General features: G+C 38.8%; 1 protein-coding gene across 1 annotated transcript; it reads right to left on the bottom strand.

Moving 5' to 3' along the window:
- Nucleotides 1-68,959: 68,959 nt before the first annotated feature.
- GPRIN3 (GPRIN family member 3) lies at nucleotides 68,960-129,971 on the bottom strand. Its single transcript, XM_037046110.1, has 2 exons — nucleotides 129,558-129,971; nucleotides 68,960-72,051 (listed from the first exon to the last, which is right to left on the bottom strand). Exon 2 carries the CDS (start codon nucleotides 71,932-71,934, stop codon nucleotides 69,595-69,597), a length of 2,340 nt encoding a protein of 779 aa, XP_036902005.1. The 5' UTR covers nucleotides 71,935-72,051; nucleotides 129,558-129,971; the 3' UTR covers nucleotides 68,960-69,594.
- Between the last annotated feature and the right edge of the window lie 14,208 nt (nucleotides 129,972-144,179).

Below are 144,179 nucleotides of genomic sequence, written 5' to 3'. Positions count from 1 at the left end.
TCCCTCCTATTTCTGCCCCCCACCTTAATTATTGTCCATGTGTCCTTTATACTTATTCATGTGAGTCCATCCCCTTTTCCCCTATGATTCTCTCCCCTCTTCCCTCTGGACCCTGTCGGCCTCTTCTGTATTTGAGTGTCATTGGTCATATTTTGCTTGCTTGTTTGTTTTGTTGTTTAGATTCTTGTTAAAGGTGAGATCATATGGTATTTGTCTTTCATCAACTGGCTTATTTCGCTCAGCATAATGCTCTCCAGTTCCATCCATGATGTTGCAAAAGGTAGGAGCTCCTTCTTCCTTTCTGCAGCATAGACTTCCATTGTGTAAATGTACCATAGCTTTTTGATCCAGTCATTTACTGATGGGCATCTAGGTTGCTTCCAACTCTTGGCTATTGTAAATTGTGCTGCTATGAACATCAGGGTGCATAGGTTCTTTTGGATTGGTGTTTCAGGGTTCTTAGGATATTCTCCTAATAGTGGAATTGCTAGGTCAAAAGACAAGTTAATTTTTAGTTTTCTGAGAAAATTCCATACTGTTTTCCACAGTGGTTGTACCAGTCTGCAATCCCACCAACAGTGGACTAGGGTCCCCTTTTCCCCACAACCCCTCCAACACTTGTTGTTTGTTTCTTTGTTTATGATAGCCATTCTGACTGGTGTAAAGTGGTATCTCATTGTGGTTTTAATTTGCATCTCTCTGATAGCTAGTGATATTGAGCATCTTTTCATGTGTCTCTGGATCCTCTGTATGTCCTCCTTGGAGAAATGTCTGTTCAAGTCCTTTGCCCATTTTTTAATTGGGTTGCTCGTCTTCTTTGAGTGGAGTTGAGTGAGTTCTTTGTATATTTTGGAGATTAAACCTTTGTCTGAGGTATCATTGGCATTGGCAGGAAAATCTCAGATATTCCATGCAGCAATATTTTTACTGATACGTCCCCTAGGGCAAGGAACATAAAGGAAAGAATAAACAAATGGGATCTCATCAAAATTAAAAGGTTCTGCATGGCTAAGGAAAACAGTATCAAGATAAAAAGAGAAGCAAGAGCTTGCAACAAACAATTATTAATCTGTGGGTTGGGAATCCAGGAGCAGCTTCACTGGGTGGTTCTGGCTTGGGGTTTCTCATGAGGTTACAGCCAAGTTGTTAGCTGGGCTTCAGACATCTGAGATTCAACTAGGGCTGAAGAATGTGATTCTAGGCTTACTTGCTTGCTGATAGGGTTCAGTTCCTCACTACATGGGCCTCTCCATAGGCTGTTTAGTGTCATTACAACATTGCTCTGGCTTGCCCCAGAGTGAGTCATGTGAAAGACTGAGAGGAAGAGTCTGAGATAAAACCAGTCTTCTGGAACCTAATTTTGGGAGTGACATGCTGTATTAGTTTCTTACTGCTGCTGTGATGAAGTATCACAAACTTAGTAGCTTGAGCAACACAATTTGTTATTTTACCATCCTAGAGATCAGAGGTCCAATATATGACTCTCTGAACTAAAATTAAGGTGTGGACAGGCCTGTCATTTGTTTTGGAGAGTTTCGGGGAGAATCAATTTCTGTGCCTTTTCCTTCTACAGGCCACATGCATTCTTTGGCTTGTGGCTCATTGTTTACCTTTGAAATCATAAGCATAGTATCTTCAAATGTCTCTGATTCTGACTCTGTCCCATGTGTTAAGAAGCATTTTGATTACACTGGGCCCACCCAGATAATATTCTCAAATCTTAAGACCTTTCCTTTAATCACCACTGCAAAACCCCTTTTGCCATGTAAGTAAACAGATTCAACATATTCAAAGGTTTAGGATGTGGAGATTAGGATGCAGATATTTGGGGAGCCATTATCCTGTTACCACACATACCATACGTCTGCAACATTGTACTGGTCACAGAGAACGGTGCTGGTGCAGTCAGAGAGAGAGTTGCTCATGGGAGTGAATAATGGGAGGTGGGGACCACTGGGGCCATTCTGGACACTGGCTACCGTGACATTTTTCTATGACTATTATATATCTTTAACAAGTGTTAATTATTACTTCAAACTACAATACTGAAATACAAACCTTATATTACTATTAACATTTTGTTTTTATCCAACTGAGAATAATAAAAACGATAAAATAACAATGGCAACCATTGATTAAGTGTCTAATTTGAGCCAAGCACCTTAGTGAGCATTTTAAAAGCATATCTACGTTATGTAACATCTTCAAATACAAGAAAATCAAATTTTTATCATTTTAATAAGTATAAATATATAAAGAAATAGGTTCAGAGAAGCTAAAATACTTAAGTTCACACAGTGGTAGTGAATTTAAGAGTTTGACCACAATTTGGCCAGGTGTTAGCCTATGTCATTTCTAGCAATCTCTTTGCCACTAAAATGCACATGATGAGTGATTTCAATGTTCCTGATCAAGTTTTCTTCATTGTCATTTCCTGGACTACAGCCCCTGGAGGAGTAAAGAGTCATAAGTATTCCTGCAATTTATTATTAACCTATAGATGAAATTTTTTTTAGATTATTTATTTATTTATTTATCTTTAGAGGGGAAGGAGGGAGGGAGAGAAACATCAATGTATGGTTGCCTTTCGTGCGTCCCCTGCTGGGAGTTGGCCTGCAGGGAACCAGCCTGCAACCCAGGCATGTGCCCTGACTGGGAATTGAACCACGATCCTCTGATTCGCAGGCTCGTGCTCAGTCCACTGAGCTATGCCAGCCAGGGCTTAGATGAAATTTTTGTGTAACTAGAAGTTTGACATGTGTAGAGCAGCTCAATTTCTAAGCTTATGCCAAAGGCAATTATGTCAGAAAATTAGGTCCTCACACATTTAAATAGCAGGTTATTCAAAGTAAAAGGAGAGATATAGCTTCATGTGAAGATTTCCTAGATGAATTTTAATCTAGCCATATAATAACCCACCCACTGAGACAGGATAAAAAAGAACATTTACATGTAGGCCTATCCTCAGTTTACCAAATATCAAGAAAAATCCATTTGTAAAACACCAAAGTTCTATCCAAGGTCAAGAGATAGAAATCACCTCTAGCACTTTTTTCTCTTCCCCTTCTTTCTAATTATGTGTAGAGTCTATTCTATACTCACCTTTTCCCCCTAATTGACAGTTGAGAGAACACCGCTGGAGAGTTACTTTACTTTTCAGGGCTTCAAAGTTTAATTTAGCATAATTCTGTTTCCTCACAGGTTCATAACAAGGATGGCTCCTTGGTGGTGAGTGCCATCATTGCTTTACTTGTGATGCCCGTAACAACACTGCACCACAGAACTCTTTCCAGTGACTTCAGGACCCCTCGTAACATAGTATTCATAGCAGCTACTACCAAAATGAGTCTTGCAGAGGACAATACTGAAACATTCAGATAATTCCCATCTGATAGTGGTATGAGCACCACCCTGCCTGTGAGAAAAAAACAGCCCTCCTCTTCAGAGACCTTATGGTTCAATGAGAAAGTCATGGTTCCTGTGCTTGAAGAGTGGGAGCTCTGAGTAAGAGAAGCCTTAAGACACTGAGAGAGAGTCAACCATGTAAATGGATTACGTGCTGCATTTATTTCACACTTGTCTCACACTCAACAGGAGAGATAAGGAAGGAAGCTAACTGACAGGTGTCTAGGACATGCTAGCATTATGCTAGATTTTTTGCATATATTTTACCACTTAATCTTGTCAATGACTGTATGAGGTAGGTGTCAATATCCCTCACAAAGGCAGGGCAGCTTGCTCCTATCATGCCCTTCACTGGTAATGAAGGTTGGCTGTCAGACTCTGTGGAACTCCCAAAGCTCATCACTTTGCACTGCATCGAGGGATCACATTATTCAGGTAAAGTTTCCAGTTATAAAATGGGAGAAACCACAATTAGATTGGAAAAACAAGATGTGAATATACCACAAGTGTATTCCTCAAGTCCTGGAAAAGCAGAGATTCAGTGTCAATGCTTTTTCAGCTGTGTCCTTTACATAGAAATGGGTACCCAAGATCCAGTATTCAGCTCTAAAATGTCCACGGTTTGCAAAAAGCCCTAGCTCTTGACAAAAATGAGGCATAATTTAAACTTATATGTTAATATCTTAAGAGAGGTAGACTGGTTAAATGAGGGAAAATCTATCTAAGGCATTAAAATAAGGGAAATTGTTTCTTAAACACTTAGACAAATCATTTAATATGCTTGGAAAAATGATAAATAATACCTGACTTTTTTTTACTTATGAAGACTTTTTCTCATTTCTTCCTAATTTGAAACTAGAGACAGAGGATGTTTGACTTGACACCCAAGAGAAAGAAAAAAAAAACCCTTCATTTATTACTTTATTCACTTATTTATTCAACAGATACTTAAAGAGCTCTAACAATGTGCCAGCCACTGTGTTATCTGTTTCTACATGTTTTCTTATTTAACTATATAGAAAGATGGTGGAAAGTTCTTTTTGTCCCCATTTTATATGGGCAGAAGGTCTTCTGAGGGCAGAAGACCCAAAAGGTTAAATAATTGTGGGGCAGATAATAGTATTTTTTTCTGGGGGGCTATTTTTTTGTGGGGTTACTGATTAAGAAATGTGAGTTCTAGATCCAGCTTTGTGACTGATTCACTTTGGGACTTGGGAAGAACTTCTTATTCTCTGTGACTAGTTTATTCTTTTAGAGAAAAAGAGTCCTAAAGTATACAACCCTGAAGGCCGCATCGGTTTCCTTCTGCTACTTGAGTTGTGAGTTCATCTTCTGCATTTGCCTCTTCATTGGCTATTTTTCCTTACATTTAATTAATTAATTAATTTGAATTTATTAGGGTGACATTGGCTATTATACAGGTCTCAGGTGTACAATTTTATAACACATCATTTATGTATTGTATTGTGTGTTTACCACCCCAAGTCAAGCCTTCTTCCATTACCATTTATTTTCCCTATACCTTTTTCATATTCATTTTATCATTTTCATTTTACTATTACCATTGCTACTGGATTAATCTAATTGGAATTTTTAATAGGAGGTAGAAAATCTGGGGTATTTGAGTCATATAAGGTCTCATTAGCTTTGAATCAGAATACAAATATATGTAGGCAGGTATATGCCTCATGTTTAGCTTCAGGTACTTACATAACATGATGTTCTTGCTTCTGGTGCTAAACTTAGAGAGAACTATGCCTGATGGTAAATTCCAAATTAGTCTAATTTGGGAATCATTCTTTTCTTATATAAGTTACTGGAGCCAATAGGAAATAAATGGAGAATGATTAATAGTATTTCAGAACCTGATATTGAAAATTGACTTATTTAATATAACTTTTAATAACAGCAACGATCACCAGTTTTAAATTTTAGAACATTTTTATTAACTACCCTCACCTCCCCCACACCAAATCCCATACTCACTAGCAAACACTCATTTCTCTTTCCCCCTAGCCTCTGCCAACCACAAATGATTTTCTGCTTCTATAGACTTGCCTACTATGAACATTGCCTATAAATTAAATCATACATTATATGGTTTTTTTGAACTGCCTTCTTTCACTTCACATAATGTTTTCAAATTTATCCATGTTGTAGCATGTATCAATACCTCATTTCTTTTTGCTGCTGAATAATATTCTAATATACACAAATTTTAATTTATTCACTTGTCAGTTGATGACATTTGGGCTGTTTCTATATTTTGGTTATTATAAATAATATTACTGTGCAAAACTGTGTAGTAGTTTTGTGTGGTATGTGTGTACATACATTTAAGTTATCTTGGATATATACATAGGAAACAACCCAAAACTCAGAGTTAGTGATCAATCTATAACCAGGTTATGCACAGGGTTATATTAACGTAAAACGAACATTTCTCAATGTTCAGGAAGAAGCAGGTTACAGTTGAAGAATGCCCAAGTGTCTCACAGTACTGTCAAGGAAGAGTGCTCCTGGCCACTAGACATGTGCTCTAGGCTCTCTGAAAAGAATGATTCTTTAGTATGTATCAATACTTTTGAGATTTCTAATCAGGATGGAGGCATAGTTAACACGGCTCACCTCCTCCCACAACTACATCAAAATTACAACTAAATTATGAACAACCATCACTCAGAACCAAAAGAAATCAAGTTGAGTGGAAGTTTGACAACAGCAGAATTAAAGAAACCACACCCATCTGGAACTGGTAGGAGGGGTAGAGACACAGAATAGGCTGATCTCACTTACAGGTGTGATGGATAAAAATTTGGGAGGGATATCTCAGAATGAGGAGTCCCGGGCCCACACCAGGCTCCAAGCTCAGGGTTCCAGTGTCAGGAAGATAAGTCTCCCTAACTTCTGCTGCAAAAAATAGTGGGGAATGAGTTGGTGGAAGAAAATTCTGGAGCCCTGAGCAGTTCCTGTTAAAGACCCCCCACACAGAATTACTCAGACTCACTTCCTCTGAGCTCCAACACCCGGGGCTCAGCTTGAAAGGCAGCTTGAAAGGCACCAGTGGCATACAGGAAGGAACTGAAGTATCTGGCATCAAGGACAGAGCTGGGAGACAGCTTTCTCTCCCAACAAAGATAGGCAGTGGCCATTGTCCCTCTTCTGAATCCTCCACCAAAAGGGACACAGAACTGGCAGACAGGTGCCATATCTGACTCCATTAATCTTGCTGACACTGTTTGTCCTGCCATAAAGATAATCTGAGACTCTGTCCCACCCAACTTTTGGACACACCCATGCTGTTAACCATGACTTTTCCATATGAATTTTGGATCTTAGCTCTTGTTTCACAACTTCCTAAATCCTCTCAAATAAGCAACAGCTGTCTTCACTGAGTTCCCCAGAAATCTACATGGCCCCAGGTGTGGCATGAGCAGCAGCCAGCCTAGAATCACAGCTTGACTTCCACTGAGAACCTCCTATTCTAGCACAAGTAGCAGCCATCTCAGAAGGCCTTATAGCTCAGGTAGTGTGTCCCTGGGCAGAACACAGGTGTGGGCTGACCTTAACCTGCACCACCTGGGAAACCCTAAGCCTGCACACACAGTGGACAGCTACAGGCCACATTAGAACACCACCATCTGGCTCCTACTCAGCTGATCCTCCATGGAGGGTGGTGGCTGGTGGTCAGTGGTTACAGTCAGTAACTACTGAATGGCCTGGGTAAATCTCTTCCATTGACCTGCTAACAGCAACCAAGGCTCAACTATAAGAGGAGGGTGTATGAAGCCCACATGAAGGGCACACCTTGAGTACCCAGCTCGGGTGATAGAGGAGGCTATTCAGCGGGACCCTACAGAACACCTTCTACAATTCTATAGTAGGCCACACTACCAAGACAGGGTATCATAGCAGCTCTACCTAATGCATAGAAGCAAACACAGGGAGGCTGCCAAAATGAGGAGACAAAGAAACATGGCTCAAATGAAAAAACAGATCAAAGCTCCAGAAAAGGAGCTAAACAAATGGGAGATAAATAATCTATAGATGCAGAGCTCAAAAAACTGGTTATAAGGATGCACAAGAAACTTAGTGAGGACCTTCACAGCATAATAGATCCAGTAAAAAATGAAAGATACACTTGAAATAAAGGACAATTTTCAGGAAAAAGCAGTTTTCTATCATTAAACTGGGTGAAGCCAAGAATCATATCAATGATTTGAAATTTAAGGAAGTAAAAGCCAATGAGAACATCAAGAAGAAAAAGAACCCCCAAACAAGAATAGTGTAAGCAGCCTATGGGACAACTTCAAGCATTCCAACACTTGCATCATATGGGGTGCCAGGAGAAGAGAAAGAGCAAGAAATTGAAAATCTATTTGAAAAAATAATGAAAGAAAACTTCCCTAATTTGGTGAAGAAATAGACAGTAGAAATCTGGGAAGCACAGAGAGCACCAAACAAGATGAATGCAAAGAGGCTCACTCCAAGACACATCATAATTGAAATGTTACCTGTTAAAGATAAAGAGAGAATGCTAAAAACAGCATAGAAAATAAAGTTAGTTACCTACAGAGGAGTTCCCATAAGACTGTCAGCTGATTTCTCAAAAAACACTTTGCAGGCTAGAAGGAACTGGCAAGAAATATTCAAAGTCATTAAAGGCAGGGACCTACAGTCAAGATTGCTTTACCCAGATTGCTTTATCTAAATGATATCTTTATATCATTTAGAATTGAAGGACAGATACAGAGCTTCCCAAACAGGGAAAAAACTAAAGGAGTTCATCATCGCAAAACTTATTATATGAAATGTTAAAGGGGCCTATTTAAGAAAAAGAAGATCAAAACTTTGAACAATGAAATGGCAATAAATACATATCTATAAGAAATTGAGCCTAAAAAACAAACTAAGCAAACAGAAAGAACAGAGACAGAATCATTGATATGGAAAGGATTTTGAAGGTTTTCTGATGGGCAGGAGTTTGGGGGAATGGATTAATAGGTGAGGGGAGTAAGCAGCACAAATAGGTAATTATAGAATAGCTGTGGGGATGTGAAGTACAGTGTAGGAAATGGAGTAGCCAAAGAACTTATACCCATGACCCATGGACATGAACAATGGGATGGGGATTGCCTGAGGGAGAGGGGGTGCTTGGTGGAGGAGGGCAAAGGGAGTAAATTTAGGACAACTGTAACAGCATAGCCAATAAAATGTAATTGAAAAATACTTTTAATTTCTAGATTAACATTTAGCATTGACAAAGTTTAGATAGCACTGAATTAATCTTTTAAAGTTCAATATAAGTTCTCAGTGAACTGGAAAAATTGAATTTTTGGTTCTGTAAAGCCAAATACCACATCCTGGATCCATGGTTACCAAAGCATTTTAGCTTGTGAACAGAAACAATATTTAAATATCCAGCATAATATGTGTACTATTTACAGAGGTGGTCAATTGGGTGGATGCAGCAAGAATAGGAGGAAGATTTTTCACTACTTGCAATGTATGATGTAATTTTTAAAGTATATGTGTATAACCCATGTGTTAATCCAAGGTTTTCTTGTTCTCTAAATTTAGTTTACTGCAAGATGTGATCTTTAGTTTCATCTTCTATACTCTCTGGAAACAAATAGGAAAGGAGGAATAGTATAGCTATCCAATGAGCAAATTCCAAGATAACTACAGAAACTTACATAAAAAAGGACCACTATTTAGCAACTCTACTTCTAGGAATCATTTTCTGGTTTAGCAGGCCAAACTCCTGATTTAAATATCCATAGGCTTAAAACATTGGACTCGATCCATAGAGGCCTACCCCTACTGACAGTGAAGGAAGGTAGAAGATGCCCGGGGAGTGTGTATGACAGTCATGTTTGTGACACCAGAGGACCACAATCATAGCTTACATTTGAATGTTCACAGGAAATGAGGATTAGAACTCTGTCCTTATGCTTTCAGGCCTGAGCCTTCTTCTTTTGTCTCATTTACTATTAAAGTCATGTACATTAGAGCTGAGGAAAATTCAAAAGAGATAACCCTCAAAACAGCAAAGTTGCTTCCTTTTATAAGAGAACATAGATTACAAAAAATGGGAACAGAAGAATTAGTTTTTGTTACCTTCAGAAGTCTAATGACAAATTTTGCAATGGCATAGTAACATAAAATACATACTCTCTATCTCCTTCCAGTGCCTTTGTCCCACCTCAGAATTTGTCCAGTGAAACTCTTTTATATTACAAGATCACTCTCAAACAGATGGTTTCAAACTGTCTTTTTGTTCTCAAAACTGACAATTATTTTGTCCCTGAGTGCTTCAGGCTTGAATGGGAATGATTTTTTCACAACTATCAAGAACAACATGAACGAACAGAGGCCTCCATTTATTGAAAATAGACAGCAAGAGCAGAAATCTCTATGGCATGTATTTCAGTGTTGTCATAAAGTGGTGCCTCTTTTTTTTAGCAAGTGGTCTATAAATGTCCACAGTGCCCCCTAAACAAACAGCTAGATTTAAAACAATACATTTGTTAGTGTTTCAATTTATAATATTCAGTGCCAAGCTCCAAGTATTATGCTCATGATTCAAGTAAACTGTTTAATTAAGTTTTAACAAGCATCTCCAGAGCATTAATAGCAAAGCATTACATTTGTAAACAAGTACAGTGGTCCCCCTTGTCTGTTGGGAATACATTCCAAGACCCCCAGTGGATGCCTAAAACCAAAGACAGAACCAAACCCTATATATATACTGTTTTTCCTATACATACCCACAGTATGTATTAAGCACAGTAAGATTAACAACACTAACTAAACATAAAGTAGAAAGATTGTAACAATATATTGCAATAAAAGTCATGTGAATGTGTTCTCTCTCTCTCTCTCTTGAAATTCCTTATTATACTGTACCCACCTTTTTACTCAAAGGAAATACTTTATGCTATCTTTTTGGTGCATCTGAATTGCCAGCATCACTTGAAAATTTGAATAATTGGCAGCATCTTGTGCTTTGATGCCATTATTTAGTAGCAGAAGAGTTACTTGAACACAGCACTGCAGTAATACCATGACAGCTGATAGGGTCACAGAGAGGGCTACTAAGTGACTAATGGCCAGGAGTGAATACAGTGTGGGATCACTGGACAAAGGGACGGTTTCCAACCCAGTCTGGATGGAGTGTGATAGTTTGAAATTTCATCATGCTGCTCAGAAGGGCATGCAATTTAAAACTTATGAATTGTTCCCTTCTAGAATTTTCCATTTAATATTTTCAAACTGTGGTTGACCATAGATAACTGAAACTGCAGAAAGTGAAACTGTGGGTAAGTGAAGTCTATTATAATAAAAACTTTAAGAAATTAAAAAAAATTCTAATAAAATTTTAATTAAGTATGGCTTTCTCATGCCAAGCAAATAAAATCTTGCCTGATACTATGAATCTTGTATTCTGAAAAAATTGTGTAAATACTGATCTAAAATTCTACTTTATGAACCATATTTCATACTTATTTAATCAATAACACAGAATCCTAGGTTTGAATTCCAGTTCTGCCACTTAGAAGTTACTTGACTTCTGTGAGCCTTAGTTTACTCAACTCTAAAGTAAGGATAAAGCTACTCAGCTCATGGGGCCGATGCGGCATTTAATTGAGAGAACATATGAAAAACACAGTGCTCAGTGCCTGGTAGATGCTGGTGAATCCTACTTGCCCTCCTCCCATGTCAATGGCATATTCACACTCAACAGACACACTCATACAAGTGTTACTGGAAGCCAAGGGATCTGGCAAAGAAAGAGGGTCCCTAAATGGAGTGAGCGTCTTCCCTTCAGCTCCGGCATGTTCTATACAGTCTAAGTCAAACAGGGTAGAAAGAGTAAGTACTTCATTAAACAGAAAAGCGTTTTAGTACCCATTGCTTTTCAAGCTTCTCTAGAATTTTCATATAGTTCCAAGAAGAAACTGAGCTTTCAATGCTATTTTAATAATTCTTTTTAATCTGATAGTCTTATTCAGCCAACTCTGAAATCCAATTCACATATTAATTCTCTCCTCTGAAAGAGGGAATGGCTGTGTGAGGAAAACATACATTTTACTTCTGAAATCCCTTTTTTATAGTCCTAATGTGTTATTTAATTACATTCTACTCGAGGCATAATCATACGTTCTGCAGGAAAACGTTTTGGAATCAAACAGTTGTATATTTAAATCTTGTTCCATCACATATTGCCCATGTAACCACTGTGAGCAAAAGACAGTCTGTGAGCTTTAGTTTTTGATCACCTACCTCATAGTGTTGTGAGGATTAAATGAGATAAAATACATAAAACTTTCATCTCATTGACTGACACAGGGAGTACTCAAGGAAGTGAGCTGTTATTAACCTAAAGTATTCCAGACATTAATTGTAGTCAAAATTTGACTAAATTTGGCTAATCCAGTTGTTGGCTATTCTTGGCCAGTGCTTTAGTTCCAAACTAAAGCAAGAAGATCATTTGATGAATAAGATGTGCCAGTTCTGAAGGGTGACGGTGTGATGCTTTTGAAATAAGAAATTAGAGGTACAGAAGAAATTATCCCTCTTGTATTTGAGTGCTCTCCATACACAACAAAAGGGCACTTACCACCAGCTTTTCTAAACACCTTCAGTTTTGAGACCATCACAAGGTCAAGTTCAGAAAGTCAGCAGTGGGAGGTTGAGGTGGAAGCTACATGTGAATGTCAAGAATAAATCAAGTGCATGTACCTTTCTGAAAGGGGAAAGTACAAGAAGAGGCCTTTGTTAATCAGACAGGAAAATCATAGCCTGAAAGTGCTGACAATGACATTTCAAAAGTCTTGATTCCTTAGTAATAGGTAAGAACGTGTGAAGCAGGAGGAAAAAAAATTCTCTGAAGTTTTAAAAAGAAGAAACAAGGGGGCAAATATCTGTTATATGTGAGAACTTTATCCTGCAAGGTTACTTCAGTTCATGTTTCCTAAATGGGGCACCTCTGCAGACAGAGTGTGAGGCCCCCACCCTTGTGAGGTGCCATGCTGGTAATTTGTGACTCTGACAAATGCCATCTGATTGATGGACCTGCCCATCCCATTTTAGGCAGAGAAATACTGAAGACTGAATTACCCCAATCCAAATACACTTATAAAATACTAGAAGGAACAGAGCCTCTCCTGCTCTCCACTCCCTTCTCCCCATACCATAAGAGTCACAGGAGAGAAGAGAAGTGTCCACTCACTGAGGCTGGCCTGGTGGGAGAGAGTGAGGGGGACTGGCAAGAGCCCCAAAGTTCCTAGACACAGACAGATGGAATCTTCATTAGCCTTGATGAGAGATGTTGATGTCTTCTATTTCCATCCTACCGTCTTATCAACGAACCACTTCTCCATTTTCTTCTCTTTCCTATCTACCACCATCTCTGTACAAAACTTTTGGAGATCTTAATATGTCAATCAATTGCCCCAAGAAATTCCTCTTGTTTATCCACCCAGCCTTTGTTCCCAACCTCATGTCCTGCTAGAATCTGAATCATTAATAAGCTCTCTCTTCATAAGTTTGAGATCTGAAAATTCAATGGTAAAATACCACTGAGGCTCAAACTGTGATTTCCCCAAGATGTAAACATAAACTTCATTGTCCCAGTTATAAGAGACCAAGCTACCATGTTCTCAAATCTTAAGAAAGAAAATCAGGTAGGTGATCAAATAATTGACCTGGGAGGAGTCTGTCTCTTGCTACAGTCACGGCAGACTTGCTGTTGGTGTTGTTTCCCATCTTTGTTTGTTGCGGAAGGATTAGAGAAACCTCCATGCTGAGTGAAGGAGCAGGCTGCCTCCTGCATCCACTCTCCCCGCCTTTGCAAGAGCACTGGGTCAAGGCGTGGAAGCACATGGCAGATGGCCCAGAAATAATTGGGAATAGGAAGGCCACAACCTCAGAATCACAAACCATACGTGGAGGAAGTAGAGACTTCTCCACGAGAGGTGTGTGGGGAATTGGCACAGGAATGAACTTGGGTCACACAATGAGTGGGAGGAAAAGGGGTCATTGTTTTAAAAAAAGCTCTTATTTTCTTCTTGTTGAATGAAAAATCACAAGTAAAAGCATGGAAGATTTCTAGGCTTTTGTTTAAGGAGCATGTCTTTTTTTCTTTAATAAAATGGTATCAAAAGATGAATAGGACTGCAAATGGATTTTTAGAATATCTTGGAGAATGCATCACAAAGCAGGAAATCATGTAAACATGAATATTTTTGTGCACTCATTGAAAATGTTTCAGCAAGCATAAATAAAGTGACCTTTAAGCTATCATACCACAGCCAAAAAAGATCATTTTAGCAACAGAGATTTGCTGAGCTCCACACAGACAACAAAAGAATTTTAGAAACAGATACAGTTGCATGCACTCAGAATACAAATTGTATGAATTGGGATGCACCCTGCCTCAAAGTGTCATGGAGTTCCGGAATGAAGATCAAACAGGGAGTGGGTCCGGCTTTGCATACGTGTGATTTAGAAAGAGTTTCTGAACTTCTCTGCGTCCCAGGTCCCCAGCAAGGACAAGCTGGGGCTTAGATTGAGTAAAGGTACTCTAGATTTACTTCATTGTGAAGATTTTTAGAGAAAGCATCATAAAAGCACAATTAGCTTAAAGTTTGGATATTTAAAAAAAATATATTTTATTGATTATGCTATTACAGTTTTCCCAATTTTTCTCCCTTTATTTACCCTCTGCCCTGCCCCCTCAACCCTCCAGCATTCCTCTCCCTTAGTTCATGTCCCTGGGTTGTATATAAGTTCTTTGAGTTCTCTGTTTCCTATACCATTTTTATCTCTCCCCATCTATTTAATGCCTACCAATTGTGCTTCTTCTTCCCTGTACCTTTACCCCCATACCTCCCTTCCCTCTCCCCACTGAAAAACCTCCATGTGATTTCCATTTATCTGATTCTGTTCCTCTTGTAGTTGTTTGCTTAGTTTTTGTTTTCATTGTTTTTCTTTCTTTTATTTTTTTAGGTTCATTTGTTGATAGTTGTGAGTTTGTTGTCATTTTATTGTTCATATTTTTGATCTTCCTTTTCTTAGATAAGTCCCTTTAACATTTCATGTAATAATGGCTTGGTGATGATGAACTTCTTTAAGTTGACCTTATCTGGGAAGCACTTTATCTGCCCTTCCATTCCAAATGAGAGCTTTGCTGGATAGAGTATTTTTGAATGTAGGTCCTTGCCTTTCGTGACTCCAAATACTTATTTCCAGCCCATTCTTGCTTGTAAGGTTTCTTTTGAGAAATCAGCTGATGGTCTTATGGGAACTCCTTTGTAGGTAACTTTTTCCTTTCCACTTGCTGCTTTTAAGATTCTCTCTTTGTGTTTAATCTTGGGTAGCTTAATGATGATGTGCCTTGTTGTGTTCCTCTTTGGGACTCTCTGGGCTTCCTGGACTTCCTGAAAGTCTATTTCCTTCAACAGATTGGGGAAATTTTCCAACATTATTTGTTAAAATAAGTTTTCAATTTCTTGCTTTTGTTCTTCTCCTTCTGGCACCCCTATAATTTGGATATTGGAATGTTTCAGGTTGTCCCAGAGGTTTGCAAGACTCTCTTCACTTTTTTGAATTTTTTTAAAAAATTTAATTGTTGTTCAAGTACAGTAAAAGACAGAAAACTTTTTTGAATTCTCGTTTCTTCATTCGGTTCAGTTTGGATGTTTATTTCTTCCTTTTGTTCCAAATCATTGATTTGAGTCCCAGTTTCCTCCCTGTCACTGTTTGTTCCCTGAATATTTTGCTTTATTTCATTTTGGGTATCTTTCATTTTTTTGACCAAGCTCAGTCAGTTCTGTGAGCATTTTGATGACCAGGACTTTAAATTCTCCATCAGATAGGCTGGCTATCTCCTCATCACTTAGCTCTCTTTCTGAGGTTTTGTTCTGTTCTTTTATTTTGGTCCTATTTCTTTGTTCAGGGCCCCTATTAAATTGTAAGGGGGCAGGGCCTTAGGTATTCATGTGAGCAGGGCAACCCTCCTTGCTGTGCTGCCTGTGGGGGAGGGACCAGAGAGGGAACAGTGCAGCTTGCCTGCTCATCTCTACAATTTTCAATGAATTCTCATGTGAGACTGGGAGTTTCTCCCATCACTGCTGTAGTTCACAACCACCTCTGAGTCTCAGTTTTCCCTTAAGTCAGCCAGTTGCCTCACTGTGGTTTTTCTCCTCCACTGCCTTACCAGTCTGGTTGTTCTGTGTGAATGTTTCTTTAATTCCATGGTTGTCAGAGTTCCATACAGTTTGATTTTCTGGCACTTCTGTTCATTTATTGATTTTAGATGGATTGTTATCCTCCTTTTGGTTGTGCGAGAAAGCGAAGGGTTTCTACCTAAGCCTCCATCTTGGCCGAACTCTCTGTCCCTTCACATTTCATCAAGGGATTCATTGGCCCCATTGTACTCAATAGTAGCAAAACTTTTTAGTTGAGTTGTTACATTATGGGCTTTGGACCCAGTTGGACCTGGGATAGGTCTCCTCCCCATCACTCCTTGGTAGTGTGACAATGGATGAAAGGCTGTGCCTTTCTGAGCTTATTTCCTCACCAGTTCAATGTAGTCTTTATCTCATAGGGATAATAGGAAGAAAATGACATCAATCACATGGGGTTCAGCATTGCACCTGACACTCAGAAAGCACACAATAAATGATATACAACATATGCTGTATCTATAAAGCACAAAGTGTGCGTGTGAAAGAGTCAGCATAACATAGCAGGCCAGTGCATGGCTCTGTGTTCTAGAGCCAGGCTTCTTGGCTTCAAATTTTCCTCCATCATTTCTTAGCTATGTGGTCTCTGGCAGATTACTTAAATTCTCGGTGCCTCAATTTATTCATTTGTAAATTGGGGATAATGCCAGCTGCATATACAGAATTGAATTGTTTGTAAGATGTCAATGAGTTAATATTAAAACAGTACAGTATCTAGTTCAGAGGAAATGCTATTAAATAAAATACTCAGATCACCTGCTAATTAGGGGCAGAAGCCAAGAACATATATAAACAAACAAACAAACAAACACACAAACAAATTTTTTAAAGAAAATTAACAGCCTAAAGTGTGTTTACTTTAGTCACCTCTTGCTTTAAACCTCTGAAGCAATTCCTTGTCTTTCAGAGAGCAATTTGGATGCTATCAGGGCTGTGGGTTAGGGCAATGGTGTCTTTCTCCAGGCAGGTCAGAGGCAACTGGCTGTAAACTCCTGGCTGGCACATTTGATCTCTGATTGGGCTGCATTCTTTTCAGCATGACATTAGAAACCTGAGATGAAATTAGCCGCTGTTGTGTTACTAAAATAATAAGCAAAATATTATATCAAAAATTTTTTGTAACATTCTACATACAGTCTTTGCACTTAGGGCTTTGGGTGGAGGCAGGCAAAGGGGATATTTATAATAGTGTCAACAATAAAAATTTAGTAAAAAAAAAGCCCTGCCTTTTCCCTCCTCATATCTTCAGAGATGCTCTTGATTTTCCATTTACTTAAAATGTCCATGACTCACACAAGCCAACAGAGCTCTATTCCTCACTATCTCACCCTGTCTTACGGCTGAGTTAGAACAGTAAGTCTGCTGTATTTGGTGCAAACTAAGGCTTTGGGGGAAGAACATTAAATTTAAGTATCATTGATTAGTGAACTAAAATAGAGATTTTAACAGCTGTGATTTCAGAGAGAAGGAGATTTATAATATCAATTAAAAAGTCAAATGGCTTTTGAGAACTAACTCATCTAAAGTTGTAGGAGAAAGTGATGTCATACTGGTGCAAAGTAGTTTTTGTTAATGGATGATGAAATAAGGTATCATTTCTTAAATTACAGGAGTGTCCTGATAATTCCTGATTTATGCTCCAAGAAGCAGATGTAAATCTGTAGGTATTAAATGTGTGAAAACTCACTTTGCTAATATATGTTCTCAGGATGTTTTCAGGAGGAAGAACTCAATCATAATTGGTTACTTAGATCTCGAAAGTCCTCTTCATCTGGAGGATTCTGTCTCTGTACAGCGAATGCCTATGTGGTGTAAGGCACTTCACCCAAGGTTGGCTTCTATATCAGGTGCTGAAACATGCTCTGGAATCTCCCCGGGCTCTTCCTCCACGTGTGGAGCACTCTCTCTATTCACTGGAGTGTTCTTGAAGGAACCCGTTGCACGTCCCAAGGCAGGTGACTCTCCTATCATGGAGTTGCTACTGAAATAAAGATTTCTTTCTTTTTTTTAAGATTTTATTTATGTATCTTTAGAGGGGAAGGGAAGGAGAGAAGGAGAGAAATTTCAATGTATGGTTGCTTCTCATGAGTCCCCTGCTGGGAACTGGCCTGCAACCCAGGCATGTGACCTGAGTGGGAATAGAACCGCGATTGTGTGGTTCGCAGGCCCGCGCTCCATCCACTGAGCTACACCAGCCAGGGCTGAAATGAAGATTTCTTGAGAAAACTGGCAACTCATTTAACATTCAAAAAACTTGAGAAAGCCTTTTTTACTGACTCTTTCCTTGTCTCTACTTTATTATCAACCATCTAAAAATTTGGAGGGGTCTTGACATCACTCAAACTGTCAGATACAGGAAGAAGCTTGATAGCTATTTTAAAAGATATGAAAACTACCATGCTTGGCATTCTGCAGGTGCTCATAGAATGGTATTTGGATGAATAAATTAAAGTTTTACAGACATAGAAATGATTTTAGGGGTCACAGAAGAAAATCACTGGAATTGGTCAAAGGTGCCATTTGAAATGCTAAAGGAAGAGTCTTCACAGCTATGGTTGTGAACAATGGTTGTCACGAGAGATACTCTTCAGATCTGGCACATCTTAACAGAGAGGCTGTAATCAGTGTGCACCTCATTCTTCACAAGTAGCTGAAAACTAGAAAGCAAAAGTAGCTGCTTTGGCCCTGCAGATAACATAACTAGAATATTTTCTGTTATTTTGTATGTTACACATATACATGTTTGGATTCTGTGTTTTTTTAAAGAAAATAACTCTTTTATCTTTATTTAAATTTTTTAAATTGATTTTACAGAGAGCGAAGGGAGGGAGAAAGAAAGGGAGAGAAACACTGATGTGAGGGAGGACATCGATCTCTTGCCTCTTGCACATGCCGTGACTGGGGACTGAACCTGCCATCCATGTGTGTGCCCTGACCAGGAACTGAACTGGCAGCATGTTTGTTTGTGGGATGATACCCAACAAACTAAGCCACATCGGCCAGGACAGACCTTTTATCATTAGAGACGGCCTTAATATCAAGTCATTTGGAATGCCTGCGATATTGTATTTCCTGACATGCAAAGTACAGTATGATATTTTAGTGAATCCGTTTAATAGAGGGTAAAATTCTAGAGATACTTCGAGGATTTTTTCATTTCTATTAATCACCTCTCTGAATTAAAAATAAATGTGAAAATAGAAATTCCAGTGTTGCTTTCTTAAGATTCCACATTAGTGCTGTGTCTACAATGCTGCTTTAAAGACACAGTGTGGTCCAGGAGAGGGCATGGAACAGAGCTTCAGCAGCAGATGTAACAGCAGAAGCAGCGGGCATAGCCCTTTTCTAGCAGACCTAGACACCTTGCTGACCCACCCTGACTGAGCCTCTGTTCATGTCTTTGTGAAACGGAAATAGCACCCATACCGTAGGGTTATTGTGCCATGTAATAGATTTTATAGACTTATAGAAAAGTTCTAGAAGTAGTACAGAGAGTTATGGTGTAAGTAGGTTTTTAGAATGTGTTAATTTTTTCTCTCCCTATGCAACATAAATTTGGTCTATGTTTTCCTATTTCAAAAACAAAGCAAGTTTCATATATTTCCTTCCCTTTGATTTGGCCTCCCTAGTACATCAAATATATCCATATATCCACATGTATTTTTAAATTAATAGACTGTAGTTTTTAGGGAAGTTCTAAATTCATAGAAAATCTGAGCAGAAATTGCAGAGTGTTCCCATACACCCTCTGTCTGCATATGTGCACAGGTTCCCTGACTGTCAACATTACCCACTGGAGGGGTACAGTCGTCACAATCGATGAATCTTAATTAATGTGTCATTACCATAGTTCATATCAGGTTCATTGTTTAAACCAGGGTCCACTTTGGGTGTTGTACATTCCATCATAGTATCATACAGAGTAGCTTTGCTGCCCTAAAAATCCTCTGTGCTCCATTATTTATCCTTTTCTCCTCCCTACTTTCTGGTACCTACTGATTTCTTTACTATATCCTTAGTTTTGTTTTTTTTTCAGAATGCCACCTAGCTGCAGTCACATAGTATGCAACCTTTTGAGATGAGCTTTTTTCACTAACGAATGTGCACTTAAGTTTCTTCCATTTCTTTTCATTTCTTTTTTACCCTAAAATAATGTTTTATTGTCTGGATGTATCACAGTTAACTTATTCATTCACCTGTTGCCAGGCATTTGGTTGCTCCCAAGTTTGACAGATGTGAATAAACTGCTATAAACATTTGTGCCCAATTTTTGTGTAGATAAAAATTTCAACTCATTTGGGCAAATACTAAGGAGCACAATTGCTGGGTTATATGGTAAGGATATGTTTAATTTTGTTATAATTTGCCAAACTGTTTTCCAAAGTGGCTGTACCATCTTGCAGGCATTCCCACCAGCAATGAGTGAGAGTTCCTGTTGTTCCACATCCTCACAACATTTGCTATTTACCAGTGTTTTGGAGTTTCAATGATCTGACAGGTGTGTAGTGGTGTCTCATTGCCCTAAACATGCATTGCTTAAGTGCTTGAGTTCTTGGGAGGTCAGAATTAGGCCCAAGATGCCCCTGGACATATATGTGTATGTGTATATATATACATATATGTGTGTACATATACGCATATATGTCTGTGTATGTTTGTGTATATATATGTATAAAATAAATAATTTAAGGGGAGATTAAAGTTTCACTTTATGTTACTCAATATACAGTTTATGCTGGCCAAGAAATCCACACATTATATCAGATGGATTAGTTAGATTATCTAATGACTATATAGTTCAATATAGTTATAATCTGGTCTAATATAGTATTACAAAGAGTTTAATCCATATACATACACTATGGTCTAATGCATGTAGTGAGTCTAATCTCTCTCCACATATATCATCTAATTTATATCTAATCTAATCTAATTAATCAAAATTACAAAGCATTCACTCAGTCATTCAGCAAACAATTTGTTGAACACGTATAATTGGCAGGCGTGTCGTAGGCTCCTGGGATGGATCAGTGAACAATTAACCATCCCTGCCTAAGTAGAGCTTTCATTCTAGCAGATGGAGACAATAAACAAGCATAATCAAGAACTTAACTGCATCGTATGTCAGAAGGTAACAAGTGCTATTGAATAAAAGCAGAAATGGGCAAAATAAGGGGTGAAATAGAAGGCAGCTTGGGATAGTGGTCAGTCTAGGACTTGCTTGTGCAAAGGCTTGAAGAAATTGAAAGAAGTTATTTTAGTTTTATAAATATGACCACCCATAATAAAGTGCAACTGCTATTTCTATGGAAAACTTTGCTATGTGTTAATTTTTCTAAGATGAGTTAATTATCCTGTGTTATTTATGTGTTTTCTCTTTAGGTAGACTCTCATCTCCTTGACAAAAAGAATTTTTATCTTTCTTTTCTAAGCCCTTAGTTAGCACAATGTCTGGCACATGTTTGAAGAATATGAATTAAATTGTTTGATAAGTTGTGTTTAGAAACTGAAATAGCAGATGAGAGTCCTAGCAATGAGATTTTAATTATTGGAATGAAAATCAACCAGTGCCATTTTTCTTATACTTACTTCTTTAACACTTTATATAAACCACATTTAGTGAATTCCCCAATGTTATCATTTTCTCAGAACTGGAAGAAAAATTGTCAGTAGTGGAGTCCCAGTATTCATGGAGGGAAATGGAATAAGTCCTAATTTTGTTTCTTAAGTAATAATTATTAAAATATATGTTAACATGTGTAGCCTATAAAAATGAATATACAATTGTTAAGTAAGAAAAATAAAGCAGATAAAGTGCTTTTCAGATAAGGTCAAATTCAAGGAGTTCACATCACCAAGCCCTTATTATATGAAGTGTTAAAGGGACTTATCTAAGAAAGAAAAGATAAAAAATATGAACAGTGAAAGGACAGCAAACTCACAGTTTTTAACAACCATACCTAAAACAAAAGCAATCTAAGAGGACAGCTAGATCAGGAGCTAAACCATAGAAATGGAGATCCCATGGAGGGTTAGCAACAGGGGAGTGGGAGAAGAAGAAGAGGGGAGAAGGTACAGAGAGCAAATAGCATAGACAGTAGGTATAAAGTAGACAGGGCAGGGAAAGAATAATATAGGAAATGTAGAATCTAAAGAAGTTGTGACACGTGGACATAAACAAAAGGGGGGGAATGGTGGGGGAAGGGGTGTGCAGGGTGGAGGGGAGTGAAGGGGAGGAATGGGACAACTGTAATGGCATAATCAACAAAGTATATTTAAAAAAGAAAAATAAAGTAAATTAACTTTTAAAAAAGATTTTATTTATTTATTTTTAGAGAGAGAAGAAAGGAGGGAAAAAGAGAGGGAGAGAAACATCAATTTGTGGTTACCTCTAGTGTACTCCCTACTGGGGACCTGGCCCACAACCCAGGCATGTGCTCTGACCGAGGATCAAACCAGCCACCCCTTGATTCACAGGCTGACACTCAACCCACTTAGCTACAACAGTCAGGGTGCAATTTAACTTCATGATAGTGTAAGTTAGAGTCAATCATCTTGGGTAGTAGGCATAATTCTTGGGTCTTTGTATGAATACTATACTTTCCTAATGTAGACCCCTTATAACATCATCACAGCTGAAAGAGAGAAAGAGAGGGAATGAAAATGAGAATAAGAATGTCTAGGGGAGAGTCATAACTTATTTCATACAAGGAAATAAAATACCCTTGGAAGTGGGGTTAACAAAATAAAGATTGAGAAAATGTGTTCAGAGAGATGCAAGAAAATAATCACCCCAACAATAGGCATTAAGGTCTATGAACACGAGTCATGAGGAGAAGAAAATTAGCCAAATACTACAGAACAGTGAAAAACAAACAATCCCCCAAAACTATGACTATATATCTGTATCTCTATCTGCATCTACATCCATATCTATATCTGGATCAAATATGGACATAAACTTCTGTCTTACCCTTGGTTTCAGAGGATTCCTCCAGCATCCTTATGATACAAGATTGGAAATTAATAACAGAACTACACTACCTTTTTTGTGCTTTGTTGGTTTTTTTTTGTGTGTGTGTGTATGAAGTCCATCTGGAAAAAGACTAGCCATAGTTAATACAACAAGAACAGTTTGCTTAACATCGATGTAACCAAGGAGAGTGAACTGGAATGCACATACACGAACAATGATGACTTCACTGTACTAGTAAGTGGGGGTAGTAGGTGTCATTGAGTGAGCATGTGAACTGTGTGGTTGTTGCATTCAAAATGACTGAGTGAGTAGGACAATGAATCTGCATCAAATTTTCTGTAAGCTTGAATATTCTTCCATGGAAACTATGTGGATGATTCAGAAGGCTTTCAGGGATGATGCAGGGAGAGCAGCACAAATAAAAGTGTGACACAACTGCTTCAAAGATGGTCAAAAATGTGTTGAAGGTTATTCCTCCTGGAAGGCCTGCAACAAGCAGAACACTTGACTCAGAAGGCTGTAGCTGAGGGCAGCTGGTGATTGGCAACTTCACCACGACAATGTGTCTAGTCATGCATCACGTCTCATGCAGAGTTTTTTGTGAAACATCAAATCACCCAGGTGACTCAATCCCCCATAGTCCAGATTTGGTGTCCTGCAGTATCTGGCTTTTCCCAAAACTAAAATCACCAGATGATCTGAAATTTCTTCCCATGGAAAGGGAAGGGATTTCAGATCATCAAGGAGATCCAGAAAAATATGACAGGGTAGCTGATGGTGTCTGGGAGAACTGCATGAGGTCCCAAGGTGCCTACTTTGAAGGGGACTGAGATGTCATTGCTCTATGTACAATGTTTCTTGTATTTTCTTCAATGAATGTTTCTATTTTTCATAGTGCATGGCTGGATACTTTCTGGACAGGACTCTAGACAAAACTGAGTTAGTACAATAATACATTGAATATAGGTCATGACCATCATAACAATTCTTAACTAACAGACCATCTCATTTAGTTTTTTTTTTTGTAGTAACCTAAGTTACAGAATGTCATACTAATCGAAGATAAATACTGGCTCTGGCTGAAGCAATAACACGGCAGTGCTTCTGCAAGCTGTGTTGCTATTGGTTTGTTGTGTATTTTATAATTATTGATTAAAGAAAGAAAAGATTTAGAGTAAATTCTCTCAATTTAGAAATCCAACACAACAACAGCAAAAAACAGAACAAAACAAAATGACAGTAACAGGACTCAAAAATCCTTTCTCAAAAGAGTAGATTATTACCAATTCCTTTCTTGGCATACATTTAGGCTTTAGCTCAAAAGTGATGTTGAAGGTTATTAAGCTCTTACTGACATTTTGTACTTGGTTTTCATTTGTGAGAATCAAAAAGTAACAGTAAAATCACAGAGGTGTTACAGGAGCTGCTGGGTTCTGTGGCGTAAATGTGAGTGGTGTCAGCAGGGATCAGTTTGATCTGGATGTGTCCGACATCGCAGCGACTGGAATATGGGCTAAGAATTCCTGAGAAATTTGTAGGAAATGCCTTGTAAATTATTTACATCAACAATTAGTCTTTGCTCACCAAGCAGAAGCAGCCACCTAGAACTGTGGAGGCCTCAGTGAGCCAAGGGAGAAGGGATTTTCCTGCCCAGGCTGCAACCCAGTTTATGGAAAAGAGTAACAAGCCATGAACAGCATAAACTTATTTAATGGTTTTTTCCCAAGAAAAGACAAATAAACAGAAAATTCAAAGATCAGGACTTTTCTTTTTAGTCTTTACCATTTTAACATACAAAATTATTCAGTTTTGTTTTAGCTCTGTTGAAAGATGAGCACTTATTAAATTAAAAGGGGAATAAAAGAAACAGCTACAACCCCCAGGCTGAAACTATTCCTGACTTTTTCTCTCTTTGTGAATAAATAAAGTCCTCACTTTGTTGCATAGTGCACAGATACAAAAGCTTTGAACTCAGTTCTGCTACCATTCTGACCAGTCTTTGCAGTGATCTTGAACATATGATTTTGTTTGTGGATGAAAAGGGGGGTTGTATGAGAAGTGACTTCCCAGGGTGATCTGATTATAAATTCTGAACTGTGCAGGTGATGGTGGGTGGTCACACCCCAGGCTTTTTGCTTCTTTGGTGAAAAGTTTTAAGCCAGCCCTGTCCATGACCTTGTGCATTTAGGTTAACACACTTAAATATATACTTTTACTGAATTTATTTGGTTTACATTGGTTAATAAATCCAAAGTCAAGTCTTTTTCTGTCACCAATTATCTCCCTTTTACCTTCTTCTTCCTCTCCCTTCCCCCCTTGCCCTCTGGGTATCACAATATGAATTGTCTATGAAGTTTTTTTCTTAATTCCTTCATCTATTTTACCCAGCCCCATTAATCCCCCTCCTCTCTGATACCCATCAGTCTGTTCTGTATATCTATGGGTCTGTTTCCATTTTGTTTGTTTATTTTGTTCACTAGATTCCACATTTAAGTGAAATCATATGTATTTTTCTTTTTAACAAGCTTATTTCATTAGCATAGTATTCTCCAGGTCCATCCATGCTGTTGCAGAAGGTAAGGTTTCCATCTTTCTTATGGCTGAGTTAAAAAGATGCCTTTGTACACATGTACTATACATGTACTATACCTTTTTTGATCCACTCATCTACTGATGGGCACTTGGTCTGCTTCCAAACCTTGGTGATTATAATTAACACTGCAATTAATATAGGGGTACATATGTTCTTTTGAATTAGTGTTTTGGGTTTCTTCAGATACACTCCCCAAAGTGGAATTCCTAGGTCAAAAGGCAGCTCCATTTTTAGGTTTTGAGGAAATACCATACTGTTTTCCACAGTGGCTGCACCAGTCTGCAATCCCACTACCAATGCATGAGGATTCCCTTTCTTTTTCTCCACATCCTTGCCAGCATTGGTGGTTTCAATTTGCATGTCTCATGTCACTGAGCATGTTTTCATGTTTATTAGCCATTTGTATGTCTTCATTTCTCTTTTTTTTAGATTATTTTTTGGGGATAACAAGTTAATAACATCATATAGTTTTCAAGTGTACATTTCTCTTTTCTTTGCTTGTATTTTTTAATTTTTAAAGTATGTTTTATTATTCTATCAGCTGTTACAATTTCCCTCCTTTGCCCCTTCCACCAGGATCCCTCCACTCCCTCAGGCCATCCTCACACCTTTGTTCATGTCCATGGATAATGCATGTAAGTTCTTCAGCTATTCTATTTCTTATACTGTACTGTACATTTGTATAACTATTCTGTAACTGTCTATTTGTACTTCTTAATCCCCTCATCTCTTCACCCATTCTCCCACGCCCCCCCTCCCATCTGGCAACCATCAAAATGCTCTCTTTAGCCATAGTTCTCTCTCTGTTTTTCTCATTTGCTTAGTTTGTTTTTTAGATTCAACTGTTGATGGATATATATTTACTGCCATTTTACTGTTCATAGTCTTGATGTTGTTTTTTTTTAAATAAGTTCCTTTAACATATCATACAATAATGATTTGGTGATGATGAACTTATTTCATTTTCCTTGTCTAGGAAGCTGCTTATCTGTCCTTCAATTCTAAATGATATCTTTTCTGGGTAGAGCAATCTTGGCTGTAGGTCCCTGTTTTTCATGACCTTGAATATTTCTTGTCAATCCCTTCTAGCCTGCAAGGTTTCTTTTGATAAATCATCTAGAAGTCTCATGGGGATGCCCCTGTAGGTAACTCACTGCTTTTCTCTTGCTGCATTTAAGATCTTGATTTTTATCTTTGGCATTTTAATTATGATGTGCTTTGGAGGAGGCCTTTTTACAACCATCTTGTTTGATACTCTCTGTGCTTCCCAGACTTGCATGTCTATTTCCTTCTCCAAATTAGAAAAAGGATTTTCTTTCACTATTTTTTCAAATAGATTTTGAATTTCCTGCTCATTTTCTTCTCCTTCTTGCACTCTTGTGATGCAAATGTTGGAATGCTTGGAGTTTTCCTGCAGTTTGCTTACACTATTCTCATTTTTTGGATTTTTTTCCTTGTTTTTCTGATTGGTTGTCTTTTCTTTCTTATGTTCCAAATCATTGATTTGATTCTTGGTTTCATCCACCCTACTGTTGTTTCCCTGTAAATTGTTCTTTACTTCAATTAGTATGTCACTTATTTCTGACTGGATTTTTATTATGCTATTGAGGTCCTTACTAAGTGCCTTGAGCATCCTTGTAACCAGTGTTTTGAACTCTGCATCTGATAGATTGCTTCTCTCCCATTTGTTTAGTTCTTTTTCTGGAGTTTTGATCTCTTCTTTTATTTGGGCCATGTTTCTTTGTCTCCTCATTTTGGCAGCCTCCCTGTGTTTATTTCTATGTATTAGGTAGAGATGCTAACACTTCCTGTCTTGGTAGCATGGCCTAATGTAGTAGGTGTCCTGTAGGGTCAAGTGTCACAGCCTCTTCCATCACTCATGTTGGGTAATGGAGGACCTGATGCCTCTTGCCACCCTTGCTCTTGCTGCCAAAACTATTGCCTTTTACCCCCAGCTTAGCTAGGCCCATTCTCTTCCATAAGAACTTAACACTAATAAACTTTGCTCGCACACTAATAGGCTTGCTGATCTGTAATTTTTAATTGTGTAAGCAAGAAGAACCACATTCCTCCTGTAATGGATGGATGTGGCTTCTTCAATTCCAGAGTTGTCAGACTTGCATTCAACTCATTTTGATGGTTCTGAGTGATGGTTGTTCTATAGTTTAGTTGTAATTTTGATGTAGTTGTGCAAGGAGGCAAGCTGTGTTTACCTATGCTTCCATCTTGACTGGAAGTCTCAAGTGTACATTTCAATGATACATGATCTCTATAGATATGGCATCATATGCCCACCACTCAAAGTCCAGGCATCTTCTCTGTCCCCATAGATTTGGCTGTATGTCCTCTTTGGAGAAGTTTCTATTCATATCCATTGGCCTTTTAAAAATTGGGTTGTTTTCTTGGTCTCGAGTTGTATAAGTTCTTTATATTTTTTTAATATTAACCCCCCTTATCAGATATATCATTGACCAATATGTTCTCCCATTCAGCGGGTTGCCTTTTCATTTTGTTGATGGGTTCTTTTGTGTGTGTGTGCAAAAGATTTTTAGTTTGTTGTACTCCCATTTCTTTATTTTTTTCTGTGTTTCCCTTGTTTAAGGAGATATATTGGCAAGAACTATTGCTATAAGAAATGTATGATATTTTCATGCCTATGTTTTCTTTTAGGAGTTTTAAGAAGGAAATCTTACATTTTGTGACAGTATAGATAGACTGGAGAATATTATGCTAAGTGAAGCCAGTAAGAGAAAGACAAATACCATATGGTCTCATTATATGTGGAATCTAAAGAACAAAATAATGTAACAAAAAATAGAAAGCATAGATACATAGAAGAGACTGACAGCTGTAAGAGGGAATAGGGCTTGGTGCTGCTAGGTGAGAAAAAGGTGAAGGGATTAATATATATACTTATATATTTATATATACACACACACACACACATACGCATAGAGAGACAACAGTATGATGATAGCCAGAGGGAAAGGGGGTGGGGGGTAGGTGGAGGTGGGCAAAGGGGGTATAAATAGGAATGAAAGAGGACTTTACTTTGGGTGATGGATATGTGATGCAGTGTGCAGATGCTTTGTTGAGTTGTATACTTGAAACCTGTATGGTTTTGTTCACCCAATAAACTCAATTAAAATATGGTTAGCTAAATCCTATCACTCGAATGAGTTTGCACTTGCCTCAGGTGATTTTTTTTTAATGAAAAGTGTATTTGGAACAACAAAAAGGACAAAAAGCTAAAAGGTCATCATTCTTAAATAACAGATTGCATGACTGTGTTGTGCAGGTTTGCTGATCATGGCAGATTTTATTTTCCACAAAAGACTAAATGATCTTCTGCATTGTGACCTTGTCACTGTCCCATCAAGTTATAGTTTCTTCACCCTCTTGAATATGGATAGATGCTGTGTCTACCCTGGTGATAGAATATGGCAGAAATGACTCTGCCAGTTTTGAGTATAGTCCCAACTCCCTTGCCTCCAGCCACATGCCATGGAAAGCCCAACCTGCATGAAGAGGATATGCATAGGTGTACTAGCCCAACTGAGCTCTCAACCAAAGCCGGCATTAAAACCAGCCATGTGAGTAGCCATCTTGAATGTTCAAACCATCTGTCTTCCAGAGTACAGTAGACATGACTTCTGAGAGACATTCACTCAAAAAAAAACAAACAAACCACAAACAACCCACATAGCTGAGATGAGTTATACTTCAGAGCTGTGAGATTAACAAGAAGATTTTTTAGCTCACTATGTTTTAGAATGTTTTGTTGTGAGAACAAATAGCTAAACATTAATAAATGCCTATGTTTATGGAAGAATTTGGCCTGGGACTTGCTTTCTTTGTAATCTGATATGGAAGTTGTGATGAGGTTTAGCCCTTATCCATCCACTTCCAAATATTGTTGGCTACTGAGATAAAACAAAAAAAATTCCCTAAGAGTTGTATATGACCAGACTGACTTGGGGAAATAGGTGCTTTTCCCAGTGCTAACAGTGAAAAAATTTTAAGGCTCAGAATGCAGATGTTATACCTGTGTAATGTGGTTTGTGGAATAGAAGAATTGTTGCTCCAAATGTTACTGTAAGATACTGAGTTATGATATTGGCTGGGAATATAAAAGTTAGCAAGACCATACATGTATAATTCTTTTTCCCAGGTAGACAAATTGTCCAGATAATTTTCTAAGACACTGCATTTGTAATGCTTTTACTTAACATAAAAAGGGAGACAACAAAAAAGTACATCAGCCTTTTGCACCCTTATTTTTTCATTGTTTATTAGCTGCTTCAGGAGCAAGCCAAAGCCAGAGCAACCTTCAGTGAGTCCAATTCAATATTCTCATCCATCCTTAAACTTGGACCAGGTGGCCTGGTACAATGTCTCCACCTGGATACTCCACAGGCATCTCAGATGTATTGTGTTCCAGATTGAGCATATTATATTTCCTCCTAAACCTACTATCATTACTACCCTTTTTGTCTCAGTAGGTATTAATCTCCATCCACCTGTTCGACATATTTTTTTCTTCTATCTCTCTTGCCTTGTCCAAATAATATCTGAGACAAGCTAGTATGACTTCCTAAACAACTTTTAGTAATCTCTTCCTAAAATGTTGTTTCAAATTTTTGGCCTTAAATCATGTCTTATTTGGATTTCCTGATTCACCTCCCTGTCTCCTGTCTTGTCTATCTAAAATCCTGCCTCTACTCAGCTAGCAGAGAAAGCTGTCTACAAGGTAAATCTCATCATGTCATTTCTTTGCCCCAAATCTGTTATTCTGAAAGCAGCATGGGGCCTCCTTGCTCACTTCTCTCTATTCTTTACCCACCACTGCTCTCTTAACAATGAAAGCAATCTGACAACATGGCTCTCACAAAACTGAAATGCTTAACCATCATAAACCAGACCCCTTCTTGCCTCAGTGCCTTTGCTCAGTCTGTTCTTTGCTTCATATACATTCTCTCAATGTCCTTCCCTGCCTCCCTGTCTTCAACCTGCCAGTTTCTTGCTCATTGTTTAGAACAGTAGGGCTTGACAAAGGCCTGATGCCTAGGCAACATGTCAGGCCAATTACAACAGAATTTATGTGAGTGGCTCCCAGGAATCAATACTTTTAAAGCTCCCCAGGGGATTTCTGTGGCAGCTACGGCTGAGAACACTGCTTTATACTCAAGATGCTCATTTTCTCCTCAGATCAAAGCCTTTTTATGATCCCATAATGTTCCCTGACATCTCTATCATTGCACATTATACAATGTATTATAATGAGCTGTTTACAAATTTGTCTCTCTAGAGAATATGAACTCCTTTAGGGTTTTTTTTCAAATTTGCATTTTCAGTGTTTAGGTTAGTGTCCAATTTGTGAAAGAAAGAAGGGATAAGAAAATAACTAAACTTATGCTAATAAACATTTTTAGAATATTCCTATGAAAATTAAGTGAAAATGTCATTCTATTTTACTTCAGAACTATCCATTTTTTTGTAAGTCCCAAAGCACATAGGTGTGAGTAGGGTTAGACTACATAAAGTTTGCTCTGTTATTTGGAATGAAGATATTAAAAAATGAGGAAACGCCCCAAAGATTTTGAGCAGGTTTCCCTCGAAGAGGTACTGACACGCCCAAGAATGTGATGTTGGCTAGGGAGCTGCTCGTGAGAGGTGAACTCTTGCTTCAAAGAAAAAAGAAACATTAAGGGTTTGTTCAGTAACTTTGTAAGAAAAAAATTTTCTCCTATTTACTGTAATTTGATGAAAAACTTCACTTGTTTGGGCTATGTATGAGAATAAATGCATTTGTATGTGAACTAAAAACACTTCAAAGAAGACAATAATAATTTAGAGCAGAATATTGTGTAAAATGAAAATATTAGACAAGCATATCAAACAGAAAAACTGCATTCTGGAACCACTTAAATTCACTGTTGAGCATCTGCATTTCAGGCTCTGTGAACTTGAACAAGAAGGCTACTGATGCCCTGGTACTTAGTCTAGCAATAATGGTAAAGGGAACCATAATATAAATTCATATTTTGATCATCTGCTATGTGCTAGGTTTTGTTCAAAGATTTTTTATGCACCTAATGCTAACTTACCTATGGTTAACTTATTATTTCCACATTTTTAGATGAAGAAACTACACAGGGAGTTGAAGTCATTTGTCCATGGTTGGTTGAACAAGGATTTAAACTCACATATAACCCATTGGTTTTAACTCATTCCTCTTTTCTAATAGGAGAAATTAAACATCTATGTCAATGACAAAAGATAGAATGTGATATGTGTTCTAATCAAACAAAAAAACACAAGAGTATATTATATAAAGTTTCACTTTTCACTGTGGGGGAATAAAAGCAAACATCATGGGGAAGATATCTGATTCAACTCTTACATGAGGAAAGAATTATGTTGTTGTAAGTTTAGTAATTTTCCTGAGGTTGTTTTCTTTAGTGGTTTTATTATGAAATATATTTGAATTTGCAGATGAATTGCAAAGATAGTACAGAAGATTCTGTTATACCCTTCACCTAATTTTCCCTCATGTCAACATCTTGCATACACTTGGTATAATGATAAAAATTGGCATATATCAGATTTCTGGAAGAGATGGAGGTATAGGTAGATATACTTTGCCTCCTTGAACAATGAAAAGAAGGACAACAAAAAATTTAAAATAAAATAAAAAAACCCAGAACTGTCAGAAAATTGAACTGTATGGAAGTTGGACAACCAAGGAGTTAAAGAAGAAACACTCATCCACCCTGGTAGGAGGGGCAGAGATGGGCAGGTGGCAGCCAGGGTACAGAGGACTCACTGCAAAGCAGCAGCTGAAGGATCAGGTGAGTCAGAGGCTGGTGGAGCAGGGGTTGTACATTTAGCCTGAGTGTAAACCGGGAAAACAACTGGAGAGTGAGATAGACTGTGCAACTCGGGGTTTCAGTGCAGGGAAATAAAACCTCAAAACCTCTGATGAAAAAACTGTGGGGGTTGAAGCAGCAGGAAAAATTCCCAGCCTCATAAGAGAGTTCGTTGAGGAGACCCACAGGGTCCTAGAATGTACACAAAACCGCCCACCTGGGAATCAGCACCAGAAGGGCCCAATTTGCTTGTGGGTAGCTGAGGAAGTGGCTGACAGATGGCCGAGAGCATAGCAAGCTAGTCATTCCTTCTCTGATCCCTCCCTGACACAGCACCACAATGCAGCAAAGGGTTTTGACCTGTCCTGGCAAATACCTAAGGCTCTGTCCCTTACTACCTAACAGGCATGCCAGGACAAAAAAAATATGGTCCAGGGAGAGGATAAGAATAGTATGGAAAAGTAGAAACCAAAGAACTTATATATATGACCCATGGACATGAACTAAAGGGGGGAATGTGGGTGGGAGGGTGTGTGCAGGGTGGATGAGAGTGAAGGGGGAAGAATAGGACAACTGAAATAGCATAATAAATAAAATATATTTTAAAAATATGGCCCAAATTAAAGCACAGATCAAAGCTCCAGAAAAAAATACAACTAAGTGATGAAGAGATAGCCAGCCTATCTGATGCACAGTTAAAGACACTGGTAATCAGAATGCTCACAATATTGGTTGAGTATGGCTGCAAATAGAGGAAAAAGTGAAGGCTATGAAAAGTAAAATAAAGGAAAATAAACAGGGAACCAACAGTGAAGGAAAGGAAATCAGGACTCAAATCAATGTTTTGGAGCAGAAGGAAAAATAAGCATCGAACCAGAACAGAATGAAGAAATAAGAATCTGAAAAAATGAGGAGAGGCTTAGGAACCTCCAGGACAACTTTAAATGTTCCAACATCTCAATCACAGGGGTTCCAGAAAGATTAGGGAAGTTCTCCTTCATTATTTGTTCAAATAAGTTCTGCAAGAAATTGAAAACTTATTTGGACAAATAATGAAATAGAACTTCCCTATTCTGGTGAAGGAAATAGACTCCCAGGAAGTCCAGGAAGTTCAGAGAGTCCCAAAGAAGTTGGACGTAGGGAAGAATATAGCAAGGCACACTATAATTACATTACTCAAGATTAAAACTAAGAAGAGAATCTTAAAAGCAGCAAGAGAAAAGGAGACAGTTACCTACAAAGGAGTTCCCATAAGACTATCAGCTGATTTCTCAAAAGAAACCTTACAGGCAAGAAGGGATTGGAAAAAAGTATTCCAAGTCCTGAAATCCAAGGACCTATGACCAAGATTGCTCTATCCAGCAAAGCTTTCATTTAGAACGGAAGGACAGATAAAGTGTTTTCCAGGTAAGGTCAAGTTAAAGGACTTCGTTATCACCAATATATGAAATATTAAAGAGACTTATCTAAGAAAAAGAAGATAAAAATATGAACAGTGAAATGACAATAAACTCACAACTATCAACAACAGAACCTAAAAAAATAGAGAGGAAGTAAGCAACCAACCAGAAGAGGCACAGAATCACAGAAATGGAGATCACCTGGAGAATTATCAGCAGGGAGGGCAAGGGAGGAGGATGGGGGAAAAGGTACAGGGAATAAGAAGCATAAATGGTAGGCATGAAATGGGCACGGGGAGGTTAAGAATAGTATGGGAAATGGAGAAGCTGAAGAACTTATATATATGGCCCATGGACATGACCTATGTAAGGTGGGGGATGATGGCAGGAGGTGGGGTGCAGGGTGGAGAGGCATAAAGAGGAAAAAATGGGACAACAATAATAGCATAATCAATAACATATACTTCTTAAAAAGTGGTACATCTACATTTATACAATACTATTCACTACACTACAGATTTTATTCAGACCTACCCACTTTTGTCATTAATGTTCTTTTTCTGTTGTAGTATCTAAGGAATAGAATTTTATGAAGGGAAAAAGGAACATATTCCAGGAAAAGAAAAGTCCCTGAACAAGGAAAACTAATAAAGTCCAGGATACTTCTAAGATGATCATTCACATACATTTACATTAACATCTAAATTATTAACAAGTGGAAAATTCTCCATTGCGGTTTTCCTTCCTGTCAGTCAGCTCCATCTGGTTGAACATAAAGCGATAAATAAAGAGGGAAATAATTCGTGTATCCCTTGCTGCCTGCTGTGTTTTCTTTTTGCATCACCACCAATAGCAAAACAGGCGGTGCGCCGTGCAGTGCTAATGCACCCTCTGTGGCATTTCTGTCTTGGTCTGACAGTTCTGGCCTCACCGCCACATGCCACACAGAACTGAGAAAAATATGCCAGCCTGTGCTGTGTTTCCCCAAATAAGTTTTTCATTTTGCAGGGTAGAAAGAACCCACTCTACAAAAAAGAATAAACAAAGCCATTATAGTCCATCCTAGGTCTTCTAAAATGCTTTCACATCAGCCAGATTTAAAAAAACGAGTACTGCAAACCCCAGAGCAATAATAGAGCAAACAGAAATGCAAAGAGTATGTCTCCATTAAAAACAATGATGAAAGACACATTCACCTGAGTCCTTGGAGAAATATAAATGATAGACAGTGTTAAACTTTGCCAAGTTCTGTGTGAAGAACCAAAAGAGTCCTTTCTCAGAGAAAGGGCAAAGATGTCTGTAGGTTAATTTTTTTAATTGAATTTTATACATTTCAGCCATGTTCAGCTGCTTTTCATCTTGCCCTGTAGATGGGTATAGGTAGATAGAAGTATAGAGATAAAAACTACCTACCACCCCTTCATCTATCTATAAATTTAAAGGTGGATCAAGAAAAGTCAATTAAAAAAAAGCCACTGTCAACTTTATTTCTCTGACTTGAACATAAAACGTGACATATTCTCACATGACCCCTGCAGATGCAAGGCTGCAAGCTAGGTGTGCCCACGTTATCACGGACGATGACTCAAAGGTCACCAGTCGTCATTATTTCCTGTTGTTGGTGGGACTGCAAACTGGCACATTTTTTGTGACATTACTCATAACTACACTAGGGTTTAAATCAGAAGGGATGATAATGGGAGTAATTCGTGGGTAATTAAGCTTCTCCTTCCCACCTGACAGTTATGCAGACTAGAAGGAGATGAACAGCATGGTCAGGTTTTGCTTTAATTAAGAAAAATTTCTCAAGGATTTTGAACAATGGGGGCAGTCTATTAAAATGTTAGAGAGGAAAAAGTTGAAATCTGTTATGCGTCAGAGGAGAATTTTATTGATATATAATTTATATACTATAGAATTCACCTATTTCAAATATACTGTTCAATGAATTTTAGTGTATTTTGGGCTTGTACAATTATCTACCAGAATCTAATTTTGGAACATTTCCACCACTCCAAAAAGAAACTTTGTGCTCCTTTAGTAATTCTCTATTCCCCGCTCCAGTCCCAGTCAACTACGAAGTTACTTTCTTTCTCTTTATATTTGCCTTTCTAGGACCTTTCACATAAGTAAGATGACATAATGGGTATTCTTCTGTGTCTGGCATCTTTCACTGAGCATGTTTTTGAGGTTCATTCCCTTTCATTGCTGAATAGTTATCCATCCTATGGAGAAACCACATTTGGTTTATCTATTTACCACTTGATGGATACTTGAGATATTTCTATTTTTTGGCTTTTGTGCATAATGCTGCTCTGAATATTTGTACATGGTTTTGTGTGGACATGTAGTTTTATTTCTTTTGGATAGACAACGAAGAGTGGAACTGCTTTGTTGGATGGGAAATTTGTTTAACTTTTTTAAGAAACTGTCAAGCTATTTTCCAAAGTGGCCTCCTCACTTTACATTCTCACCAGCGGGGTGTGAGGGTTCCATTTTCAGCACATCTTTGCAACACTTGTCATTGCTTGTCTTTTTTACTCACTCATTCTAGTGGGTGAGAAATGTGGTTTTGATGTGCACTTTTCTAATGAGTAATGATGTTGAGCATCTTTTCACGTTTCTGTTAGCCTATTGGCATAGCTTCTTGGGTAAATGTCTATATAAATCTTTGTCCATTTTTAAATTGTTTATTTGCTGATTGCATCCCTGTCTTTTCCTGGAGGGAAGCACTATCTTAAATTTTAGAACCATTATTCCCTTCCATTTAAAAAATTGCTTTTATAATGTATTACATTTTTAAAGTTATTTTAATCATGTGTTCCTAAACAATACATTTTTTGTTTTGCCTTTTGAGCTTTGCAAAGATGGACTTATATTATGTGTAGATATTGAGCGGCCTCATAACTTCAATTTTCATGTTGGGTAAAACCAATTGTTTACAACAATATACTAAAATATTCAACGCAGAAAGTTGTGTTTAATTTAAACAAACATGTATGTGAGAATACGCAGCTTCTGACCCTTGTCTTCTGGAAGCTTTAATGTAGTTACTGTAAGTGGGGCATGAGTGTGACAAAAAGATGCCCCTGAACTGTTGAACATCAGCAGTTGCATTAATCTGATATTGGCATGTAGAGCTATTGGCCTCTAAACAGTTCCACTGTGCTGGATAAACTTCATTTTGTGAGACTCATTTTTACAGTTTCTTATTTTTTCTGAAGCTGATGATTACACCTTTTACATCTGTTACTCTTCTCACTGCTTTCAACATGCTGTTTCTTATCTAAAGATTTAGAAAACAGATCATCTAGAATTTTGATTAGGATTAGACTGAATGTTTAGGTCCTGATTAAGAAGAGCCTGAGGAATTCCTGTAGAGATGAGTTAATAAGCTTTAGTGCATGAATTACGTGAAATTTATTTTGGCTGCAGAGGCCTCTTTTTATGTTCTTCCTTCTTGTTAGTTCATTTCTGAGCAGAGATTTAAGACTATGGGTTTGCATTCATGCAGATTTGGTTTTGAATCCCTGCTCTACCATTTAATTGGCTATGGACAAATGACTGTTTTCTTTATCCTCCAAGTGGCAATAGGAATATGTTTATCATAATGTGGCATTAAAACAGATGACATCTCTAAATCACCTATTATAAGCACTCAATAAATTTGTGGATATTATTATAATATAAAAACACCAATTCAAAAGAACCTATGCACCCCAATGTTCATAGCAGCACAATTTACATTACCCAAGTGCTGGAAACAGCCTAAGTGTTCATTGGTAAATGAGTGAATCCAAACACTGATATATTTACACAGTGGAATACTATGTAGCAGAAAGAAAGAAAAAGCTCCTACCCTATGCAACAGCAGAAATGGATATGGAGAGCATTATGCTAAATAAAATAAGCGAGGTGGTGAAAGACAAATGATCTTACCTATAAGTGGAACCTAATCAACAACACAAACAAATAAGCAAAAAACACTGAAATTAAGAACAAACTGATAGTAACCAGAGGGGAGGTGGGAGGGAATAATGAGAGGAAAACGGGGAAGGATTGTCAGGAACACATATGAAGGACTCATGGACAAAACCAAAGCGGGGTAGGATCAAGGGTGGGAAATGGGGATGGCTTGGGTGGAGGGAGTGGTGGGGGCAAAATGGAGATAACTGTAATTGAACAATAATAAAAAATGTAAACAAAAGAGACATCAATATTAAGCTCTCAGATTTCTCTTTGGTGAAATCTGAGAGTAGGAAAAATAAAAACAATGTAGACAATAAAGATTGTACTTCATAGATGAGATATACAGTGCTTGGTAGGAGAACAGAGGAAAGAATGGAGAACAAGTATTTGTGGGAGGAGACAGTGGTAGGAATGGTGAGAGGGAGAAAGTTTTCCAGGAAAGCCAGGTCAGGAAAACTCTCACATTCCTGGTGAGGACAAGAGGATGCCAGAAGGATTGTACCATCAAGGACTTCTTGAAAGGGGCTTTAGCACTGTACTGCTCAAACTCCTCAATTGTTTTTTCTTTTTCCTTTTTCCCCCCAAATTTTAATTGTTGCTCAAGTACAGTTTTCTGTCTTTTACTCCCATCCCAGCCTACCCACCCAGCCCTCCCCACCTCCCTTTCATTTCCACCCCACCTAGTTTTTGTCCATGTACCTTTTATACTTGTTCCTGTAAACCCTTCCTTTTTCCCCCTGAAATTCCCCTCCCTCTCTCCTCTGGACACTGTCAGCCTGTTCTCTATTTCAGTGTGTTTGGTTCTATTTTGCTTGTTTGTTTGTTTGGTTCAGGTTATTGTTAAAGGTGAGATCATATGGTATTTGTCTTTCACCACCTGGTTTATTTCGCTCAGCATAATGCTTTCCAGTTCCATCCATGCTGTTGCAAAGGGTAGGAGCTCCTTCTTTCTTTCTTTCTGCTGTGTAGTATTCCATTGTGTAAATGTACGATAGTTTTTGGATCCATTAATTTATCAATGGGCACCTAGGTTTTCAGCACTTGGCTATTGTAAATTGTGCTGCTATGAACATAGAGTGCATAGGTTCTTTTGGATTGGCCTTTCAGGGTTCTTAGGATATAATCCTAGCAGTGGAATTGCTGAGTCAAAAGCCACATTCATTTTTAGTTTTCATAGAAAATTCCATACAGTTTTCCATAATGGTTGTACCAGTTTGCAATCCCACCAACAGTGCACTAGGGTGCCCTTTTCTCTACAACCTCTCCAACACTTGTTGTTTGTTGCTTTGTTTATGATGGCCATTCTGATTTCTGTGAAGTGGTATCTCACTGTGGTTTTAATTTGCATCTCTCTGATAGCTAGAGATATTGAGCATCTTTTCATGTGTCTCTGGATCCTCTGTATGTCCTCCTTGGAGAAGTGTCTGTTCAAGTCCTTTGCCCATTTTTTAATTGGGTTGCTTGTCCTCCTAGAGTGGAGTCATGTAAATTCTTTATGTATTTTGGAGATTAAACCCTTGTTTGAGGTATCATTGACAAATATGTTTTCCTATACGATTGGTTCTTTCTTTATTTTAATATTGTTTTCTTTAGCTGTGCAGAAGCTTTATATTTTGATGAGATCCCATTTGTTTATTCTTTCCTTTATGTCCCTTGCTCTAGGGGACATATCAGTAAAAATGTTGCTGCGTGAAGTATCTGAGATTTTCCTGCCAATGTTCTCCTCTAGAACTTCAATGGTGTCACAGCTTATACTTAACTCTTTTATCCACTTTGACTTTATTTTTGTGTATGATGTAAGTTGGTGCTGGAGTTTCATTTTTTTTGCACATAGCTGCCCAGTTCTCCCAACATCATTTGTCGAAGAGGCTATTTCTACTCCATTTTATGTTGCTGTCACCTTTCTCGAATATTAATTGACTGTAGAGACTTGGGTTTATTTCTGGGCTCTCTGTTCTGTTCCATTGGTCCATGTGCCTGTTTTTATGCCAGTACCAGGCTATTTTGATTACAGTGGCCTTGTAATACAGTGCGGTATCAGGTATTGTAATCCCTCCTACTTTGCTCTTTTTTCTCAAAATTGCAGCTGCTATTCAGGGTCATTTTGGTTCCATATAAATTTTTGAAGTGTTTGTTCTATGTCTGTGAAATATGTCTTTGGTACTTTAATAGGTATTGCATTGAATCTGTAAATTGCTTTGGGTAGTATGGAGAGTCCTCAAATTTTATCACCACCAAGATTTTATTACTTTTTTCCTCCACTAACTCCACTGAGTACATCTGTTCACCAAGAGATCTGCTGTGCCAGTGAACTAACTAATTTGTATGAGAGAACAGAGCCTGGAGAGATTTATATTTTCCCTTTTCTCCTCTTCAAAGAATGAAGAGGAAATGGGGTGAGGCTCTAGAGATTATAAAATAGAGCTTGAGAGCACATGGTCTCTTTCCTAGCTCTCAACTTGGCAAGTGTCCATGGCTGTGTCTGAACTTTATATAGAGAAGCCCTTCTCCCTCCTTCTGTGCTCAATCTGGCTTAGCCTATGGGCAGTAAAAAATAAAGGGAATGTGAGCTTGTCAGAAACTCAAAGCTTTTGTAGCCCTTGAATTTCAAAGTGACAACTTGGGCTTGGCAGACAACTCTAAAATGTGTCCGTGACCACTTGGGTAATATTTGTAATCCTAGATGGGTTTACAGATAGCCTGCACCACCTAGCTGACATAAGGACAGTAATAGAACTTCCCAGGTTTAGAGGCATTTGTGTGCCTACCCAGGTAGTCTCAGAAGTATTTATGGGAGCAATGATTAAGGGGCACCTGATAGTTATAAAGATGAAGATGATGAGTGGATCAACTTTAAGTGGATCAACTTTAAGTGGATCAACTTAAATGATAATGTAAAGTCATTAAATCCAGAGACAGGTTAGGCCCTGAGATTTTTGAATTATGTAAGTAAAAATCTATAAATTAAAAACCAAATATTAATTTAGGACAAAGGTAATTATAATAATTATACATTTTTACTATAATTAAAGAATTAGAATTAAAGTCTTTAGAAATAGGATGTTATAGTTAGCATAGGAATTGTTATTCATGTATAGTCCTTTGTAGTTTATAGATTCTTTTTATTACATTCTAGAATTTCTGGGAGACTAAGGACCTTAAATTGGAAATAGTGATACAGTTCATCTCTTTCCATTCAGGTATGTATAAATGAGGCCCAGACTGATAAAGCTAGTATTAGAACTAAGCTTTTTCTAACCCAGTGTTCTATTTTTGTACCATTCCTTCTAGCCATTTTTAATATCAATAGGCCATAGCCGTGTATTATGAGAAAGAAATTCAGCAAATGTATATAAAGTAATTAGTAAACTGTGAAACAGCCAGATGCACTGGTAGCCCATTTCTCTCATCTCAGCTCTGAAGAGGAAGTACTTTGGTGTTTTGGGTAGAATTGAGAGAGAGATGTCTCAAGCTGGTGTCAGAATGTCACGTTGGTTAATAATTAGGGAAAATAAAAATTGCAAGACTTTGTTTCTTAGCACTACTTAAGAAGCTACAGTACAGACCTCAGAAGAAAGAACCATCATGGCAGCAAGTTAGAGAAGGTAGGGTAGGGGTTATAGGAACTGGTCTAGAGAGATTTGCCGGCTTAGTTGGCTGGAGGGAGAGTTGGAGAGGAACTTGCATCTGGGTCCTATGGAAGAATCAGAGGCTGGTCACCCAGGCCTTTCCAATAGAGGGCAGTCACAGCTTGGTTTTTCTCAGACAACTCGAAGTTTCACCTCCAGGTCTGAGCTAACCTCGGATCCCTGGATCCCAGGGTGTGGGCTAAGGCAGCTCTGTTTCTCATGCAGGGCAAGTCTTCCCCAATCCACAAAGAGGGAAAAGGCATTTACTGAGGTCTCAAATTCCAGAAAGGATGATGGCGGAAATCTAGCTACATTTTTCTCATGCTAGGCACACAACTGAATGTCCATCCACATAAATTTTCTTTTCACTTCCCTGCTCTCAAGTTTGACCAGCTTTCTCTTTGGAATATGTCTATTCAGAATTCAATGTGATTTTGACAAATGCTCAACTGAAGTTTTGGTAATGTAACTAAAAATTTCTTGCAAGAGAGAAAAATATAGATGATTGAAGGTGGAAATTTTTATTTTATTTATTTTTTTAAGGAGGACTGTATTTCCTCACAACTTCTCATCTTCTTTATTCCTAAGTACAAAAAATTAGTTAAGTCAGAGTCTTGTCAGAGCCCCCATGTCATTTTAGTTGAGTTAATATGTAAAGTGCTTACAATAGTGCCTGGTACACAGTGAGAGAGCAATGTGAAGGTATTACTTATTTTTTATCACTTTTTTTACATGTTTAAGATTTTTAAAATTAGTATTCTGTTACAGTTGTGCCAATGTTTCCTGCTTTGCCCTCTTCCACTTGGTTTACCCCGCTCCCACAGTCAGTCCTCTCACTGTGGTCCATGTCCATGGGACATTCACACATGGTCTTTGTCTAGTCCCTTCCCCTTCTTTCCACCATTATTCCCCCACAATCCCTGGTGACAGTCTGTTCTATGTTTTTATGTTTCTGATTCTATTTTGCTCATTAGATTATTTTGTTCATTAGATTCCTTTTATAAGTGAGATCATACGGTATTTGTATTTAACTGACTGGCTTATTTCACTTAGCATAATAGTCTCCAGTTCCATCCATGATGTCACAAAAGGTAGGAATTTCTTCTTTTTCCTTCTGTGTAGTATTTCATTGTGTAAATGTAGCAGTTTTTTGATCCACTTATCTACTGGTGAACACAGGCTGTTTCTAGCGCTGGGCCATTATAAATAGTGCCGCTATGAACATTGGGGTGCATAGGCTCTTTTGAATTAGTGTTTCAGGGTTCTTAGGAAACAGTCCCAGCAGTGCAATCACTGGGTTATAAGGCAGGCCCATTTTTTGGTCATTTATTTATTTTAGTTTTTTTAAAAAATACACTTTACTGATTATGCAATTACAATTGTCCCAATTGTTCCCTTTTGTACCCCCAGTACCCATTCCCTTGGCAGTTCCATTTTCAATTTTGTGAGGTAACTCCATATTGTTATCACAGTGGCCGCACCAGTCTGCATTCCCACCAACAGTGCACTAGGGTTCCCTTTTCTCTGCATCCTCATGAGCACTTGATTGTTGATTTGTTCATGATAGCCATTCTCACAGGTGTGAGGTGATATCTCATTAAGGTTTTAATTTGCATCACTCTGATGGCTAGTGATGCTGAGCCTCTTTTCATACGTCTGGGGGTCCTCTGTATGTCCTCCTTGGAGAAGCGTCTATTCGGGTCCTTTGCTCATTTTTTTGGATTGGATTGTTTGCCTTCCTGGTGTTGAGTTGTATGAATTCTTTGTATATTTTGAGGATTAAACCCTTGTCTAATGTGTCATTGGAAAGTATGTTCTACCACACAGTTAATTCACTTTTCATTCTAAAGATTGTGCCTTTAGCCATGCAAAAGCTTTTTAATTTGATGTAGTCCCATTTGTTTATTTTTCTTTATTTCCTTTGACTTAGAACATATATCAATAAACATATTCCTATGTGGGATATCTGAAATTTTACTACCTATGTTTTCCACTAAGACTTTTATGATATCATGACATACTTAAGTCTTTTATCCATTTGGAGTTTATTCTGGTGTATGGTATAAGTTGGTAATTAGTTGCATATTTTTTGCACATGCCAGTACAGTTCTCTCAACACCATTTATTGAAGAGGCTATTTTTACTCCATTGTATGCTTATGTCCTCTATGTCGAATATTAATTGACCATAGAAACATGGATTTACTTCTGGGCTCTCTACTTTGTTCCATTGTTCTATGTGTCTGTTCTTATGCCAGTACCAGACTGTTTTGATTATAGTGGCCTTGTAATATTTGATATCAGGTATTGTAATCTTTCCAACTTTATTCTTCTTTCTTAGGATTGCTATGGCTATTTGGGGTCTAATTTGGTGCCATATAAATTTCTGGAGTATTATTCTAGATCAGTGAAATAGGTCATTGATATTTTAATACAGATTGCTTTGAATCTATAGATTGTTTTGGGTAGTATGGGCATTTTAATGATGTTAATTCTTCCAGTCCATGATCTGGGTATATGCTTCCATTTATTTGTATGTTCCTCAATTTCTATCTTCACTGTTCTAGTTTTCCAAGCATAGGTCTTTTACCTCCTTTGTTAAATTTATTCCTAGGTATTTCATTTTTCTTATTGCTATAATAAATGGGATTTTTTCCTAGTTTCTCTTTCATCTTGTTCATTGTTTGTGTACAAAAATGCCATAGATTTCTGAATATTGACTTTGTATCTTGCAACTTTCCCAAATTCACTTATTAGGCTGAGTAGTTATTTAGTAGGGACTACAGGATATTCTGTGTACACTGTCATGTCATCTGCAAATAATGACAATTTTATTTCCTCTTTCCCAATTTGGATGTGTTTTATTTCTTTTTCTAGTCTAATTGCTGCAGCTAGATCTTCCAGTTCTATGTTGCATAAGAGAGGTGAAAGAGGGTACCCTTGTCCTGTCCCTGGTCTTAAGGGGGGAACATTTGTAGTTTTTTCCTATTGAGTATGATGTTGGCAGTAGGTTTCTCATAAAAGGCCTTTATTATGTTGATGTATGCTCCCTCTATTCCAACTTTACTGAGTGTTTTTATCACAAATGGGTGCTGGATTTTATTAAATGCTTTTTCAGCATCCATTGATATGATATGTGGTTTTTGTCTTTCATTTTGTTTGTGTGCTAGATAATGTTTATTGCTTTGTGAATATTGTACCATCCTTATATCACTGAGATGGATCCCACTTGATCATGGTGTATGCTCTTTTTTAATGTATTGCTGGATCTAGATGGCCAATATTTTGTTGAGGATTTTAGCATCTATATTCATCAGAGATATTGGCCTGTAATTTTCTTTCCATGTTGTGTCTTTACTTTGTCTTGGAATTCGGGTAATACTGGCCTTGTGAAAAGAGTTTGGGATTCTTCCTTCTTGAATTTTTGTAATACTTTGAAAAGAATAGAAGTTAATTCTTTGAATTTTTGTTAAAATTGCCTGTGAAGCCATTTGGTCCAGGCCTTTTCTGTGCCAGGATTTTTTTGATTACTGCTTCGATTTTGCTAGTTGATATTGGTCTATTCAGCCTTTCTGCTTCTTCTTGATCAAGTTTTGGGCGGACAAATACCATATGATATCACCGTTAACAGGAATCTAAACAACAAAACAAACAAGCAATCAAAATATGACCAATGACACTCAAATACGGAACAGGCTGACAGGGTCCAGAGGGAAGAGGGGAGAGAATCATAGGGGAAAGGGGGATGGACTCACATGAACAAGTATAAAGGACACATGGACAATAACTAAGGTGGGGAGCACTGGGGGGGGACTGGTGGGGGGCAGGGCTGGGAATATAAGACAGAAAACTGTACTTGAACAAGAATTAAATAAAAATTAAAATTAAAAAAAAAGAGTGAAAAGATTTGGGGTCTGGCTGTTTCTAAATAAAGCCAAAAATCTTAATGAAAAGGCAAAAAAAAAGTTTTGGAAAATTGTATGTTTCTAGAAATTTATCCATTTTGCCCAGGTTGCCAATTTCTTTTCTTTTTTTTTTTAAGATTTTATTTATTTATCTTTTAGAGAGGAAAGGTAGGCGAGAAGGAGAGAAACATCAATGTATGGTTGCCTCTCATGAGTCCCCTGCTGGGAACTGGCCCGAAACCCAGGCATGTGCCCTAACTGGGAATCAAACTACAATCCTGTGGTTTGCAGGCCCGCACTCAATCCACTGAGCTACACCAGCCAGGGCCCAATTTCTTGGCATATAGTTGTTCCTAGTAATTTCTTATAATTCTTTGTATTTCTACGGTAACACTTGTTACTTCTCTTTCATTTCTGATTTTACTTATTTGGGTCCTCTTTCTTTCTTGATGAGTTTGGTTAAAGGTTTATCAATTTTGTTTGTCTTTTCAAAGAACCAGCTCCTGAAATTATCGATTCTTTTAATTGTTCTTTTAGCCTCTATGTGATTTAATTCTGCTCTGATCTTTACTATTTTCTTCCTCCTACTCTCTCTGGGCTTTGCTTGTTTTTGTTCTTTTAGTTTTTAGATGTAGGGTTAGGTTGTTTATCTGAAATATTTCTATTTTCTTCTGGTAACCCTGTATTGCTATGAAATTTTATCTCAGGGCTATGCTTGCTGTGTCTCATAGGTTTTTGGCTGTTGTTTGTTTGTTTATTTTCATTTGTTTTCAGATAGTTCTTTATTTCTTTTTTGATCTCATTGTTAACCTATTCATTATTTAATAGCATGTTATTCAGTCTTCATGTATTTGAATGCTTTTGTGTTTTTTCCTTGAGGTTGGTTTCTAGTTTTAAGCCATTGTGATCCCAGAAGATGCTTGATATGATTTCAATTTTCTTGAATTTGTTGAGGCTGGTTTTGTATTCTACTTTGTGGTCCATCTTTGAAAATGATCCATGCTCATTTGTAAAGAATATATATTTTGCTTCTTTGGGGTGAAGTGCTCTGTAAATATCAATGAAGTCTATTTGATCTAGGGTGTCATTCAATGCCACAATACCTTTGTTGATTTTTTGTTTGGACGATCTGTCAATTGTTGACATAGGGTGTTAAGATCCCCTACTGTGACTGTATTGCTGTCTACCTCCTTCCTAAAGTCCTCCATGATTTTTGTTATGTATTTGGGTGCTCTTATGTTGGGTTCATATATGTTTACAGAGGTTATAACCTCTTGTTGGACTATTCCCTTAATTATTATGTAGTGACCTGTTCTGTGTCTTATTATGGCCTTTGTTTTGAAGTCTATTTTATCTGATATATGTACTGTTACCCCTGTATGTTTTTCATGTCCGTTTGCTTGGAACATTTTTTCCATTCCTTTAGTTTCAGCCTGTTTAGATCTTTTGTTCTGAGCTGCATCTCTTGTATACAGCAAATATGTGAGTCTTGTTTTCTTATCCATTCTGCTATCATTTGTCTTTCAATAAGAGCATTTAATACATTTATTTTAAGGTTATTATTGATAGGTATTTATTCATTGTCATTTTTCCCTTTGTGCCTGCATTATTATTCTCCCCCCCCCCCCACTTCATCTTCTTAAAGTAATTTCTTTAGCATCTCTTGCAGTGCTGGTTTGGTTGAGATGTGCTCATTTAGCTTTTGGGTGGGGAGCATCTGGGAAGCTCCTTATTTCACCTTTTATTTTAAGTGAGAGCCTTTCTGAGTAGATTAGGATTATTTGCAGGACCTTGTCTTTCATTATTCAGAATATTTTTTGCCATTCTCTTCTGGCTTGCAGTGTTTCTGTTGAGAAATCAGCTGATAGCATTATTGGAGCTTTCAGGTATGTTACTAGCTGCTTCTCCCTGGCTACCTTTACATTCTATCTTTGTCTTTAAAGACATTTTAATTATGGTGTGTCTTGGTGTAGGTCTCTTTGAGTTCATCTTGACTGGGACCCTCGGCTTCCTGAACTTGTGTGGCTTTTTCTGTTACCAAGTTAGGAAGTTTTCTGTCATTATTTTTTCAAATAAGTTTTTTATCTCTTGCTCCTTTTCTTCTCCTGGAGTTCCTATAAGATGAATATTGTTACTTTTCACATTGTTCTGCAGCTCCCTTAAACTGTCTTGGTCTTTTTGAATATTTTTTAATTTTGTTGCACTGACTGCGTGTTTTGTTCTACCTTGTCTTCCAAGTCACTTATTCAATCCTCCACTTCGTCTAGCTACTGTTAATTCTTTCTTGTGTGTACTGCATTTCATATGTTGTATTCTTCATTTTTTACTGGTTCTTATCATAGTTTTTATGTCCTTTTTGTGGTGATATTGTTCCCACAAAATTTCTTGTAGTTCTCTCTGAGTTCCTTTAGTATCCTTATAACCATTACTTTGAACTCTATGTCTGATAAATTGCTTGCCTCAATTTTCATTTAGCACTCTTTCTGGAGATTCTTCCTCTTTTTTATTATTTTTTCTTTGTCTCCCCAGTTTTTGCAGATTTTTAAATTTGTTTTTGTGTATTAGATTGATCTGCTTTGATGCCCTTTGTTTGTAGATTGGCCTTCTGTGGTAGAGTCCTGTGCATCTCCCCAAACTTTGGAGCTGGATATGCTAGGGATAGCCTTTATACAGTTTTTGGGTGCTCTCTTGTTGCAGTTGGGTTTTGGTTTGGGCTTGTTCATTGGTGGGTTCTCCCCTCAGGCTGGCTGACTGAGAGTCACCCCCCCCATCTTATATACTATTGTACAGGTGCTGCCAGACAAAACAAAACAACACAGCATTAAAAACACACACCAACAGAAGTACCCCCCAACCACTACCATGATATAAGCAACAAATAAGCTAAGATTTATAATGGTGGAAAGAAAGTAAGGATATTACATGAAAAAAAATAATATGAAGTTACTAATGGAAAGAAAAATGATTTTTGAGAGGGTAGAGGGAGGAGAAATAGTGAGAGTAGGGAATGGAAGCAAGGCAAAGAAAATGAGAAAATAAAATTTACTATTTAAGTAAAACAGGGAGGGAATGCTGCAAACTGGAGTAAGACAAAGGAATAGTATAATATGAGGTTTGGAGAAAAAATAGTGAAAAAATAGAAATGAAATTGCAGTAAAACAACCACCTCAGTGATATCCACAACAAAGGAGCAAAAATTGGTAATAGTTGAAAAAGAATAATAATATTATAAGGAAGGGGAAGGAAAGAAGGGAAAAAAGATTGTGAGATGTCTAAAGGAAAGAAAACTAATTTTGATAGGATAGAGGGAGGAAGAAAAATAAGTGTAAAGGTTAGAAACCAGGCCAAGAAAGGGAGAAGACAAAATTTAAAAAGAAAATAAGGCAGGACAGGAGGAAGGTGGAATGGAGTAGAACAGGGGAACAGTAAAATATGAGATTTAAAAATAAAAAAAAATTAGTGAACACCTAGGGACAGAATTGAAGAAATGCAACAATAGCCCCAATATCAGTGAAAATTGAGCAAATATTAATAAAGGTAGAATGACAATAAGGATATTATAACAAAGGGAAAAAGAGTGTGAAATTACTAATGGAAAGAAAGATGGTTTTAAAGGGACGAAGGGAAGAGAAATGGTAAGAGTGAGGAATAGAAACCAGGAGTAGAAAGGAAAAAAATAAAATTGTAAACAAAAATAGAAAGAGAAGGGTGAAGGGAAAATGGAGTAAGAGAAGAGAAGAGTAAAATATGAGATTAGAATAAAAACTAAAATAAAAATTAAAAAGTAATAATAAAAATAAAATATGTATATTAAACATGAAGTAAAATTTATAATGAAATAATAGAAACAAAATTGAAGACAAAGAAAGTGTTAAAAATATGCAGGTGAAAAATAGCACAAATAGTGAAGAAGAACGAGGTGGAATTTATCTCAGCAGAATCTAGTGTTTGTTCACCCACTGTTCTCTCCTTCAGGGTCCACCCCCGATGTCAGCTTGTGAGACAGTCTAGCTCTAGGCAGCCTGTTCAAGGCTACAAGTGATCCACAGTCTGTAGCTGTCTCCTTCAGACTTGGTTGTTCCTCACTGTTCTGCCCTGCTGGCTTTTTATCAGCGCAAGGCCTAGGGTTTTAGGGTTGGTTCCTCTAATGTCTGTACCACCATGTGTACCACCTCCACCTGCCTTCAGAGGGGAACTCTGCTGTGATCAGGAGGACGGGATCCTTGAATCACCAAGGAGATACTGTTGTTCAGCATTCAGGGAAGATAGTGAGTGTTTCCTGTACCTGTGCCACACATCTTTGTCTACTCCAGATTATTTCCGCGAATGTATAATTTCCAATGAATTAGCTGTCTGTTTCACGTGGGGGGCCAATCTGTTTAAAAGGGTCTCCTCTTTCTCCTTGGCACTGATGGCAGCTCTCTGTGAGAGCTGAGTGTGAGTGGGACTCTGGATACTTCTTGCTGCACCATTTTCTAATCTCTCTGCTATTTTCAGTCGAACAGAGCATGAGAAGGAGCCAGCATAGTCTCTCATTAAAATTCATACTGGGGTCCTTTGGAGATTTTCTTTCTTTCTCCTATGGATATGTGCCTGGCAAGGAGGTTCTTGAGGCTGGCCTTACTATTCTGTGGGAGGGAGATTGCAACCCTGAAGGTGAGGGGTGGGCATACCTTCCCCTTCCCAGAGGTTTGTGTTCCTTGGTTTGGGTGGCCCTGCTGGGCTGCAAGGAATCATAGATGCTCAGCTCTAGCCTATCCTTTCCTGCCTCACTGCTCTCACAGGAGGCTCAGACCCAAACCCTCCATGCTGCATGCAGTCCTCAGCTTGCCAGCCATGCTGGGTGGCGCCCTGAAATCTCTTCACGGTGAAGCCTTCTACTCTTCCTGACCAGCTGGGTTCAATGGGCATGAATGATGCTTTAAATTTGGCTTCTTTGCTGGCAGGTCAGCTGCGCGCCCATGTGTGTTCCCTGCTCAGCCACGCCTCCACTCCCTTCTTAAAAATAGTCCCCACATAGCACCCCCACTGCAGCTCCCAGCCACTGCCTGGCTCTAAAAGGCAAAATGTCTTTCTAAGTCATGGCAGGCCACAGACTTCTGGTGCCTCTGGGAATCTTAGGAGCCAGAATTTCTCTGCTGGACTCTCCTGGTCAGCTCTGCAGCCATGGACATGCTTGCTGTGTGTGTGCAGCCAGAGTCTCTGAGACTCTGTATATCCTCCCAAGTGTCTCCTGGCTAGGACTGGGGGTTCCCTGTGCAGAATTGGGCCCTGCCTGCTGTGGGAGGGGCAGGAGCCACCAAGCTGCACTTTCTCTCCTCTGCTCTCTCCTTTGATTCAGGCACCTCCTGTCAGGGTGTTTCTCTGAAGGTGAAAAATTTTAAGTATTTAACAGATTTAAGAAGTATGTGAGAAAAACCTCACCTATTTGAGGAACTTAAAACACCTGGGAAGGCACTTATTACTCAAACAATTATTTTGCTAGTCACTCTTGATAATCAAGGGTAGCAGAGTATGACACTTCAAAATATGCCCTTGAATACAGGGTCCAGCAGAAGTAAGGCCTGCTTGAGTGGGGTTGGTAGAGGAATAATATGGGTGCAATAATTTATAGTTTTAATTTGAATATTTCACCTAAAATGTCATATGGTATGCTTGCATGTGAAATTGTTGTTACAGAATTACATGCATATGATTTTGTAACAAAAGATTTTGTAATAAAAAAGTGGTGTTATTTGTGCGGTACCCTGTATATTGATTATTTTGAGCTATGGGCACTTGAGAAGCAGCAAACGCAGGGAAAGGCTTTCTTTGAACTCCCGTATCTGCCTGAAGACAGATCCTCCAAAGGGGACTCAGTTGTCCTAAATCGCCAGTAGTTTCATCACAGGAGAGGAGATTAGAAAGCCACACCATGCCTGGTAAACTTTGACACAAATGTATCTCCCATCCACTATTCTAAGGGACAATTCATCTTCCCTAAATATCATTTACTTTCCTCTTTGCCTATTAAGATGGTACTAAAGCCTGAATTTTAAGGCATCTTGAAGAGTTACTAATTTTTCTCTGGGTTTCCCCCATGTACAGATGAAGTATGCATGTTAATAACATTCTGTTTGTTTTTTCTTGTTAATTTGTTTTTTACCAGAAGGATCTCGGCTAAGAATTCAGACAGGCAGAGGGAAAGTTATATTTCCTCCCCTACAATGGTTTGTTCAAGTTCATAGTCTACAAGTTTTTAAACTAACTTTGTAGTTAAGAATAAAAAAATGGAATGCTAGGTCACAAAAAAGGACACAGTTTCTGCCTCTCACTGTCTCCTGGAGAAATACAGGGTTGTGTGCCCAGGCGTAGGGGGCATTGAGGTGGAGTGGTTTTGACAGCTACAAATGCCAATATTTTTGTGGTGCCACCTTATAGTATGACAGCATCTGGGCTTGGAGGACTTAGATATTAATCCAATTCACAGTAGGAATCCAGAAACTCCCTGAAATCTGTAGACTACAAAGTCAAATAGTAAAAAAAGGAGGTTTGTTCTTCCCTGTCCCTTTTAAATTAAACCGAGAGAGTTTTCATTCTGAAGACTCTCCAGTATCCCAGAGTAGCAGTGCAGACAGAGTGAGGAAGCCGGGCCACAGTAACATTTCCTCGCCCTGTGACTGAGACATGTGTTACATATAAGCATCATGAGATAGAACTGCACAACCATGACCAGTTAGTTCAAGGTTAGAAAATAACTGTGTTGTCTGTTAAGAAGTTGACAGGACACTTTAGAGAGTTTTTGATTTGTGGCATAATTTCTGATTCATTTTTTTTTTGCTTTTTGGCATCTCATTTGGGGGTTCATCAACAACAAACAAGACATAAAGTGAGGAGCCTTGTCGCCTGCTAATGTGAAATGGTGGTGTTCATTACATGAGCTTAGTCAGTATGTTGCTTCTGCCTGGACTCCTCATATACCCAATTCCCACCAGCTGTGTGAGCACACGCCCCTCATACCACAATTCCTAGGTGGCCTACTGAGCGTCTAGGGGTGAAGCACATTGGAGAACTTTATGCTGAGCCAATAACAAGTAGTAAACATTCCTGTTTCACATGGAATTCGTACTGACTCACATGACTTCTCCACTCAAGGATGTCATGTGATTTATTGTTTTTATATTAACAAACATAGCAGCAGTAGGTCATTTTTTTAAATCTTCCGGTGACATCTGGCATCCTTTGTTATTATGCTGACCCAAAGATCACAAACACGATAGGTAAAAGTGAAAAGAAACAATGTACCCCACAAGTTTTATAGAAAATTACCATGAATCAGATACATCTTCCTCAACTACTGGTTTTAAACATGACTTAGAGGTTTCAGAGAAAGGAGGTTCATCTCTTTGTGTCACATCCTGAGTTAAAAAAATCTCATATTTTATATAATATACATTCTTTTTCTTTCAGTGTTCATTCATACAATGACTTTTCATGGTAATATCAGCAGCTTAAAACTATCACGTCTCACAATTAATATGTGACTAAAAATGTACATTAAAATTTGCCAAAATAGTGATAGTGCATGTCTCATGACAAATAATTTGGGACATTATAATACAAGATAATACAAATACACAGGAGTGCAAATACACACCCTGGTAGTCTCTGCACCGTGTTTTCCAAATTTGATTCTTCATCTTCTTGCTTGAATTCTAGAGGCAGGGGTCAGTGCTTCCTTCATCCTTTGGGTTCCTTTTCAAAAAATATATTTTATTGATTATGCAAATATAGTTGTCCTGTTTTTTTCTCCCCTTTATTTTTTTCCACCCTGTACCTCCCTCTCACCAGCATTCCTCCCCTTAGTTTGTGTTCATGGGTTGTACATGTAAGTTTTTGGGCTCCCCCATTTTCCATACTATTCTTAACCTCCCCCTGTCTGTTATGTACCTACCATTTATAGTTCTTATTCCTTGTACCTTTCCCTCAATCTCCTCCCTCTATCTCCCCTCAGAAATGTGATCTCCATTTCTGAGATTCTGTTTCTATTCTAGTTGTTTGCTTTTGGTTTTTAGTGTACAGTTTTTAATAGTTGTGTTTGTTGTCATTTTACTGTTCATAGTTTTCAGCTTCTTCTTTTTCTTAGATAAGTCCCTTTACCATTTCATATAATGAGGGCTTGGGGATGATGAACTCCTTTAACTTGACCTTATCTGGGAAGCACTTTATCTGTCCTTCCATTCTAAATGATAGCTTTGCTGGATAGAGTAATCTTGGATGTAAGTCCTTGCCTTTCATGACTTGGACTCCTTTCCAGCCCCTTCTTGCCCATAAAGTTTCTTTTGAGAAATCAGCTGACAGTCTTATGGGAATTCCTTTGTAGGTAACTGTCTCCTTTTCTCTTGCTGCTTTTAAGATTCTCTCCTTGCCTTTAATTTTAGATAATGTAGTTATGATGTACCTTTGTGTGCGCTTCCCTGGGTCCAGCTTCTTTTGGACTCTCTGAGCTTCCTGGACTTCCTGGGAGTCTATTTCCTTCCCCAGATTAGGGAAGTTCTCCTTCATTATGTTTTCAAATAAGTTTTCAATTTTTTGCTCTTCCTCTTCTCCTTCTGTCACCTCTATGATCTGGATGTTGGGACATTTTAAGATGTCCTGGAGGTTCCTAAGCCTCTCCTCATTTTTTAAAATTCTTGTTTCTTTATTCTGTTCTAGTTGACTGTTTATTTCTTTCCTCTGCTCCAAATCACTGGTTTGAATCCCAGTTTCCTTCCCTTCACTGTTGGTTCCCTGTACATTTTCCTTTATTTTATTTTTCATAGCCTTCACTTTTTCCTCTATTTTGCGACCATACTCAACTAATACTGTGAGTATTCTGATGACCAGTGTTTTGAACTCTTCATCTGATAGGTTGGCTATCTCTTTATTGCTTTCATTTGGGCCATACTTTTTTGTCTTGATAAAGCTGTTATGTTGTAAGGAGCAGGGCCTTCGGTATTTGCCAGGGTGGTACAACCCACTTTGCTACGTTGTGGTGCTGTATGTGGGGCAGCAGTCAGAGAGGAAACGATGCTGCTTGTTTGGGTCTCGGCCAGCTTTCAGTCACTTCCCCTGCTACCCACAAGCAAATTGGGCCCTTCTGGTGCTGACTGCTGGGTAGGTGGGTTTGTGTACCCTCAGGACTCTGTGAGTCTCTCTAGTAAACTCTCCTGTGAGGCTGGGAGTTTCCACCACCACCACAATACCTGGAGGTTTTTAACAGCCAGAGGTTTTGAGGCTTTCTCTCCCTGTGCTGGAAAGCTGGGTTGTGCCATCTGTCTCTCTCCCTAGTTATTCTTCCCCATTTGTTCACATGTAACTGTGGGACCACCCAGTCCTCCAGCTGTTGCCTTGCCATGTGTCCTCTTCATGCTGGCTTCCACTCTCCACCCGTTCTACCATTTAAATGCATGTTTCTTCATTAACTCCTTGGTTGTTGGACTTCTATGCTGTTAGTTTTTCTGGAAGCTCTGTTTTTTAAAAATTTGTTGTTGTCCTTACTTTTGGTTGTGTGAGGAGGCAAAAGGTATCCATCTATGACTCCATCTTCACTAGGAAGTTTGGGGTTCCTATTGTAACAGATAATTGCTCTATTATGGCTCTTTTGATATTTCTGTTTTGTGGTTTACATAGTCTGAAACCTCTGAAGTATAAGTGCTATGGGTCCTTCATATGTCGAATACCCGTGTTTCATGCCTGTGCTTGGTACAGGTGTTTAATTTATGCCTACACAGTGAAAGAATGGTCCTTTTGATGTCGTTTTGCTTAAATCTATTTTGGGTTCTTAGAATAAGGTTGTGATTGACATTTGACCTAGTTTAGAAAAATTCTCCCAATTATAGGTGAAGCTGGTTATTACTCCCTGGAAAGTTCTTAGAAGGAGATGTGCTCTGCTTCTGCTTTTTCAAATTTGAGAATTTATCTATCAAACCACCTGAGTCTATGCTTATTGCTTAAGTATGTCTAATATTTTCTCAGAGAAGAAGTATTAATACATAGTATTGGTGTCTTTCTTTCCTTCTTTATCCACATAAAATTTGTTTGATGATTTCTGTTTTGTTGCAATATAACTCTTTGGAAATAAATTAAAAACCTTGTGAAAATGAAATGGTTATATCACTTATGAATTCATAGTGACTTCCTAGGCATTGGTTCATAATTTGGCCGATGTTGTTGGGGTTGGAATATTCAGACAAGCATTTTGCCTTCTGGGGAATAAACAAGTTGCATTGGGCCTTGGTTCTTTCATAACGAAGCTGCAATGAAAAATGGACACCTTTTAATAATCTTATTAATTATTTGAAAATATACTCAAGGCTTGTTCATGTGTTTTATGAGTTATATTCATAAAGTGTATAAAAAATTAATGCAATGAATTATTAAAACACTGTAGGAGTAGAAAACAATTGCAATAGTAATAGACAAAAAATTACTTTGAGTCCATTTGTGCAACTGTACTTCAGAATTGCACATAAAATAAAGCTTTCATACACCTGGATTATTTTTCCCTTTTCTTTAGAAAAGGGAAAGTAATTTTATAGGGTTTCAGTAAGTATTCCCCTACTTCTTGCAGTTTTTGCATAAAATTAATTGTTATTGTGAATATGAAATTTGCATAGAGTATGAATGGATATTTCAATATCATCATCTTTATTTTTTGCTTCCATTATACACACTATAGAGAAAATATATTTGAATGAACTTCATTTTCTTTTAGAAGTAATTGTTTTCTTTTTTTAATATTCCATCCTTGATTTGTGAAGGTTTGTTACTTTATTAGTGATGCATCAAATAACACTCTAGTAGCCTGAGTTGATAAACCTTTGTAAGGGCTAATAGAAGAATAAGTAGGTCATAAGGAGAAAATCATTAGGTTTTAGTGAAGTAGTATCTGCCATCCTGCTACCCTCTTCTTCTCAGTGGCATTTCTTATGCAGTGAGGCCGCAGTACGAACACTGTGCCACCCACAGTGGGTGACACCCGGCTTGAGTGGGTTTGAGTCTTGGTGCCACCACTAACTAGCTGTGCGCACCTGACCTCTCTGCATTTCAGTTTTCATATGCAAAATGGGCAAGATAATGATAATATATGATAGGATTACTGTGAAGAGTAATAACATAATGTATAAAGAAATTTAGAATAACTAATATGTACTAAACATTCAATGTACCCTTGTTATTGTGATTAATAGTAACAGTCTGAAAAAATACTAATGTACTTAATTCATATGTAAATTTAATTGTGAGCAAGGGACAAATAACACCACTTGTCTCATTTTGTAAAAGGGGGAAAGATAGGCATATAATTTCATAGCTATTTATCCTAAGAACCATGAGATAAGCACTGTATCTTAAGGTGCCTTAAACAACCTAGTGCCTATTCACACCAAAAGGTTTCTCCTTTACTAAAAAGGACATGATCATATAGCAAAGAAACTTCATATGTGTGTTATCTACATAATTCACCCCAACAAATCATGTTCAAATTGTATGCAGTACGATCCCTAAAGGCAGGTGAGAATGATAAACTAATGATACTGGAAGGTAAGGTGGCAGAGATGGAAGAAGCCGGCCAAACGGGAGAAATCCACCTTAAGTCTCATGTTTTTCATTTCACGATGGTGAATTTATCCTTTGATGCCTCTATCAGTCAGATTCTTGTAGGAAACAAGCAGTATTTTCAAACTTGGTAGTTGAGAATTTTGTAAAGAGATGACTTACGAGGGTGTAGGCGGGCTTTAGGAGAATCACAAAGTAGCGGTGCGGCACCATGGTTCTAGTGGCAGGTTGGGCGAAGCGTATCACTCCGAGGGTTTCTGGCTTTGCAGAGAGTGACACAGCCAACACAGGGTACCCTGATGGGGATCTAGAAATAAATGTCCCATGTCTCCTGGCCATCCATCTGCACCAGCACCTCTGATTGTCTGGAAGCAATCAGTAGCAGCCTGGCAGGGGGACGTGTGCACCTGTGTGTGCAAGTCAGCCTCCAAGTGCACAGGGAAGAATGAGGAAGAGTGGACAGACAAGAGCAGGTGGACTATGTCCAGCATGAATGCATAAATTTATGTTTGCTTCAATATGAAAGGAACTTAAGTACTTACCCATTAAAACCGTCAGATTATTCGGGAGAATGGGTACTTCAGGATGGAAGGGTTCCTGTGTCCTGGTTTGGGCAGCTGAGAAAAACAAGTCCTTTACAGAAGAATTGATCTTTGGTTATTCAAATCCCTAAATGAATACTGAATTAGTTTTCCATTGCTATGGTAATTTTCTATTGCTATGTTACAAATGACCAGAAACCTAGAAAATTAAAACAGAACAAATTTATCTTGCAATTTCTGTAGATCAGAAGTATGAGTCCAGTGTGTCTGGATTGTCTACTCTGAGTGTTGAGTGGCTAAAATCAAGGGGTTGGTCAGGGCTGCATTTCTCACCTGACTTTGGGGCTCTTCCTCCGAGCTCACTGGTTGTTGGCAGAATTCATTTCCTTGAGGTTGCAGGGCTGAATTGCTGTGTTTCTTTTAGTTATCAGCTGGAGAGTTCCTTCAGTTCCTGCAGGGTGTGTGCAATCCCCTTTGCCCCCATTTACAGTTCACAACCTGGATGCTTGCTCTCTTCCAGGCTGGCATGAGAGACAGGCGGGCATGTCTCTCAGACTTCTTCTGGGACCAGCTGGAGAAAACTAGCTTTTGAAGAGCTCACACGATTGGGTTTAGCTAATGCAGATAATCTCTCTATTTTGAGGTTAACTGATTTGGGACCTGAGTGACTACACCTGCAAAATCACCTCACAGCAGTGGTTGGTAGAATAACTGGTAGAAGGTGTGTGTACCTCAGGGACGTGGAATCTTGAGGGTCAGCTTAGAATTCTGCTTACTGTGGGCCAGAATGACTCCAAGTGGAATCACCTGGAACCCTCCCTTCACGGCCCCTGCAAGGTCTGATGTTGCTGACCTCTAAAACCCAAGGTAACTTTGTGGCCTTTAGACTAGCAGGAGCTGCAAATGCAGAAGGCTTCAGGAGGCAGAGCAGATAGCATGGGTCAGGCTCATGAACTTCTGGCATCTTCTGTTCATATAAATCTTTGTGTCAGGTGGCAAGGTCATCATTAGTGACATTGTCTAGCTCAGTTTGGGGACCTCCCCCTGGATTCAGCAGGCACAGGCCATTCAATATTGCAAATTCAGTCTCATTATGTCAAATGTAAAATGCCTAATTGCATGTAATAATCACTATTCAATTAGTCATAATAGAAAGTTCTTTCCTTATCAGCCCCACAGACCCACATGGGCAGGGGGGATAGTATTAATCCAGATCTATAAAGAGTTTAGTAACTGGAAGAAAATGGCAAAATGCCATTTCCAGAGTCCAGAGGGACCCTGGCAGGTGTTTACGTCCAAGCTGCTTTACTGGGCTTTCTGTGGATTCTTTGGAGAACACTCTCCCCACAATTTTTCCTTTTCCCTTAGATATGAATGTGTGCTGCTCATGGACATGTGTGGATGTTCTCACACACACACACACACACACACACACACACACACACTGCCTCCAGGGATCTCCAACTTGCATACCTCTTAATGCAAGTGAAATTCTCTCTTCCAGCTCTTGGACGTAAAGCTTCTAACTCAGCCCCCATGAATCTAGACGGTCTTCTCCAATTGCATCAGCTGTGGGAATAGAGACTTGTGACTGAAGTTGAGCATATTTTTGTACATTTATGATGCTTGCTTACTCAGTTTGACAAATCTCTGTTATATTGTTCATCTTTTTGTAACTGATTTATAGGTGTTCTTTCTAGTTTTGTAGATTATAATATTTTGTCAGTTATATGACTTATTTGCATATCAAATCTTTTATTATTTCTAAAATTTAAACATTAGCATAAAGTTACCAATTGTTTCCCTGTTTCTCCTTTTTTGAATTGATAATTTTATTAGCTTTAACCATATATTGTAAAAATCATATTTGATGTGACAAAGTAAAGCTTAATCGAAATTATTTAATTCTTGAAGATCTGACAATTGTAAATGCTTGAATGTGTTATCCTTATGCTTTAAACAAAAAGGGAAATATATTTAAAATAGCAATTTAGGTATATTGCCATATTTAAAACCTTTCTTAGTATTTATCTAGATTTACAAAAAGTTTACTAAATGAAAGAAAATGACAGAATGCCAGTCTGTTTAGAATAGAGCAATAAAGTTCAAGTAAGAAAGCAAAACTCAAAGGAGTAGCAGAAGAAACTGACATTTGTTTTTCCTGTCATTCAGTCACACAATTTTGCAAAGTATGTATTATTATCCACAATATACAGATGAATACATTGAACCTCAAAAATATTAAACGACGTGGCCAAGGAATTTAGCTTTAAAGTTGAAATTCGAACTTGGGGTTTTTTGGTTGCAAGACTGACTATTTACCAGTATATCTCTTTGAATATCCAATTCATATGTCTCAGATACCTACCACTAAAAAAGAATTGACTGGAAAACAATTTGCATTTATATACAATGCCTGCTGAGGTTGAGACATATGTGGAAGGGTTCAACAGAATGCCTGGCATGTAGCCATTATTCTTTGTACTGACTTTGGGCAAAAAGAACATAGATAACGAGCAAATACTTCCCAGCCCTTTAAGAAATCTTATCTTGCTTTTAAACACCTATAATATCTTTGACAATGACACTTTGCTTGGTTTTTCTTTCTTTCTTTTTTCTCTTGACTAGCAGGCCAAAGTTCCTTTTCAGTTTGACTGAGAGTTGTCAAGTGGGAATAAAAAAAGATGGAAGGAAATATCACCCCTGAGATGCTGATATGCCCATCTGAAACCTCTTCGAGTACTTTTAGCTGCCTGACAATCTGAATGTTGACTGTCTGAGTCCTCTGATATATATTTAGAAAAACTGGTTGCAGAACATTTAGCTCATTCTAAGGGCCTAAAGATTTTAGAACTCTCCAATGTATCTCACTAACAGTCATGGATGATGTTGAGAAACATGAAGGAATGTTGTAGTCTCTAGTTCATTACGGATGTGTGGCAGTCTGTAAGAGATCCTATGTGGTTTACAAAAGGCAGACCCTGCACAAGAAACAAGAGGTATTTTGAGTTCACAATAAGTCCAGTGAAGCCAGACCACACCAAGAAGGCTTCCCTTGTGTTTCCTACTTGATGTGAAAGACGTGGATGTGTGATAATAGCTGGCTGGAAGTGGCACCTGGTGGGAAAAACACCTGTTGGTGAGACATAAACAGCCACTGGCATAAGAAAAATAATCTCAGCCCTACTGAGGACCTCTTGCATGATCCAACTTACCCATAAATAGTATTTATACCCTTGGAAACACACAAGGCTTGATTCTGCCAAGAATGAGTATACAAGTTACATGATGGCAGCACTAGGGTACCATTTCAGTTCAAAACAGCGTGCGTTTATATACAAAGAGTAGCTGAGGGAGAGTGTGGCCCTTGGAAGTTTTGTAACCCCCGTTGAAACTTCACTAAATCATTTTTTGAAATTTACGGTTCATAAATCTTGTACGCTTCCCACTCTACAATATGTTGATGAATTGAAGTCAGATTCAAAGAGGCAAAAAAGAAATCCAATTTATGGCATTAGTTTTACTAATAGTTAAGCTGTATTGGAAGACAAGATGGGGCTTTCTATCTCCTGGAATCTTGACTATAGGATCCTGACTTTACCCAGGAGTAGGCAGAGAAAGTGGATCTCCATGGCACACACCTGAATGTTCCTGGAAAAGAGGCAGCTAAGCCCAGACATGAGACAATGTAAGCTTAAATGTAGGTGGTTCATGCCTCCACAAGAGTTGATGGCCCCATCCCCTCACCCCTTCCTTTATTTTCATGCATGCCAAGCTCTCATCACTCTCGCCACGCATGAGCAGAAGTATGAACCAAACACACACGCACACTGCTCTGCCATCAAGAGCAGGAAAAACCATTGTTTCTGATGACCTACAGGTAGTGTTATTCCTTTGGAAGTTCTACTTTCATTGTAAAATATTTTCAGGTCCACTGCAGATTCCTAGCAGAAGTGTGCCACCTTGAAAATCAACCGATTCCAAACATCTAGAGCCAAAAGAACAATTCCAATGGCAATGGCAAAAGCAATAACAATGACAACAAAAAACAAAGACAGAAAAATTTAATCTATATTATGTTTATTATGAAAATGAGATGCAAAATCATATTTAAAATTTTTTCAAGGGTAAAGCATAATTGAATTTTGTTCATTCATCCATATAATTCCAAAGTCTTGATCTATCCTTATGTAAATCACAACATTTCATGTATTTTCTAGGAAATAGAATTTAAGGGTAGGTCAATTTCTGGACGATTGAGGACTTTCTTGAATAAACCATTTTATGACCTTTGTATGTAGACATCGTGAGGACATAATTTTAGATTCTAATATTGATATATTCATAAATGGAACTTCATTGTGGTATTACTGTTTTTTCAGTAATTTAACTTCCACTACACTTTTTGTCTTTCTCTGCTGAGTATTTACAAACATGAGAGACTCTCACATTGACAGCTGTAACTTTTTTGGGGGGGACACTTAAGTTAATACATATTGTCCAAAATAATTATATAAATTTATCTTGTAAGCAACAGTAAATATTGACAAACATCAAGATTTCAGATATGCTGCTTTATAAACATGTGTTTAGTACTTAAAAAACACAGTGAGCCATGATTGTGAACTGTAGTGTTCTTATGGTTGGCTAACCTTTCATTTTTATCTAAGACATACAGATGGCACATTCATTCTCTGAACATGAATATATGTTAAATACTATCATTAGCTTTCTACTGAGAAGTGGCTATATTTGCACTTTGCCATACAGAATTCCCTATTAATGGGAAATTCTGGTATTTCCATTCCTATTTTCAGCCTAATACCCAGCCAACATATGTTTGTGTCAAGGAATTGGGGTCAAATCATATTAGGTTAGGAACCAGATCAGACTTGATTCTAATAGTGTATTTCCTTTCAGAAGAAATGAGAGAAACTCAAACAACATCAATTCGCAGATTGAAATTGTGGTAAATTGAAAAATGTTGTCCAGTGTCAAACCTTTGCTGCTTTGCTGGCTAATGACACTGATCTTGTTATTGAGTCCACACAGTATCACTTGTTGTCAATAATAGGAGTTTATCTGAGTCCACCTTAAGGTACTCATATTTGCTTATATTCTACTACTCTACCAACATCATCTGTAATAAAAGCAAGTTTTTTACTCTAGACTTCTCTTTGGTATGGCTGAACACTGTTTTGCTGATCTCAAGAGAAAAATGGCTACAATCATTTTTCATTTCATGTGATTAAATGCTCTTGAAATCTAGGGATATGCCTCTAAAAATATAGGGCTTTTATCAGCCTGTGCAAATAAACACACTAATAAATGTACAAATAGGATCTACAAAACATAATTGTTTTCCCCAGTGTTTGTAACTTTGACATAGAAAATTAGGTGCTTAAAGAAACACTAACCCTTTGGGTGCAGTATGTGCTCCAGTAAGATGCTACTATGATCTTTGTGTACCAGCTGAGACTTCCTAATTCTCCAAATCAGCTACCAGGGAATAACACCATTTAATGGAGAGCCTCTGACCCAATACTAATATGTGTGAAGCAGAACAGTCATAGAAAAATGCAGTTTTTGATTGGTTGTTTTGTGATTTACTTAAATATACCAGTATGAATAAAATACATTTGTGTGCAGTATATGGGGATAAGCTATTTATAGTATGTTATGTATACATTTTATGTGTAGAAAATGAAAATACACATTGATTAGCCCTTTTGAGGCTTTTGATTACCTGTTTCTTCTTCCCACTTTCCTATAGCTGCTTTGAGTATTGAGAAAATTCATACGAGGTATGTACACAATCACACCCATAGTATGTACATCCTAGTCACACACTTAACACAGAGAAGATGTGTGAGGAATGTAAATCGTCCTGGTGGTCAAAGAACTGACCTTACCTGTGACTAATGGCATGGTTAATTAGCCCTGGCATATTTAGTAACATGCCAATGTACTGATTACTATATTCAGCCTTTGTGATAATTAAGTTATCTACTCTTGAAGAGGATTAAAAAAAACCAACAGCCCTTTCTGACCTTCAAAAAGAAAAGGACTGTTACTGAATACACATGCACACTTTTTCTGGCTTTATTCACTTTTGTACATGTGCCTACCTTGTGACAGAACTTGGCCTTAAAATGGAATACAGCATGTTATTTTTTTCTACACATAAAAACAGAAAACCAACCACTTACAGACTGTACACACTTACAGAATGTATTGACATACCACAACCAGCTACAGTATTATGCACGACATATTCACAACATATAACTACAGCAGAGATAAATACATTTAGAAATTTAGTAATTGTTAGTATATTTCTTTCTTGAGTTTTCAGGCCCCATTGACCTTTCTTAACCTCAGTAAAGATATCTCAAGATGCCCTTAAAACAAGAATTAGTCTCTCCTCTTTTGTAGGGATTCAGGAGCATGAGTACAATACTGCAATCTCCGGATTTACCAACATCATTTTAAGATATGATGGAAAACAATATAAAAAATAATTTCCTCAAAGATGCAGTTAAAACAACTATTAGGAAATCTAATCTAAAGTCATTAAAAGATACTGATAAACCTGGGCAAGCTCTTTCTATGCATTCGATATATCTTGCTCTGTACATAGCCTTTATGTAATATTAAAGGCAATAATATGAATTAGAAAAAAAATGTGTAATTGTTTAAAAGATTTTTCTAAAGAATAGACAATTTAATTTTTAAAGTAACAAATAGTAATGCTAACAGCAACATCAAAAAGCAAGCTATAATTTTCACCCCAGAAATAAGTGGATGACATTCCCACATCTTAAGAAATCAAAAAAGAAGTTGGCATTTCTCTCCCATTAATTCTCTTCAACACACTTACATTTCTTGGGTATCTTTCATCATAGTAATTAGCATGTTGGATGATCATCAGTACCTTTTTCTGAAGTGCAGATTATGTGACTTTTATTCCTACTGTTTTGCAGCCAGTAGACTTTGAGCTTGAACCCCAAAAGATACTTGATGAAGAATTAGTATTTAGGAATGCTCATCTAGAACATCATTTTCTTTCTGTAAGGCATTATATGAGGCCCCTTTTGATACAAGTACTCGTGTTTTAGTCATTTTACATTTGGGAACCCATTTTTTCATAGCCGAGGCTGGTACTCCTTCAGGCAGATTTCATTGCTTTTCTACATGCAAGCATCCAGGAAGAGTAATTGCCATATGTTTCACTTCTCCAGTTCAACAAAGTTTCTGGTTGGAGCTGTCTCGAGTGTTAAGTTAGAGAGATGTTGGACTCCTTTTCTGTCTTGGCTGTTAGCCACATCCCTAATAATGCTCGCTAGTGTGGAGCATTTTTATGAAGCTTGTAAACAAGCTTTTCCAGCAAGAAAGGAGAAATGATACCTTTACTTATTTTAACCTGTGGGTTCCAGTCAGTGTTCATGGAGCAGACCACAATAATGCAATGGTGTGCCCACAGTAGGTGCACTTGCTGGTAAAACGGCCTCTTTTGGCACATTATTGCTTGGCTTTGATTTCATATTCAACAGTCTTTATTCTGATGATTACTGTCTGAGATAGCTGGAGCGTAAACAAAACAAAACAAAACAAAAAACCCCAAACAACTTGTAAATGACATCTTGTTGCACCATTCTGGCCTCCACAGTCATTTCACAAAGGCCCATGGTTATTTAAATGTCCTTTAAAATTAGTATCACCTTGATTACCTAAGACCCAACAGTAATTTTTCAGGACAGTTTGTTATTTCTATTGACATACATATACAGATGTATTGGATTTATTCAGAGAGGTTATCTGGTTGTGGCAAGTGAGTAGGTTAGCTGGTGAATGTTCACAGTTAAAAGTAGTTGTGATGACTCTGGCAGATGTCACTGATTACTTGTGAGACAGAATTTTTCCACCTTCATCCATTTCATTTATGTCCTTGGTCACTGCAAATCAAATTTATTTAATTTCTGTAGCCAAGGAGAATTTTTTTCTGGGACTGGGATAAAGTTCATGGAAATCTGTTTCAATACTTACAAGACTATTTTTTACCCTTTTGCAAAAATGTCTACAAGTTTGTAGACATTAAGCCCATGTGTCCGCACAGATGACATTTATAATTACTCAGCCAGTTTCAGAAGGATGGACAGGAGATTCAGCTTATCACTGTTACATGCCAAGTGGCAGCAGCTGACCAACAGTTGGAGAGACTAAACCAAAAGGGCCACGCGCAAGCAACATTGCTGACAGCAAACAAGTGCTCAGAAATGACTATAACATAGTACATATGAAAAAGACTTCTGATTTATGGTATAGACAGAGAAAGGGTGGGGCCGAGATGGCCAACTCATTTATCCAATATGTTGCTGAGTTCACTGTATTTTTATCACAAAGGGAAATTCACAGGCCTCATCTCTCAAGTACCACTTAGGACAAAGCAGGAGAGAGTAAGCAGCATCTTCCCCACGGCAGCATTGTAGACGATTAGTAAGTCAGACAGGTAGAGGCCCACAGAAGATTGCAAGTGCCCACTTTTCGGTAAAAACACATTTACATATATGCAAACCTTATTCTAATGCATTGTTTTTCTTTATACTGATTCTTAAAAAGTAGGCAAGGGATATGGTGAATTATAGGGTACTAGAAATGGACACATTTTTTAATACTTGCACAATATGTTGGAGGAAGTGAAGACAATTTCTCACATTTAGGCAGTAAAACAGTAACAGAGCAGATACAACAAAGGCCCCGAAATTTTCATTAATAACATACGCATATATATATATCCTCTGTAAACAAAGTTTATAGTCACATCATAGTATATTCTTCACATGGTATGTACAAGTATTCCCAGAATGATAGAAACTCCTCTTCGGCTTTCTATTTTAAGACGTCAAGTTTAATCCTATGAAGGATTTGGTTCCACAATTCCAATTCTCGGGTATATGTTACACATGCATATTCAGTCCAATTATTTAAATTTTGCTATTTAACCTATAGCATGGAGAACACTGATATCTGAAATAATGAGTATTAGATAATCCTAAAGATTAAACACTGCAAAAAGCAAATAATATTCAATATGGCTGAACTTGCCAAGGTAGAAAGTCATACTCATATATTTTATAACTATCTCATTTTAGATGCAAACAAAAAGGTTTCTGGTTAACTTTGACCTAACAAAATCTTCAACTTATGCCACTGGTCCAAAACACACAGAGGTTAATTAGGATCTTACTACATGTAAAGTAGCTGGTGTTTGTATTAAAACCCAATAATCCAGAAAGACATAATTAGAAAAGCACTGAAGATAAACATATGACAGCTGAAGAGATGACATTTTCTTGTCATCATAAAAATAGAAAAATCAGTTTTTAAATTAAAAATCCTAGTATTCACTGGGTAAGCTGGACAGCATCTTAACATTTTGAATGTTTTATTATCTTCCAGACACTATGTTCTACCCCATCTCCCTTTTATACTTAATATTTAATATTTAATTAATGAAACATTTCCTTCATTTATTTCAACAACTAAAATGCATTAAAAAGAACTAAAACATACCCAAAACAATTTAAGGAAAAAAAACAGACAACTTTCAATCCCATGTGTGCCATGCAGGTAAGGAAGAGTCGAACAAGTCCAAAGAGTCCATCACTGACACTGCTTTGCAGCCCCGATCTGAGAGAGCCTAAGGTGCCATGTCCCGAATGTCTGTGCTGTGTCACAGAGCAAAGTGGAGGCAGATTTTCAAACCCAGGTGTTTTATGAGAGTACTTAGGGAAGCATGATGCAAAACCATGGTTGTCTTGAACAGACTCCTATCTTATTTATCCTTTGAGAATCTATTTCTGTTACTGTTTTTAAAAGCCTTCCTTCTATAAGATCCAATAAGAAACAAAACAACAAAGCTTTTGTAATATTTTGTGACAATCTCTAGAGCACGGCAGAAGTAAAAATTAAAAAAAATTAAAAAATTAAAATGAAGAGGTAAAGGTTAGTTCCAGCGCCAACCCACCCCCTCCCCCCCGCCCCCGGCAAAACAAACAAACCCCATTTAAAGTTGCCACTTCAAATGTTAAATTTTACTATGAGAGGCAGAACTAAAACATGAAATTTAGTTTTAATTAATTTAATTTTAAATTTATTTTGGTGTGCAACAAATGCCTACAACTCTTTTAGGCCCTTGCCTCATTTAACTATTTATAAATCATGTGGTTACTACAAGTAACTCATGAAAATGAATATTATTACCAGATGCTAAATTCTTCCTTTTCTCTTATTTTAATGCAGGAACAGCCTGTTCTAGCTGCTTCGCAGCAGAGGATCACCTGGGGCCCACCCAGCTGGAGTGGGCACTGTTGACAGCTGCCACTGTGTACACAGGGTGTTCTCTGTGTGCACACAGCGCGTATGCCAATGTGTGAGGAAGCACAGCCAGCAAGTGAGATTACATCCTGGAAAAGGCATTTCCAAAGGAAGTGAAATGAACATTACTATAAGTGGATATTTAAGGCCAAAAGAGAGGTTTAGACCAAATCTCTAATCATTAATAGTAAGTTGATTTCTAATTTGATGGTGATTTCTACTTTCGACAGCATTCTTAACAGAGGCCAATTGGTAAGAAACTGAAAAATGTATCACTGGAAAATTCATTATGAGCTCCAAGTACAACCACTGCTAAGCACCCTTCCCAGGCTCTGAGAATGCTGTGACCATGGCCAACTCAGGCAGCTCTCATATACACTCCAGTCATTTTGAAGGAAATCAATGGCTATTACTAATTTATCTAGGTTTGCCCTGTGTAGCTTGTGGTGCTAAAGTTCAGGTATGATTTCCCCCATATGTTCAGCAGCTATCTGCAAAACAGAATTAAAATGAAAAAAAAAAAAGCCAGAACAGAGGTTTTCCATTTTCACGTAAAAATGGCATTTATGAGTCTTCAGAGAAAGGCTACATGGCCATCTGTCTCATCGAGGGGAATGAGTTTAGAGAAGGCAATCTGATTTTCTGAATGCAAGGTGGTGAGCAGTGTCCTCCTACAAGTCCAGCAGGGGAAGGCTTTCCTGGGCTCTAGCTCACTCCCTTCTCCCACACTGCCCCAATTCTCAAGCTACTGCTGATCATCCTACCCCAGTGCCCTTGTGAGACACTTGAGGGTCCTACAGACAGGGTGGGTTTCTGCAGACCTGTGAGAGATGAGCTCCGACAGGGGTCTGTATTCTCAAGGACCAAAGCTCAATCTGTGTTTTAGTAAAGGCCTCTCTCTTATTGGGTTTGAAGGATGAGATATGGTGGCATTTCTCTTAAAATCAGTAGGTTTGCAGAGGTTACATTTTTGCTAAAGGTTAAAAACCTAAACATTTACATGGTATTTGATCTACCTTACAAAAATCGTGAGGAAGCTTGTGTTTTGTTGGCTGCTGACTACATTTTCTATTAGAAGCCACTGAACCAAACCAAAACAAAAACACAAACTGCATCCTGTTTACAGGAGTCTAGATTGAACATACTGTCTCTGTTACTCAGGAAGCTTCCTTTTTTTTAACATGGAAGAGCATTTGTCAGGTAATATTGCCAGTAGAATGTTTTGGAGAACACCTGTACAACATAAAATTTAGTATTATCAATAACTTGATGACTCTTTTCAAGAATTTGGTGACACGTACTTCCTTCTAGGGTAAGGAACTATGAATTAAATCTAGTCAGAATCGCAGAGATGCACTGTGCTGTCAGTGCTGCACAATCTCTCTCTATAAATTCGTGTTTTATGTAGGCCGTGTTAATATTCAACAGCAAAGCTTATTTCCCTAATATAACTTTCTTAAATTTATTTAGAGGAATGACAAAATTTATAAAAATGATTATCTCTAGATGCTTATAAATATAAATTCATATTTGGCATTTTACGAATTGAAATGCTTTTACTTAATGTCATTTGGCCTAGGAATGAATCAAATTTGTTTCAGTTTTTTACATCATAGTTCTTATCAGCTACTCAAATTTTGTGTGGTAATAGCATTCTTATTGCAATAGGACTAGAAAGTACAGCCAGCAGTTTGGCTAATAGTGTTTTTGGTATTTTTAACACAAAGCAAGGATTGTAATGGAAATACCATAGTGTGATAAATTGAGCCAGTAATGCAAAATGACATATGTATAATGATACTGCTGATTTTATAAGCAACAGCATATTTTAAAAATCCAGTGAATCTACTTCCTCTTAATTAAGATCATAAAATTTCAGCGAAGCTTGCTTTTCTCTTGTTCTTCCTGTCACATCAAAATGATGTTTTAGTTTATGAATCTCTAATCAAAGGGCCCAACAATTCTTAATAGTAATTTCCTATAGTTAATATTCACTTTCTCTTCCGGGTCTCTCAGGAAAAAGCTAAGTAAGCCTTGACATAGATGGACACTTATGACAACCCTAAGCACACTCGCTGGAGGGTTCCCACACTCGTTCCCTTTCAGTCCAACACCGAGGAAGGGGCAGGGCGCACGCAGCAGTTGGGGCGTCGGAAGTTCTGCAGCATGGACTGCAGAACGCTGTGCTGCCTGCCTTTGAGCTTTTTATTTGAAGAAGTATCTGAGGAAATGGATCTCCGGGTCTGGCCGCCTTGTGCTTTGGCTGATTTCTCGTGTTCCCGGATTTGTCTCTGTAAATGGTTCTGGATGGCGACGCCCAGGGACTCCGGGTCCAGGGAAGCGCCGTACACCTCCCAGGTCATGCCCTGCTCGTCCCACACCACGTCCCTGACACGCTTGGACTGTTTCAACTGCAGCTTGGAGTCAGCGCTAAGCTGCTTCTTCTTCTCCCCTGGAGTGAGGCCCACCTGCGCAGCAGCCGCTGTCACGTTTAACTTTTGCTCCTTGAGAAACTCGCTGACCCGGCTGCCCCTGCGTGGGCTGGCTTTGACCGAGCGAGAAGGTGTCCTCTTGCCTGAACCCGGACTGGAGTCACCTCCCATGGAATCAGACGGCAGGCTCAGGCTGGTGGCTGTCTTGGTCTGTCTATTTTCTTCTAGGGTGCCCTCCTGGTTATTTCTAACTGGGGAGGGCATGAGATGCCCAGCTGACTCTGTGCCTCCACTTTCTTGAGATTTAGGATTGAGTAGTAGGGTTTTGCTCTCTGCCTCTGCCTTCCCATCTAAAATACCCGTGCCCCTAGATTCTGGTTCTTTTGCTATCTGAAGAGAGGCGGGCTTCTTCTCTCTTGTATCTCCTTTATGAGTGGGATCTGAGCTCCCTAACTGCTCAGTTTTGATGGCAGGGTCGCAGGAGTCAGAGAGTTTGCAGTCTGGGTCATTTGTGGTTTCCCCCGCAAGCTCAGATGGCTTCGTATCCAATTTCCCAAAACCGTGACTGGTTTCTTCTTGATTTCCTGCACAGATAGAAATCTGGTCCATGAGGCTAGCTTTCAGGGAGCTAGAATTAGTACCTGAAAGCTGTTTAGAGGTGGGCTCCACCCTCACAGGGGTCATTCCTGCAGACCTCCCATCTTCTATGCAGGTATACTGAGCATTACTGGATGCCACATTAATTGCTGAGGTATTGAGGACCTCGCCTGGTAGGCTCACCAATTTACTATCTTTTTGGAAAGCTGTGGAAACAGCTGTGGCTGTCTGGATGTGCACCTCTGGCATGATGCCAAGGTGCTGCCCTGACTCCTGGAGGCCTAGGGTGTTGACTGACAGCTCCAATGTGTTGCTCCTGCTGCTGTGGCAAATGACCTGCAGCTGCTCTTGTTCCAAACACTCAGGAGCAGGTGTTTCCTTTAAGAATGCAGGGAGGATGCTGGGGCTGGTGGAGGCAGATCTGCTCTCGACACTCACCACTGCCTGCACCTCAGCATCTTGCTGAGCCCTTTTGGGAACTTCCTTGATTTCATCTTCAGCTTGGTTGGTCATCGTACTTGCTTCTTTGAACCTTGACACCTGATGCTGTGCTGGTGGAGGCATCTTCTCTGAATCTGGAGGAAACGTTGAATCTTTGCTAGTGAGGTGGGATGGTTGAAGTGTCACAGAAGTCAAGGCCTGGGTGTCTGAGGTGGTGGCAGAAGGTTGTTTGTTCCACAAACATCCATCTCCTTTTGCTGGAGATTCACAGGATCTTGTCTTGGAGTCGTAAATGGCTCCCTGACTTTCCCTGTTAGGCCCACCTATAGGAGAGGAGGCATGACTGAACACCCTGGCTGCTGGATTTGCAGTTTGTACCGTTCTCTGGATTGGTTCTCCAGAGGGAAAATCACAGGACACTTGATCTTTGCTGCTGCTACAAGTGCGTCCCACAGGACAGCTTGACTTCTCAGGTTGCTCCCCATCCGAGGTTCTCTGTAATTTCCCCAGTGTATCTTCAGATCCTGATGGGGCGCTGGTATTGGACTGGTCACCTGGGATGACCTGGTGGGTGTGCTGACTGGCTGGCATTGTAAATGCTGCGTGTATAAAATCCTTAACTTCTGTAGAACACGAGGCTAGTGCTGTGGGCTTGCTGTTTTCTGGCAGCTGGGTGTTGCCAGGGGAGTTGAGTGTGGGAGATGCTTTCTCTACCTCATTGAAGATGCCAGGAGAAGACATGTCTGGCTGGGTGGTCTCATTCTCACCGGCCTGCATCAGGGCCCCAGAAGCTGCTCTGGGACTGAGGTCTGGCTCTGTAGGCTTGCTGGGAAGGCCATTGGTGTTCTTGCACACGGGGGCTGGTTGCGGTTGAGGTGAGGCAGGCTGTACCTCTCCTGGACACTCTTCTTTTCCAGAAGCTGTGATCAGGGAAGTTTTAGCTGATCTGAGAGGGTCAGGTACAGTCCCCATGGAATTTCTCTTCAGGAAACCTCAGAGCACTCCCCTGAGCAGTGCTCCTGCTGGAAAGCTGTCCTAGCTCAGAGCAAAGTCACAGTCAGGGATGGACGATTCCTCTGAAGGACCGATCTGTGAGTCAAGGAAACAGCAGCGTTAATACGATACAGCATTTAACAATTGAAAATACACCTGTCATTTGTAGATCTCATAATCTTTTCTCCCCAAATTTGTTCTTTTAAAAATATAGAGATCTTGGAAAGTAAAGTTTTAGAAAAATATTTTAAGTATACAGGTATTATTTTGATATACCAGCTTCTTTTTGCCTCTCACTAGCAAATAGGTTTTTAATTGTTATACATAAGCATTTATAACCACCTTGTAAGTCATTTGTGTAATCTGATTAACCAGATTCAGAAAATCCTGTAAAGCTACTGTGATCAAATCAATAAGCACTAAAATAGGCCTAAATAGACATGTGCAATAGAATATCAAGAAATAGATCCACATATAAATGAGTATTTGATGTATAGCAAGAGAGGCATTTCAATTTAGTGGCAAAAGGATGGGTTACTTAATGTAAAGTACTGGCCAACTCTTTATTCATCTGGAAGAAAATGAGGTCTTTATCTTATACTAAATCCAAATATAAACCCTAGATGGATTTAGATGGATTAAAGGTTAAAATATAAATAAGTAGAAAACAAAAAGATAAATAAATTAAGCTAATTAATATTTTGTAAGAGAACCTAGGAACTATAAATATAATCCAGGGGCAGGGAGGGTAAGCTTCCTTTGGAAAGGCAGAAAACAGAGAAACTGTAAGAAAAACATAACCATGTGTGCCTAAATAAAATTCAGAATTTTACATGGCAAAAGATACTATACACAAAAACGATAGGTTTGGGGGAAAAGTTTGCAACTTTAGAAGACAAGCAAAAATATCTATAACACAGCAGAAGCTCTTAAAAATGTACAAGGAGACAAAATGTCTCATTGCAAAAACAGATAAAGAATATGAAAATGCAATTGGCAAGATACAAATCCAACACACTCTATAAGCTTACAAAAAATGGTCAAATTCATTTGTAGTCAAAGAAATGCAAACATGTAACAATTCGATTATACTTTACAATGATTGCACTTGGAAAAACTTTTCAAAGTTATAACACTATAGCCTGGGGAGACCTAGCTAAAGAAAGCATTTTTATAAATTGTAGGTATAAATATGTGTTGTTACAGCTTTCTTAGTGAAGCAGTTCAATTTTTAAAACTAAAAATACACACACATATTCTTCACCCAGTGATCCCAAATAGAAAAAAACATACTAGCAAATATATATACACATACACACCCTCATATATATATGATGTGTAAACATATACGTATGTATCTATGTTTATTGAGATACTATCTGCAAAGGGACAAACGGAAAACAAGCTGATCTCCATGAATAGGGAAATGGTAGACAAAATCAGGGCATATCTCTACTGTAGAGCATTACACAACTGTTAAAGGAAGCCATTCATTAGGGTGTAACTTTTCACTGGAGATTTCCCCAAGGAGTGGTTAAATGGGAAAAGCATGGTACAGAAAAGAGTATATATGTTTTTATTTTTGTAAAGCAGTCACATTACTGGAGGGAGTAATTAAATGGAGGGAGTGCGACGAGTTGGAGACAGGGAATGAGGGACGGAGGGACCCAAAGATGGGAAAATACTGAGTTTAAAGAAGCGTATCTAAAAACGTATTTCTGTGCCTTTATGTATAAACATTTTTAAGAGAAAAAAATCAGTGAATGACTGTGTTTTGGTATTACCTCTATTTCTCATAGACACTGTGACCTCATGCTAATAACTTAATCTTTCTGGGCCCTTAATTAACTTATTGGCAAAATGAAACATATAATTTCAAAGGACCTTTCTTGTTCCAAAAAGGTAAGGATCTTATATTTGCATGTGATGGATAAGAAATCAAATAGCTCAGTCTTAACTCAGGCAATAAAGGGTCAAAATAAGGCAAAGGTAAATTTGGTTGGGCCCAGATTTTGAAAATATATAGTTTTATCTTTTGGTTCAGTGTGATTTGGCTGACCTACCATCACATAAAATATCTCAGTGAATCCAACTTATTTTCTCCCCCAAGTCAGCTTTTCCCTATAATTTCATTATTAATGATAATTGGCTTGAATAGTTTCCCATCTTTGGTTTTGACTACTTTCTGCTCATTCAGACCACTTCCCCAGGTTTGCATTCCTTTTCTTCCTTACTGGAATTCTCTGTTGTATTCACTTGCTGTGCCCCACCCCATCTTTCCCTCTCTTTCTTTTATATCTGTCTTTATAATACCTTTCCTGTCACTCTCTGCCCTCCTCAGCCTGAAGAAGTTTATTCATTCTTTATGGTCCTGCTTAAATTCCATTTATTTTCTGAAGGCCTCTGAACACTTCAAGTCATAAGTCTCTCTCTCTTAAAAATCCTGCTACTATGGTCATCTATGTCCTTTGTTTTATACCTTTTATGTAGTTTTTGTATTGTTGTTACTTGTATAAATGGCCCATTTATCCAAAACCACTTCAAGCCCTAGGTGGGAATGGGGTAAGCATTTCATTCTTTTCTGTTTACAGGACATAGTGAAGGATCTTATGCGTGAAAAGGTATTAGTTGATCCCTTTTCCCTCCAAAATGGCCACTATTAATACCCTACCAAACTTCAAAATAATAGGAAATTTAAACCTATGGCATGAAATATAAATGAAAAACACAATAAAAAGTGCTATATTTGGAAATAAAAATTGTTGTATCTTAATTATTAAACTTTATGTATCTGTAATTTGGGTTTAGACCAGGGGTGTCAGACTCATTTTCACCAGGGACCACATCAGCCTCAAGGCTGCCTTCAAAGGGCCAAATATGATTTTAGAGCTGTAACTACTCCTTAACTAGGGGCAAGGAGCTCAGCCCTGCCACCGGGTAGAAACCAGGTGCTGGGCCAGATAAAACAACGTGGAGGGCCTTGTGTTTGCCATCTGTGGTTTAGACAATTAAAAATAAGTATATTGGACACCTGCTACCAAAAGCTGGAAGGTCTCTTAAAGCCAAAAATACAGAATGCCTTCTATGTCATAGGCCTGGAGCCAAGAAACCTGGTTTGCTAAGAGGGCTATAAGTTTTGAATAGCTCCAAGTTCAGCAACTGAAAGTTGATAGAAGGAGATGAGGGGTTCTCAGTCCCTGAGTGCACTCTCCTTTCCTGCAGAGAGCTAATTGTACTATTTAACTTTAAAATGGCATCTTCCTCTGTTTGCTTTGTTAACAGAGTTTACATTATCCACCAACTGAAGAATCAAAAAGAAAAGCTCAGATTGCTTGGCTAACACCTGGAATTAAAAATCTCTTGACTTATAAATAGATAGGAAGTTCACACCACTGCATAACATACTCGCTATGGAATTGTCACAGCACCTCCATGCACCCAGGAGAGACTGCCCAAGTCCCAAGACAGTAGTCCTTCCGAAGCTTCCACTTTCTCGCCCCACCCTGAGACTTTCCCCCTACCCTCACCAACTGAAGAACAGAAATCTTTAGCCTCCAATAGGTTAGACACATCAAATGTTAAAAAAGTAAAATTACTTGGTGGTTTAGAGTGAGAATATGTCTTTAAAGTCAACCAAAGTAAAAATGTCAACCAGAGGCCATTAAGACTTAGCCTCTAAGTTTTTAGGGGCTGCAAACAGGTGGTCCACATCCAGACTGAATCCCTCCTCCAGGTGGGGTGTGTGTGTATGAATGCGTCCTGCATGGTTTCCCTTCCCTCTCTTCTCTTCCCCCTTTTTCCTTTCTTTGCCTTTTTGAATAGAAGGGAACTTTCATAAAAATCCAGATTTCTTTCGTTTCTCTTTAAAAACTTGGAAGGTATGCATTTCCAGGAAGCAACACTAGATGGCGCAGACAAGGACTGTTTCCCCGTGATGGAACGGACCCTCCAGGTGGCCCAAACCCCACCCGCTCTGTTTCACTCCTTCACATAACTTATCTGGCCTCCTGCGGGCAGCCGAGTTTGAGAACTTTGGTCTACAAACACTGACAGAGTAGAATTTCCAACCTAATTTTTGGCCCTCTGAAGGCAATTTGGCATTCTGTTTAAGTACATGGAAGCAGGGGCCAGAATCCTGGAGTAGAGAATATAGTTGGGCAGATAGATAACCTCTCAGAGCCCCAGCGGGATCTATAAATTGAGGACAATAGTACCAGGTCTGCCTCAGTGGGATGCTGTAAGGAACAGCATTGGGCATTTAGAACAAACAGCATCTTAGCATATTTTAAGCACCTTGTGTTAGCTTCTTTAAAAACTTCAATATTTAAGCATTGATCTTTGTTAAAGAAAATATTATTCTGACATTTGTTAAAATGGTAAGGAAGACTTATGTCAGATGTCAAGATGACCTCAGGAGGTGAAAATATTTAGTATTTCATTTTATGGCAGATTATATTCTTTAACGAATCCTCCATTTTGGCATTTACATTATTGTTAAATTTTCATGACTTTATATTCTCATAGTAAACAGTTGGACTAAGGCATATTTATTCCTTTTTAATGAGAAATTTATCAGACATTTAAACCATTTTGAATAGTCTGTCAAAGAGGTCTGTCAACCCCCATGTTCAGCGCAGCACTATTCACAGTCGCCAAGATGCAGAGCCAATGTAAGTGCCCATCAACAGATGAATGGATAAAAAGTGCTATAAATGCACACAATGGAATATTATTCAGCTATGGGAAGGAAGGAAATACTGCCATTTGTGACAGCTTGGTGGACGCTGAGGATATTATACTAAGTGAAATAAGTCAAACAAATACTAATACTGTATAATATCACTAATATGTAGAATCTAAAAAAGCCAAACTCATAAAAACAGCAAAACAGTAGCCACAGGGCAATGGGTGCATGGGGAGATATAACGGATGATGCTTACTTGCAACAAGAAGTCCTGGATATCTATGCAGTATAGTAAAATTAAATAACAATATTTATTATAATCACCAAACTCTCTAAGAGACTAGAGCTTAATTATTCCAACCACTAAAAAGAAATGATAATTATGTAGTGTTATATAGGTGCTAATTATAGCTATACTGGAAATTATATTATATCAAATTAATATGCTGTATACTTTACATTTATACAATGTTATATGTCAAGTATATGTCAATAAAAATGGAAAAAAAATAGACTATCACAGGAAGGGACAAAGATCAGGCTTAGCTCCAAACACAAGAAGAACCAGTAAGGGTTTACAACCAAGGAGCAGGTTTGGGGTGGGGGGTCAATGAATGGAAAACCTCGAAGAGGAGGCATTGAAGGTAGGGAATTCTTGCTGAACCACTCAACATGTTTCTTCCTGAAGTCTGGCCAGGTGATAACTGTCACCTGGGGTTTGGTGGGGGAATTTAATTGCCTATTGGGAATGATCAGATATCGAGGGTGGGAGGATTCTCTCTCACTGGCTTAGCAGGATTCTTGCCAAAACTGGATGCTACAAGGACAGATATGGAAGCCCAAGATTATGGTCTAGTGCAGATGACAGCTCGGAGGAGCCTGACTAAATTTTTATCGAATGGGAGTCTGTCATCTGCCCTAGTGATTTCCTTATAAGACTGGCTATAGCATTATGAATTCTTTCTGAACTGGTCACAAAGTGAGTTTGTCCTTAAGTCTGGTGGCCACTGGACTCTGGATAGCAGGTCCCTTTGGTGCCTCTGCCCTTAAAATCATGGACAAAGATTTAAAGCCTTGTTCTGGCAATGCAGCAACCTTCGAGGTAAACACCATGCCCCTTTTACAAGGAAAGAAGCTGATGTCAAGCCCAGATGTCAAGTAACCTACTCGAGGCTGGATACCTGTAATTTTCATGGAACTGAATTCTAATGACTACTAATGCCTGGCTCTCTCTGTGATTATTTCTTTTTATCTGGAAAGAAAATGGAAAGGAATAAAAAATTTTAAAATACAGGTGTTGACAAAGTAGGTTTACATCTGTGAGTATGCAAATTCTTTATTAATTTTTGTGTTATTTTCCATAAGAACAACTGTAAACCTACTTTTGCCCACCCTGGAAATATATGTGTCACCAGAGGAGACGGAGCCTTCTTTTGGCAAGGGGTTGAAACTTGGGGACAGTCTGGAAGTCCTTAACACTCACTACGATGACATTCACAACTGGCCACTGTATGAGAAGGCCTGGCTTGCTAAGGCCGACACCACCATGGCTCTTTCTGACAACAGTGGGTTCCAGTACTCTGCCACTCTGCCCACGTTCATAACAGACACCCACGCTTAACAAGAAAGGCAGCAGGGAATCTCATTCCTTTGTGACTTGTACCAAAGCTTCCCTGGTAGGAAGAGCATTATACAGGACTAGAGAGGGCCGTCTTGGACACAAGGGGGCCTAAATCCTGCTGGTCATGGTGCTAATCCTCCAGGAAGCAATTACCTTTGCCTGCTTCCGAACTGTGCCTTGCTAGAGCAAGGGCTGCAGGGTGTCACTGCACCTCTTCAGTGACATTGCACGAGTGTTACAGGGACCTAGGTGAGTAGCCCTGTCTTCAACCATCTGGCAGCAGCCTTAGCCCTCAGATGGATGGTGCAAAGACACTTAGAGAACAGCGAGGCAAGGGGCAACAGACTATGGAAAAATGTCATCTGTCGCTCTGGCCGGTGTGGCTCAGTGGTTGGGCATCGTCTGCAAATCGAAAGGTCACTGGTTTGATTCCCGATCAGGGCACATGCCTGGTTGCAGGTTTGGCCTGGATGGGGTGCATAATAGAGGCAACTGATTGATGTTTCTCTCTTACATTGATACTTCTCGACCTCCCTTTCTCCCTCCCTTCTTCCCCTCTAAAAATAGATAAAATGTTTTTAAAGATGTCATCTTCTGTCCCATGCTATTGTATTTGATTTGCTCCCTTTAACTGGGAACTTTTTTCTAGATCGCTTGCATTCTGAGCCCAGCAGGCCCTGCCAGTGCACAGTTTTAAGGAGAGGTGCTTCAATCCCAGGAAACACCCAAAGGTTACAAAAAGCAGTTCCACCTTTCTTTGAAAAAGTAACGTCCTCTCAGTAAGAGCTGCCTCAAGTGCACTTTTCAAAGATATTAGCAGAAAAATAGGTTCTTCCCTTCCAACTGTGTCTAAAGCAAATCAGACTGGCTGAAGAGAAAAGAAGCCTGCTTTGCTTAATGCCACTAACAGCATCTTGTGGACTTTCATTTATAATGGATACTTTAATAAAGGCTCATGAGAAATGAGAGGCATCCCTTCTTCCTATCCAGTTCTTCTTTGGTTCAACACTTCTAGAAAAATGAATGCATGGCTTGTTATCTTGTTGAATTCCATTGTAAGCAGGATTGAAAGAAAACAAGTAAAAAGGGGCTTTAACAAGCACGTATGCTCCAAATATATCCTCCCTCTTCTACCAAGTGCAATTTGAAAACATAGCCTCTAAATTCACAACAGATTAGCATCATGTGGTACAGTAAGCACTTATTTATTGCTTCCTCTATTCCAGACACTGTTCACTATGTGAACGTATTTAGTCCTCAGGTTAACTCTACGAGGATATAACTAATCTGAGTTCCACTTTGCAGATCTGGAAACCAAGAAAAGGTCACACAGCAGTAAGTTGTAGAGACAAGATTTGAATGTAGTTACTCTGGCTCCAGAGTCCACCCAGTTGACCTGCTTTACACAAGGAAGAGATAAGGGAATTTTGGGGCAAGGCAAACTCAATGCCCCGGGCAGCAAGCCTAATCAGAAAATAGGAAAACAATAGAAAACTCAAATGATATAGCCTTGCCTTTACTAATTCAAACTAATAGAGGTAATCTAGGTAGATGTAAATATACTTGCCTTAAAATGTTACAAAGCTAGCCCTCGCTGGTGTAGCTCAGTGGATTGAGCGTGGGCCTGTGAAGCAAAAGATTGCCGGTTTGATTCCTAGTCAGGGCACATGCCTGGGTTGGAGGTCCCAGTGGGGAACCCATGAGAGGCAAGCACACATTGATATTTCTCTCCCACTCTTTCTCCTTCCTGTCCCCTCTCTCTAAAAATAAATAAGTAAAATATTTAAAAATGTTATAAAGCTTAAATGAAATAAATTCCATTGTTAGCATGGTTTTTGGAAGATAACAAATACACAATCATGAATTATTATTATTTTGACATCGCTACCTAAGAAGGCAGAACCTATGCATATGTTTTATAGACAGTTCACTTTAAATGGCCAAACACTTAAATGAGTTTGTGTTTTCTCACACCCACCTGAAGACTGTCGTTTAGACACAGGGGTGTCCAACCTGGTGTCCAACCCAACCTGTGGGCTGGATGTGGCCCAACACAAAATCATAAATTTACTTAAAACATTAAGAGATTTTTTTTGTGATTACCTGTCATAATGTATTTAATGTGTGGCCCAAGACAATTCTTCTTCCAGTGTGGCCCAGAGATACCAAAACTTGGACACCCCTGGTAGAAGGAGAATCTTGTAGCTAACTTGAAAATTAACACAATAATGAGCTCTATGTATCTTAGATCATGTGGGAGACTGTTTTTTTCCTCAGCAAAATCAGGACACATGTTTTAATAATTGTAGAAGTTAACCCCTCAGTAGCTCCACTTGCATGTCTGTGGAGATAATTCATAGGTAAATATGAAAGTTGCTGTTTAAAAGTGCCTAAATATCCCAGTTAGGGCACACGCCTGGGTTGCCGGCCAGTTCCCAGCAGGGGACTCACAAGAGGCAACCATACATTGATATTTCTCTCCTTCTCTCCTTTCTTTCCTCTCTAAAGATAAATAAATAAAATCTTTAAAAAAATAAATAAAAGTGCCTAAATAAGTTATTTTTTTTAAATTGAACTCTTCTAAAAAAGAAGTGATTAAAACACATAGTTGTTTCGTTATTTTCAACCTTCTCTAATCAAGCTAGCTCTTATCATTCACTTGGTTTGCCTGACAGATATTAGTGTTTTCCTTCTTTTGCAACTCAGTTTTGAAAGACTTCAACTGCAATTATTCTAATTGCAAAGAAATGCACAAGGACCACAGGGCTAACTTGTGGTTTAATAAGCCATTGGAAATAAACCAAGCAGTTCTACATTTGCATATTTTTTTGCATTTGCATTTTAAAATACTATGTTAACTATGATGAAAGCTGCCCTGTATCCCAATTTTCTGCAGGATATATTTAGCACCACTCAGCCTTACAAAAAGTATTCTTGACCTTGCTTCATTCCTCCTTGACCTTGCTGACCTGCTTCCCTTTCCCCTAGCTGCTCCATTTGCCCCCACACCATGGGGTCCTCATTAAACCTGGGCGTCCACTCCACCTGCCTTCTTTCTGTTGAGGGGGTGGTTTCAGGATGATTTGAAGTGCAGAGGTTGGCACCTAAGCAGAGACCTTGCTACTTGGCCTCAGGCTGAAAGCTTGTTAGTGATTTCTGCATTTAGCTCAGGTCAGACACCAGCAAGAGTCTCTTCTGCTCCCACACTGGAGTCCTTAATTGTGCTGAATGATGGGAAAGTGTCTGGTGGTAGCCCTCGCAGTGATGGATGTGGAGCTGGTCAGTTGTGGCTTTTCTACTCTGAGAGAACCCAGGGAAACGGAGAGAAGGCAGCCCCTGCAAGGCTGACCTATTGCTCTTTGTAAGGAGGACCAAAGCGTCTGAGAGAAACAGTGGGGGCGGGGTACCCCACTCTTGAGAAGGAATGGCTTCCATGTTGAAGCCCAGATCTTTTTCGGGTTTGAGTTGTGATTGAGTTCGGGTCTCTGAGTTGTGATTTAAATAAAAAAAAGAAGAAAGGGAACCAAACAACCTGTCACCCTTTATAGTCTGCGAATCATTAACTTAGGCATCAGAAAGTACTTAAAAGTTTTAATTTTTCCCTTAAGGAGATTTTAATCCATTTGAGAAAACTAGACAAATTCAATCAAAAGTGATACGTGAGCAATATAGTATATAATTAAGTGACCGATGCTGTGTAATAAACTACATTTTATAAAATTTTGAAACTTCTTATTCAATTGGGATTTCCTGATACAATTCTTTTCTTGGCAAGAAAAATTTCCTGTGTAAAACTAAATAAAATGAGCATTTTAAATTAGGAGAAAATGAGAGCAAGAAGCATAAAAAAATGGTCTTTGATTTTAAAAAATCTGTTAAGTCACACTAACACAATTAGGAAGGGCTGTTAACATCCATTCATTCATTTAATGAGTGAGTGGCTTCTTTGTGCCAGACATTCAGGATACAAATATAAATAAGGTACATTCATGTTTTGGAGGAGCTCACAGCTCCTGCAAAACATGAATTCCAATACAATATAAGTGTCGTAAAGGAAACAAAACACAAATGTCCTACGGAAACACCCGGGGAGGACATGTTATTTTACTCGGCATAGACTTAGGTTAGTGAGGGTGGAGAATCTTAAGCTCTGTAATATGTTATTAATGTGATGAGAAGAGGCAGATGTTCATCTAGAAGAGATTTTCTCACCTCCACACTAGTGACATTTTAGACCAGATAATTTTGTGGGGGGGAGAAAAGCAAGGGTGCACTGGCCTGTGTGTTGTAGGATGTTTCACAGCATTCATGGCTCCTTCCCTTATCACCTCCACAACCCCGCTCTGACAATGAAAAATGTCTGCAGACATTGCCAAGTGTCTTCCGGGAGACGAAACCACTCCTAACTGAGGACCACTGAACTAGGAGATGAGTTTATTCACCTCTGATAGAAGGAAAAGCCCTGACAATGACAACCTGTGAGTTGATGTAAGAGAGTTTGAACTCACTCCACCTACATAGGAATTAGGGATACAGTTTTCTCCTTTCAAGTCAAAGATAGTGCTCTGCCTACTCCACATGTGAGGGTGCAGATTAATATAGCTTCTAGCAGCAGTCTCCGACCTTTTTGGCACCAGGGACTGGTTTTGTGGAAGACTATTTTTCCGTGGGCAGGGGTGGAGGGGATGGTTTCAGGATGATTTAAGCACATTACACCCCCTGTCATGGGGTCTGGTTCCTAACAGGCCCAGACAGGCACCAGTTCGAAGCCCAGAGGATGGGGACCTACACAGAGAACAATTTGGCAACACTGTCAGAGATGCAGTCATGTGCACTTTGACTCAGCAATTCTACTTTGGGTACAAAACTTGTAGGTAAAATAAATGTGCTAATTGATATATATATACAAGGTATACACTGCATAAAATAACAAAAGATTAAAAGCAATCTAAATGTCTATTAGACATTAGGGATAGGGAAGGGGAATAGATATAGGGAAGGGGTTAGTTACAAAAATTATGGTATTAATTGCATATCATGCTATACTAAGCAACCATGTTTAATAATGAGGCAACTCTTTATGTATTTATATGGAATGGTCTCCAAAATATATTAAGGAAAATAACTAATACAAAACAAAAATCCAATGATAATAATAAAAAACCTGAAGATACAAATTAGGATGTTTAATATGCTGCCATTTGTATTAAAAAGGGAAAAATGAATATCTTTTTCTTGCATATACATAAACTACCTCTGGGAGGGTCACTATGAAATTGCTACCAGAGGAGGGGAACTGGGTGCTTGGAGGATAGGCTGCACGGAAGTCTTTTCTCTTTACATCTTTTAGTACTTTTTGAATTTTAGACAATATGAATCTATCACCTACTCAAAATAATAAAAAATTTAAAAGCTGGTGGTTGTCACTTAGGCAAAACCAAACAAGCCTTCACCCTGAAGCTTTTTTGTTGGTGACGATGGATTTCATACTGGTCTCTTTTTCCACACTCTTTCCGGCTGCTCTTTGCTCTGCAAGGCGGCTAGCTTAGCCATTCAACTAGTAAAAGGAAACCTTAGTTTCCTTATTCATCGAGGTTATCTACAAGCTGAAAGCTAGGCAATGCAATTATTTTTCAAAGTCAACAGCTGAGAAATTCTTTTTAAAGTGATGTCTGTTGGGCCGCAAAATAAAGTTTACTTAAGTTTCTTTTCCCAGACTCTCTGACTCCTACTTATCAGTCAATTTCTTCCCCCATCCCCTTTTCTATTCTTGGTAGCTCTAGCAAGCAGTTGTTCCTCAAATCATACATCCCTTAAGCAGTAAATCTACGGAAAAGCCAAACTCTATGAAATTGGGTCAAAACATCAATAAAAGTGATTAAGAGTAATTGATTTATTTTTATTTATATTTTCAGAATTGACTAAATACCTAGATATAAAGTTTAGAAAACATTTTTTGTGCCAGTTATCAAATGCACAGTTTATGTCCATATCAGGCTTAACTGAATGGCTTGTATCTCCCAACACTGCAACATCATGCCTTGTGGTCTCGCACTGCCAGTTCTGAGGACTTGCTGCTAATGTTACTTTTCTAAACCGTACAATTATGTCACTTCTCTGTGCAAAATCATTCTAATAGTTCTCCATTACCTGCAAAATAAGGTGCATTCTCCTTAGCATGATCTAAACAAGGTCCTTCACTGTATCTGATCCATTTTTCTTTGAACACTGATATCCTCTCCCATTATCATTTGCCAGCCCTTGTGTGTTACTTATTTTTCTTACAACAAGCTTCAAAGATGAATCACTATCTTGTTTTACAGATGAGAAGACTGTCTCAAAGAAATCCAAAAGGTGCACGTTAAATGAGTGGCAGAGTTGAAATTCAAAACCAGGTGGGTCTGATTCCCAAACTCAACTGCCTCCAAGAGGACAAAATGGGAGGTAGAAATAAGCTGATGGTGTGTGCACAGATAAAAGAAAACAACAGCAAGTGGGGTAAACTTGAAAAGCACTTTTGAAAGATAATTTCTCCCTAGGCCTTTTCTGATTACATCAACCTAACCTAATTGTCCCGTCTCTTATCTCCTATAGCAGTTTGTTTGTTGTTTTACCAACCTCAGGACACTTCTCATCTTTTGCCTATCCTTTGTTCTCCAGGCAGAGGGCACAGCTAGAGCAAAGGCAGGGACTTGCAGGCAAGAGCAAAGTTTAGTCCTGACTGGTGTGTCTCTGATGGTTGGGCACTGCCCCACAAACCGAAAGATTGTGGGTTCGATTTCAGGTCAGAGTCCAGTGCCTGGGCTGCAGGGTTGGTCCCCAGTTGGGGACCTGCAAGAGGCAGTCTGTTGACGTTTCTCTCTCACATCAATGTTTCTTCTCTACCGTCCTTCCTCCCTCCTGTCCCTTCTCTCTGGAATCAATAAAAAAGAAAGAGAAATTTTTGAAAAAGAGGTGTTCAGCGTGGCAGCAGGAGCTGAACAACAGGGGAGGAAGGCGAAATAATGGGGAGGGCTCACACAAAGCTTTTTCGGATCTTTGTTACGGTGTCGCTTTCTCAATGAGATCCCTCCAGGTCAGGCTAGTATTAAGTTGCAAGTCCTCTGACTTCACTCTCTATCACTCTTGAAGCCTTACTGTGCTCACTTACTGTATATTTTTTCCCATACCATGAATGCCCTTCTGAAATACGAAAACCATTTACTCACTTACTGTGACTACTGTGTACTGACGGTCATTCCCTGCTGGAATGCAGGCTCCAAGAGGCAACATTCGTCTACTTTTGCTCATGGATATACCCAAAGGCCCTAGATCAGTGACTGGCTCACAGTGAGCTCTCAGCTGGCATGTGCTGAATATTGCCTCATTCATTTTAGCCTGCCTTCATAGTGTGCCATGGTTTTTAGAATTTTATTTAGCTTCCACTGATTGCATTTAGGGACAAGTTTTTGACTTGAGGACTTATCTAGGTTAGGTAACCATATGGATATTTTGAAGATAATTATAGTTCAAAATACTAAGTTATATTGCCACTAAGAATACCATAAGTATTTTTATATTTTCTTCAATTTAAGATATGGTCCTAAGAATATATATCTATATGTGATATAGATATATATATCATATATGTATATGTGATATATATATATATATCATATGTATATGTGATATATATATCACAAACATATATATACACACACCCACATATACATATATATTTTTCAGTGTTCTTTTCTCACTGGGCTAATTTAAAAAATAAATTCTATTCCTCTAAAGACACCTGCTGTGTATGGAGATGGACCATTTCGAACCCATTCTTAGATGGGGCACTATAAGATGCAAAAACTTTTAAGAATCTTCCAAGGTGAAGCTGATAAGCTTGCAGAGTTGAGAACCACTATATTATATAATACCACATTCAGGTAAGTTAAACAAACCATCATATTTTGCTTATTTAATTGGCAAAAATTAAAAATAATGTTTAATGGTTGCATGGGTGGGTAAAGATAGCATTCTCAGTCTTGCTTATGGGAGCACAAATTGATGAACTGTTCCAGAACATTACAAACATCTATAGTCTTTGAACCAGTAATTCTACTTCTGGGACTTGAGCCTAAGGAAGTAAAGAAATAACTGGTAGGTTTATGAACAATGAAGTTCATTGTAGGGTTATATAGTAGGAGCTCCCTGAACAACCCAGCTGATGAGCTTTCCGTTCCAGATAAAAGACTTACTGATGAAGCCCAGGATTTGGCAGCGCAGGTGGGCTTGCCTGGGGCTGCCCCTCCCACGCATGTTGTGTGGAGACCATGAGTCAGTGGCTCTTCCTGGACTCGTCCATGGTAGTTGTCCTTATTCTCATGACAACTATATTACACAAAAAGGGTGAAACAAGGGAGAAGTGATTTTGTTTCGTAAAACTAAGTTGAATGTGTCAGTAAGACTTGACCAAGATGGGTTACTAAAAAATGTAGCTATTGAATTAGAAGTGAGAAAGTGGTAGATGGGGAACATAATTATAAACAACTGACAGTTTAATTCTTAACTAGGAATGCTTTGTTTCACTGGAATAAAATAAGTAGAAAAGTATTGAGAGTCCATTACAAGTTTATGAAAGAAAGTGGATGTAAAACTTCAACAAGTGGTTTTTTTCTCGAGGAAACATCTTCTCTGTATTAAAAGGCTAGTGAATAATGCAAATGCAAATATTTTAAGTTGAAAGAAAAATCTTAGAAATATATGTATTACTTTTATAATTTCTCATTTTTTTCTAATTTTTTTATCGAATATATCAGAGTTGTGATGCCAAGGGCTGTGAGAAATACATATCTAATACAGTACATAGAGAAAATACATATTTAGAAAAAACATTAGAAGGGAATATACTAAAATATTAGTGGTTTAATATATGGTGGAATTATGAGTGATATTTAAAACTTTGTTCTTTATTTTTTATTTCTAAAACCCAGTAAGCACAGTTTTATTTCAACTGTGTAAAATGCAACAAAAAAATGTAAAGAAGAGTAAGAATGGAGGAACGATTCCTACAAAATCAAACCTTAGAGCCCCAAAGTTTCTCATTTTATAATCCATGTTAAAACCTTGAGTTTCCCACTGTTAAGAGTATTCATGCTGCAAAAATAGGAAGGGCGTTCCTCCATAAAGTTGTACTTTTACATCATGTTTTGTCTTGATGCACTTTCTGGGTTTTTGGATATTATATTAGCTTTTTACTTTCTCTAAACCAGTTCTGCACTTGAGTCCCAAGCATATAATTAGACTCCACTACATATCGGGGAAGAAATACGGGGTTAATCCTGCCCAGCCAAGGTAATCTTATAAATTGCTGCTCTGGAGTTCTTAACCAGCTTTAGGAGGCTTATTCCCACCTCGAGTTTGAGGCACCAGATGGCTCGGATTCAAGAGCATTCACACGCCTTTTCCAGGACTTGCTTATCATTGCTCCACATTGGTCATGGTCGTGGACATTTTCCCTATAGTCAGTCTCTGGCTTCTGGTTTGAGCCATTTAAATGCCACTTACTTCTCTTTTACTTCTGGTTTTAAGAAGCATTATATCGTCTTTCTGGGTTTTTTTGCAATGTCTATAAGTACTACATGCATTTTAGTCCAACTTTGAATAATAGGGAGGGTTTCAAATATCCAGGAGGAGTGCAATGGAACCCACACTGGAGGTGGCAGTGGACCACAGCATCTATTCAGAGAAGGTGGATCGTCCTAAACATTTAAACATAGTATACTCAGCAGCATTAAAAATATTTGAAAATTAAACCATTAGAAATAATTATCAGCTAGTCCACATCTGGATGTGCCAGACTTTTCAGATTAGATGCTATTTGTGTAATAACTGATACTGGCAGGTAGTTATATAAAAGTGGCTCTTGGGAGCTAGAAGCTGAGGTGTTAGATTGAGTGACACTGGAAAGTCTTAATGGCTTTGTTAACAATTTTGGGCCTTTTTGGTCGTCAGTAAGAAGCTACTAGAGGTTTGCCAATAGGCCAACAAAATAATTAGGAAGTTTATTGTACAAAAGAAGTAGATTTCAAGTATCACTGTCTAGCAGGGAAGAATACACAGGTGGGGAGATCAACTACAAGGCCATTGCCACATAAGACGTAGGGAGGAATCCTTCAATGCTGTTAGCATTCTTTATATAAAGAGATCCCTGGCTGGTGTGGCTCAGTGGATTGAGCACTGGCCTGTGGAACAAAGGGTCGCTGGTTCAATTACTAGTCAGGGCACATGCCTGGGTTGTAGGCCTACACCCCAGTTGAGGGCGCGCAAGAGGCAACCACACATTGATGCTCTCCTTCTCTTTCCCCCTCCCTCCCTTCCCTTTTTCCTTTCTCTAGAAATAAGTAAATAAAATCTTTTTAAAAAGCGTATGAAGAGAAAAGAGATATGAAAACCGTGGCAGTGGTGGCACTGGCAGTATTTAATGACTGGTGGCACGCAGGAACCAAGGCTAGGGAAGGAATCAAGGATGATCCCAAGATTTCAAATCAGAGTAATTTTGAGAATGTTGGGGAAATGGCAAAATGATTCAAGAACAGGGAACAAGGTGGGACTAGAAGATTTCTAATGGGCACCTGTGCCAAGAGTGACTGACAGCCATGAATGGGGGAGCTGCAGCTACTCTTACCACTGCTGTCTCTGTCCATGCCCCCTAATTCACTCCTAATAAACATAATTAAATAAAAGCAGTGCAGTTAATATGTAGCCTTCCTTTCCAATTAGGTTGGTCTTACAATTCCCTTTTATATGAAAATTCTGGAGCCTCTATTAAGGAGCATATATGGCGAAAGACAGGGAATAGTATGCCTATAACCAGTAGTTTGCTGAAGCTGGCTCACACAGCTGATTATATTCTTTCCGTCTCTGTGATCAGTAACATCGTGTCAGTAACTCTCTGGGTTCCCAGAGAGTGTAACCACAGAATTTACCCTCACCTCGAAGGGGTGCCTGAACACTGATAGGTTAGTCATTGGTTCCTTGAGAGAAACTTTTTTCCTGATTTTTAAAACAATATTGGATACTCAGGTACAAATCATGTTTTTCAAAGATGACTATTGTAGAAAGTTCCTGTTCCTCGCTGCCCTGTTACAATAGTTTTACAGGACTTCCTCTAGAAACAGATGAACACTTCCACTGAGCAACAGTGATCTTTTCCAGCAGGGTAGCATGACTTACTGTGGGAGGCAGTTATAAAAGAGATGGAAAGCACCTCCATAGTACCTCACTAAATCTCTATTTCAGGGCACCTTTCTAGAACTAGGTCTGTGTTAAAATGTCCACCCCACCCCACTTACAACCCATCTGCCTGGTCTTTCTTCCGCCTTCTCTAAAAGGCTGGTGTGGTTTATATTAACTCTTTTCATAATGAATCATTTCTAGGGCTTAATCTCTCAACTGTGAAATATATTACAGAAATTGTTAACCAGAGCAGGAAGGACACAAGAGATGATTATGCTTAAATAACATTCTAGTTGCATTAAGGTTAAGATACCCATTATTTAGAACTATATTCTCCCATAAAGAACAAAATACAATTCTTCAAGCCTACTCAAGTATTGAAAACAAACAAACAAACACTATGAATTATTTAACAGGGATTCTCATTTTTTAAAAAAGATTTTATTTATTTATTTTTTAGAGAGGAGAAGGAGGGAGAGAGGGAAACAGCAATGTGTGGTTGCCTCTCACGCACCCCCTACTGGGGACCTGGCCTGCAACCCAGGCATGTGCCCTGACTGGGCATTGAACCAGTGACCCTTTGATTTGCAGGCTGGCACTCAACCACTGAACCACACCAGGCAGGGCACAGGGATTCTCATTTTATTCTCAAGAAAATTATTAGGCATTACAGAAGAATCCAATCTCTCACTATGTAGTTTAATACATAATTGGTACTCAAAAATATTTGTAGAAAGACAGGAATATGTTTCTGTGGCAGTAGTTTCCAAGTTGCACTCAGCTTTAAATCAAATATTTGAGGAACTATGAGAATATGTGTCCCTTTCACTTAAAATGTTGTTTTTAGAAATGTGGATTAATTTAGTCAATAGCATGTAAATCTTGAGTATTCATTCTCTTAGTCGGAGTAACTTTAATTCTCTTTTACATAGAAAATATTTCACAACACATGTAAAATGGAATGCAAAGCAAGAAAAAAGTATACAGGAAGTGAGGAGAGAAATGTGGCCAGTTTATTTACTTAAAATGGAGAAAAGGAGTTAGAAAAAAATGAAGATAAAGGGCTCCTGTTTATCTGATGGTGGTCGTACAGCTTCCCAGGAATGAAGCAGGTGGATTGGCATTGATGACTCTGAGGTCTGCATAAAATCCAGTTACTAAGTGTCTCCCAGAAATTTGCTTTTATGCTAAGAAAACAAAGGTCAGTTAACTGAAATCAAATTAAATTACGAAAGTTGCCAGATGAACATAGTAGCTCACTGGGTTTAGAAAAAAATGGGTCATCTATCTCTTCTTTCAAGCATATTTTCCTATATGTATTGTATCATATTTGGCATATGTACTTTTTTACTTGTTCTGTAGTCTCTCCTATAAATTTCATGCATCAAAGACACATAAAAGAAAAGGTTACATATATTATTAGGGGCCAAGTGAATGAAAGAAAATGGGAAGTACTTGGTAGAGTTTGGAAGTTGGTACAGCCAAAAAAGATGCGTATGCAATGTAGAAGTAGCAACTGAGAGAGAGGACAAACATTTCAGAGGCTAGACCAGTTAGGGATGGGTACAGTAGTCAGGCTGTGAATCAGGAGGCCTTGACTAATATTACGAAAATAGTATTTCAGACTAAGAAAAGTTGAGTAGTGTCTTGAAGAATGTACACCCCATCATGTAGGTTAGTGATGTGTTATGATGTAGAAACATATTTTATTGAGCACTTACTATGCTCTAGGTGTTTTTATGCCCTAAAGGCTTCATGAACATTATCTCACTTAAAACCCACAAAATCCTATGAGATTGTACTCATTTAACTTACATTTTATGGTTGATAAAACTGGAGCTCAGAAAATTTAATTAGATTGCCCAGAGTCAATAGCTAATAAGCAATGCTGTTGACTTCAGAGTCCAAGCTCTTTTAGCTCGTGAAGGGCTAGGACAGAAATGAAGTGCACAGGGCAAGAATGGCAGCGTCAAAGACCAGTTCGCAGTACATGAGATACCTGAGATATATAGAGGGAGCAAAGTTACAGAGATGGACAGATGTTTAAAACAACAGTCTGGACAAGGGTGGTGGAAAGACTGGGTTCTAACTGGTTAGGGAGGACAGTGGAGAAAACAAAGACTGTGTCTTGGTGGGAAGGCTGTAAAAATCAGGTCTTCAATAAAAGCCTGCAGGGGGAGGGGAGAAAGCGGGAGGCAGTCATCACGAGATGAAAACGACTGGTCTTGGTAATTGAGATGGGTCACGATGTATCACTGCACACCTCTTGGCTAATCCCATAAGCAATTTCCATTTGGAGTCTCATGGCCACTCATATCATTAAGGCAGCTACGGTTATCGTAGCACTTACTCTTTTAAGGCTTATGAAAATAAAATTTTCTTTTCACATTCTCAATTACTCTTTTGGTGTTCAACTCAAACTTCTATGCCCCCCAATTTTGTCTGATACTTCTCTGATGTCTGTTTCTAATGTTTTAAAATAATTATAATTAATGGGAATTAGGATATGGCAAGTTTTCTGTCAATGTATTAGCTGTACCAGTGAATTTCAAGATTTTTGGACACAATTCAGTATCCAAAAGTTGTAAGCCAGTATACACATTCATATCCAACAGTGTAGGTAGCCCACTAAAATAAAATGTTACTAAAAAAGATACTTATCTTCTGATATTTTATTTAATTTCATTGCATTTAAAAATGCTGACTAAAACACACCAAACTGATATCCATAGCAACCCACAGATTGAAAAACAGGGAGCTTATCTCCTAGCTCTGTATATGAGGTAATCATGTATTCACTGTGGGCCCTCTGGTGCCCAGAATCCAGCCCAGAGGGCTTGGGAAATGTTGAAAACAAGAAAGAGAGAGGAAGTACACTTTTTGGTAGATCATTTATTTTTCTTCATTGAAGACCAATTCAGTAAAATTATTATGTGGCAATCACACTGAGTTTTCACCATCTGCCAACGTAGTAAATTTGTTCCCAAGTCCCAAATTCAAGTTAATGGATAATCCGAATTATGGTATTAATCCAGTAATCACTATAAATTGGGCTTCAAATCTTCAGAAGGTCATGTTAATATCTAATCAGAATATTACAGTGTTTTTGGAGAATTTTAACAAGCTGCAAGAAAAATTAATTCAGAGTAAAATAGATGTACAGCGACAGAGCTGTAATTGCTAGAATATAAAGTAACTAAAAAATGTGCCTAGTGATTATGGAAGCACTTTTCCACAACCTCCCATTCTTTTTGCATATTACACTGGAGCACGTTTATTTTTGATGTGGATGCTATTCTTATTAAGGTGTGGGGCAGCAGGTAGGAAGCTGACTGAACATTTCAGAGGCTCTCCAAGGACAGTCTGTGGGAGTCTCTCTCTGAGCATCTGTGAGGTTCGAACGCCATGACAGCACTAGAAAGTTACTTGACTTTTCGGTTATGCTGATATTTGCACTTAAGGCACAAAAGGATAATTATCTGCTAGTAATCATGCTGAATTTCATAGTGTCTTGAAGACGTTTCCTAAAGGAAATTTGGAGGAATGCGTCATGGAACACTAGAAAGGACATTGTTATTTAGAAGATAGGAGAACTAATTTTTTTCCTTCTAGAAAAAAATACTTCTAGACCCTCAGTATTATCATATGGGAAAGGAGAAGTTGGCTTAGATTAGTGGATCCCAAACCTAACTTGGCATTAGAATTATTCGGATAGCTTTAAAGACATTGCAGCTTGTGGTGCTCCCCTCAGCACTACAGAATCAATCTATGTGTTAATTAGAAACAGCTCCATATAAAAGCCACCCGAGATGGAGAGGGTGTTCGCTTACTATTAGGAAATATCAGAAGGCTTTGATGAGCCTTTTGTCTGGGTAGCAGGCCATCTTATCTACCAAAGGGATTTTCACTCATATGGCCGAAATTTTCTTGGGAGAATTATTCTGGCTCTGCTCCAAAATGTTCTAGACCACAAAGTTTGGCTATAAAAAAATTTTAGGTGGGTATTATCAAACACCCACTGCAGATACAATCTCAGTAAAATGTACATGGAAAATCTAGTCTCATGTAGCTCGCTGGTGAACACAGCCCCAGTAACAGTGAGTTGGCTTCCTGTAGTAGAGGGACCTTGAAGGAACACATTTCCTGAGGGCTACCTCCCTCTCCCACCTGCCAAGCAGTCCAGACCAGTACTCCTCAGTCCCCAGTCCCCAGTGCAATTCGTTGCCTGGATGGAAACTGGAGAGTGGGCAGTGGGAAGTGTAAGGAGCTTGGGTGGGCAGCAACTCATAAGGAATCAAGGTGAGGCAGAGACCAGGACCTCCTCAGTTGGTGCTATGGGTGGGGACTAGTAAAAAAGGGCCGCTCTGTGAGCAGTTTTGTTTCTCAATTCCTTGTCTTCCCCATACTACCCTTCTTCCTGATAACCTTTCACAGCTATTTAGATTGGCATTGAGATGGGGGAGTGAAGATCTGGTGGCTGACCTGATAGCAGTCACTTACTGACTGATAAATGAAGTAGGTATGTCTAGCTGGGGTTTGGCATAAAATACGACCAGTGAAGCAAGATAGGCGTAGGAGCTATAGGTGTGGCCAGAGGGGCATCAGCCTTTTGGGCAAGTCCCATGTCCTGGGGACTTCCACATTTGCCAGTAAGAGGCCAGGAAAGCCTCTGGGTGTGTGCAGAATTTGGTGCGTGCATCCTCACGTAGGGGTGGGGGTAGAAGGTAACAAACCTAGAAGTAAAGCATTGCCTTTGTCTGAGAAGAGAGATTAATTACGATGCAGGTTTGGCCCTGTGATTTGAATCACAGAACAAAAGCTGAATATCTAATTTTAAATTATTTTACCAATATGTACACATTTTGTTATTCAAGATAGTCTAATCAATAATACAGTAATAGCATCCTGCCTAGAGCCAGCAGCCACTCAATGCTAGATGGAATTAATACATTCTTGACTTTAGGTTGTAGTCGAGTATTCTGCAGTCAATAGGAAAAAAAGGAATCAGGACAGAGATAACAGACAAAAGGATAGTTTCCCTCTTCCTTCTTCAGAACAACTCCCTGACAGTGGCTAAGATTTGCTCTGGCAGGTCTGGGCCTCGACTAACGCAGTAACAAATTGCATCCACTCTTGGAGGAGGAGCAGAATGCCGCCCTCCTTCCTCCTCACTCATTTCCTACCAGCCCTGCAAAGAGCTGCAAGAAAAATGATTGTGCAACTCATTTCTCAGTTGTTATTTATTCCTTCCTTAGTGAAACAGACCTTCCTTTGCCTCCTTGGCCACGTCACGGGTAATGACGAACTGTAACATCGTCGCTGTAATGAAATCTGGGATTCTAATCAGACTGGTTAATATTCGCTGACATTTCATAAAGAAAAAAGAAAAACAAAACCCCAATATACCTAACCGATCTTAACAGTGGGTCACTTTTACGTGGAATGCTCTGTTCCCTAACGAATAAAACCTAGGCCAGGCAGACAATTTTCAAGGCAGATTCTGTGAGTCTAACCTGCCTGAAGAGAATTGAATTTCAGGAAATTCCTTCTTAAATTAGTAGAAAAGGGGTAAACAGTATGACGTATCTTGGAACTCAGAGCTATTTTGCCTTTCTGCCTCATAGCAAATAATATAAGGCATTTTTAAATACTAAAAACAGTCTTGGAATACATCAATCATCCTTTCACAAGTATTTATCATTCACCTTCTATGCACCTTCTATGATCAAGAATAATTGTATTTTATACAACCTGTTATTCTCTTTTTGTTTATTCTACCAATGGTACACACACTAATCTTTAGAGTCCTTTCAGAATATCTGTCTTAATTAGATTTTTACAGTTTTTGCCAATAATATTCAAATTCACATTTTAATGCAATCTATTCTTAATTATAGATCCCTTTGATTATTATTGAATGAGTCACTTTTATTATTACTAGAATTTGGATTTTCCTTTTCTTAATTGTTTATATGTGCAGAAAGACAAGCTCAAAAAGAAAACCAGCAGTTGGTCTCTTTTTAAAATTTATGCAATAGAAATAGATATATTTGCTATGGTATTCTTTTTATAAGAAAATATGAAAAAGAATGGATGGGCCATGGTGGCCTATAAGGAGGGACTGAAGTGAGGTGGAAAGATGAAGAGAAACTAATTATTATAGAATTAACTAAACAAGACAGGGTCTTCTACAGACCAGTGCTCATAAACTAAAATCAGAAGTTTGATCAATTCAATCACTAATAATAAGTATAACCAAACTTTAGAATACACAAAATTAAAAAATTAAAATTCCTAATATCACCATCCAAAAACATTATTAATCTTTGTTTAAAAATTAAGAATGTTTTTAGATCAGTCTAAGTTTCACAGCAAAATGGGGGGGAAGGTATAGAGTTTCCCACAGATTACTCTCTTCTCACACCCATGGCCTCTCCCATCAACATCCCACCATCATAGTTCACAGTAGCCTTCGCTCTCAGTGTTGTGCCTCTCTGGGTTTGGACAAAAGTGCAATAATGACTTGTAACCATTGTTACAGCACCACACAAGTGCCCTAAAATCCTCTGTGCTTCACCCATTCATCCCTCTCCCTACCCCACCTTCAACTCCTGGAAAACACTGGTCTTTTCACTGTCTCCATAGTTTTGACTTTCCTAGAATGTCATATATTTGGAATCAAACAGTATGTAGCCTTTTCAGATTGGCTTCTTTCACTTAGTAATAGGCATTTAAGGTTCCTCTGTAACTTTTCATGGGTCTCCATTTCTTCTTAGCAGTGAATAATCCTTTACTGTCTGGTTGTGCCACAGTTTATTTAACCATTTACCTACTAAAGAGTATCTTGATTCCTTCCATTTTTGACAATTATGAATGAAGTTGCTATAAATATCTATGTGCAGAATTTTGTGTGGATATAAGTTTTTAATTTCTTTTCGTAAACACAACTGTTCAATCATATGGTAAGAGTCTGCCAAATTGTCTTTCAAAGTGGCTGTTTCACTTCACATTTCTACCAGCAATAAATGGGAGTTCCTGTCGCTCCACGTTTGCCATTATTTGGTGTTGTGACTGGTTTGGATTTTATCCATTCTGATTGGTATGTGCTGGTACCTCGTTGTTTTAACTTGCATTTCTCTTATGAGATGTGATGCAAAACATCTTCTCATAGGCTTAGTTTGATGAAGTATCTGTTAAGATCTCTGGCCATTTTCAAAAAACTGGTTTGTTTGTTTTCAGTGTTGACTTTGAAGAGGGTTTTTTTTGTATATTATGAATAACAGACGTTTCTTTTGAATAGTTTCTCCCAGTCTGTGGCTTGTCTTCAAATTCTCTTGATGGCATCTTTTGCAGAGCAGAAGTTTTTAATTTTAATGAAGTTGAACTTATCAATTCTTTCTTTGATGGGTTATGTTTTCAGTGTTGTATCTAAAAGGTCCTTGTCATACCAAAGGTTCATCTAGGTTTTCTCCTATCATATCTTCTTGGAGTTTCATATTTTTACACTTAGGTCTATGATCTATTTTGAATTAATTTTTGTGAAATGTGTAAGCTCTGTGTCTAGATTCATTTTTTTGTTCGTGGATGTCTAGTTGTTTCAGCACCACTTTTTGAAAGGTCTACCTTTCCTCCATTGTATTGCCTTTGCTCTTTTGTCAAAGATGAGTTGACTATACATATGTGGGACTATTTCCAGACTCTGATAACATACATATTTTTCATCGATCTGTTTGTCTGTTCCTTCACTGACATCAGACTGCCTGGAGTACTACAGCTGTATAATAACTCTTGCACTTGGGTGGCACAAGTCCTCCAACTTTGTTCTCCTTCAATATCATGTTGGCTATTCTAGGTCTTTTGCTTCTCCACATGAACTTAGAATCAGTTTGTTGATATCTATAAAATAACTTGTTGGGATTTTGATTGAGATTGCATTGCATCTATAAAGTTGGGATGAACTGACATCTTGACTATACTGAGTCTTCCTATCCATGAACATGGAATACCTCTCCATTTATTTAGTCTTTTCAATGTGGCCTGTCATTGACCAAAATGTTGTCATATGGCATATGACTGTATGTAGGCACTGTTATAAGTCCTACTCTACAAATATGGAAACCAAGGAACACAGAAGTTGAGTGAGTTGGCTGTGGATCACATAGTTAGAATGTCCCTGAACCTGGATGTGAACCCAAGCTTTGTGATTCTAGAGTCTTAGACTCCACACCCTATCTGAGGATACAGTTGTCACAGAATTGAGGGGTAGACTTTGGAAGAGGATTCTTACTGGGATAAATGAACTCTAATCAAATCACACCACCCCACCCCAAAACTCCAATATCAGTTAAAGACTCTAGATTCAGAACCTGGGGGGAGAGGCTGAGTTGGCCCTTGCCCAGGTGAGGATACAGCACCTTGACTGATAGTTCCACTAAGGCTGCTCACAGAGGGGAAGAATCAATTTCCCAAGAGGAAATAAAAGTGCTGCTGTAAAAGGAAAAAGAATGAAAATGGGAAGGTTGGGTAACAAAAAAATGCCCATTACATCAAGGATGAAGAAAATATTTTATTTGTATTAACAAAACATTCACCATGGCAGCTGTGTGAGAAATCCCTCAACTGCTTTAAGAATATGTCTGTCAAGGAACATGTTTAAAGGACCCAGGACAAAGACAATGAGGTGGGGGAAGAGTTGAATGTGGGAGGTGGGGGTGGGTGGGACGGGGGAGAGTGGTGAGGAGAAAATGGGGACAACTGTAACTGAACAACAGTAAAAAACAGAAAACCTCCATGTTCTGACTGAAGAAAGAAGAATATATCCTCAGGGGACTCTTTTATTTGGAAGAAGTGTTCCTACCCCTTTCCCCTCCTATCTGCTACCCCAAGGCCACTCTGTGGAGCCCAGCCCATGTCTCCCCTTTGAGTTGGATCACAGCATGCTCAAGTCTCTACCTGCAGGGAAGAACTTTTTCTTAACCCCAGGTAGCTATTGATTCCTATCAGCTCTGATTTCCTTTACAACACACCTTCTTAGAAAGACAGTCTATATACAATCTCTATGCCCTTCCCTTCCTGCATGGTCAATTCCAAATCTACTTTTATCTTGTTTCTTCCTCTGTCCTTTCTGCCCTTCTATAAAACTGCCTTCACTAAAATCACCAATGACTGGTTTTGCCAAAACAAATAAATTAATGCATTGCATAGTGATGTTTCAGTCAACAATGAACCACATATGTGATAGCAGTCCCCCTAAGATTACAATGGAGCTAAGAAGTCCCTATTGTCTAGTGATGTTGTTGCTGTCACAGTGTCATAGCACAATGCATTACTTACATTTTTTGTGCCCATGGTGTAAACAAACCTACTGTGCTGTCAGTTGTACAAAAGGATAACTTCAATTATGTACAGTACATAATATTTGATAATGATAGTAATGACTATCTCACTGTTTTATGTATTTACTATACTATGCTTTTAATAGTTACTTTAGAGTACACTCTTTATTAAAAAGTTTGCTGTAAATCAGGATGCTTTGTTATGCTGGCAGTAGCCTCATACATCTCGAGTTTACTGTGTCTCTTGATTGCATCATTTTCTCTTGTGCTTGATGTAAGCTCATGCTGTTTTGTTCATGCTGGCCCCCAAGCATATAAAATCCACTCCTAATGTTGCCATTAAGAGGCCATATTGAGTAATTAACCTGGAAACAAAATGAACAGTGATTAAGGGCTAGAAGGTGGAAAATCAGTGATGGTTATTGCTCACCAGTCAGGCGCATCTTAATTCATCATAGTTATGATCTTGTAGAATGAGGGCAAAGTGAGAGATGCTGTCTAAGGATCTACTCCATCGAAGGCAATGAGAGTAATGACAATCTGAGAAGGCCCTATATCAGACATGGAGAAATTTCTAATGGCCTGGACTGAAGGACAGACACAGAAGTGTATCCCACTTGTCACCGTGATGATCACAGAAAGCAGAATGTTTGCTTGAGATCTTAGAAGAAAAGGCTGTGCTAGACTATGGTACTGAATTTACTGCTAGCTCTGGGTGGTTTAAATAATTCAAGGATTGTCATTCATTATATAATGTGAAAGTGAGTGGTGAGTCTGCAAGTGCTGATGTAAAGGGAGATGAAGAATTTCAGGAAACTCTAGGTAAGCTGATTGTGGAGAAAAACTAGTTGCCAGAGCAAATTTTCAATATGGATGAAATCATCCTATTCTGGAAATGGATGCCTGTAAGGACTTTTACCCATAAGGAGGCCAAGTCAATGCTAGGTATCAGGCTTTTAAGAGCAGGATGTTGTAAGCTACAAATTGAAAGGCTTGTGATCTGGCACAATGAGAACCCCAGGGCCTTCAAGCATTTTAATAAACACACAATGCCAAGTTATGGATGACCCAGCTCCTCTTCCAAGATGCCCTCCAGAATTGCTATGCCTGCAAAATGGAGAAGTATTATTTACAGAATAACATATCATTCAAAATTTTGCTTATTGTTGATAGTACTCCTGGACATCCTTCTTTTATTGGTGATCTTTATCTCAATAACAAAGTGGCATTTCCACCTCCAAACACCACCTCTTGGATCCAACCAAAGGGTCACAAGTTATATAGCAACTTCAAATGGCCTAGTGCCTGAGGACCTTTACCAAAGCCATGGCTGCATCTGGGAAGACATCAATGAATTTGGAAAGGATTACAACATCTATGACTGCAATTAGAACCTTGTTTGGGCCCTGGCTGGTGTGGCTTATTTGGTTGGGCACCATCCTGCAAACCAAAATGTTGTGGGTTTGATTCCGGATCAGGGCACATGCCTGAGTTGTGTGTTCAGTCCCCAGTTGGGGCATGTGCAAGAGGCCACTGATTGATATTTCTTTCCCTTTCTACCTCCCTTCTCCTCTCTATGGAATCAATGAAAGGAAAAAAAAAACATTAAAAAGAGAATCTTGCTTGGGCTTGGGTTGATGTCACCAAAGAGTGTATAAATAGCAACTGGAAAAAGGCATTCTGGGGGTCTGTCCATAACTTCAAAGGATTTGCCAAGAATGAGGAAACTGCTGCAAATCAACTGTGTTTAAGTTGGCAAACAACTTTACCCTGGCTGTGGATGAGGATGACAGTGATGAGCTCCAAGAGGAAGTTTCCAAGGAAATGACTGATGAGACGTTGCTGGAACTGGAATAAGAATGCATAGCTGAAGAAGAGGCAAGAGAAAAGAAAACTGCAGGAGAAGATAAAGACCCCCCCAGGAGAACTCCCAGTGAAGGGCTGGCAGAAGCTTTTGCAGACCTCAACAACTCCTTGAAAAGTCTGAAAACATAAACTCTGACACTAAAATGTTCTCATTAATAGAAAAGAGGGTTCCTAGTTTATTATCTGCTTACAAGAGAATCTATAATGAAAAAAAGGAAGAAACCAAGAAAACCACCAGGGACACATATCTGAAGGGTGACCCCTCCTCAAGAGCCTCAGGCAGGTCCTATAGGCGGTGTTTCAGAAGGAGGTGGTGCTGGTTTGCAGGAGAGCACAGCTCCATGCAAGTTACTGCCCCAAAAGACCTTCCAGTGGGACAAGTCATGGAGGTGGAAGACAGCGATACTGCTCATTCTGACCATTCATGGGCTGACGTGTATGTTTGCATCTTAGTTTTTAACAAAAATGCTTAAAAAGTAAAAAAGAAATTATACAGAAAAAAAGGTTATAGAATAAAGATATAAAGAAGAAAATAGTTTCATTTAGCTACAAAATGTTCTTGTGTTTTAAGTTTATTATAAGAGTTAAAAAGTTAAAAATTAAAAGTTTGTAAAGTAAAATGTTACGGTAAGTTAAGGTTGATTTATCATTAAAAAAGGAAAATATATTTTTATAAATTTGGTGTACAATGTTAATGATGTCTACATTTGTGTGCAGTAATGTCCTAGGCCTTCACATTTATTCACCACTCATTCACCAACTCTCCCAGAGCAACTTCCAGTCCTGGGAGCTCTACGCATAGTAAGCGCACTATCTTTTATACTCTGTCGTTACTGTATGTTTTCTATGTTTAGATATGCGTAGGTAAACAAATACTTACCACTGTGTTATAATCACCTGCAGCACTCAGTACAGTAGCATACTACAGCGGTTTGCAGCCTAGGAACAATAGGCTATACCACATGGCCTAGGTGTGCAGTAGGCTGTACCAGAGATTTGTGTAAGTGTGCTCTGTAATGTTCGTTTAACAACAAAATCACCTAGTGATGCATTTCTCAGAATATGTCCCCGTTGTTAAATGATGCATGACTGCTTTATAGCAGTCACTTTCCTTTTCTTGCGTTTGTTGACTTTTCTACAGCATTTGACACTCTGAGCGTTCTGTCCTTGCGGAAGTTACTTTATCTCTGATATGCTCTCACTTGGTTTTCCTCTTTTCTTGACAGAAGTCTCCTGTTTAACATGGTACTTTGGTTCTTTTTCCCTCAGTTCATTTCCTAAATGTTGGCACTTCCCAGACCTACTCTCCTCACTTTATATGCTCATCTGGAGAACACAATTACTTCAATGTCATGAATTTCAAATCCATCTGCAGTCAGAGCTGTCTATCAATCTCCAAAAACAGTTCTTTCCACTTATGTGTTATTAATACCTCAAATTAAATATGTCCCAAACCTCATGCACTTTACCTCTAAACATGTTCTTCCTTAGTTATCTTAGTGAATGTCACCTCCACATTCTCATACAACTCAGAAACTACAAAGTCAACCTTTCCTCTCTTGTCTAATCCCTAATATCTAACTAACTACCAGGTCTTACCAATCTTTTCTTTTTAATACTTTCTCTAACTACCACGTCCTCTCTAGTTTCCTTATTGCTGATGTAATACGGGCACTTATTTCTTGCCAGAATTATTTCAAGAACTTCTATATAATCTCTTTGCTTCCAATCTGTACCATCTTCAATTCTCCACACTGATGTTGGACAGTTTTCTGAAATGCAAATATGATCATGTAACTCCAAGAATTAAAATCCTTCAGTAGCACCCACAGATTTCCTGAGGAAGCTCAAATTCCTGAGCTTGGCACGCAGGCGCTTTGTGATGAGGCTCCTTTTACCTCTTAGGCCTCCTAACTTGTTTGGATCCCCAGAGCCGTTCAATGCGACAAGCATTGAGAAGGATCCATAGTTGATCAAACATGTCAAAGCCTCTCCCCCTTCATCCATGATGTTTCCTGAATGCCTTCTGTACTGGGTTACATACTGTTCCCTCAAATTCAGGACCATCCAGAACCTGTGAGTGTGTGACCTTACCTGCCAATAGGGTCTTTGTAGACATAACCAAGTGAAGATGAGGTCACACTGGGTTACGGCGGGCCCTAAATTCACTACGACTGGTGTCATAAGAAGAGGGAAACTTGGACATAGATACAGCATAGCGGAAAAGGTCCTGTTTGGATAGAAGCAGAGACCGAAGTGGTGTGTCTACAAATGAAGCCGCATCAGGTTGCTGGCAACTATCCAAAGCTAGGGGAAGAACGTGAACCAGATTCTCCCCAGAGCCACTGAAAGGAACCAGCCCTGCTGACAACTTGATCTTGGACTTCCAGCCTACAGAACAATGAGAAAATAAATTGCTGTTGTATCAATCCACCCAGTTTGTGGTATTTTCCTATGGCAGATCTAGGAAACTAAGCTTCCTCTCTTCATTCCCTTGCTAACCTCAGTTTAGCTCAGCATCTCCTCCCCTGGGAACTTTCCACGTGCTTTCCCACCCCCGCGCCTGCCCCAGTCCCTGACTCAGACGCCACTGTGTGTATGCATATCTCTCTCACAACGCATCGCTGTGCTGTCACCATTGGATTTTTTTCTGTTAATCTCCAAGAGAGTAGACAGGGTGCCTACCTGGCACCCCCAAATCCTGTACAAAAACAGCATGAAAAAAGAAAGAAGGCATATAGTTAACATTTGGTGAATGTTAACATGCCTCAAAAAATTTGTGATTTTTATTTCCTTCAAATGGAATATTGCAAATCAAGTAGAGTGGATGTAAGTTGACAGGAAAAATAAGCTCTCACATTAGACCAATAATGTGCAATGCATTGCCAACAAAATTAGTTTAACATGAAAGAAGAATGGTTTATATTACTGAAGTTTATTTATTTACTAGCAATGATGAGAACTGCATTCATGCTCTTTCAAATCATGACTTGTTTGCTGTGCATATTTTTACTGCTTTGACTAGCATTTTATAACAGAAGTAAATATTATATGCAACTCTAAGTAATGAAATACACTTTGTAAACAAGATAAATGGAAGTCAGAGAAGTGTACATCAGGTCTTGTTGGCCTGACTATTGAGCTGTTGTGACTTTTCACTTGCTTTAGTGGTCTCTGTCCTCTACTGGGGTACACCCACAGGTATGCAAAAGTTTATTACAAAAGGATCGATCCTAAGGGTGTAGAATGGTAGCCTGAGAAGTCACTTGTCAGAAGTATCGGCACTTCACTCACTGACATGATCTCCTCATGACCTGAAGTGGCTTACTGGGCTATTGCCACGTTGTTATCGTGGGAAATAAGGATCAGCCTCAGAGTTTACATTAAAGACCTCACATGCCTTTGGCAATTCACCTAACAAAGATATAAAAAGCTGGACTTGTTTACTTTTAAGAATTCATTAATCTGATTATTTACCACAGGTGCAATTATATGACCCTCAGATGATGATGGAGGGTTTTTTCTAATAATGATAAGAACATTATCCGAATATGTTCAGGCCTAAGAAGCCACTTGTTATTAAATCAACAAAGCTAGCCAAGGACTTAGTGTTTTGTTTATAAAACCTCTTGCTTAAATGAAGGCTATGAGATGAGATTAAAGCAGGGCCTTCAGAGTAATTATTTTTCTTATTCACTCATCTCTTAGGCAGCTAAACAAAGGACCTGACATACCAAATGAGATACATATTACTTATTTTTGACTATCTTCAGTTGTTAAACATATACTAGTGCCAAGCGTATGGTAGTTTCTAGAGAGCCATATAGGTGAGCATGTCTCAATTCCTGCCGTCAGTCATTGGCATCTTTTGAGGAGAGAGATAATTTCAGGGCCAGAGATTTCAACAGTGACACAAGAGAATGACTCTTTCTAGTTTGTGCAGCCTGGGAAGCCTTCCTGCAGAACCAGTGGAGATTTGGTACAGCACCAGGAAGGAAAACGCATCAGAAACAGTGTGTAAGTAATCACACCAGTCATGGTACATCGTACAGGATATGCTTTAGGAACAGCTCCAAGTTTAATGAGGAGTGATGGAGAAGGAGAGATAGTAAAGCATTAATGTCATTTATATGTATCTATATGTGTGACATTCTAACTTGTATATTAACTCATTAATTCATTCATCAAGCATTTATTGAATAGTTGCTATCTATGAGGCACTGAAAATATCATGGTGAATATACCAGCCCTCAGCTTCAGGAAATTTCTATCTAGGGAGTGAAATGGAATCATAAAAAAATTATTAGACTACAGGTAGTGAGTCCCCTGAGAGAGTGAGGTGCAAAGCATTATGGGAGCACATTCTTGGTGCATCTAAGGGGTCCACCCAGGGCCTCTGAGTGGAAGTGACAGGAAAGCTGCCTTTGATGGATGTATTTATAGGGTACCACCTAAGTCCATGAGGTAGGGGACCCTGCCCCTTGAGGAGGGCTCTGGAAAGCTTTGCAGAGTAGGATGACTCCTGAGCTGAGACCTGAAGGATGAAGAATTAGCCATGGAGGATGAGACCATTCAAGACAATGGGAACAATGAGCAGAGGCAGGACACTGAAAACAACACATTGGAGAACTACTAGCCATTCCGAAGGACTGTGTGCCTTACCTTCTGGACACAGTTCTTGGTGTGATATGCGGTATTAGCATGGTGGTAAGAGTGTGTCTTCTGGGACCAGATTTGGACTCAAGTCAGTTTATCACTTAGAGCTGTGTGGCCTTGGGAAAATCACTTAATTTCTCACCATAATACTCACAACACAGGTGAACATGGTGTCTACCTCCCATGGTTGCCATGAGCTCTTGGAAGACAGCGTGGCACACAGAGTGAGCAGCAGCAGCACTATAAGTGATGGTGGTAGTAGAAGTTACTGGGGCTTTCTGACTAATACAAACTCCCCACTCGATGCGTCTTCTACTCAAATGCACTGCCCCTTCCCTAGCTCCTTTTCCTCACCCACGCACTCCCTAACTACAGGATAAACAGAGGATCCTGCTCCATAACTTGACGTTTTAATTCAGAAAAATGGGTTGGAAATCTCAGGCTGTATTTTTTTTTTAAAAATCTCAATTTTTCTACTGTCATCCATCACTTCTTTTTACTTTTCACAACTGTCCTTACTTATGTTTCTTACTATGTCTTTTCTTCATAATTATTCCTGAAAGAAATTGCTAATGATTCACCTGTAATGTAAACTGAAATCGACACTGATAGGGAAAAGGCATGGAAAGTAAGTCAGTATAAGCAGTCTAAGAGAAGTAAGTCAGACAAAGAAAGACAAATGCCATAGGACTTCACTTATATGTGGAATGTAAAAAAAACAAAACAAAACAGAAACAAATTCATAGACACAGAGAACAAACTGATGGCTGCCAGAGGGGAGAGGCATGGGGAATTGGGTGAAAAACATAAAGAGATTAAGGAAAAGATGAAGGGATTAGTTACAGAATAGTCACAATATATAAAGTACAGCATAGGGAACTGAGTCAATAATATTATAACTGTGTGCGGTGCCAGGTCGGTGCTAGATTTACAGGGGTGTCCCTTTGTAAATGACATAAATGTCTAAGCACTATGATGTACAGCCGAAACTAAAGCAATATTGAATGTCAACTGTAACTGAAAAATAGAAAATAAAAATAAAGTAAATTAGTGTATCCAAGAAGAATGGTGGATGGACTGGTGTTTGGGAGTGAATCGCCACGAACAAGCAGCTTGTTAGAATGTCCAATCTTTGTCTAAATCTATAATCTGCTGCTCCCACTGTTTTATTTATCCTCAGTGGAAAAAGAAGTAATACACTAATTTTTCACTTAATTGCTTTCCAGCTTGACTTCATTAATTGCTTAGAACCTCAGCTCTCTCCCTTTTTTCTTTTGCAGAATACATCTTTTTCTGTAACTTTTTGACAACATCTTTTCTGTAGAGGTTGTTCAATCACACTAACTTTTTTTCAATAGAAGGAGTATGTTTTCCTTATGTACAAGATCTGTCCAGAAAAAGTCCAGCCATTGTTAATATAATAAGAACTGTTTGCATGACATCAATGTAACCTGGCAGCCAAGGAGAGTGGACTGGAATGCACATGCATGAACAATGACAATTTCACTCTCCTTGCTAGTAGGGGCAGTGGACGCCATTGAGTGAGCATGTGTACCATGTGGCTGTAGCATTAAAAATGACTGAGCGAGTAGAGCAGCAAATCTGCATAAAGTTTTGTGTTAAGCTTGAACATTCCTCTGTGGAAACTATTCAGATGATTAAGAAGGCTGCAGCTATGGGTAACTGGTGATTGGCAGCTTCATCATGCAATGCACCAGTGGAGTTTTTAGTGAAATATCAAATCACTCAGGTGACTCACCACCCCTATAGGCCAGATCTGGTGCTCTGTGACTTTTGGCCTTTCTTAAAACTAAAATAACCATTGAAAGGGAAGAGATTTCAGACCGTTGTGAGACCACCTGATGCTGATTGGGAGAACTGTATGAGGTCCTTAGGTGCCTACTTTGAAGGGGACTGAGGCACCACTGTCCTATGTACAATGTTTCTTACATCTTCTTCAATAAATGCCTCTATTTTTCATATTACATGGCTGGATACATTCTGGACAGACCTTGTACATGTAGAAATTAAGAGGGTGTGATAAGTAGTTGTCATATTCTCTGAATGTTTTAACAAGAGCACTGAAAGGAAGTAGAAGTTGGAAGGAGCACTCGTTTACAAAATATGAAAATGTTCATTTCAAAAGCCCAACTTGCTTCCATAGAGCTATGGTTTTGCTGATCATCTTGTTAAAGTTGGACAGATGGAAGCGTCAGGTGGGTGATGCTCATTATAACCACTGTACAACGATGATCCCTAAATCTCAAACTCAACTCTTTGATTCCCGTACCATCGGCCTGGGCCTTGCACTGGAACAGCTCTGATGTTTCCCTTTCGGCCGAATTCCCCTTTCACGGGTGCTGTCCTATCCTCTGTCATCACCATAGCATATACATTTACCTTTTATCCTAGGAGCCACCCTATATTCAAAAAGCTTCGTAAAAAAGCTTACAGTTATTTTCTTTTCTTCTTTCATGTTTTAAAAGTGAGACTCCATTTTCAATGTATTTCCATTTTCTAGGTACATCTCTTTTTAAACATTAATTTCATATTTTTCTTTTATTCCTTGCCATTAGTTCCAGGAACTTCTCGGCTTTCGGAATGATTAGAAAACAAAACTCTCAAAGAGGAAAAATCACCGAGTATGTGAGGGAAGATAATGTGGTTTCTTTCATGTTAAATACAGTAAGTACCTTAGATATAATACAGACACACACACATATAACTGTTCATGTCCTAAAGATTTGGAAGGTAGTGCCACAACAATACTTGCAAAACAAAATTAAAAAAATTCTTGTCTCAATTACTTAATGGATGATTGAACTAAATCAAGAAACATTTATTAAGGATTCCTATGTATTGGGCATTGTGCTAAGTTTTGTAAGGGCTATACACAGGCATAGACAGATTAATAAAGGCTGGTTGCTGCACTCCCAAACCAAACACTTTAGGGAAGATACACCCCTAAAAGCAGCTCCTGTGCAAGACGTCCAGAGGAACGTGCTATGGGAGTACAAGAAGGCAAATACTCAATTAGCACTAGGATGACCTGAAGTGGCTTTTTAGGGGTATTGGTAAACCTTTAAAAATGTATACATATCATTTTATTACCATAAGCCATTGACATTTTGGAGTTATAGATTATTACAGGTTAGTATACTATGGTTAATACATCCACTGTGACCAAATTAGGCAGTGTGCTATTTCCTAGCAAAGGGTAAAGATTTGAGTTGGGTTTTAAAAGCTGAGCCTTTGGGGCAGAGGGGAGAGCCCAAGCAAAGACTCAAAGACAGGAAATTATTTAAAGGAAGAGAGCAGGGAGTGGGCGTGAATGGGGCATGGGTTGGGAAATTCACTGGGAAACGCAACCCCATACATCATGAATAAATTTCAATGCCAGGTGGAGAAATTGGGTTTTGTTGCAAAAATTATTTCAGTTTTATACCCTGGAGTGACAAATGAATGACTCTATTAACTGAAATGTGGAATAAAAAAGAACAAATGTATGTTGTGAAGTGGTTTTGAATATTAAGAAACTCATAACAAATTCTAAACTTAAAAAAGATTACTGGGCTGCTTCTATGATAATTTTGATTTTTATTGATTACTACAAATATAGATAAAAATTTGTTCTGATTTCAATGTTGTCAGTAAGCTTATATCAAACGATAAGAAAACGTTTTATCAAATAAATGATCAAATTCTTTGGGAATTCTCACAATTTTCAGTTGACCATTTACACACATGGAATAGCGCGCCACGAACCTGCAGAGCTGCATGGATTCTGCAAGGCCATGGAAACTGCACCTCACGGCTTCCCCAGAGCACCTGCAAGCATCTGTGAACCTCTTCCACTTTCTGTTTCCTTAATTGCAAACATTTTCAAGGTGGCTGATTGGAGAAGATACATGAAGTATGATCCTAAAAGGGAGGTTTTTTTTTCTCTCTCTCTTTGAAAAGCAAACTGGCTGTTATACGAATCAAAGCAGAGATCTTCAGCCTCTTAGACAAAACAATTTTAAATAACCAACATGACAAATAGATTTGATGATTGTTCTATGCTCTGTTGGTCACTAAGTCATAAGCTATTGAAAAAGTGTGCATACAAAAAGTATGCATAAAAGAAGTTAAAATTTAAAAAAATTTTTCTCTTAACTAAAGATTTTCTGGGTCCACTAAGCTTTCATTGTGACCTTTGGGACTGAAATTCCACGCGAATGATACATTCCACATTAGGGCAGAGGGAAGCAGATGACAGGTTCCCTCAGTGTACCTCTCTATGATGAACTTCCGCCTACATGGGAGAAATTTGTTTTTCCATGCAGGGAACCCTCATGAGAGTTACTGAAAAATAATAGCTCCTGTCAGAACAGTATGGATGGATATCTTCTAAAACTAGGGTGGAAATACATTTTACCCTTTAAAGGTCAGGAGACATGCAGCAAATTTAGCCATGATTTATCTTTTACAAAGGCAACATCATATGCATACAAAACTTACCAGTTCTGCCTTACATTTATAAAAATTCCTGCAGGATACTTAAAATGAGAATGAATTTCCAATAATGATATTAATAATGGCTTTCATTTGTAACCTCCGATGTACAAAATAGTGCACTAAGTGCTGTTTCTTATTTACTCTCCACAACAAGCCAGCAAGGATGTATGATTTTCTCAATTTTAAAACAAGGAAATTGAATTTTATTCCTCACCCAGCTTGAGTGCCATTGTTTTCCGCATCGATCCTCTCTCCTCTCCTGGTGATTTTTCTTTCTGCTTTTGGATGGTCCTTTTGTTGCCTTAGATCAAGCTTATTTCTTTTCTGACCCCTGCATATTGCTTTCACCAAGAACTCTCCTTTTTGCTCCTCTCCTTTCCCGGCCTTGCGGTTCTTTCTCACGCTCCATCTGTGGAACGCGGCCGATCTAACAGCTGCAATTCCTACCCCATGTGCCCGTCCTCCTCCCTGTTGTAACTACAGGCCATGACAAACTCACTGTCCAAGCCAGGATTCGACATCATTCTGCCAAAAGGAACTTTCTCTCCTGAAATCTCCATTTCTGTTCACGGCACCTATGTTCTTCCAGTCAGGTCTGACTGAAAATTCTGGAGTCATTTTGACAGCTTCGGCTCCCTTGTTCTATAATCGAGCAGTCACCATTTCCTGCCAGAAATATTTGCAATTTTCTTTCTAATAGCTGGGACTCAAATAAATAATAATATCTCTTATATTTATAGAGCTCTCCAAAACATACAAAGTTCCTACAAATATTAATTATTATAATTTTCACATTAACCTCCTAGATACAAAGACTGAAGCTTCAGAAACTTAAGTGATGTATCCCACAGTTTAGAAGCAGAATTAGGACTCGGTCCTAGGGCTTCTGGTTCCTGTTTCCCAGGAGCAGTATCTCCAAGCCACATGTGAATCAGCACCGTGCTTCAGGCACAGTCTGTCTACTTTGCTCCGATACTGCTTAAAAAAGTCGCTAATAGTCACTTTCTCATCATAATCACTGTCAAATTGACATGTTTTAAAACTCAGATCTGATCACATCACTGTCAGCTCAGAATCCTTCAGTGGCTTCCTTCCTATAATGAAAATGTTCAGATCGCTTAACCTGGCACTGAAGACCCCTTACCGTTGAATTTCAACAACTTTGGAACATTGCTTCCCACAACAGCCCCACACTCCAGCCAAAGTGCACTCACTATCTGCGGTTGTTTCTCGGACATTTGCCTGCACACCTCTGCTCAGGGTATGGGCCCTGGAATGTGTTTTCTCCCTTTGAAATGCCATCTGTCTTATGTTTCTTTCATTAATTCCAGAACATTAATGCATCAACAGTGTGATGGGAACTGTGCTAGATCTGGAGAAAATTAGTAAGATAGAAAAGACCCATTTCTCAAAGAATTTGGGATCTACTGGATTCTTAAAGTCAGTACAAATGCCACACTGCAAAGTAAGCCTTTCCTAGTATTCTCTGTAGAAAGTGATGACTTCTTTCTCTCAACAGTCACAGCACAGTGAGAAAACCATTATTGTAGGTTTTATCATAGCCTGATTGGATTACAGTGATTGAGTCACACATCTTTTCTCTCACCCTAGGTTGTAAGCTCCATTTTTGATAGAGCCTCTATCTCAATATTTAGCCCTCATGGTGCATAGTACTGTACCTCTCATATAATGAAACCTCAGTAAATAATATTGAAATAATTTCTCTTGGAGTCTGTGAATATGAGATTGGAGAGAGAGAGCGGTGTGGCCCCTTCACACACAGACAGTGGAGGACACGAGCCACTCTCACACACACCCACCAGATGGTTAACGAAACGTTATTTTGGGCAACAGAACTGTCAGCTGATATCCAATGTCCCCTGTTACTTGCCTCCACCCATTTAAAAGAAGTTTGAGATTAAAATTAACCCAAGATCTCTGGACATCAGAGCACAAATCTGTTCAGTCTGTACATTTTTTCTGTGTCAATAAACAGGGAATAGACTTAACATCTTTTTCACATGGCCTGCTTTTCTGACCTCAGAACCAGGAGAACGCTAAACTCTGGACTATGAGTCTAGGCTAGGCTGAATTCCTTTTTTTAAATTAAGAAAATTTATGTACAGTTATATTTACTTTTTTTGATATGTAGTTATATGAGTTTTGACAAACACAAAGTTGTATAACTACAATCCAGATACAGAACAATCCCATCACCCCTAAACAAATTTCCTTGACTCTTTTGCAGTCGTACCCTCCCCAACTCTTAACCAGTTATCCAGTTTTCACTCCTAGTTTTGCTTTTTCCACAATGTCATATCAATATAAAAGTACATAGTTGTTTCAGTCTGGCTTCTTTATTTAGTATAATGTATTTGAGATTCATCTATGTTGTATGTATCAATAGTTTATTCCTTTTTATTGCTGGGTGTTATTCCACACGCAAATGTGCCATTGTTTATCTAGTCCCTTGTTGAGGAACATGTAGAGTATTTCCTGTTTTTGGCAGTTATGAATAAAGCCACCACACGCAAGTTTTTTTGTGTTACCATGCCGCTACACATAGGTTTCTGTTTCCATAGGTTTCTATTTTATTTAGGCAAATAGGAATGGAACTGCTAGGACATATGGTAAGTGTATTTTTAACTTTATAAGATATGGCCAAAATATTTTCCACAATGGCCGTTCCATTTTGTATCCCCACTAATTATATTGGAGAGCTCCAGTTGCATCACATCCTTGTCAACACTTGGTATTGTCAAAGATTTAAAACACTTTTTAAAATTTATTTTGTCATTGACATTCTAGATGTGTAGTGTGGGGCAGAATTTTGAAACTTCATCGTTTTAAATCATAATATTTCCATTTCCATATTAAGCCCACACTTGACACTTCCTCCTTTCCTTTATTCACTGGGATCTTTGTATTATCTTTCCCAGCAGTTTGTGGAGTCATCATCCATGATGAGGAAAAAACCTTGGCCATCTTTGCATCTGTGATGCACTGCCCTCCCACCCCAAGTGCAAAAATTTGCAACAGCAGGCAAATAGTACATGCCATGTAAAGAAATACTGCACAATCACATTAGATCAACACACAATGACACTAATGTATCCAAAATGTAATATGGTATCACCTTATCAATTGTTGTAAGCCAAAGGAATTTTAATAAAATTATGTCCTTTCCTCCTTTTCAGGGACATTTCCATTTTCATATGCTTTTGTGGCTATTTATCTGAATTGTAGATTGTGGTGTCTTGTTTTACCAAGGAGTAAATTATAAAATATGGTTTGGGTGGTGAAATATTTGAGTAACAGGTTTCTTGTGCTTATATGAAAAGTAAGATTTTCTTATAAATACTTAAGAGATTATAACATATACTAGTTTATAAATTAAGTCACTAACATATTTTTATTAAGCCATAATTGGCATATAAAATTATATTAGTTTCAGGTGTACAACATAATGACTTGGGAGTTATAATACATTGCAAAGTGATCACAGCAGTAAGTCCAATTGACATCTGTTCACCACACATAGAAACTTTTCTGCATGTGATGAGAACTTTTAAGATATAAATTTTAGCAAATTTCAAATATGCAATAAAGTATTATTAACTACAGTGACCATGCTGCACATTGCATTTCCAGGACTCATTTATTTTATATCTGGAAGTGTGTACCTTCCTTTAGACCCCCTTCGCCCATTCTGCACCGACCCCTCTGGTAACCACCAATCTGGTTCTCTGTCTCTATGAACTCTTTTTTTTTTTTTTTTAAGATTTCACACATAAGTGAGGTTGGGAAATATTTGTCTCTCTTTATTGACTTATTTCACTTGGCAAAATGTCTTCATGGTCCATCCCTATTTTTACAAATGACAAGACTTTCTTCTTTTTGTGGCTGAATGATACTCCATATTTTTGTTATTCATTCGTACATTGGTGGACAATTAGGATGCTTGTAAATGATGCTGTAGTGAACGTGGGAATGCAGGTATCTTTCTGAGTGAGTATTTTTGTCTCCAGAAGTGGAATTACTCAATCATACAGTAGTCCTACTTAAAAGCTTTTGAGGAATCTCCATACTGTTTCCATAGTAGATGAGCGATTTATATTTCCATCGACAGTGTACCAGGGTTCCCTTTTCTTCCCATTCCTGCCAACACTGGTTCTTTCATTTTTTGATAATAGCCATTCTAACAGATATGAGGTGGGTGATAGCTCATTGTGGTTTTGATTAGCATTTTCCTTATAACTAGTGAAACTGAGCACTTTTTTCATGTACCCATTGGCCGCCTGTATGTCCTTATTATAAAAATGTCTATTCAGTACTTCTCATCATTTTGTAATCTGTTTGTTTGTTTGCCCCTTACTGGCATTTCAATGTGTTTTTTTAGGTGAGAGAGGAAAAAGTTGGAATTATGCGGGGGGACCCTCCTGTAAACATCATTTACCAGGTCAGCTGGGGCCAAAGAAGAGGTTGAGAGTCACTGATAAGGAGTCAAAGAATTTTATGAGTCCTGGAAATTTTGTCCATCAATCTCCTAGTCACTGCAGGACTTCTGCTTGTAACAGCTGGTGGAATACTTCCACCAGTGGAAGCTCACCAGTTCATACAGTACCACTGCACCCATCCTTATAAACAAAGGAGTCTCAAAACAAAAGAATAAATGAATGAATAAATAAATAAATGAAACACTGGGAAGGCAGCTTCTTTCTAACTGAGTTTTTGCTTTTCTCTAACATTATGTTATACAAACCTTCTGGAGCACCTACGGAAATCTAAAAATGGAATTTGGAATCTATTGTGGCAAAAAATATGTTCGTCGTTACATCACCCAGCCATGTGCCTAGTTAATCTCATTAACTTTTATATTGCAAGTTGATATATATTTTGAAGAGATGAACTTGGTGGTTTAAATGACATGGACCTTGGAATGTTTTAAAATAGATGTCCCTTCTGAAACTCTAGTTTTTGAATTGAAGTAAACCAACAACTTAAAGTTGCATACAGAAAAAAAAAATCTGTATAAATCAATAGAAGAAAATACCTTAAACATGATCAATAGGTAGACTGAATTCTGAGTCCTGCAGCAGAAAGGAATCTTGCACATTCTGAAACAAGAGACTTTCTGACCTTAGACATTTCTCTTTCTGTGGGTTAGTTTCTGTGGTGATTTTGTACTGGGTGCCAACTTAACTCAGGTGGAAATCCATTCCCAGAATTTTCTTCCCTAGATGGTTCTTTATTATAGTTGATCACAAGGGAACTTTATGTGAAGGCGGGAGGAGCAGCAGCGTTATTAGACTCAGAGGGGCAGTGCAGAGCTGCGGATGCTGTGGGCTGACCTCCCAGCTCACCTTGGTGATGTCAGATGGCAGTCAGGCTCCCGTCCTTCGTCTCCCACCAGATCCCCGTTGCCAGCTTCTGGGCCGGTGCATGAATAGCTTTCCAGTGAAGAGTGCCAGCTCCTTCTACAGTTCTCCCAGGTCACTGGGGTTGGAGAAAGTAGGAGTTCAACGCAGGTTGTGGTTTGTCTTGCAGTTTCCAGTCTGACTTTGCTCAGCTCCACTTCGCATCCAGCTTTTCTTCCCAATTCGCAGCTCTGCTAACCTACGATGATTTCAGGCCCAACATCAGATGCAAAAGCAACTGCTTCCCGTAAATTTCTTTATGAGCTCCCACAATTTTGTGAGGTTTAAAGCTTGTAATAAATCATCATAGTGGTTTTATTTTCCAAACTGATATGGCTCGAATTGACTTTTCTGCATTCAGAATATGTACTTGGTTGCAAATATTCTTTTTGTGCCTGGCTTCCTTTTTTAAAAATATGATAGTATCAAATGCAATAGCAGTGATTTATTAAGCCTATGTCATTTTATTTTACCTCGTTCAGAAAGGGACTTGGAATATGCTCTTTTGCCCACTTCTCAAAACTACTGGGCTGTGGAATCAGGAGTTTGGTCTACAATAAAAGAACAGAGAACACTAACAAACTAATTTGAACTTTGGTACAATTATTAGGGTTCCAAACTACCTGAGCTAACGAGCTGTTTCTTCAAAATATATTTTAATGTGACACTTGGAATGTGATATCTGCTCATGGAAAAACAGAGACATGAATAATTTGAAAACAATTTCAGCTAATCAACTTTTATTATAATGGCTGTGCATTGCAAGTAGGTAAAAACTGCCACAAGTGCTTACACCTCTTCAATGTTTTTTAATATTAGGATTTTATGGTCTTTAAAGGGAAAGATGTATCTTTTCATCTCTGCACCCTCCCACAGTGGCACACAGCTAAGTCCTCCTTAAACATCAGTTGAACTAAGTAAAGAACAAATGTCTGCTTCCTGTTTTTTACAAAAAAGAAAAGAGCAGCAGTGTATGAGCAAACAACCACAACCAATCACATCCTCTGATGCTTTTCTCACTATTATATGGAAACTCCAGCAGGAAACCACAGCTATCTCCTTTTTATCAGTATAGAAAAATCTTATGAATTGCCGGCAAGCATAGAACACACTATTGACCTTATATAGATGTTTATGACAATTTATACTCACTGCAGTCAGATGTTTTACAAAATTTTAGCAATGTTCTTCAAGGACAAATTCTCAAGAAAAATTAGTCATAATAATAGTTACACCTTAACCACTTGGAGGTAAATTATAGAGAAAACAATAAATGCCATTGGAATGTAATTCCTCCCTCAATGTAATTTGTTTTAAAAACCCGATAAGTGTCAAAAGTCTCCATTTGACTAGGCCCTGTTAAAATTTTTAAGTGACTACAAATGCATTGCTTTCCACTCAAAAATCATGAAAGTACAATTTTTTTCCTTTTGTATTCAAAAAGGCCCAAGAATGAAACCTTTCCAGCTATGAAACATAGAAACTCCTTTGTCCATTCTCGTGTATAATCCCCATTCAGGGTTTGCACGACACATGTTTTAAATTTGTAATATGAGCCTTGAGTGTGTTTTTATCAATGAAGGGACTTTCCATTGAAGATCTCTTAGTCATTCAGGAAGTACAAAGAAAAGATTATGGCAGAAGTCCAGGGCTTTCAAAGGCTTGAACTTCAGTGGGAATCAAAGGCATGTATAGTCACTTAACACAGAAGCCAGAGGTATAGAACTCAAATCTTTCCTGCAGGCCCACATGACCTAGTATATAAGTTCACCACAGGATGTTATTTCATGAGTACATGCAGAAATGAATGAATGCAGACATGCTTGGCAGTGTTGAAGTGGGGCAGATAAGAAGGGTATCTCTAAGTTTCAGAAAACGCTGAAGAGACCTACAATTCAGAAAACAAGCCTAAGACAGAAGGAAAAATGCAAGACTGTTAAAAAAATTGAGCATTAGAGCTAGAATTGATCTCAGGGATTTTTGGACTAACCTTCTCATTTCCAGAGAACCTGAGGTGCTTGGGGCAATGACATAATTTCATGTGCCACTTTCACAGATTGTGACATTTGTGTACCTCTTTCATGGTTTCTGCCTTATGTGCTTCTTATCTAAACTATTTTTACTGAATGTTTTTCATTTAATTGATTGTAACTGGTGCACTAGTTGAAAATATTGGCCTAGTTGTAAAAAATGGTATTTGCAAAATCGGGTTTGATGTGCTAGTAATATATTTTTTCATGAAGAATGTTTAAAAATATATTTTAAAATTTATTTGTAATGTTATATTAAAATGAAGTCACAAGTATTAAAATAAAAATTAAGTCTTTATATACTAAGATCATCTCATAGATCACTGAGGAAAATCTCCTGCAGTTTTGAAAAGCAGTGCACTCTACTGTGCCACCCCCAGCACATAGAATTCGCATTTTGAAGTGAGACAAAGACACTTGAGGTTGATGACAAGAGTCCAGTAACAGGACTATAATGCCCATAGGTGACTTCTGTCAATTTTTTGACTAGAATAAAATCCATGGCTTATTAAGAAACTACAAAAGAAATCAAGGCAGAAGTTATGGCTTTAAAACCAATTAGTGGATTTTCATTTTCCAAATGGACAGAGATATGTATATTCATCCTCCTGTCAAGTACTGTCAGTTTATTAGAAACATAATTTTAGAAAGGAACATTGGATTCAAATGGGCCTCCTGTTCACAGATTACCTTTTTTTTTAGCTTTCAATTTGTAACTAAGACACTGAGCTACAAGCTATAATAAGGAATTGCTCAACTTTCATAAGTAAATGAATGTCAATGATTAAAACATCGATCACGGAAACACTAGTTCTATAAATAGTTTCTAAGTCCAAAGTCCGGAGGGAAGGCTAACCACAGACACATGCCTGGTTTTTCTTGTTGTGTGTGTGTACGTACATGTGTATATATTCTTAACTTTGTGATATGCATTTGGTTTTTCTTTTGAGAAAGAAAGAAATATTTTTTTTTGCTGAATGTATGTGCCATCTGGGACTTTTGATAAGACCTTTTGTTTTCCCATTGTACTGCCTGTACAATGATTCATACAGTTTTAACCTAAATTGTCCTTGAACTCAACTTGATTGTTTAAAAAATGACTTACCACTGAATTAGGTTTCACATTTGGTTTTTAAGCAATACAGTATAGAATCCAAGATAAGAGAAATCAGTTTGTGTAATACTGCCTATTCTTCATATTTTGACCCTGTGTTCATAGTGTTAATGTGCGTATTAATAACACTGTAGTACAGCACAATGGGGAAGCATGTGGCCTTTGAAGTTGGCCAACTTCAAATTGCAGACAGCTCAGACTATTACTATCTTTGGGACCTGGGGCAAGTTATTTAATATGTTTCCTGATCTCTAGCATGGGAAATGTAATAGCACAAACTGCATAGATTTGTTTACAGGGACATGGTTTTAATAGGATGCCATTAATAGGGAAGTCTAAAGAATGAAATTTTGAAAGAGGAGCTCATTAACTCTACAGATCCATACAGATCCATTACCCATTTCCTTACTGTGGAAAGGAGATGGATGAAGTATAATGTATTTGAGTTCTTTTATGCTCTAGAACCAAGAGGGTGAAGTACCCTGATTGGCTGCTTTAGTCACTTTTTCCCCCTTGAACTCACTTTATTACCTCTTCCCCTATGTGTTTGGTTGCTCATTTGTTCTTTTCTACTCATCGCCATTAGTTCTCTAACTTAGGTACCTTTGTCTTCTCTCATTTCCCCTGTGCTACTACCTTCTGGGCAGCAAGGTCAGGAAGTTCACCTGTCAGCTGGAAATACGCAGACATGCAATCATTCACCAGGCATTCCAGAGACATGAACTACCACCTGAACTTCCAGGGTCCTAGCCTTGGAAGTGAAGACCAGGAAAGAGTGATGAGAACCACCTTAGAAAAGATAGCATGAGAGCATTGGGTATTTCACAGAGCAGCTATGAAAATAGCTGGGTATTCTCAGTACTTCCAAATGGGCACATTACTCAATAATGATCTGATCCAAGACTATCTCTCAAGGGTAGAGGTGATCCCTGAGAACCTAAGCAATAATCTAAAAGTAGCCTTTAAACTGTCTTAAAACACACTAGTGTATCACAAGCCATTTCTGAGCAATGATAAAGTGACAAATGATTTACTAAAAGAATAATTCAGAGCAGTTTTCTCTGTTAGTCATGTTAATCTTGATAATAAAGTAATTTTTATAGTAGTGTTACCCTCATTCATTTCACTTGCATTTGTAGATGTTTTCTTGAATAAAAAAAGGACGGGAGAGGTTCACTTACGCTGTGGTTCTGGTACACGCCTGGGGAGGAAATTTCCTAGGGGAGATGCACTAGCTACCAGCAGAAATTTAGAAGATTTCTTAATCTCAACTCTGCTTCATCTTGGTCACTTTTGCTACCCTCTGTTTCTTAGTTGGTTTTAGCAGAATAAAGTAGAAAGTACATGTGTCATTGTTTTTATTTTCAGTAACAGCAAGGAAGTGTAGTGTGGGAAAGACTCCTCCCATTTTCAAGTTGGCCTGGCTGGGAAGAGAGAAACTCAGGTGTGGTGAGCAGGTGGTTAAGCTGCAAAGAGAAACAGAAATTAAGTTCAATTGGTAGAGACAACAGAAAGGAAGAGAGAGGTACAGGGGGACCTGGCTGGGACAGAGGAGGGAGCCTCATTTATTAGGCAGCTAGGGGAATTTCCCAAAGGTCCTGCCCAGTTAAAGATCTCCCTCTAACTCTGCTGAGCCATATTTATTAATACGTGTATCTAGTCCAGTATCTGGGGATTATGTGAAAGTTCAGACTCTCAAATAATTTTATGCAGCTTTAAATCCCTGGAACATAACACAGTGTCTAGCATATATAACAAATACTCAAGTACAAATTTATTAGATGATCTAAGCACCGATCTTCCCTAAATCAGGACCTTCTGCCAACCACCTCTCACATTCTATACTTCATCTCCTACATACATTTCGATTTCTATTTTGAGAAATGCTCATAGGGGAAAAGGGGAGGGACTCACATGAATAAGTATAAAGGACACATGGACAATAATTAAGGGGGGTGGAAATGGGAGGGAGGTGGGGAGCACTGGGTGGGGCAGGGCAGGAAATAGAAAACTGTACTTGAATAAGAATTAAATAAAAAGAAAAAGAAATGCTCTTCCTTGATTTGTAAAGCAGAAGTGATCTCAATCCCCCTCGGGTTATTACCTGTTATTATTCCTTCCTGAGACTTAGACTCACCACCCAAAATCCACAAACCCCAGAGGGACGGTCTTTTAAAAACCCATGATTACAATTTTAAACATCAAAATAACCACCAGGGAACTAGGAAAACTGTTTCACCATAAGAGAGCATACATGTTTTAGTGTAACTAAATTTATGTTATTTAAAACTGCTAAAGCAAAACGTACTTTATCCCTAGATGATTTTTAAACACCTATGGCATTTTATATGTTATTGATCCACTTTAGGTGACAGGACATCTAATGACTTAAAGACTTGGATATCTTTCTACAGGGAAAGGGACTCTCTCTCCAGAAAGCAGGGTGTGAGGGAGCACGGTGTCCTCCGTTGGCCTCCGCTGACACTGCTCTCAGTACTGACTTTCTGGAGTGAAGCTGCTGAAGCGCCGCCACCCTGGGATTAATCATTAGATGTGGAAATGTTTTTAGAAGAGCAGTAGGCGGTACGGTGTGGGGGTGGCATGCAGCGAAGGGTTTATGGAGAGTGGCAGCAGAAGTTGAGAAAGAAGGAGAGCGTTCAGAGAGCTATTAACTAAGACTTTTCTCTACTTTAGAGATATGCCTGAGTTTTTCATCATGTTATCTCGAAAGGGCATTTGCCTTGATTTATCACATGAATGCATCCGCCCTGACCCAATCACCTCATTTTTAGCCATTTAAACACTTCCACACGAGAAAGTGGCCAGACTGTGCTGTGCAGTGATCTGACCAGCTTCAGCGATGGCTTGAAAGCACAGCCAACTGCCATCATTAGCTGTGCATTTCTCAGCTGTTCAGACACAGCCACAAGCTGGAATATGAATCAATACTACTTCTGACAGTTTGGTCTCAGCTGCCAGGCCTGTCAAATAGAATGCATCATTCCTCCGGAGGTTGAGAGATGCTCTGGGCTCTCAGGAGGCTGCTGTAAGTCTGGTGTGTGCCTAAACAGTTGTACATGAAATGAAGACCTGGTGCATTTAAAAATTCCTAATGGAATCCAAAGTAAAATCACAGTAATTGGTCAAATTAAAGAGTAAATAAATTATTGTGCAAACTGTTTTTCTTCTGTTGCTGCTATGACTATGTATATGTGCATGTGTATGTGTGTGTTGTGCTATACATGGTACAGTAAAAACCAAGCATGCAAACAAACGAAAAAATTCCAGTGTACTCTTACTAATAGACTAGGTCAACTCAGTTTGTATTCATTAACCTTTCACAGAGTATACATATTTTGATGATGGAAACGTTTAGACTCTCACTATAGTTTATGGGAGTGAACTACATTCAGCACAATGATCTCTCTACTTTGCACAGTCACATCAATTTCATGAGTACAGGCAGAGCACTGCAGAGCTCAATGGAACTGAGAAAATACCTAGTCCAGACTTCATGAACTCAATACCTGTGGTTTCTAGGTAGCTAACATAAGTACGTAAAGCTGTTGAGAACAAATGACTTCTATGAAGCCTCAGTGAAAGAGAAACGGTAGGGAGTAGTAGAGACTGTGGTGTAATAAGGAGGTAGCACACACAGCTATTCAGCTCCAGCCTACAGAATATGGGTTGGTTTTTTTAAATAATACATATTCTGATTTTTAACTATTAACTTAATTAAAAATAAATATCAGCAGGCCAAATAAAATGCAATCTTCCTGCTAGGCTCACCTACGGCCAGTTTCCAATTTCTGATCTGTACCTACACTCTCAAACTTGAGGTGCTGGCAGGTTACATGAAGTATACCAGGTCTCTGAGATGCTCAAGGCAAAGTGTTCTTGTGCTCTGAGAATCTACATGTGTGGACAAGAAATCACCCCCAATGTGAAAGGAAGTTGCACTGGCATTTTTCACTCAGTCACTCAGAGCTTTGCCCCTGACCTGACACTAAGGGGTTGCAGTTCTCTCACTGCTTTCAGAGCACGTTCAACATGAAAATGAGACCAATTCCCCACACCCGTTTGTCATGTGTAATTTTTACTCACTCGAGGATGCAGGGAAAATGCACAGTCATTTATTAACCTCAGCTCCAATTAAAATTCTTATTAGCATCAAAATTCTAGTTGTTTCATTTTTACCTGCATTTTTCAAGGAGAAATAATTTATAGGATTTGAAGAAAGGCATAGTTAGAGAACAACATAACTAAATATAAATTTAAAATGTATGCTATGTATAAGATAGAAGTTACAAACAGCTTGTAATCACGGAAGCTTTACTGAAATAATTGAGCTTTAAACCATGTTTAGAGGGGGCTTGAAAAATAGGAGGAAGACATGAGCATTCCAACATGACGTGATGGCAAAGGCAGTGCCCAAAGTCGACAAGGTGGAACCCACAGTGAACCAAATAGCCTTTGCATTTTTGAAAAACATATTTCTTAAAAAGTGTATCATAAGAAAGCATATCCATATTAGAGTAAAAAGAAAAAAAATTCCTGTATTATATTCAGTAGGACATTATATGTCCCACTTTATCCCTTTATCTAGGGGTAAAGTAAGTTTTGCTTTAGTAGTTTTAAATAATTCAGAATACAAACTCAGAGGCAATGAAAACTTCTGAAGCCTGGTGACATGTACCATATTATACTTAGGAAGGCAGACACATAGGCACAGGATTACATTTTAGAAAAATTGGTGACTAGAATTGAAACAAAAAAGATGTTCTGATTATTCAGAAAATATAGCAAACACAAACACAGGACTCCCTCAAGCATCTCATTTATGCAAAGTTGTACATTGTAAAGTCAGAGAAGTGTGTCTCATAGACACAATAATGGTTATTTTTAACTCTAGGCTATGTAGAAATCAATATGCTGAAAAAATGATCAAGAATCTGTCCACATAAAATATCATGATGATTTCCCCTAAACTAGATTTCCCACTTTGCAGAATCATTCGTAATTCAGGCTTATAAAAAATTATCTGCAATTCCTTTTCCTCCAGAAATTAGTAGATGCAAATGCGATTTTTCAAGGAGTTCTGGAGCGCTCTGTCCACCTGTCCACCTGTCCACCGAATTAGGATGCTCAGGTCCCTGGAGGTGCCTGTGACTGTAGATTTTTACTCCTTAACCTTGAGTTTTCTTCAGGGTCGGTTTGGTTCTGCAAGTGTCACAGGCTGGGAGTACTTACTAAAGCACACTTCCCAGGGTGGGCGGGTGGCCTGGATATCCATCCACTGGGTTTCAGATCCAAGAATCACCGCTTAAAAATTGAATCTGGTGTGTGAGGCCAAGAAAGTGCCTCGCCTCAGATCACACAGCTGATCCCCGCCTTTTCTGCTGCGGCAGACCCTGGGTCAGAGGTCACTGCATTGCCATTCAGAAAGTCTAACTGCATTTACTCTCAATTTCGGAAGGTCTGCAAGAGCATTTTGATCCCCCCCCCCCATCAGTCAGGAGATGCTCAGACCTCTCTCTCTTCAGTCCTGCTCTCCCTCCTCTTAGCCAACAAGCAGCTAAGGGATCTAAATTGTAGTCCCAGCTCTGATGGTGATTTAGGACAAGTTAATTAACTTGCCTGGGTCTCTTCTATAATGTTTTTATTGTCCATAAAAGTAGAGCCAAATAGTGGTATCTACACCTGGCTATTAGGAACCCCACTTTATGAATTTGGACTCAGACTCAGTAGGTCATAGCATTTAACCTTTCAGTGAAGATCAGCTATGATTGCTTGGGAATAATAATTCAGACCCAAAATTATGCTGCTAGCTTCAAAATAAAGCTGACAATCTAATTACAGACATGAAAAATATTAGAAAACTGTTACTGTGTTGCCATCTCTGATGCACCCAGCTAAAACAGTGAAAAAATTTCTTACTGGCAAACAAGACAGTAAGTAATCTAAATTGTAAAGCATACACACATTCCCCATGAAATTTATGAAGTGTCTTTTCAGTTAAAATGCAGCCTATAGATGTTTTATTATTTCAGTCTTATCTCTTCTGTAAAAAAAGGTTAGATTATCACTAACCCAAACATTTGGATTCGGAGAAGGGGGATGAACGAGGAGTCCAAGACATCTTTATAAAAAAGTCAATTTCCATCTTTGATGGCACTCCAACTAATGTAAGCTCATGAGACTCTATTTTAACTGGCATTGTTTGTCTGGTTAAAGATACAGCTTTATTTAAAAGGGTATCAGAATCATAGCATTGTTTTACTTCATAGAAAATACAGAAGAGCTGAAAAATCTCAACAAAGTTTTTCAGAAATACAAGTAACGCCTTTCTTCTCTGATTTTATCTCCTTAAAATAACTATCAGGGTACAGCAAAACACTGATGTTAATTTCTAAAAATGCATACTAGGTTCACATTTTGCTCAATTGAAGATGGGGGTACGTCCAGATAAACCCATAGTAAGTTGAAAATATCACAGGTTGAAAATGTATTTAATACACCTAACCAACAAAACATCATAGCTTAGCCTAGCCTGCCCTAAGCCTGCTCAGAACACTTCCATTAGCTCACTGACAGCTAGGCAAAACCCTCTAACACAGTGAGTACACTGTGGACTGTAGAGTATCCACTGTTTACCCTCATGACTGTGTGGCTGACGGAGCTGAGCTCGCTGCCACTGCCCAGCATCATGAGAGAGTATCATGCTGGTATCAGGAGGCTAAGAAATGATCAAAACTTGAAGTATGGTTCCTACTGAATGTATTTGGCCTTTGCACCATTATAAAGTTGAAAAATTGTTAAGTCAAATCATTGTAAGTCAGGGGGACCTTTGTATTTAACTAAAATGATGGATAAGTCACAGAGAACCTGAAAAAGGAAATCCAACAGATTCTGCCCTTCCAGAATGGGTTCCAAGTGGTCCGGCTCAGCTTCACAGGGTAGTCCATGCCGAGCACTGGGCCGAGCACCTCTGAGGCACTCAAAAAAGACTTGTTGAAGAGAACAGAAGGATTTGGTCAGTGTATGATTTGATCACCCTTGCCCCCTGTGCTAAAGACTGTACTTGTGGTCTGAGAAATGAAATAATCATGCTAGAATGTGGTGTACCACGTAATTTCGATAGTTCAGTCATGAAATTGACTTGAAACAAGGCCTAGCCTGGAAATTGTTACAAAAGAAATTAAAAAATGGCAGGAAATGACAGATTTATGATGTTATGGCTATTCTTTCCAGATCTTCTTAAAGTAGCTATATTAGGAAAAGGAATCTTAGACATAAAATAAATAGCAACTCTTGAGTAATATTTTAGCCTAAACAGAAATTTGGCTGCAATTTTCTCCCCACACCTTGATGCTCATTTTTTCTTTTCTGAATAATTCTTAATAAACTTCACATTATGCCACCTCATTCATCACTTCCTTCTTGTATTCCATTGGCTCTTTTTCACTGCCCACACTGATCTGTCTGTCTTTCATAAACTAGCTCAAGTTCCACTTCCTCCTCGAAGCTTTCTAGACTAATTCAGTCCCCAAGGATCTCTGCCTCCCCTAATTTTACTGCCATGAATTTACTGGTAAGTCATAATGTTTTGCCTTTCTCCAGGCAGTTCTTCTCTTCAGAACTGTACATAAATGCTTACATATCCAATGTCCTAGTTGACCCCTGGGATCTTGCAAACTGGAAGCATCTGTTTTTTGATTCACTTAAAGCAGTCACTTTCGGATTTTTTGGAACACAATGCATAATAAAATACATATTTTTCTTCATAGTCTAGTGTGTATATACATATAAACATATATTTAATTTAAAAGTTCAGTGAACAATACTTATTTATCTTTCTATTATCCTTTATTTTATTTTTTGAAAATAAAATGCTATCCTAGCCAATAAACTAACTTCGCAATGGGTCATGCCTAGTTCTAGAAGGGTACTTATCGATTACTGTGGGATTGTTGTATGTGTCTTAAAAACATAATTATAAATTGTATGTATCTTTTGGGCTTTCTGTTTCTCAGTTACACTTCTGTTCATTCAGTTTCTCTTTTGGAGTCATCTGGGACAATGAGATGCTTGGAATATACGGTGTGTTTCATCCTTTTCCCCAAACACTGTTGTCATAAAAATAAAATTCCCTGCATTTCTTTTTTTAAATTAGTATTTTATTTATTTATTTTTAGAGAGAGGGGACCGGAAGGAGAAAGAGTGGGAGAGAAACATCAATGTGTGGTTGCCTCTCATGTGTCCCCTAGTGGGGACCTGGCCTGCAATCCAGGCATGTGCCCTGACTGGGGATCTAACCTCGATCCTTTGCTGCACAGGCCCGTGTTCAATCCACTGAACTACAACAGCCAGGGCGCATTTCTATAAAAATCAAATCTCCATCTCCTAATTCTTTTTTATTTTCACAATATGCAAAGTAGGTTACAGACATTCTGTGGATGAAGAAATTGAGGCACAGAGAATTAAGATTTTCTCAAGGATGTGTCTCTCTTTCTACCTTTCTATTATAAAGGTTGCTACACTTTCTAGATATGTATCTGAAGCATATAAGCTTGGGTAATGTGAACAACATAGAGGCTCGATATGATTACATTTACCTGATGCCTTTGGATCAAATGGTTGACTAATCAGATGAGTTAGTGGCTCTTCTGAACTTTTAGCCTGAGGATGGATCTGCCTCCTTCTCTATCTCCATCTTCCCATCCTTAACTGCTCACAGATTTTCAACCACCTAGAGCTATTTGTTCTTGCTGGGGCTCTGCATATTTGGTCACTGTACCAGGACTGCCCTTCTCTCTCCTCTTTATCAGACTACTTCCTCTTCTTCTTCGTGTGCCTGAGAACTGTCCTTGCTCCGTTGCCCTCTCCACCTCCACAGACTGGCTTGCACAGCACCCTGTGCTCGCTCAGCCACAGCATTTAACCAGCTGTCACTCCCTCTCTCCCAAAGGCTCACATGCTGAGACTGTGTCTTGCTCACTCTTCAATTCCACCATCGAGGACTATGTTTAGTTCAGGGTAAATAGATTTCGAAGGCATGAATGAACCAATGAATGAGTGTATAAAGGGTAGAAACAGTTGCCCCTGACAGAGCTCAAGTGCAAGCTGGGCCTGGAATTGTATATCTTCTCAATCTGAAGCTAATTGTTTTTATGGTTTTGTGATTCCATAACCAATATTCCCTGCAAGAAGCAGGTTTTGTGGCTGAAAACTTCACAGAGTGAAGGATAATTGTATCTAATATATTCTTTTAAGTACGTTGGAGGCACAAAGAAATGTTGCAGACACAAATAACTAAGTACAATGGGCAAGTGTATTGAGGCCATTTTTAAAAATTCAAATTTCAAAAACAGCTGGTTGGAACTCACCCCAACCTCTAATTAAGACTGACCTGCAGCTATGCACTTAAGATTTTTGCCCTTATCATTTTCAAGGAAATCTAATTAGTGATTAGGTAAAGCCTCGCCACATCACAACACCCTGTACATGGCTCTCTATGACTTCCTCAGTATTGTTCCAAAATAAATTCCAGTGATATGACACCTACATTTGCAATGGCAATTACTACTTATTTTTTTCTGTTTACGAGTTAACAACCTATTTCTTCCACTAAACACACACAAAAACTCGAAAAATGTTCTCCATGATTCTAGTTTAAAGGAATATTCTATAATTCAAACCCTGCCATTTGCAGATAGCAACAGAAAAGATTTTTTTTTGCCTTTACACTGTGACTCATGTATCTTTATTCCCACAGTTGTCACTCAGGGCAGGCCAATGGTGAAAACAATGGAAAAGAAACAATAGTTTATAACTGGAAAATAAGCACATTTGGGAGAAGTACATTCAAAACATTATCAAAGTAAAATATGCAGTAGCACCAACAAGAGCAAACAAAAGCCCACGCAAGAGATGTGTAAATATTTCATGAAGCTAAGCCTTAATCAACTCTCTCTCCAAATCTTGCTGGTATTGTAAACACTTCAGTCTCTTCCCGTCCCACCATGACCCAGATTCTTTGCAAAAACAAAATGCAAACATGGACCAGTGGATCTTTAACAAGTGTGTTGTGAAAAATTTTTAGATGGAGCATATCCAAAGTATTGATTTAACAGGAAGGAAAAGATACCTTAATGAGAGATGGTTGCTTCTCCGTGACTCTCAGGGTGTTGGTTCTCCCCTCCTCTTCCAAACCCTTGCCTTTTCTCCACTACCTCTCTTGCTTTCTGGACAGTCACAGCACCTTAACCTTGAACTGCCTATACTCCAAGCAGCGACTTCTCCGGATGCTCCTCCAGAAGGCCTTTAACCCCGACAGGGACTTGCTGCCTTCTCAACACCCAGAATTCGCTTTCCAGTATCTAAATACCTCCCTCTGTCCTCCCCTTCCACTATCCATTGTTGCATCTGAAATGTTCCCCGTATCTTTTGGATCCACCTGGATGGCATGAAGATCTGTTGTGTATATTGGTTGACAATGTTCTTTAGCTCTTTCTAAAATTCGTCTCCAAAGAGCCATTTATAGCTTTGAGTCTCTACCCTGATTTAATCTGGTTCCAAAGTTCACCTCTAGATCCTGAACAGGTCTCTACAGTGATTTCCTTTTGTCAACCTCTGCCTGCCCTTCTTCTCTCTCACACTATCTCAAGAAAGACTATATATGTGTACTTGGTTTTGTGTGTGTGTGTATATGGTATACACACATTTTATATATAACTATAGCGTTTTGACCTTAAAGGGAATAAGCTTAGGAAAATAAGAAACATGCTGGTGTAGTATTGCCAAACGCACGCGCGCGCGCGCGCACACACACACACACACACACACACACACCTATTGAGATATTCACAGTGTGCAGACCCCATTGATTATAAATCCCCTTGCCCGACAATAAGAACGGCGGCGTCTTCTCCCATTTACCTTCAGCGCCAGAGCCTAAGGGAGAAATGTCCTTGCAGAGAAATGCATCACCTGTGAGAAAGATAGACCCTCCTGGAGTGCAGGATGGGATGGGGACAAGAGCAACAGGCAAAGGCTCACCAGGCAAGATGTGGGACGCAATCCACCCCCCCATCAAACACCAAGCACACCTTTGCTCGGGTCTCCCGGGGTTGGACACTGGGCAGAGGTGGTACGGGGGCGTCTCCTACCTGCTCTCGCCAGGCTCTCCCCAGCGCAACGGGGCCACTGCTTTCGCTGTGGCAGGGGCTTCCCGTCGCATATCCCAGCCAGCGGCTCTCCACGCCAAACGATGGCTCCGGTGTGCTCGGGAGCGGCGGTTCTCTTCAGACCTGTTCCGGAGCGAGCTGGGTGCTCGCAGGAACTGAAATTACCGTGCAAAGAACAGAGGCGGCACGCAAAACCCGGGCGGAGACCGCCGGGGCCACCCCCACCACTGGGCTGCAGTCGCAGCCGCGGGGAACAGAACAAATTGGAGGTGGGCGTTCAGGTGCTGGGCTGCTCATCCGTTAGGCCCGGGGTGCACCCGTCTGTTTTCGTAGGGCGGCGAGGCGGGCCTGAGCATCGGAGCCAGGGGTGGTAGCTTCGCAGGCGGTGGTAGCCACGGAGGCAGCAGCGGCAGCTGCAGGACGCCGAGCTCCGCCCCCACTGCACCCCCGCCCAGCCATCTCTGTTCAGGGGGAAAGGGGTTGTAGCGGTGGCGGCTTCTGTGCGCCAGGGGTGCCTGGGCAGGGGCAGGCAGGTTATGGTTCTGCTGCAAGGAAACTAGAGGCAGGTGGGAGGTTAGGAAAGGAATTTAGCTAGGGAGCTGGAGCTGAGAGCGAATCAGCAGGAATTTTGGCCCTTGCTTGCTGCCACAGGTCACCAGACTCCATGGCTGTGTCTAGACTTTAGCAGACGGTTTCTTATAAAGCAATGTGCAGTGAAGATCTGAAAGCAAGGAGACCGCATGATGTTTGATGCGTGTTGCAGAATGTACAGTATCCTGGGTATTTGGAGAGAGCGTTGCTGATAGTGCTCCTGTCTGGCCCCTGGTACCCCTCCCCACACCTCTCCCACCTCCATGGGTGTGCATGGCTTGCGGAATGGCCCTGTTGAAAGGCTCTGGCAGTATTGAATGAGCGTGTAGTGTGGTTAGCAACTGTAGATGCTGCAAAATGATACAGTGAAAAGAACTATTATTAACTGAGTATTTGTTGGCAGGCACTGTGCAAAATGCCTTATATGTGCAGTCTCTCTAATTTTTTGTAACAAACCAATGTGGTGGGTATTCTCCAATTTTACTGATGAGACAGCAGGCATTGATGATTTAGACAAGTGCCTGAGGTCACGCAATAGTAACTTGCACAGCTGGAATTCAAACTACTCCAAACTAGATTCTCTCAATTAGTACACAGGATGTACCGGAGGATCTTGTCAAATATAGATTCTAATTCAGTTGTTCTGGGGTGGCCTGAGGACCTGCCATTCCAGTAAGCTCACAGGTGATGCCCATGCCTCTGGCAAAGGGACCAAACTTTCTAAGTTTCTCCTTTCATGCCAGCTCTACTTCATTGATAGCAACTTCTCGAAGGTAAGTTAAGAAGGATTCAAAGGCTGTGTCCTGGCCCTTAAACAAAGGATTCTGCAACAAATTATCCCCTTTCAGTTTGGCTGGTGGAGGGAAGGTCATGACCAGGGTGCTGGGTGGCCATCCTTGCAGTGGGCCACTTCTAGAACAGCATGTTTGGTATAGGAGCGCTCGCTGGGAGTGTGGTATTTCAGGCATTGGCACACTAAGGACAGATGTCTCCATTCCAGTTCTCGCCCTCATTAAGAAAACCTTAAACCAAAGTTTTCTACCTAACATTTGTATGGCATAAAACATTTTACAAAGTGCTCACATGGATAATTGCATCTGTCATAGTAACAACACTGTGAGGCAGGTATATTTTCACTTTATAGGAAAAGAAGGTGAAGTAGAGAGATTTCTTGAGGTTGCTCAATTAGGATGTTTGTCGTGGAGGTCCTGTTGTGATAGATCTCCAGTTGAGGGCTGTTTTTACTTTACCACTATATTAGTTTCTCACTGATGCTGGAACAAAGTACCACAAGTTTAGTGGCTCACTAAAACACAAATTTATTATCTTATAGTTCTGGAGGCTCAAAGCCTGAAAATACGTCTTCTAGGACTAAAATCTGAAATTCTGCAAGGCCATGCATTCTCTTCTGGAAGCTTTGTGGGGAGAATCTTTTCCTTCCTTGTTTTTTTTCCAGCTTCTTTAGGCAGCCTGCACTCCTTGGCTTGTGTCCACATCACTATGACCTCTGCTTCTATTGCCTTATCTCCTCTGACTCCAATCCTCCTGCATTTCTCTTTTAAAGACTCATGTGATTACCTTGGGTCAATCTGGATTAATCTAGAATAATATCTCCATATCAAGGTCCTTACCTTAATTACACCAACTAAGGTCCTTTTACCTTGTAAGTAAGGTGGCATATTCGTAAGTCCCAGTGATTAGGATGTAGATATTTTTCAGGGTCATTATTATGCTTCCCCAAACCTCACTTAGTACTTATCCTGTAGTTCCTACTATGCCTTATTCATTTTTTCTTGATTTCTCAGACTGCTGGGAAGTCATTTCAATGAAAAAAAATTACTTGAAATTCATTCAAGAGACAATAATAAATGCACACTGATAAAAAATACCTCCAAGGTCGTGAAAAAGCCATCAGGATGCACAGGGTTATGGTTATGAAAAGTGTACATAGTTTTAGGAGCTGCTTGTTGATCTGAATGACCCTGAGGTCATCCTTAAGGGAAGTCCTAACCACAGTTAGAGGCATTTGTTAGCAATTATAATTTTAAAAATTCTGCTTCTCAAAAATTACACTGTTCCATAATAAATAAGATGATGCAAAATTCTTACAAAATTGAGTATAACACCAAATTTCAAACAAGAGAGTTTTCAAAGTGATAATGAAGCTAAACCAGTATGCCAACAAAATCAATAAATATTACTAAACATCTTTTATGCTCAACGTATAGACTATGACATATAGAAGTTTTTTTAAAATTTCATTTGGGACACAGAATTTGTGAAAAATAAAATAATAAAAGACTGAAATAGAAGAAACAATAAAAGAAGCAACATGGGATGGCACACAATTGCCAAGTGTATTACATAAAGTGAAAATTTAACTTGGAAGTTAGGTTTATACAAGGAAATGGGGATAAAACTAGAAAGGTAGGCTGGATGGTTGTGTTGTGAAGGAACTTAAATGTCAAGCTAAGGAATTTAGACTTAATCCCCAATAATAATAACGACAATACCTTATGTTCACTCAGTGCTGAGCAGTTTAACAAGTGCTTTCTACATATTTTCAGTCATTGGACTTCCTCCCTTCTGCCCCAGAGAAGCAGGGAAGTGCATACACACAGCACACAGCACCTGAGGAAGGAAATGCAAGCCATCTCTCAATGAGGTTTTCTTGACCAGTCTACGTAGAATAGCAGGTCTCCTTCCCCCTTACCTGCTATTCCTCTATCTTCCTTATCCAGAGGCTGACTACAACCTCGGGATAGAGTATGGCCTATGTTTATTATATGTCTACTGTCCATGAGAGCAGGGACTCTGTCTATTTTGTTCACTTTCTTATCCCTATTGTCTAAAGCAGTGCCCAACACTTATTAAGTACTCAGTGCTTGTTGAATGAATCATTATCCCCAATGTACAAACCAGGAACCAAAATGCCAGATGTCTAAATGACCACCACTACGTCCCGCAGCTGTTAAATGCCTTTACCAAGACTGAAGCCCAATATCCAGCCCAATGCTTTTTGATACCATGTTTTCTCTCTGAGTGAAAGCTTGCTAGTGGTGTTTATATAAGGGCAGGGATATATGTTTTAAAAGATAAGACTTGGAGACTAGAATCTTCTCTAAATGTCACATCTTTTCTGAAAACTTCATCTGTTTAGCTGGATTGGCAAGAAGCACTGGCAGGGTGGAGGAGATAGTAGGTTTGGAGGGCTGACATGAGTTCTGCGGTGGTTGGCACTGAGGACAGCTGTATGTGTTTTGTAATCATTCTCCAGTTAATTCACGTCTGCCTGTCTTGATGCTCTGTATTATGGGATTTTTGGATTCAGAAACCATAAGTAACTTTTATATCCTTGCATTCTGCCCAACACTGGCCTCTAAATAAATTTATCATGGCATGGTTACAAGATGGAGGACATCTCTCCCAAAATCATACCCTTACGAAGTGTATTCAAGACAGTGGAGGGAGACTGAACATGCTACTACAAAATATGCCACTTGGCATGAGGACTGAGTTGGAGGCAAATGGGAATTAACAGATACAAAAAGAAGCCTTCCTGGAGTTTCCCTTATCTGACTAAAAGCAGAAACTTCCGAGAAATGAGGACAGCCATAAATCCCCTCTTCAGGGGAAGTTTCATGGCCATGAAGGAGACAGAAAGTAAGCACCAAAAGGGATGTGGGAATAAATCGTATTAAAATAGCCCATGTCTTCCACTATGTTCCTCTTCCCACAATTTGCCACCCCCTTAAAGTCTACACCCCATTTCCTTCATTTTATCACTTTCTCTACAAATTTATTTTTCTTTGTTAAGATGCTATATAAGCCCAAGTTCTGACTACCCCTTTGAGTTACTCATCAGTGAGTTTCTTCTGCACATGTTAATAAACTCTTTCTTTTTTATTGTTATTCTGTGTTTTGTCTCATTTATCAGGCCCTGGCCAGTAACCTAGCAGGGTAGAAGACAAAGATTTTTGTTTGTTTGTTTCTCCTTTATAGTGGGAAGAAAAAGTTCCAGTGGAAAAGGGAACCTCTATTATTTTTATTTTCATGAAAGAAAAAAGAAAAGCCACTTCTCAGAACCTACTTGCTTATTTCCAAGTCATTGACCAGAATTTGGTCACCAAATCATTAAGGCAGGCAGTGAAAATTGAACACCTAGCAAGAAGAAATGGGCTTGCCTTGATTTTTGTAGGCCAGACATCCTGGTACCCCAATAAATACTAGGGTTCTGTTAGTTAAGAGAACCCCAGTTAGTAAGAGAGAAGTAAGGTAGGCTCTAGGATCATCATTTTTCGTGGAGAATCAGTATAGAAGCAGTGAAGACTCACATTAAAGTCCATTTTGATGTTACCTGACTGCATTTAGATTCCTGGAAGCACACAGCAAGCCATATAAGTCAGGCTTCTCAGTATTTTCCTCCTCCCTTCCCCTTCTTACTTCCTTTCTTTCCTTTCCCTTCCTTCCCTCCCTTTCTCACTTCTTTCTTTTTTCTCTTTCTTTCCTTCCTTCCTTCCTTCCTTCCTTCCTTCCTTCTTTCCTTTCTCCTTTCTTTTGACTAATAGACTCATATTCATTGCTGACCATATTAAGATGATGATATCCACTTGGCTTAGTTTTTCTATGGCTGGCCTTCACTATGCTGTGGTAGCTGAGACATTACAGATTTTTATGTTGGAAACTGAATAGAAATTGGCCAATTATATTATGTGGACTCACATCTAGTTTGTCTGCCATGTATTAAGCCTACTTTCTTGGCATGGGTGAAGGCAGAACCAACCATCAGTCCATAAAGTGCAAGGAACATGGTGGAACAGAACTTCTTAAAGACATGATTCCCTGCCCTGGGGGACAGGGTTTTAAGTGCACTAAACATGAATATTTTACACATACATACATGTATGTATATCTATCAGAAAAATTTATATATGTAGGTATGGTTAATTTATATATAATGTGTTAAGCATATATATATCAAAGAAAGTATATACATGTACAAAGGCAATCCCTAAAGTATAGATACATAGATAATATATTTTACTTTTTGTAGATTGAAGGTGTCACTGATAAGATTATATTTGTCTAGATGTTGTTAACTTTATGAAAACATTTTATACACATGAAGGATGAAAAGAAAAGACTTCTCTAGTTAAAAAAATACTTGATTTTCCTAATCAAGTTTGTGTTTTTATTTCCAGGAGTAACTTGTCTTCCAAACTATACATTTACAATAAGGAATCTCTGTAAGACATTTCTAGAAGTTACATAATGAAGCATATCAGTGTGAAGTGGGCCTTTTTTCCCCATGGCAATAATGTTACCATAGTCCTGGCTTCTCTGATTATAAATTCAATGAAAAATGATTCAGAATTCAAAACTATTAAATAACAAAGTCTCCACAGTCCTTTAAAATAAGATTTTGTTCTAAATTCAATACAATGAGTCAAGTCTATAAAGTGATGTCAATGTGAGTTTCAGTTACTCATGGAATCTCAATATAGCACAACATACATATATAACACTTAACGTTATAACTGTTCTGTTTCATGATGACTTATTTAAAACAAATAATCCAGTTCTAATAACCATTGCATTAATTATACATGACTGAGGAATAATTTTGTTTGCATTCTTATGATGCAGAAGGAGTTGGGAGAAATAATGTTTTGCCAAATTCTTTCTACAATTTCTTAGTAAGTTTGAATGGATTATACAGCTTTTTCTTGGTAAATTTTCTTTCTGCAAGAAGTCATCTTCAAAATCATGAACAGTTTTGACTAGCGGACTTTTGTTATGATTCTACCATGTGCCAGACACCATACCAGGCAGTGAGGACACAAAATTGAATACACATAGCCTCACCCAGGAGGAGTTCATAGTCCTGTGGAGGAGAGAGATACATAAGCAGTAGACTTCCACATAGGCATGAGCGCTGCATGAGGCACCAGAGAGCACGGGGAGGTGGAGTATGGGAAAAAAGAGAAACCTGGAAATGAATCTTAAATTAAGGATGCATAGAAGTTAGTGGGATGAAGAAGTAAAAGGAAAAGGAGGCATTTTAGAGAGGCGAACCTGGACTGTGTCCAAGATTGGGTCATTTGAAAATAGAGCTTTTGCAGTATTTACATACTGGAAATCCTTATAAAGAAACATAGTTCATTCAATAAATGCTTACTGAGTGTTTTATTATGTATCGGGCAACATCCTAGGTGCTACAAATACAATGATTAACAGATACGAAAGTCCCTGACCTTTACATTCTAATGGGAGAAACAGATAAAAATTGAATGAACAAAAAAAAATACATGCTATGATGTCAGATATGATGAATGCCATAAAAGAAGAAAAAGGTAAGGGACTAGAGAGTGACAGGGTGCTATTTTAGATGTGGGGTGGGGCAGTAGTCAAGGAAGTTCTCAAGAGGCAGTTTTGAACAGAAAAAAATTAGGTGAAAGGCCATATGAATATGAAGTGGGGAACAGCATTTCAGATACTGAGAACAGCTTGTACAAAGGCCCTGAGGCAGGACTTTGGCTTGGTATGTTTAAAGATCCGCAAGGAGGCCAAAATGGCAGGAGCATCCTAAAATGAGAGAAAGACTAACAGGAAATGAGTTGGTAGAAGTGGGCAGAGGCTAGCTTACGTAAAGCTTTTTATTTGCAAAACCTGTTTATCCTGTTCCTATTTCCATGGCTATAATGTATTTCCCAGAATTCCTTGCAGATAGAAATATGTGACCACATGAAAGACTTCTGCCCGCTACAATGTGGTGAACATGCTACCGATGACTCCCAGACTCACTCACATAAGTATCCTGTAGGAGTCTTTTGCTTCTCTGCTTTTCTATCTCATGAAGACTCCAAAGCCTGTTCCTCACCAACCAAGCACATGGAAGACTGATCGTTGACTAGGAACATTTACTTTGGACATTGTATAAACACAAAATGCAGTTAACTAGGCTAAGCCACCAAAATTTGGGGGTGTGTTATAGCAGCCAGTGACTCTGATTAATAAAACTTTGTAGCAGGTAAGGTTTGAAAAGAGCCATCTATTGAATATCATATTTAAATTCATTTTTAAAATTATTTATTCTATATCTGCCTTCCTATGCCCCCAAATTAGGAAAACCTTAAAGAAGCAAAGGGGTCATGGGTTATCCATCTGAAGGCTCTTGTTTTAAAGAGAAGAGGAATAGTCATTCTGCTCTGTCTTAGTGACACTGAGTGGTGTGGACATGAACTTGAACTAGAAAGTGGTTTCTAGAAATGTTAAGTTTCAGCCTTCCCCAGGACAAGCCCAATTCCCTCTTTCCCAGCCCAGTTCTGAGAGAAATAGCAGGAAGGATATGAAGTGTGGAAGGAACGAAATGTAGTTATTTATTAAGCAGAACTGCTGCATTGACTACCATATAAGTAACAAAAGGTCACATGAGAAAAAGACTTGATTATTGAAGAATTTAGTTGGATAATTTAATAAATCACCTTAAAATGGATATAATGACTCTCTCACATCTGCATCTTTGAGTGTAAGCACATGGCCCAGATATAGTTATTTTTACAGTCCCCAACAGCATTTTTAAACATTATTTTCTCCTCACAGGGATGTTCTTCCAGCCTCATTTTTAATTCTTCTATCTTTCTCAACTATCATGGTACTAACATGAACATTCATTACTTCATTGTTCATTGTTATTATTTGGGGGCGTATACTCTGTTTCTTGAGCTGGTCTAGGTTCTAGGAATCTAAAATTCCTGGCTCTCATGGAGCTCAGGAAAAAAAATTTTAATAGCATTTTTTAGCTTGGTTTTACTTTTTGTATGTTTGCTGTTGGCATGATAAGAAATTATCACAAATTTAGTGACTCAAAACCACACAAATTTATTCTCTTAGAGTTCCTGAGGTCAGAAGTCTGTGGGACTAAAATCAGGGCATAGGTAGGCTGGTTCCTCCTGGAGGCTTCAGAGGAGACTCTCTCCCCAGTTTCTCCCAGCTTCCGGAGATTGCCTGTGTTCCCTGGCTCACGGCCAAACTACTCTGATCACTGCTTTTATCACTGCGGCATCCTCTCCTCTGTTTGACCTCCTTTGTCCCTCTTTTAAAGATCCTTGTGATTTTACTGGGCCCACCAGGACAATCCAAGGTGGTGTTACTGTCACAAGATTATTAATTCAGTCACATCTGCAAAGTCCTTTAACTATGTAAAGTAACATATTCATAGGTTCTGAAGAGTAGGCTGGAGATATCTTTGGGGAGGAAGGGCACATTTTCTAGCCTTCCACACTTTTTCAACATTTAAGATGGAAGAAATTAACACCATTTTGGGAAAGCTTTAGTTGGAGTGTCATAGAAGTAGTTTATAAGAGAACAATTTCGTTTTCTTTATCAAAATGTGCAGGTAAGCTGCTGCAACATGAGGCACATGTGTGTCCCATCATACTAGTGAGCAGGGTGCTCAGGGGCTCTCCTCCACCACTTTCTAGCCTGGGATCTGGAGCAAATGCCTTAGCATCTACGATTCTTAGTTTTTTTCATTTCTCTAAATGGAAGTGAAGGACCTTAGTCAACTGTTGTTTTTGGTTGTCTGAGGACTGAGATAACTGTGAAGAGAATTTAGTTTATCATAGGCAGGATTTCTCAACTTCGGGTGCACAATCTTCCAGGGAATCCGCACATAGGAGGCAGTGAGTCACTGACCCTCTAATAGTTACATGCAAATCTTTGTTGTCTGTATAAATACACATTTGGAGAGGAATATTACCTCTATTTTTCACTATGTTTTCTAAAAGCTTATGAATTTGTTCAATACTAAAAATCATTTAATTAGATAAATCACAGAGATGTTGCTCTTTCAACTTTATCACGGACGGGATTGATGCACTCCTTCCTCAATTAAAACCATGTAGGCAAACCCCAAGTTAACATCAGTGGTACATCTTTTTCTTCTTCTGTAATGGTGGTTTTGGGTACACAGAACACATCCTGTTTAAAGTAGGCAATATGCTACCTAAAATGCCCGTATCCTTATGATATTTCTACATTTAAAGTTTCATGTCTCGTTCCAACATCCATTGTTCCTCTTAGAGGAATAAGTGTGATTTCAGCTGCCAGTAACAATTTAGCCTTGATCTGTCTGGAGTTTTAAATTACATTTCCATCCACATGATTCAAAACTCATCAAGCGCTGCTATCTTCACTTTGCCAACACTCACTGGCAATTTTTCAGCTTGCCATCTCAGCCTAGCTCACTGAACCATGAGTGTTTTATGGACTAAAGTGACTTGAATGGAGGCACTTTATGGAGCCCATGAGCATGGCTTGCTTATTCCAGGATATAACATTTCCCTAAAGCTGTGGCTCTACGGTGTGATAATATCACATTGTGTGATAGACTGTGAGTTCCTTGAGAGCAGAGCTCGTGTATTGTACATTTCCTTACCCTTTATACCTAATGCCACACAGTGCGTGCTTAGAAAATATTTGTCATGTTAATTAAATATTTATTCGTCTAATAAAATCTACCTTCCCCTCCATTTCCTTTTCTATTAATGGTATCAGTTTGAAACCATAAAAATTTATATCAGGGGTTGGCAAACTTTGGCCCTTGAGCTAAACCCGGCTGCCACCTATTTCTGTGCATTAGGTTGAGTTGGAACATGGCAGAAGTGAATAGTTGTGACAGAGATCATACGGACTGGAAAGCCGGAGGTATTTGCTATGTTGCCCTTTACGGAAAATGTTTGCCAACTGCTGACCTATGTGATGATGTCCAGCAAACTTAGCTTGTGGGATTGGAAACACTTGTCCATATTGCTTTTTAGTTTTTAATTTCATTTTAGAGAGAGGGGAAGGAAAGAAGAGAGACAGGGAAAGAAACATTGATGGGAGTCAGAAACATTCATCGGTTGCCTCTCATATGCTCCCTGACCAGGGACCCCAACGGAAGACATGATTGGGCAACCCAGGCATGTGCCCTGACCAGTATTAGAACCAGAGACCCTTCGCTTTGTGGGACAGAACCCAAGCAACTGAGCCATGTCGTTCAGGGCCATATCGCTTCTTCAAATATGACTCTTCTCACTAATTCTTCCTCAATTCATCCTTAACCTCCACTTATACCAGGTACTAACTTGTTGTTGAACTCTTCACAAGTCAAGAATAATAAGCCTGACCCATGGAGGACAGGAATTGTATTGTATTTATCTTGCATCGTCCACTGAACTCAGTAACTTGCTTGTGTGACATGTGTTCTTCTCCAAATACCTGATCAAATAGCTTACTGATTGTGATCCTCTGTGTAGGCATTTCACGTACAGCATAAAGTTCTTTAAAAGTTACTTACCATATTTTGCTGTGTATAATACACACCCACATTTTTGTGTGCATTCTGTATAGGAATTATTATGCCCAGGGTTTGTAATCATCATACCCATGTATAATGCGCATCCATATTTTCCCCTCAAAAATTCGAGGAAAAAAATGTGCAATATACACAGCAAAAATATGGTACCTGCATCTTACTGCAGCTTCTTCACAAGTAGATAAATGCCTCAGGGCTCATTAAAGGAGAGTTTTTGTAGGGGACAAAAAGCTCGGAAAAGTGTTGTATAAACCACACAAAATTATGGAAGGGAAAACAATAAAACACTCATTGATTTCCTATAGCACTTTCAATGATTTTAGAGTGTATTGTTCAGGAACAAATATCAATAATAAGAAGAAAAGAAAAATCTATGCAGCATAGAGTGATAATTTATGTTTTGCGTTTCATCTAAAAAATAAAAATAGATATAAACCGCTAATATAAAAATGGGCACAGAACAACTGTACTTAATAATGATAAGAAAGACATGTCTTATTTTGGGCTGGTTGAGTAACATTACTAATCACAGAGGTTAAGGTAGATGACATCAAATGCTTTAAAAAAATTCTCTTTTAGGACCCTCCCCAAGTTTAAGTCATGGGAAGGGTTCAGTCTCTTTATCCTCTATCTTGTCCTTAAAGCAAAACTTAAAACTTGTTAACTTATTTCTTAAAATATTCTACTGATTGATGCCAGAGAAATCTAAGCTTTTATAGGGCTTCTGGAAATATAAATGCACTTCTTTGATGGTAAATTTCTGAACTTCATGCACTCAGATAAGAGTTGGGGTATGTGGCATACATGTCTATTACCCAATGGTTACAAAATAGCACAAAAAAGCTATTAGGTGTACTAAGATTAAAAAAAGAAAAAAATAACTCATCCTAGACCTGAGTTGAATACCACACATAGGAGAAAAGACAATGAAGGTTACCTCAGGGTAGGAATAGTCTGTGGGAATAAAGGGAGATGGGGCAAGGGTATTTGTTTTCTTCTCTTTCTGTCTCTTTATATTTTTCTTCTGATTCTAGCAACATAGAATAATTTTGTAATTTAAAAATATTTTAATACCAAGATTCTAAAAGACTACAGATAGTCATATATGAGCCCGGTGATGGGTATTTTAAAATTCTCAAGTCTAGCCCTGGCTGGTGTGGCTCAGTGGATTGAGTGCTGGCCTGTGAACCAAAGGGTCACTTTTTTGATTCCTGGTCAGGACACATGCCTGGGTTGTGGGCTGGGTTCCCAGTGGGGGATGCACAAGAGGCAACCACATACTGATGTTTCTCTCCCTCTCTTTCTTCTTCCCTTTCCCTCTGTCTAAAAGTAAAAAAAAAAATCTTAAGAAATAAAATTAAAATTCTCAAGTCTAGAAATACATCAGTTAACAAAAACTTGCTCAAAATAATAAAGTACAGAAACATCACAGAGACATGGACATATGCATATGTTCACTTGCTTATCTCTCTCTCTCTTTCTTTGTATCTATCTATCCATTCATCCATCTATCATCTATCTACTTATCACTCTATGGCAAATGGGAATTTTCAGAGCAGTTATTACCAATGTAATTACAATAGTAGTGAGGCCTATAAAACTTAGGGTAATAGTAACAAGATTTCCCTTTTTGTATATTGCTTCACAGCCAAGTCCTAGGAAATGGATATAATATAATTTTTACTTATGGCTTATGATGTATGTATTCTTTATCTTTAGTCCATTATTATCTTTGAGAAAAAACATACCACTCCTGCTAGGATTAAGATGAGAGTCAAATTTATCATTAGAATTGGAGACAGACACTGGATTCAGAAGAACTACTTTCACATGTATTGAATATATAATCCAACTCAACCATTAACCTCACTAAAAACATAAAGCCTGAGTCTTCTTGGTTAATATCTCAGTGTTACAAGATTGTGGAATAATCCTGAACAAGACTTAACTTCCATGTTAATGTGAGGGGTAGGTCAGTTTTTACTTCTGCGGCGTCAACGCAACTATGAAATTCTTTACAAGAAGAGACAGTGACGAATTTCTGTTCCTATTGAGTCTCTGTATACACCTCGCTCTAACCTAGAAACTGCTCCCTCTGACGGCTCGTGTTTGAACCTTATTAGATCTTATGCACTTAAAATTATCCCAAACTCCACCCCTGCCAACCACACTATCACCCTCATCACCTCCTACGTTCCTTCTATCTTACTTAGTATTTCTAAAACCTTTTTAATCCTATTGTTTCCTTCTCCCACTCTATCCCATAGTTCGCACTTATCTGTGCTCCGCTTTCTGGATTTGAGCATTATTCTGATTAAGAAGTGCCAAGCTTCCATCTCCAAGTTTTCCTTTGCTCATACATCTTTAACCCACTCAAATGCTTATCTCACCAGGGTCCCCAAATGCCCTGCACAATTTGAGAGTCTAGTAATGTGAATCATATTGTTCTTCCTACTGAAAATGCAGACTACAGATGTCTTAGTTTGTTTGGGCAGGTGTAACAGAAATACCATAGACTAGGTGGCTCAAACAATAAACATTTACTTTGTTCTCACAGCTGGGGAGTCCAACCAAGACCAAGACCAAGACTCCTGGAGATTCAGTGTCTGGTGAAGGCCCACTTCCTCAGTCATCGACAGCTGCCTTCTTGCTGGAGCCTCACAAGGAGGAAAGAGGGCAAGGGAGCCACCCTCTGGGGACCCTTGTATGAGGGAACTAATCCCATTTGTGAGGGATCCACCCTCATGACCATTTCTTAATATCACCAATTGGTGGTTAAGATTTCAGTACATGAATTTTCGGAGAAAACAAGTATTCAGTCCATCGAAGTAAATTCAGTAAAAAGTGCAACTGAAAGCAAGTCTTTTTTTGATCCATTAAGCACTACTTCTCCTCCAGGACTTGTTTCATTTTTTAGCTATAAAATCACACATTGGAGTGCCAATGGCACCTGATAATCTCAATTGCTTATTGGAGTATCTGGAGTATATTGTAATGATAATGTTCAATCCCAAGTTAGGACAGAAGATGGTTCTGTCCTCGATGTATAACAGGAGGAAGAAATGAGAGGCAGGTGAATATGTCTCCTTTCGAAGGCCAATTGTCTGGCATCATTAACCCAAGGGTTTTAGGAATGTTTTGAGCAACTTCATTATTTGGGCCCTTGAACTAGTTTGACTAACTCTATTTGGAGAAAGTCACCCACACTGAACTCCCCCATGAGAGACAGAGATGAAAGAGCTACTTAGGTCCCGGTATTTGGCTTCAGTTCTCCAGGGGCGATTACCCGAAACACGTTGACTTCTGCTTGCGGTGGGGGTGGAGGGTGCGGTGGGCGGAGCAGCAGCACCTCGTCCAACTCTTCCTCCTGCAATACAAATGACTCCACACAAATCAAAATTTACCTGGGTCTCAAATTTTTCATCTTGAAAATGCTGGAGTTTGATGAGATGACCGAATTCCTTCTAGTCTTAACATCCTATCAACATCATTATGCAGATTATTGTTTTGACCTTTCACATCCTCCAGGGATGTGAATGCAGGAAATAAGAATTGGACGGGAAGTTGGGCGTCCTAATGGAATGATAACGGTCACCATTTTCTGAGCCTTGACTTCCTTTTCTGTACAGGGTTCAGTGGAGAGGAAACCAGGC

Source organism: Sturnira hondurensis, unplaced genomic scaffold, assembly GCF_014824575.4.
Source record: "Sturnira hondurensis isolate 20B ecotype Veracruz unplaced genomic scaffold, ASM1482457v3 Scaffold0004998, whole genome shotgun sequence".
Classification (NCBI taxonomy): domain Eukaryota; kingdom Metazoa; phylum Chordata; class Mammalia; order Chiroptera; family Phyllostomidae; genus Sturnira; species Sturnira hondurensis.
This window is presented reverse-complemented; position numbering and strand designations above follow the sequence as displayed.

Excerpts from the sequence above, each read along its gene's own strand:
- GPRIN3 (XM_037046110.1), bottom strand. The coding sequence starts at position 71,934 with ATGGGGACTGTACCTGACCCTCTCAGATCAGCTAAAACTTCCCTGATC.